At 47.5% G+C, this 144,179-nt stretch overlaps 2 protein-coding genes across 4 annotated transcripts; both read right to left on the reverse strand.

Moving 5' to 3' along the window:
- Window positions 1-9,003: 9,003 nt before the first annotated feature.
- On the reverse strand, window positions 9,004-47,452 carry LOC144000395 (uncharacterized). Its single transcript, XM_077494204.1, has 6 exons — window positions 47,297-47,452; window positions 40,066-40,353; window positions 17,664-17,885; window positions 15,181-15,227; window positions 11,855-11,932; window positions 9,004-9,279 (listed from the first exon to the last, which is right to left on the reverse strand). Exons 2-6 carry the CDS (start codon window positions 40,331-40,333, stop codon window positions 9,121-9,123), a joined length of 774 nt encoding a protein of 257 aa, XP_077350330.1. The 5' UTR covers window positions 40,334-40,353; window positions 47,297-47,452; the 3' UTR covers window positions 9,004-9,120.
- Window positions 47,453-52,156: 4,704 nt separating this feature from the next.
- LOC144000396 (uncharacterized) lies at window positions 52,157-114,064 on the reverse strand. Of its 3 annotated transcripts, none has more exons than XM_077494205.1 (5): window positions 113,912-114,064; window positions 81,136-81,445; window positions 65,326-65,574; window positions 63,335-63,351; window positions 52,157-53,985 (listed from the first exon to the last, which is right to left on the reverse strand). In XM_077494205.1, the coding sequence occupies exons 2-5, from the start codon at window positions 81,425-81,427 to the stop codon at window positions 53,905-53,907; spliced, it is 639 nt and encodes a 212-aa protein (XP_077350331.1). In that variant the 5' UTR covers window positions 81,428-81,445; window positions 113,912-114,064; the 3' UTR covers window positions 52,157-53,904. The 3 variants fall into 3 exon arrangements, with proteins under 3 accessions (XP_077350331.1, XP_077350332.1, XP_077350333.1); XM_077494206.1 differs by lacking the exon at window positions 113,912-114,064 and adding an exon at window positions 104,828-104,925; XM_077494207.1 differs by lacking the exon at window positions 113,912-114,064 and adding an exon at window positions 99,857-99,875.
- Window positions 114,065-144,179: the final 30,115 nt, after the last annotated feature.

Genomic DNA, 144,179 nt, shown 5'->3' on the forward strand with positions numbered 1-144,179 from the left:
GGGCAACCCCTAAAACAGGTGGGGGAGGCCTGGGGAAACATGCGGTGTAACCTTTGGGGTGTGTAATACCATCTGGTGAGCAACTTAATAGCAGTTTCTCTAAGGGAGAGAGATTTAGAGCATTGGCGCATGTTCCTCCAGGCTCGGTCCCAATCCAGGGTGTCCCGATCCAATTCAAGTTCATTTTCCCATTTGGCTCGGTATGGCAACCCTACAGTTGCAAACATTGAGGACATGGACACGTAGAGGTCAGAAATAAGGCCCTTCTGTCTAGGAGCCGTGAGGCAAATATTCTCAAAGGAAAACCCTTGGGGACGGGAGTAGGGGCCAGGGTAATGTTGTGAGAAAAAATGGCGTATCTGCAGATAGTGGAAGAATTCTGAATTCGGGATGGGATGAAGGGATTGTATTTCCTGAAATGAGGCAAAACGGGCACCCACCAGGAAATCCTTCAAAGTGACCAGGCCAGATTCAATCCAGATACGGAATGCGTCACTAGGATTATGAGTCGAAATGAATCTAGGGTCACCTAAAAAAGAGACCCCAACTGGAGATTGGGGTACTAAGCCGTATTTACTACCATACAAATGCCAGAGGCGCAGGGCATCCAAAACACACAAATTTTTATGGATGTAAGGGCAATGCGGTATATATGGGGACCACATGATATTCGATAGAACCAAGGGACGTATAGACTCCTGCTCAAACTGTACCCACGGTACCCTAGAGTTCCTAATTGACCATTGGGCCTGCTGGGAGAATCTGCTCGCCAAGTAATAAAGCCAAATTTGTGGGACACCCAGTCCACCTCTGGAGGCAGAACGGTAAAGGACCGCTCTCACAAATCTGGGGGGTTTATCCTGCCAAATAAATCTATTAAGACATGATTGAAGGCGGTCTATATAGGATTTTGAGATCCTAATTGGGAGGGAGCGAAAAGCATATAGTAAACGGGGGAGTATAACCATCTTAACAGCCGTTATGCGCCTTAGGAAGGAGATGTGTAGGCTAGACCAAGATTTCAAGGTAGACCTAATTTTAGTGAACAACTGAGGGTAATTAGAAGAGAAGAGGAGTTTATAATCACTAGAGAGGGCTATGCCTAAGTAAGAGAGGTGGGAGGGGGGCCAACGAAATGAAAATGTCTGTTTGAGGTGGGAGAGTTCCTGTGGGGGAATACCTATGGGAAGGGCTTCAGATTTGGATATATTGATGGACAATCCTGAGACAGTAGCAAATCTCGACAAGGACTCAAACAGATTGGGAAGGGAAACTAATGGGTTAGTCAGGAACATCAGGACGTCGTCTGCATACATACAGAATTTGCTAGTCAGGGTTCCTTTTGAATATCCTGAGATATCTGGGTTGTTCAAAATGGCTATAGCTAGGGGTTCGAGAGCCAGGGCGAACAGAAGGGGGGATAAAGGACACCCCTGCCTAGATCCCCTACCCACCTCAAAGAAGGCTGAGCAGCAGCCCAGGATTTTTATCCTAGTTTTGGGGTCTTTGTATAAGGAGTGGAAAGAGTGCAAAAACCCGCCGCGGAAGCCTAACCTCTGCAACACCCTAGTAAGATAAGACCAAGAGACACTATCGAAGGCCTTCTGGATATCCAAACTGAGAAGCAGAAGGCCACGAGAGTGTATATTAGCATCCTGAATTATGTTAGTGGCCAATCTAATATTATCTGTGATTAACCTGTGGGGGATAAAACCAGATTGGAATGGGGAGATAAGGCGGGGAATTTGAAGGGCCAATCTATCTGCAAGGATCCTACTAAATATTTTTAAATCATTATTCATGACCGAAATTGGTCTATAATTTTGGGGAAGTGTATGATTTTTGTGTGGTTTGGGGATCATGGACATTGTGGCAAGTAACATTTCCTCCGGGCAGCTACCACCCTTCATTACCCAGTTAAAGAAGTAGGCAAGCCTGGGGGCAAGAACCGTGGCAAATTTCTTATAGTAGATGGATGCAAAGCCGTCCGGGCCTGGAGCAGAACCTCTTTTTAGAGATTTGATTACATTTAAGACCTCCACCGTCGTGACAGGGGCGTTCAGACTCGACAATTGTGACTCAGACAGGGACGGCAGGGGCACCTCATCCAGCCATGTATCGATCTCCGAAGTCTCAACCGTCGGGCCCGGGGCCAACAGGGTGGCGTAAAATTTTTCAAATATCGCTAAAACCTCCTTTGGGTGTGACGTGAGATGACCGTCCCTGGATGTCAGTTTGTAAACGTGTGTAGGTCTTTGGGAATGTTGCAGCTTACGTGCGAATCTTGAGGAAGCCGCACTCTCAGATAGGATATGATTCGCTTTCGCAAATCTAAGAGCTTTTTCAGTATTGTTAGTCAAAAGAGAGTCCAATTCTAGACGCTTACGGTCAATCTCTTGTCTAGTGGAGTCTAAGTGTAAGATGGAGGAGTTCTTATATAGGTGATCCAGCTCCTTTGTCAAGGTTAGAATTCTACCGTTTAACAATTTATTGCTGGCAGCCGAAATCGCAATCAGCTTACCCCTCAAAACTGCCTTATGCGCTACCCAAACAGTGGAAGGGGACATGTCTGGTAAGTCATTAAGTGAAAAGTAATCCTCAATCGCCTCCGTCACAGTTGAAACTATGTCAGATTCCGTCAAAAGGGACTCATTAAGTCGCCAAGTGTGAGATGTGGGGGATAATCTAATGAAAGTCGTGGTGAAGGCAGTAGCGTGGTGATCCGACCAAGCACAGGGATAGATCCGGCTCTGAGTAGAGTTGGCTAGAATAACAGGGGAGGCAAAAATATAATCCAACCGGGCTGAGCTATTATGTGGGTGGGAGTAGAATGTATACTCCCGAACCCCCACATTATGCGCACGCCAGGTATCAACAAGTTGATATTCTAATAAACCATGGGTAAGTGACCTGGGGAAGGCCCTGGAGAGGGGAGTATGAGAGGAGCGGTCCAAATTTGGATTAGCGACCAGGTTAAGATCCCCTCCAACAATCAGGTGTGATGAGTGAAACGAGGCTAGTTTCAAAAAAAAGGATTTAAAAAAGGCAGCCGGGGCATCATTGGGGGCATAAACACTTGCGATAGTCAGTTCTCTGTTGTGTATCAAACCTTTGATAATGACATATCTACTATCAGCATCCTTGTAGATACGTTTCACCTCCATAGGAAAGGAGGAATGCAGGAAGATGGCTGCGCCCCTAGACTTAGAATGGTGCAAAGAGTAGAACGCCTGTGGGAAGTCCCTATGAAAGAATTTAGGGTGGGAGTTATGGGAGAAATGGGTTTCCTGAAGGAGGAGGACTTTAACATTTACTCCCTTGTAGAAATCAAACGCCTTGCGTCTCTTGATGGGGGAATTAAACCCCTTAACATTATGTGACATACATGTAATTGCCATGACCAAAAATGTGGGGGACAAGCACATGAAAAGCCCCAACCATCTTCAAATAGTCGGGAAAAGAAGAGTAGGGGGGACTAATCTGAGAGGGATCAGAAAAGGGCACAGCCATCAACCCGAAACCGAATACACATTCATATATTAAAGCCATATTATGCACAAAAAATACAGCGATACATATAACACAGTATGGATAGAGCATGTAGAAAAAGTGCTAAGCCAAACGGAGTAGAAGAGGAAGAGGAGGGAAAAAAAAAGACATAGAGATGGCATAAAGATCAGGGGGGAAAAGTTTCCCCAGGAGACCAGTACTCCGGAGCATAAACCAGGTCCAGAGCACATAGAGTCCAAGTACAGGAACATTTAACCAGGGGGTCAGGTTGGCAGGGGGACCGATGACCGTCAAAAAAATGAGCATCGGGGCCCAAGTCCCACTGGGAGACTCACAACCTGAGAAACAAAAAAAAAAAAAAAAACCCAAAGGTAACCACGAGACACCGAGGTCTCAGTCCCAGCGTGAGTCTGCAAAGTGAAATAGGTAAAACCAAAATGTATAAGAAAACTGCTGGGGGGGAGAAGCATGTCACTGCACCAAACGACAGTAGCAACCTGCCGCTGTTCCGGGAGAACAAGAGAAAAAAAAAAAAAAATAGGAAGGCATGTCCGCAGCCGTTGCCAGCTAAAAAGTGTAGACAAGAGGGTGTGTAGAAGATAAGCGGGTCTCAACGGGGGCTTCTTCCGCCCAGCTCTCCAGCTCCATAACGAATCCGCCGCCCACCCCTCCGTGATGGTGGTGTTTGCCAGATGGGGGCCGGTCTAGGTGTCAGCGGGGGTCTACGAACCTCCATGGCTTCCATAAGTCCCAGTTTAACTAGTAGGTCTTGTCCTTCCTGAGGTGTAGACACCGAATAAGTGCTGCCATTATGTGGAACGATCAGCCTGAACGGGAAGCCCCACCTATAACGAATCCGTGCGGATTGTAAGGCAGAAGTGATCTCTCTCAATGAACGCCGCCTTTCCAGGGTGGCGGGAGAGACATCTGGGAAGATTTGGATTTGGACATCATCCAAAAGAATGCGCGGTTGATTCCTTGCTGCACGAAGAATCTCCTCATTTACTAGGAAATCTTTGAGGCATAGAATGATATCCCTTGGTGGTTTGTCGGCCGGGGGCTTCGGACGAAGGGCTCGGTGAATACGATCGCATTTAAAAGCGACGGCTTCGTGTTCGGGTAGAAGCGATTTAAACAAGCGGATAACCGTCGGGATCAAGTCCACTTCTGTTTCCGGGATTCCCCTCAAACGAAGGTTGTTACGTCTGTTTCTATTGTCTAAGTCCTCGAGTTGCATTTGAATAGTAGTGAAGGCAGAGGACAGATTGTCATGCTCCCTGCTCAATTCGTTGTGGGCTAAAGCAAGTTCGTCGTGCTTACTTTCAAGTTTCTCGGTTCTGGAGCCCAAAGCGGCAATCTCCTGCGATAGCACGTGGGATGTCTTGTGCAGCTCCGACTGAAATTTAGCCGCCATTTTATCGTACATGGCCTCAAGGCTGGCATCCAGATAGGTTTTAGAGAGGGAATTAGACTCACCGGCTCCGGTCAGCGGAGGGAAAGGGTCCGGTGAAGCCCGAGGCGTGGAAGACGGAGATGCGGAGAGGCCGCCCTGGCCGGCGCCATCTTGAGACATCGCACCGCTGTCTCTTGTCCGGAGGAGATAGTGGGTTAGAGTATGTTGGCTCGATTTACGGGCTTTCTTCTTTCGGGCAGACATGCACCGTGTTGAGGGGACCTGGGGGGTAGCAAAATTGAAGCAAAAAGGGTGATGTATAGCCCCCAGGGCGCTGATAAAATCCCGGTCCGCGCGGAGCTCTCACACTAGGCTGCCATCTCGTTCAGCGCCGCGCATGCGCCTCCGATCTCATTTCTTGCTACCCGAACAAGTCAGGAAAGTACAAATACCCCCCAAATGACCCCTTTTTGGAAAGTTGACATTCCAAGGTATTTACTAAGATGCATGGTGAGGTTTTTGATGTTGTCATCTTTTTCCCACAATTCTTTGCAAAATGAAGATTTTTTTTTTTTTTTTTTTTCTCACAAAATTTTCAATGTAATAGGTTATTTCTCTCACATGGCATGTGTATACCACAAATGACACCCCAAAATACGTTCTGCTACTCCTTCTGAGTATTACGATACCAAATGTGTGAGACTTTTACACAGCCTGGCCACATACAGAGGCCCAATATTGAAATAGCACCATCAGGCGTTCTAGGAGCATAAATTACACATTTCATTTCTCAACCACCTATTACAGTTTTGAAGGCCCTGGAGCACCAGGACAATGGAAATGCCCACAAAGTGACCCCATTTTGGAACGCTAACACCCCAACGTATAATCTATGAGGCATAATGAGTCGTTTGAATGGTTCATTTTTTTTCCAGAAGTTTTGGGAAAATGTGGGAAAAAAATGAAAACGCATTTTTTTTACGCAAAGTTGTCCATTTATAAGATATTTCCAACACATAGCATGTACATAGCAAAAATGACACCCCAAAATACGTTCTGCTACTCCTCCTGAGTATAACAATACCAAATGTGTGAGACTTTTACACAGCATGACCACATACAGAGGCCCAATATTGAAATAGCACCATCAGGCGTTCTAGGAGCATAAATTACACATCTTATTTCTCAACCACCTATTACAGTTTTGAAGGCCCTGGAGCACCAGGACAATGGAAATGCCCACAAAGTGACCCCACGTGGCACTGACGACACGTGACACTGACAGATGGCACTGGAGGCAGATAGCACTGGAGGCAGATGGGGCTGACAGATGGGGTTGACAGATGGGGCTGGCAGATGGGGCTGGCAGATGGGGCTGACAGATGGGGCTGACAGATGGGGCTGGCAGATGGGGCTGGCAGATGTCGCTGGCAGATGGGGCTGGGGCTGGCACTGGGGCTGGCACTGGCAGATGAGTTTTTGCTCTGGCTAATTGCTCTGGCAAATGGGGCTGGCAGATGGCACTGCGGCTGGCAGATGGCACTGGCGCTGGCAGGTGGCGCTGGCAGGTGGCACTGGGGCTGGCGGCACTGGGGCTGACGGGTGGCACTGGGGCTGATGGATGGCACTGGCGCTGGCAGGTGGCACTGGCAGGTGGCACTGGCAGGTGGCACTGGCACTAGCACGTGGCACTGGCACGTGGCACTGGCACTGGGGCTGGTGGCACTGGGGCTGGCGGCACTGGGGCTGACGGATGGCACTGGCGCTGGCAGGTGGCACTGGCAGGTGGCAGGTGGCACTAGCAAGTGGCACTGGCGGCACTGGCACTGGCGGCACTGGTGGTGGCAGGTGGCACTGGCAGGTGGCACTGGCGGCACTGGCAGGTGGCACTGGCGGCACTGACAGCACTGGGGCTGACAGCACTGGGGCTGACGGCACTGGGGCTGAAGGATGGCACTGGCAGGTGGCACTGGCAGGTGGCACTGGTGCTGGCAGGGACTAGGTGAGGCATATGCACAGAGAATTTGTATATAGATAGACCCTCATTGTGTGTCATCTCATCCACATCCTAAGTTTGGCATTATACATCTATAGCACTACATATTGTGTCATTATACCTTATACCTTATATCTATATCCAGGGGCGGACTGACCGTTCGGGCACTCAGGCACTGGCCCAGGGCCCCATGCCACTAAGGGGCCCCATCAGGGTTGCCAGCCTCAATAAAACCAGGGACAGTATGTAAAAATCTGTGTTTTTTTTTTACATCCCAAGATTATAGCTGCCCCGCCTCTCCAGTACCTTTTAGGTGTGTGTATGTGTATTCTGGGTGTGTATACTGTGTGTGTGTATTGTGTGTCTGTGTGTGTGTATACTGTGTGGCCCTATAATCTATTGCCTGGAGGCCCCATAATCTCCTATTGCCTGGGGGCCCCATAATCTTCTCCTATTACCCGGGGGCCCCATAATTTTTCTATTGCCTGGGAGCCCCCATGAGTTGTCAGTCCGACCCTGTCTATATCATTACATATTGTGTCATTATACATCTATATCCAGGGGTGGACTGACCATTCGGGCACTCGGGCACTGCCCGAGGGCTCCATGCCACTAAGGGGCTCCATCAGGGTTGCCAGCCTCAATAAAACCAGGGACAGTATGTAAAAATCTGTGTTTTTTTTCAACTGGTTCCCGACCAGTGCACTCCGATGTACTTCGGCAGAATGGCATGGGCAGGCATATTGGCATACAGGTACGTCCAATCTCTAATGCCACCCTGCCATCGCGAGCGCGCCGGCGGCGGCGCACTCGTGTGCTGGTCGGGACCCCCGTGAGTCTGGTCGCGGGTCCTGCGGACTCTATTCCCGCGGGCATACCCGCAATCGTCTCACGTGGCGGCTGAACGGAGAGATGCCGCTGTAAACAGCATCTCCCCGTTCTGCCTAGCAACAACTGACGCTGATCTCTGCTCCATGTGATTGGAGCAGAGATCAGCGTTCACTAAATGAAAGCCCAGCCCCCCAACAGTTAGTAACACGCCCCTAGGAACACTTAACCCCTACACTGCCACCCACTGGTTAACCCCTTCACTGCCAGTGTCATTTACACAGGAATCACTGCATTTGTATAGCACCGATTGCGGTATAAATGACAACGGTCCCAAAAATGTGTCAAAAATGTCCTATGTGTCCGCCATAACGTCGCAGTCACAATAAAAATCGCTGATCGCCGCCATTACTAGTAAAAAAATAAAAATAAATTCTTAATAAAATTGCCATAAAACTATCCCCTATTTTGTAAACTGTATAACTTTTGCGCAAACCAATCAATAATCGCTTATTGCGATTTTTTTTTTACCAAAAATATGTAGAAGAATACGTATCGGCCTAAACTGAAGGTAAAAAACGTTTTTTTTTATATATATTTTTGGGGGATATTTATTATAACAAAAAGTAAAAAAAAAAATGTGTTTTTTTTTTTCAAAATTGACGCTATATTTTTGTTTATAGCGCAAAAAATAAAAACCGCAGAGGTGATCAAATGCCACCAAAAGAAAGCTCTATTTGTGGTAAAAAAAAACGACGTCAATTTTGTTTGGGAGCCATGCCGCACGACCGCGCAATTGTTAGTTAAAGCGACGCAGTGCCGAATCGCAAAAAGTGGTCTGGTCTTTGACCAGCAAAATGGTCCGGGGGCTGAAGTGGTTAAATCCCAAGATTATAGCTGCCCCCGCCTCTCCAGTACCTTTTCGGTGTGTGTATGTATATTCTGTGTGTGTATACTGTGTGTGCATATTGTGTGTCTGTGTGTGTGTATACTGTATGTGTGTGTGTATACTGTGTGTGCATATTGTGTATATGTGTGTATGTATACTGTATGTGTATACTGTGTGGCCCCACAATCTATTGCCTGGGGGCCCCATAATTTCCTCTGGACCAGGGGCCCCATCATCTTCTCCTATTACCCGGGAGGCCCCATAATCTCCTATTGCCTGGGGAACCCATGAATTGTCAGTCTGCCCCTGTCCTTATCACTACATATGGTGTCATTATAAATCTATATTGCTATATACCGTGTCATTATATATCTATATCACTACATATTGTGTGTGGGAATTTCCCGGTGCTCTTGTAGGCAGTCCTGTTCATTTATTGTTTTAGTGCTGGATGGATGAAGGCTTTTTCCACTCATTCATCTCATCCAATGCAACAAATTATTCTCACGAGAAAAATGACCCATTGGTGTTTGTATATGATCTGTTGTCCTTCAGAGGGTGGGACGAAGGGTCCTGGTCCTGTTTTCCATGGTGCAGTGTTATTGGTAGAATAATCACCAGGAGTACAAGAACAATAACGATACCGATAATAAAGATACATATCTGAAAGGAAAAGAAAATCACAATCAGGATCAAAGAGAAATGTAAGACGTAGCCCCGCCCCTTTTCCACTCACTATATAAAATGTATATTGATGTAGGTATGAACCTCTAGTACTGTATACATAACTTTATACATGTAGGATATCTCTATTTTAGATATACAAACCTATACTAATATACATTTTATACAGTAAGTACGCCCTTATATATTGTTATTTTAGATACTCATACCTACATCAATATACATTTTATACAGTGAGTACGCCCTGCAAGTCTATGGGAGAAGCATGAGTTCACATCTTCTTTTTCAAATCTTTGCCGTGTCTGCCCTTGGTCTAGCCTCGGTCCTCCATGCTGTGCTCTCCATCCATTCAGCTCCCGTGGGAGATGTCCCCCGCTGACCCTTCTTTGGGATCGGCCATCGAGGCCAATTGTCTGACAATGATCAGTTCAGGCCTCATGCTTGTGCCCAAATTATAAGTTATACTTCAATATATATTCTATTTGTTGTTACAGATTATAGATATGCACATCAGCCCCTGAAGATGCGAGGAAAGCTTGCGAAACGCGTCGGGTTAGAGATGTAATCTGTGATGTTATATTACTATGGTCATGCCTAGAGGACAATTATGTTATGTTGCTGATTTATCTACCACCTATACTCATGTTCTGTGTTGGATGCTTTTGGTACCATTTAAATAAACTTGGTTACTTTTTTTACTCATATTTGTTTACTCTTTGATAGACATGTGCAAAAGGAAAAAATTCGTTTAGTTTCGTTTTGTTTTAATTAGTTAATTCATTAATTTCGTTTAGTTATATTCGTTAACTTCCTTAAATTCGTTTTCGGATTTCGTTTAGTTTTCTACCGAATTCGAAAAATCGGCCACATTCGAAAATATTTCAACCAAATTCGAAAATATTTCTACCGGATTCGAAATGATTTCAACATGATTCGACATTATTTCAACCGCATTCGAAAATATTTTGTGACCCGAATTTAGGGCCATGTATCTCGGGGTCACTTGGTGCTAGAAACTCCAAATTTGGATATGTTGTAGTGCTAGTACTATTGTGTTTGCATACCAAATTTGGGGTTTCTAGCTATAAGTGACCCAGAGATATGTGGCCCCAAAATCGGGTCGCAAAATGTCATTCTCTGCTCTAATAACTAATAACATTTTGCGACCCGATTTTGGGGCCACATATCTCGGGGTCACTTATAGCTAGAAACCCCAAATTTGGTATGCAAACACAATAATACTAGCAATACAACATATCCAAATCAAATTTGAAGTGTCTAGCACTAAGTGACCCCGAGATACATGGCCCTAAAGTCGGGTCACAAAATATTTTCGAATGCAGTTGAAATAATGTCGAATCATGTTGAAATCATTTCGAATGCATTCGAAAATATTTTGTGACCCGACTTTAGGGCCATGTATCTCGGGGTCACTTGGTGCTAGAAACTCTAAATTTGGACATGTTGTAGTGCTAGTAATATTGTGTTTGCATACCAAATTTGGAGTTTCTAGCTATAAGTGACCCCAAGATATGTGGCCCCATAATCGGGTTGCAAAATGTTATTAGTTATTAGAGCAGAGAATGACATTTTGCGACCCGAATTTGGGGCCACATATCTCGGGGTCACTTATAGCTAGAAACCCCAAATTTGGTATGCAAACACAATAATACTAGCACTACAACATATCCAAATTTGAAGTGTCTAGCACCAAGTGACCCCGAGATACATGGCCCTAAAGTCGGGTCACAAAATATTTTCGAATGCAGTTGAAATAATGTTGAATCATGCCGAATTCATTCGAATTCATTCGTTATATTTCTTTTGTATTCGTTGTAATTTGTTATTTTTTTATTCGGACATTCGGATGCATCCGAATGTCCGAAAGATGCAAAATTCGGCCGAATTTCGATTCGTTACGAAACTAGTTGCACAAGCCTACTCTCTGATCAGCATGAACACTTGTGCGACCGTTTCTGTTTTTGATGGTAATGGACTGTGGGGGAATCCCATGCTGTTTTTATCAATGAACTTTTATGTGTATGTATTGCCACATTGTAGCTGCGAGTAGTTTTAAATGACTTTTTTCCTTTAGAAATGTCATTTTGCTCTCGGACTGTTCTAAACATGGGAAACATGCACCACTTTACAGGCATACTATAGACACCCCCCAGGTATGAAATTTAAAGGAATATTACACTTTTATTGTTTCATTTTAAGCATTAAAATCACCGCTCCCAGAAAAATTGCCATTATTAAATCTTTTTTTTGCATTGATCCATGTCCCCTGGGGCAGGAGCCGGGTCCCCAAACACTTTTTTATGACAATAACTTGCATATAAGCCTTTAAAATTAGCACTTTTGATTTCCCCCCATAGACTTTTAAAGGGTGTTCCACGGCTTTCGAATTTGCTGCGAACACCCCAAATTGTTCGCTATTTGCCGAACGGGCAAACAGCCAATGTTTCGACCCGAACATAAAGCTCATCCCTAGTCATGACCCAAATTTGCAGAGCGCGGGAAGAACATAAAGCAAACGAACTTGTATTCTTACTGGAGTACATTGTCGTCTCGGTCTATTACTTTGAGTACCGGGTTCTGGATCTGGCATTTGGATTGCTGTTGCTTCAGGCTGTATTGAACAAATGAAAGAGAGACTTTTTAGTCACGTGACTCCAGAACAGGTTGGACATCCTTGTTCAAAGGGAAAATTCATCTTTATAATCATTTCTATCTCATCTCTTGTGCGTTTTCTAATTCTCAGTCGCTCTGTCCATCTGGCCCACCTTCCCCATTTTCATCTATTGTCCCCTGGATGCCCTCTGGTTGTGGCAGTGAGCTGGACACTAAAGCTCCTCCATGTTTGGTCCATTTTGTCCACATACCTCCTGGACCTCAGACAAGTCACATATGATACTCAATATAAATGTACAATTAAAGTGGAAGTTAACTTCCATGCATGACTTTTACCTATAGGTAATGTAAATATCTCCTAAACGAGCTCTGTTCAGGAGATATCTACATTACATGCAGCCGGTGACATCACTGGCGCATGCGCTCTGAAGGAACAGCCACCCATGCCATCAGAGCCCTGTGCCATGACTGGCGGCTCCCACGTGAATGCACGTGAGTGACGTCATCATGGCTCAGGCCAGTCACAGAGCCGGAGTCCGCAAACCCAGAAGCAAGACGGGTGAATATGGAAGCAGCTTGAAGACTTGACCTCTTGGCATGGGATGGCTTAGTTTTAACCGATTCCCGACCAGTGCACGCCGATGTACGTTGGCAGAATGGCACGGGCAGGCATATTGACGTACAGGTACGTCCAATCTTTAATGCAGCCCTGCCATCGCGAGCTTGGTGGGACCCCCGTGAGTCCGGACGCGGGTCCCGCAGACTCGATCGCCACGGGCATACCCGCGATCGTCTCACAGGGCGGCTGAATGAGGAAATGCCGTTGTAAACAGCATCTCCCCGTTCTGCCTGGCAACTAGTGACGCTGATCTATGCTCCATGGGATTGGAGCAGAGATCAGTGTTCACTAAATTAAAGCCCAGCCCCCAACAGTTAGTAACACGCCCCTAGGAACACTTAACCCCTACACTGCCACCCACTGGTTAACCCCTTTACTGCCAGTGTCATTTACACAGGAATCACTGCATTTATATAGCAGCGATTGCTGTATAATTGACAATGGTCCCAAAAATGTGTCAAAAATGTCCGATGTGTTCGCCATAATGTTGCAGTCACAATAAAAATTGCTAATCGCCGCCATTACTAGTAAAAAAAAAAAAAATATATTAATAAAAATGCCATAAAACTATCCCCTATTTTGTAAACGCTATAACTTTTGCGCAAACCAATCAATAAACGCTTCTTGCGATTTTTTTTACCAAAAATATGTAGAAGAATACGTATCGGCCTAAACTGAGGTAAAAAAAAGTTTTTTTATATATTTTGTAGGGAAATTTATTATAACAAAAAGTAAAAAATAATGCGCTTTTTTCAAAATTGTCCCTCTGTTTTTGTTTATAGCGCAAAAAATAAAAACCGCAGAGGTGATCAAATACCACCAAAAGAAAGCTCTATTTGTGGGGAAAAAAGGACGTCAATTTTGTTTGGGAGCCATGTTGTATGACTGCGCAATTGTCAGTTAAAGCGACAGAGTACCGAATCGTAAAAAGTGGTCTGGTCTTTGACCAGCAAAATGGTCCGGGGCTGAAGTGGTTGAGGTAAGTTTAACATAATGTGATAGTATGTGGTGCATACTAGCACATTATGCCTTTACCTTGCAGGGTAAAAAAACAAAACAAAAAAACAAGCGGTTTGCAACCGCTTTAAATGTCAAAACTTTATTGGTCAAACATAATCCTCTTGTTAAAAGAGAAGTAGGGCCAAAGCTCTTTTGGCCCTACTTCACTTGTGGTTCAAAGGAATTTACTTAGTTCTCTGGAGGTCGTGACCAAGATTCAGCAGGCAGTGGCCTAAAGCTTCTGACATTACAGAGCCAGTCCATACTCTAGAGAGATCCCAACTTTACTGTCGGAATCCACCCAGATGTCTGATCGGCATAGGCGTGTGCACAGGGTGTTCCGGGGGTGCCTGGACACACCCTAATGTGTGTCCGGAGATCTGCTGTAAGATGCTGCAAGAGACTGTATAAGGAGGCGAGACAGTTTCCCATTGAGCAGTCAGGGAGGCATGTAAGAGCCGCTTAGTGCTTTAACCTGTAATGTAATGCCACTGCTTGCAGATAGGAGCTGTCAGACTCGGGGATGATGTCGAGGGTGGGCGGGGGCCGAACAGCTAGCCTATCAAACATCCTGATGTCAGGGGCTAGGCGGGCCGCTCCGTGTATGTGGCTCCGCCCCCTTTCTATCAGCTATTAAACACCAGGCAATGATTGGGCTGACTTAAGAAAGGGGGTGGAGCCATATACACGGAGCAGCAAGGTTAACGAAAAGAAAAAAAAAAACATGAAAAAAAAAAAAAAAAGAAATACATACATAAATACATAAATAAATAAAATAGGTACATTCGATGGACTACTCTTTCTGCCGTCACTTTTCTATGTTTCTGTCTCTTTTCTTTTTTCATTTTCACCATTTAAAACCTCTATTTTACATTCTAACATCAGGAACTGTTTACTTTCAGGCTGTCTTTCTCTTACTGACTCTACATACAGTTTGCCAAAGAAGCAGGCAGGCAGGGAAGGAGGGGTGGAGCCACTGCATTCTGTCAGGAAGGTGTGTGTAACTTTCAGTTTGAGATATTGAGCTCTGTAAACAACAGATTTATCTTTCAAAAGAGGAGCAAAGGAGTGGCTGGTAGATGTGTGAGAAGGTGCTGAGGGCTCCAACTTCTAGCTGGATATGAAAATACAAAACGTTTTCATGCAATAGTTAAAGCGGAGTTCCACCCAAAAATTGAACTTTTCAGATTCCTCCTCCCCCCCCTCCGGTGTCACATTTGGCACCTTTTCAGGGGGAGGGGGATCAGATACCTATCTAATCCAGGTATTTCCAGGCTCTGCGGCGATCTACACCATGTTTTCCCCTCCCCTGCCCCCCCGCTGTCTTCTGGGAGACACACAGGTCCCAGAAGGCAGCAGGGACCAGTGAGGACATGCAGTGTGACCTGCGCATGCACAGCAGGGTACCAGGCTGTGAGGCCGCAAGGCTTCACTTCCTGATTCCCTTACCAAAGATGGCACCTCCACCCGAGGGACAGATCGGCTTCAGGTGAGGACATCGCGGGCGCCCTGGGCAGGTAAGTGTCCTTATTTTAAAAGTCAGCAGCTGCTGAATTAAAAAAAAATAATAATTCAGCAGAACTCCGCTTTAACATCTACCAAGAGAAGTTTGACTGAATGGTACTTACCCAGCTGCCCGACCTGGGCTCTTCAGGGAATCTTTGAGCTTTCTTGCCTGTAGGAGATACAGAGGTAACAGTAAGATTGCATTCTGCTGATAAAATTCAGGCTGTCAAGAAAAAAAATAAATGAAAATGAAAGCCTGAGGCTCTTCCATGATGCGGGTGACAATGCTGTTGGCCTATGGTCTGTATGCAGTGTCCCCCTATTGGACACTCCCACTTGACATGTACACGCCGGTGGTTTTCATTTTAGATGCACTCATACATTGAAGAACTCTATTTAGTCACATTATTTATGTTGACCCATTTTGTTTTCGGCAGGGCATTTTTTTTAGGGGGAACACAGTTCCAGCACCTCCAGCACTGAATGTATGTAATGGCAAGGGGTGCTGGGGTGGGCTGGAGGGGTCTATTGTTGCTGTAGCAGATCTGTTTTTGAGTGGCGGTCTACTGTTGCTGGTGGATCAATTATTGCTGAAAGAGATCTACTATTGATTGGGGGGGGGGGTCTATTGATGCTGGCTGCTGGGAGATCTGTTGTTGCTGCTGGGTGGTATTTTGTTGTGGGGATCCATTGTTGCTAGGGGGGGGGATCTATTGTTTCTGAGTGAATCTATTGTTGCTGGGGGGGTGGTTGGGTCAATTGCTGCTGGTTGTGGGGAATCTATTTTACTACTTTTCTTGCTATCATTAACAAATTTCATACAAATTTTAGCACCACAAAGTTATACTTGGCTCTGTACTCTGTAAAAGGGGCAGTACTGAGAGGTGGGTGGGGGGTGAAACCAAGCAGCGGTGCTCAGAGATGGGTAGGGGGCAGAGATAAGAAGTTCCTGCACCTATTCTCTGAGAAAAAAAGCCCTGGTTTTCGGAATTCATTTTGTATCTCTTTGTTTCGTATATTCGTTAGTCCGGGTGAATTTGAAAATGTTTGCAGTTTTTCTGGGAGTTTTCTATACTGTATATTCGATATATCATCATTTGGAAAGATTCAATATTTTCGGACGCTAGTCCAAGCTGCCTAGTGGTATATATATATTTTTTCTGGGGGGGGGGGGCAGCGGCCAACAATGCCCCTGAAACCCCCCCTCCGGTTGGTCAGTCACCACACCACCCCCCAAACTTACCCCATCTAGGTCACGGGCATCGCTTCCTCCATGTGTAGGGCAGTGGTTTCCCCTGCTTCTCCTCGGCATCATGGTGGCCTCCTCCTAGGTGACCAATAGGATCACTTATCCGATCCACCAATCCGGTAACGGGGTCTCAGGACCCGCTTCCTGATTAACTGGGAGGAGAATCAGGAAAACAATAGCAAATATTAATTTGCTATTGTCACACAAGTGGGTGGGCAAGAACTTTATGTTGCATACCCCCCTCTGCAGAATAATGGTCATCATGGATGGATGCAAAGGTGTACTTTTATAAAAATGGCAAGCTATTCATCCTGTGAGTGGGAGCAAAATCAAATGTTAATAGGCTATTTTCCCTCCAAGTCGCATGTTCATTTATAAGGAAGGGTGAATAAGTGTACAAAAAAATGTGCATGTGAAACCCACACTAAAAAGTGCATTTAAGGGTGTTAAGGGTGCACTTAAGGGTCTTCTTTGTCCTCCACCTGAAGGGGGTTGGACCTCTGCGCCAATTCCCCCGTTGCGCAAGGCTCCTGGCAGGGACATAGTGTTCAACTGGTCTGCCTAGCCTGAAGGCCTGGCTTACCCCGTTCTTCTAGGTCAGCCAAAGCCGACCATCGACTACTAGGTCAAGGGGCTCTCCCAAAGAGAACCTGAGGGCCACACATTCTCCCCCTAGATGTCAGGGCAAGCCCAAGGACTCACACCCTCCATATTAGTGAGGAAAAATAAAACACATACAAAAGTTAGAGAGTGTATGTACACTGGCCAGGCCCTGAGGACTGGAAGACAAAAAAGTGCCCTAGACTTTGCCAAAAGGTCCAGCCCTAAAAGGCACAGTGCAGAAAAAGTTTTAGTGACTGTGACCATATGCCTTTTCACACAGTGGGGTCACACACCAAAGTGTTACCAAGAACACCCTTAGGGCGACCCCTCAAAGGGGGCACAGACAGGGCTCTCTGCCTTCCCAGCCCATGACCAGACAAGGTAGAACCACCCAATTCAGGAGGAACTGGGCCTTTGCAGTTTTCTTGTGGGAATTACTCCCATGCCCCGACAGCCTAACGCCCCCCCCCCCCCCCCGGTTTCTGTTCCAGCCGGTACTAACCTTCAGAGTCCCCATCACACCAGCAGGGATACTATATAGCTAGCCATTCCAGCCCCGGTTCAAACCAGAACAACAGCATAGCACCCCTACTGGTCACCGATAAGAATGGATACTTCACTTGATCTTAGCCAAAATGTTGTCCTGGGGAGAATATAGCCTTTTAACATTCGATTTAGCCTCTATTCACACAGAACAAATGTACGTGCAATTTCAAGGGACAAAAAGCTCATTATAGTGAGTTTCCCTCTTACCTTCAATAATCGATTTCATGCGATCCAACTTGTTCTTGAGGTCAGATTGGCACTGATATCCGCTGGCCATCGTATCTCCGAGGAGAGCCTTCTCTGTTGTGCTGATTAGGAAGAGTTCCTCGGCCAGATTTTTTATGCTTTGCTGGTTAATGAGGATTTCCATCTTCACATCATCACTGCTGTCCTCTAGATCATCAAGCACAACCAGGACTCTCTTCCTACCTGCTCCACAAATCCAGAAATACAAACAACATGTTGTATTATTAATGAACAATCCTCATAATATAATATCTTTAGATTCTGTGTTGGATCAAAGTATAGGCAACTTTATTTTAAGGTGAACATTATATTAAGAAGTTGTGGCCATAAAAGGCCGTTGAGGGCAAAGAAGGAGTCACCTGTATTGTCTTTAGTCTTCCTTCATTTTATTGACTAGCCACTCTTTGTTCTGCATGGTGGCTTTGTATGAGGGCAGCCATCTTAGCCACGTCCTCATTGCCCCCAATGATAGAGACGCCTTGTTGTAGACAGAGTGCCTACATAAATGTTAAATGTTAGTTCAGTTAGTGGCTGACCCAGGCTGATGGGGGGGGGGGGGAGAGGTACTGTGTGTGCTACAGCTCCTGGGCTTTTTGTATCCAGGCCAGTAGTAGAAATATGGGGGAAGGCTGGGTTTGAAGAATTTTTTGCTGGTTTGGACAGGCCACATCTGAAAGGACATGCCATAGCTGCAGGGGAGTGGGGCTGCCTCGCAGTATGTCGCAGGCATGGGGGTTTCCGGAAAACAATCAAGACCCAGAGAAAACCAAGATGGACCTTTCTGAGGTATGCCTGGGCAGCCAGCTAGAGGTAGTTAAGGACATTAGAATACCATTGTTCATGTTGAACTGTACTAAGAAGTATTTCAGTAAAATTGCATCAACTGTTCTGAGCCTGGTCTGAAGTTATTCAAATGGGTGTGTGTCGAGATGTATTAAAAAAAACGGCAGTAGAGCATATGTAGGGTACGAAGCTCTACTGATACAAATAGCAAAGCCAACAGAATATTGGCATTAAAAAGGGGATCAACTCCAGAGATAAAACGATAATTCTCCCGCTCTACAAGACTCTGGTCCGGCTGCACCTGGAGTATGCCATCCAGTTCTGAGCACCAGTCCTCAGGAAGGATGTACTGGAACTGGAGAGAGTCCAGAGAAGGGCAACAAAGCTAATAAAGGGACTGGAGGACATTAGTTATGAGGAACTGAACTTATTCTCTCTGGAGAAGAGACTCCTTGAGACATGATTTCAATGTAGAAATACCGTACCGGTGACCCCACAATAGGGAGAAAACGTTTCCACGAAAGGGCATTTAAAAAGACTCGCGGCCATTCAATAAAATTAGAGGAGAAGTGATTTAACAGAAAACTGCATAGAGGATTCTTTGTGGTAAGAGCGGTAAATATGTGTCATTCTCTTCCACAGATGGTGGTCTCAGTGGGGGAGCATAAATTATTTCCAAAAACTATTAGATAAGCACCTAAACGACCACAACATACAGGGATATACAATGTAATACTGACATATAATCACACAACATACATGATATACAATGTAATACTGACATATAATCACACAACATACATGATATACAATGTAATACTGACATATAATCATACAACATACTGTGACAGAGCGAGGCTCTGTCCCTATGAAATAGGAGGAAAACGAGACATAGACACAGAGTTTGCATATCTGCGGACTGCAAAACTACAGAGTGTAGCTTTTAAATGGAGAAAACTGCTCTGTCAGTTTTCTCCAGGTTTTGCTAGCTCCAGATGGGATTCTGTAGTTTGGAGATCCCTGAGAGTTATGGGTGGGACGGGATCTCCAACCCTGTGTCCGGGTCTTGAGGCTAGCGAGCAGGGTGTGTGCCCAGCTGCACACAGCCTATATAACGAGGGGATTTGTAGAGGATGGTGGAGTGTGAGCAGCTTGCTGCTGGTTAAAGAGTGGGTTGCCCTGTGGGAGACTGTAGTCCGTGTAAGGGACTGGGAAAGGCTGACAACCTTGAGAGTCAGGAAGACTAAGGAAGCCGGTGAGTCCAGGGGGCTGGAAAGAGTTGATAAATCTGTTGGGAGCAAGCAGAGGAACTATTGACAATTGAGAGCCAGGTGGCTTGGTATGTTCATTTGTGTGCTGAATGAATTTAAACCCCTGCGTGGGATTACTGGACTATTGTTTTGTTTTCTTCTAATAAATGTGGGCTACCAGGCCCTTAACCATACACGCCTGACTGATGTGGACTAAAAAATGCATCTACCACTTGAGCTAAACACCCCAATGTCACAAGTGGTGCTCGAATGCGGGCATGTAGACGGTGGAATCCGGGTCCTTGCTGCACGGTGAGTCGCATCAGGAACTACTGCTAGCTGTGTGTGGCAGCCAGGCGAACAGCATTGCGTATACATTTATTTGATGGACTGTGTTGCATGCGGGTTGTGTACCTGTGAAGGAAGAATCAAACATCAGATTTTTTTTTTTTTTTCTTTCTCTGCTGAGAACTGTTACAAGCTGCTGTGTGCATGTGATTGCAAGGATGGGACGGTCAAAGCAAAAAAAGGAAGCAATCCTTGCTAAAGCCAGGGAGCGGCTATTGTGGCTAGAGGGTATTTCACCACATGCCCCAGCCACACCAGAGAATTTGTCTGAGTCTGACATCGCTGTGATCTGGGGTAAATTGATCATGTCACCCCGAGTTAAAGGAGAAGTGAAAGAGGATGTTGTTCCTGGCAGCCTGAGCCCAAAGGTGCCACAGCATGACGCAAGGAGGCCTCTGCGCTGCATTAGTTGTAGTGAGTGGGGACATGCTGTTGCCCATTGCCCCTTGTCACAGGAATGTTTGTGGAATAACCAAGCTGGATGGGAGGTTGATGAATTCTGGAGCTCATCTACTAATGATTGTGATCAGCTGTGTCCTCAGAAGTGGTATCCAATGGCAACGAGTGAGAGCCAGTCATGGAGGAGATGCCAAGAAGTGAGCTCAGCATGGCCTGAGAAGATGTCTCCACCTTGTAGGACCAGTAAAAAGGGGCCGGTGACATGTGAGACAGCGAATGAATGGTTCAAGCGGAATCGCAGAGAGTGGGGTGCATTGCAAGGGGCTGAGATCTTGGCCTCTGACTATGTGCAACCCATGCTGCCTACAGAGGAGGTGGGAGACTTCCTTGTAAGATTTGAAAAAGTTGCTGTAAAGAGAAAATGGCCTAGGGACCGGTGGCCAAAACTGCTGCAAACCTTATTGCGCATAGAGTTCCGGTCGGTGTACCATTTGATGGATGGGGACCAGGATGACTACAGCAAGTTTAAAGAGGAAATCCTTCTTAGAGGAGAGTTCCATCGTATCATGGGCCGCCAGCAATGCTCCAGGATGGGAGAAGTGTCGCCGGAAGACCCAGGATTTGGAAATCCAGAGAAACGTAAAGTTTTCTGTCATGGCCACTTAGGCAAAGGGGTCAGTCCCGAAAGGAGAGTACATCAGCTTGAATCATGCATGAGGTATAGCCAACCAGCTTTGGAGCGCAAGTCTGCAGTTACCCCTAGCAACAAGGATCTTGTGTTACCTACAGGGGGCATCAGTGGGTCCAGAAAGGCTGCAGTTTTGCTCCATGGCCACATGGGAGAGTCAGCCTATGGAGACACCACACCAGTAAGACAACGCACTCAAGTGAAGGCTATGACATCAGCTGCAGGAACTGGTAAGACTGTTTCAGTTTATGATGCTGAACCCAGTGAAGTGGGAGTATGTCCAGTGGGGAGATCCGCAGTACAAATGGACATAGACTTTCTGCATTGTGCTACCCAGAGCAGTGGGGAGGCGCAGCGTAAAGCCCAACTAGACGCAGGGCTAAAGACTGAAAAGGACATGGGGACTCTGCATATGCCTGCTATGATCCAGCAGATGGCTGGGAAAAACAAGCTAGGGGTGACCAAAACAGTGCTGGTACCATGTTCCCTAGTGACAGCTGCTGCAGGGTTGCCCAGGGAAACTTCCAAGGAGCTTGCAGTGTTGGAGCAGAGAGTTTCCCAGGTCAGCTATGGAGCTGCCCAAATAGGCAAAAGTGCCCCTTTACAGAGAGCGGGTGCTGTGAAGAGTCGCTCAGAGGTTATGGTGGCTCATAAACAATCCACAAAAATGGCAGTTGTGGCTACATGCAATGAGAATGCTAATGATCGTACTAACAAAAGCGATCCTATTGGTAAACGTGATGAGTGTAATGACGTTGAAACATGTATTTCTTGTAATGTCATATCTGAGAGTGAGGATGGTAATGTGTTCACTACCAGTGATGAGAGTAGGAGATCTCCCATGACAGGCAGAGGCACAGGATTGTCCATGGAAGTCTCATGGGGTCTCCATGTGTTGGTGTCAGAGGCTGCCCAGGATGGCTCTGGTGCTATGCTGGTGGAACAAGGGGGGACTAATTCACACAGTGAGAGCGTGTGGGCACAGCCCCACAACCCTACGTGTAGCCCAGTGGGTAAGGGGTTAATTCAGCCTGCAAAAGCTGAGTGTACAAAGCTGAATGTGTCTGTAGTGCCACCAGAAAAAGGTGTTCAAAATGGTGTGCTGCACCAAGCTTTAGGTGATGAAGCATCACCCCAATGCAACGTTGATAAAAGTGTGGTGTTACAAAATGATGTATATAGAAGTGAGGAATGTGCAGTTAAAGCTAATGAATCCCAGGTTTCTGTGCGGCTTTCTACAGCAGGTGATGCAACGCTGTGGAACGCCCATGGTGGAACCACAATGGACTGGGACAGCTGGGCCAAACAATTGCTAGCCATGCTGGGTAAGGCTAGCTTAAGTAACAAGGGTGTGGACACAACTGCTATGCCAGACAGGGGGATCGCAGAGCTGCCGGTGGTTGAGGGCGTCTTGGTCCCTGCAAAGGTTGCTGCCCTCCACTCTGAAGAAACAGTTCAGGGCACTGGCATCACAGATGTGTTGTCCACAGCCCCACAGCTAAATGATATGGAGTATCAAAGTGATAGTGTGACTTGTAATGACCTGCAGAGGCTCACCAACACTGGTGCAGAAGGGATAAGTGTGAGACATGTGTCTGACAGCGCTCCAGGGGAGCAACAAGCTGTGATGATGGGTACCTCCAAGGAGGATGAGGTCTCTTCAAATGTCTCACCCACTCAACCTGCAGTCGCTGAGCCCCTCCATGTCTTGGACAGGGTAAAAGACCCTAGAAAGTTCTGGTGTTTAGACATGGAAGGTTTAGAGATGGCAGAAACCTTACTGGAAATGCTAGAGTTGGTAAAAATGAACTTGATGTATACTTGGGTATCTCCACCACAGTTGGACCAGGTGGTGCTGCGTAGCACCAATGGGTGGAGCCAAGTGGTACAGGCAGTGCTGGGAAACCTTGACCAACAGTGGAATTGGTGGGACCAATGGTTACCCATTTGGCACAGGATCTACAGATTCTCTGTGAGCGTACTTCTAGTTATTGATTGGTATGGAAGGCACGCGAGAGAACTGCTTGAGATATCAGAGGTCTCTCGGCCTGATGCGGTGACTAGAAACATCTCTGCTGGTGTGGTCCGAGGTGCGGCGGAGCAGTTGTCAGTAGAGGGCGCAGATACTGCCTTTCCCGCTAGGCCTCATGAGAAGGAAGGGCCCAGAATGGACTCAGCAGTAGCAGAGATGCTTTCTGTCACTGGCCCAGAAGTACAAGTTAAGGTGCCCGGAGACACTGTGGGAGAAATGGCAACCAATATTAACACTAACAATGTAATGTGTATACCTGAAAAAAATGGTTTATGCTTAGGTCAGGGTAGTTTGTTAGGCCGCGTACACACGGGCGGACTGTTCGCCCAACCTTGTCCGCTGAACAGTGTTTGGGCGGACAGTCCGCTCGTGTGTGGGCTTTCAGCGGACAGTTTCAGCGGACAGTTGGACGGACAAAGTCTTTCGGAAATTCCGAAAAACTGTCCGCTGAAACTGTGTTTGAGCGAACAGTCCGCCCGTGTGTGGGCCTGTCCGCTGTACTTTCGAAATGAGCGGACTGTTCCCGCTCGGAAAGTCCGCCCATTTCGAGCGCGTGTACAGGTAGGCGGGGCCCGCGAAGGAGACGTCGCGGGCTCCGCCGCCTGGAATGGGCTTAAAGGGGAACCCCAACGCCGAAAAAAATCGGCGTGGGGGTTCCCCCCAAGTCCACACCAGACCCTTGTCCGAGCACGCTACCCGGCCGGCCAGGAAAGGGGGGCGAGCGAGCGCGCCCCCCCTCCTGAGCCGTACCAGGCCGCGTGCCCTCAACATGGGGGGTGCCTTGGGGAAGGGGGGGGCCGCGCGGCCCCCCCACCCCAAAGCACCTTGTCCCCATGTTGATGAGGACAAGGGCCTCTTCCCGACAACCCTGGCCGTTGGTTGTCGGGGTCTGCGGGCGGGGGGCTTATCGGAATCCGGGAGCCCCCTTTAAGAAGGGGGCCCCCGGATACCGGCCCCCCACCCTATGTGAATGAGTATGGGGTACAATGTACCCCTACCCATTCACCTGTGAAATAAAGTACAAATAAAAACACAACACAGGGGGAAAAAATATTTTATTGCACAGCCGGGGGTCTTCCGTCTTCGGGGGTCTTCTCGCCGGACTCCTCCGCTATGTGTGTGTAGCTCTTTTGCCAGCGGAGGAGTCCGGCTTTCTTCCTCCCCGCCGCCGGCCTCTTCTCCCGACTTCGGGGGTCTTGTCCCCCTCTTCGGTTCTTCTGCCGGGCCACCGCGCCTGGTCCGGTGGCCCGGTCTTCTGTCGCCGTCTTCCGTTCTTCTGTCGCCGCCTTCGGTTCTTCTGCCGGGCCACCGCGCCTTCTTGTAGCTCTTTTACAGGCGGTGGCCCGGTCTTCTGTCGCCGTCGCCGCCTTCCGTTCGTGTTCTTCTTCTTGTTCTTCTTGTTCTTCTCCTGGAGATGTTGACTCGACGAGCTCTCCGGCCGGAATGCCGGGGACGCGCTGTGCGGTCACTTATATAGTGACAATGGGGCGGGGTCACATGGTATATGTCACATGGGTTGGTCACATGGGTTGATGTCACATGGGGACTATGACATCGTAAGGGGGCGGGGTCACCACGTGACATCAACCCATGTGACATATACCATGTGACCCCGCCCCATTGTCACTATATAAGTCACAGCGCAGGGCGGCTCTGGCATTCCGGCCGGAGGGAGCGACGTGTCAACATCGCCTGGAGAAGAACAAGAAGAACAAGAAGAAGAACACGAACGGAAGGCGGCGACGGCGACAGAAGACCGGGCCACCGCCTGTAAAAGAGCTACAAGAAGGCGCGGTGGCCCGGCAGAAGAACCGAAGGCGGCGACAGAAGAACGGAAGACGGCGACAGAAGACCGGGCCACCGGACCAGGCGCGGTGGCCCGGCAGAAGAACCGAAGAGGGGGACAAGACCCCCGAAGTCGGGAGAAGAGGCCGGCGGCGGGGAGGAAGAAAGCCGGACTCCTCCGCTGGCAAAAGAGCTACACACACATAGCGGAGGAGTCCGGCGAGAAGACCCCCGAAGACGGAAGACCCCCGGCTGTGCAATAAAATATTTTTTCCCCCTGTGTTGTGTTTTTATTTGTACTTTATTTCACAGGTGAATGGGTAGGGGTACATTGTACCCCATACTCATTCACATAGGGTGGGGGGCCGGTATCCGGGGGCCCCCTTCTTAAAGGGGGCTCCCGGATTCCGATAAGCCCCCCGCCCGCAGACCCCGACAACCAACGGCCAGGGTTGTCGGGAAGAGGCCCTTGTCCTCATCAACATGGGGACAAGGTGCTTTGGGGTGGGGGGGCCGCGCGGCCCCCCCTTCCCCAAGGCACCCCCCATGTTGAGGGCACGCGGCCTGGTACGGCTCAGGAGGGGGGGCGCGCTCGCTCGCCCCCCTTTCCTGGCCGGCCGGGTAGCGTGCTCGGACAAGGGTCTGGTGTGGACTTGGGGGGAACCCCCACGCCGATTTTTTTCGGCGTTGGGGTTCCCCTTTAAGCCCATTCCAGGCGGCGGAGCCCGCGACGTCTCCTTCGCGGGCCCCGCCTACCTGTACACGCGCTCGAAATGGGCGGATTTGCCTCCTCCTTACGTGGGCGAGTCCGCTCATTTCAAAAGTTGAGCGAACTGTTTGCCCAACCTTGTTCGTCAAACAGTCCGCTCGTGTGTGGGCAAGTCCGCTCATGCAAATTTTGAGCGGACTGTTTGACAAACTGTTTGCCGAACAAGGTTGGGCGAACAGTCCGCGCGTGTGTACGCGGCCTTAGAACAGGTACCCATGGAGTGTTTGACAACGGGTGAGGTGGAGCTGTGCTATGGTCCCATCGGATGTAGTCCCTCCTCAGGTCTTCTTCTAACAAACACTGAATTGGAAAGCACTGATGATATGGAAAGCTGTGATCTGTTAATTGTTCGTTCTGTAAACAATGATTTGGTTGCAGTGGGTACCAAGAAAAACTGTTTTGAACCTGAAATACCGATGGTGAAGGGTAAAATGGGTATTTGTAAGTTGAAAGGAGGGCTCAAGGAAGACAGAGTTCCCCCAAGAAAAGTGAATAAGCCCAGGGACCCCAAAAGAAGAGGAAGGCTGAGTATAGGACAATATAGGAACCTGTTAAGATCCAGGGGGGAATGTTCCTGGAAGCGCACCCGGAAAAAGGGTTGGGCCTACGTGGCTGACAGCCAGCACAGAGGTGTCCCAACCATCATGATGGGTGCTGGTGTTCCTCCCTCCGGATCGAAACAAAGGGGGGGGATATGTGACAGAGCGAGGCTCTGTCCCTATGAAATAGGAGGAAAACGAGACATAGACACAGAGTTTGCATATCTGCGGACTGCAAAACTACAGAGTGTAGCTTTTAAATGGAGAAAACTGCTCTGTCAGTTTTCTCCAGGTTTTGCTAGCTCCAGATGGGATTCTGTAGTTTGGAGATCCCTGAGAGTTATGGGTGGGACGGGATCTCCAACCCTGTGTCCGGGTCTTGAGGCTAGCGAGCAGGGTGTGTGCCCAGCGGCACACAGCCTATATAACGAGGGGATTTGTAGAGGATGGTGGAGTGTGAGCAGCTTGCTGCTGGTTAAAGAGTGGGTTGCCCTGTGGGAGACTGTAGTCCGTGTAAGGGACTGGGAAAGGCTGACAACCTTGAGAGTCAGGAAGACTAAGGAAGCCGGTGAGTCCAGGGGGCTGGAAAGAGTTGATAAATCTGTTGGGAGCAAGCAGAGGAACTATTGACAATTGAGAGCCAGGTGGCTTGGTATGTTCATTTGTGTGCTGAATGAATTTAAACCCCTGCGTGGGATTACTGGACTATTGTTTTGTTTTCTTCTAATAAATGTGGGCTACCAGGCCCTTAACCATACACGCCTGACTGATGTGGACTAAAAAATGCATCTACCACTTGAGCTAAACACCCCAATGTCACAATACGGAGATATACAATGTAATACTGACATATAATCATACAACATACAGAGATATACAATGTAATACTGACATATAATTAGTGATGGCCGAACGGTTCACCCGGCGGTCGTTTCGCGGCGAATTTTGGACGTTCGCGGTCCGCTCGTTCGGCGGACTATTGGCGCTGTTCGCCCCGGCGGACCTTCGTGTTTAATATGTAAAAGAACTTTGACCTATGATGACACGTCTATCATGGGGTACAGGACAGCCAATTGAGACATGACAGCACATGGACACTTGGACATTCCCCCTAACCTATAAATACACCCGATCCGGTGGCCATTTTACATTCTTTCTTCTGTCACTATAGGGAAAGGTTGCTGTGTGGAGTAGGGAGAGATAAATCGCTAGCTATTTGGTACACAAAAGTTCTTTTCAGGACTGGTATAGGTGTTAGGTGTTTATAGGTTTGCTGTGCTACTGATTCTTGCAGCAGCCTGAGTGTCTTTTGTCAGTTTAGAGAAAGGGAAAGGACGGTGTGTGCTGCAGGGAGAGTCAGTTTAGTCATTAGCTGTTACTATCAGGTCCACAAAAGAGCTATTCCAGTAACCAGTAGTGATGGACGAACGTTTCGCCCGGCGGTCGTTTCGCGGCGAATTTCCGACATTCGCGGTCCGCACGTTCGCACGCCTTTTTCCGTCGTTCGCCGCGGCGGACTTACGTGTTTAATGTATACAAGAACTTTAACCTTTGGTGACACGTTTATCATGTGATACAGGACAGCCAATTGAGACATGACAGCACATGGACACTTGGACATTCCCCCTAACCTATAAATACACCCGATCCGGTGGCCATTTTACATTCTTTCTTCTGTTACGATAGGGAAAGGTTCCTGTGTGGAGTAGGGAGAGATAAACCACTAGCTATTTGGTACACAAAAGTTCTTTTCAGGACTGGTATAGGTGTTAGGTGTTTATAGGTTTGCTGTGCTACTGATTCTTGCAGTAGCCTGAGTGTCTTTTGTTAGTTTAGAGAAAGGGAAAGGGCGGTGTATGCTACAGGGACAGCAAGATTAGTCTTTCATCATTAGCTGTTACTATCAGGTCCACAAAAGAGCTGTTTCATCATAACCACTAATTGTTCCAGTCTACTATTTTTTGCCACTTTGTATAGGGACAGGAAGTAAGCAGTGTTGTCAGGCAGTGAGGGTAATTTTAAAGACTTGCTGTTACTATTAGTTCCACAAAGGTTCTTTTCAGGACTGGTATCAGTGGTACGGTAATAGGCTTGTACACGTATAATATTCTTTCTTCCAAATATTGAAAGAATATTATACTTGACTGCTGCCCTTCTGCTGCAGTCTGCTAAACATTCACAACTCACTTGTTCCACAAAGCTCTTTATCAGGACTGGTAACTTGGTCTGTCTAGGGTGCTACGGTACATAGGCTTGAGTGCGGTACAGTCTGCTGTTCTGTAAGGACCGCTATCGGTCCACAATACATAGGGTTGAGGTGCACTACTGCTGACCGCTGCCCTATACTGCAGCAGTCCTTCAGCGGTATAGGGACTGACGTACAGTCTGCTAAACACTAATACACAACCTGCTTGGTCCACAAAAGTTCTTATAAGGACTGGTAACTTGGTATAGGGTGCTACGGTACATAGGCTTGAGTGCGGTACAGTCTGCTGTTCTGTAAGGACCGATATCGGTCCACAATAGATAGGGTTGACGTGCACCACTGCTGACCGCTGCCCTATACTGCAGCAGTCCTTCAGCGGTATAGGGACTGACGTACAGTCTGCTAAACACTAATACACAACCTGCTTGGTCCACAAAAGTTCTTATAAGGACTGGTAACTTGGTATAGGGTGCTACGGTACATAGGCTTGAGTGCGGTACAGTCTGCTGTTCTGTAAGGACCGCTATCGGTCCACAATAGATAGGGTTGACGTGCACCACTGCTGACCGCTGCCCTATACTGCAGCAGTCCTTCAGCGGTATAGGGACTGACGTACAGTCTGCTAAACACTAATACACAACCTGCTTGGTCCACAAAAGTTCTTATAAGGACTGGTAACTTGGTATAGGGTGCTACGGTACATAGGCTTGAGTGGGGTACAGTCTGCTGTTCTGTAAGGACCGCTATCGGTCCACAATAGATAGGGTTGACGTGCACCACTGCTGACCGCTGCCCTATACTGCAGCAGTCCTTCAGCGGTATAGGGACTAAGAGTTTTGTCACAGGGCGATTTAAAAAATGACAGGCAGAGGAAGAGGCAGGCCCTTCCGCAGGGGTGGTAGGGGTAGGGCAGGAGCAACAGCCTTGAGCCAAAGTGGGAAGTTGCAGAAGGTGCGTTCAATTACTTTAAAGGACGCACCAGACTTGGTTGAGTGGCTCACTCAGCCTTACTCTTCTGCACCCTCCTCATCCTCTCGATCTGCACCCTCTTCTTCACTCTCTGCTATGTGCACCCCCAAAGACACTACCACCAACAACACCACCACCACCACATACCTTCCGCTTGAGTCACAGGAATTATTTTCCGATCCATATCAAGAGGACATTTCTGATGCGCAGCCACTCTTGGTATTGGATCAGGAAGAGGAGCTAGCAACAAGCGCTACTCAGCAGTCTGACGACAGTACCCAGATCAGCCCAAGGAGGAGGTTGGTCCCCGGTGTTGCTGCCTACTCCGAGATCTCTACTTATAGCGGTGGGGAAGGTGACGTTGATGATGACGTGTCTAGTGATGTCACGTGGGTGCCCACAAGAGAGGAAGAGGAGGGGAGTTCAGAGGGAGATATGGACCAGCAGATAGGGAGGAGAAGCAGCAATGACTTACATTGCACAGCAGGGACAAAGCAGACTGCAAATGTATCAGGAGCCAGTCATCGACCATGTACGGTCACATCTGGCGCTCCCAGGACACCGGCACATGGCTCCGCAGTGTGGGCTTTTTTTAACGTGTCTGCTGCTGACAATAGCGTTGCCATCTGCAATCTTTGCAGTCAACGCGTTAGTCGCGGTAAGCCCAATACTCACCTAGGGACGACCGCCTTAAGAAGGCACATGAGCAGCCATCACCGAGCCCAGTGGGAGCAACGGAACACACAAAGCCACACTGCAGGCTCTCACCGTCCAGCCTCGTCTTCTACTTCTCCTTCTCCTCTCTCCTCACAATTGTCCTCCACTCCACCTTCCATCACGCCAAGCTCACGTTTTTCTGCAAAAAGGCAGGCTTCCATGGGCCTAATGTTTGAGCGTAAAAAAATGATGACGCCGGATAACCCTCTTGCCCAACGGTTGACGGCTGGCTTGTCAGAACTCGTAGCCCGCCAACTACTGCCATATAAACTGGTGGACTCGGAGGCCTTTCGCAAATTTGTGGCCATTGGAACACCACAATGGAAGGTCCCAGGAAGGAAGTATTTCTCAGAGAAGGGCATTCCAGAGCTATATGGCCATGTTCAGCGGCAAGTGAATGTATCTCTGGCACACAGTGTCGGTGCCAAGATACATCTGACCACAGACACGTGGTCTAGCAAACACGGGCAGGGAAGGTATATCAGTTTTACTGCCCACTGGGTGAACCTTCTGACGGCCGTCAAGCATGTAACCCGTGGCACCCGTGTAGATTTGGTTTTACCGCCACGGATTGCATGCAGGCCTGACTCTTCTTCTCCTCCTCCTCCTACTCCATCCTCCTCCCTCTCCTCCTCAGCTGCCTCCTCCTTTTCCGCTGCTAGCGTCTCTTCCGCTGCACCGCCCAAGCTCCCCAGAACCTATTCCACATGCCAGGTGAGACGTTGCCATGCCGTGCTGCGTCTGTTGTGCCTGGAAGCAAAGAGCCACACTGGCCCGGCACTCCTTTCAGCTTTGCGTTCACAGGCAGATGAGTGGCTAACACCGCTCAATTTGACAGTTGGCAAAGTGGTGTGTGACAACGGTGCCAATCTGCTTAGCGCATTGAAACAGGGCAAAATCACGCACGTGCCGTGCATGGCACACGTCTTAAACTTGGTCGTGCAGCGATTCCTTGTCAAATACCCTGGGGTCCAGGACATCTTGCGGCAGGCAAGGAAAATCTCGGCCCATTTCAGAAGATCTTACATGGCCATGGCTCGCCTTGCTGACATTCAGCGGCGACACCATCTGCCGGTCAGACGTCTTATTTGCGATTGCCCGACGCGATGGAACTCAACCTTCTATATGCTTGATAGGCTGCTCCAGCAGAAACGTGCAGTTAACGTCTACCTGTATGAACTCTGCGAAAGAAACGGTTCTGGGGAGCTGGGGTTTTTTTCACCGCGCCAGTGGCTGCTCATGCGCGACGCATGCAGACTTCTGCGGCCATTTGAGGAGATCACCAAACTGGTCAGTCGCAGCCATGGCGCCATCAGTGACATGGTACCTTATGCCTTCTTTATGGAGCGTGCATTGCGTCGTGTCATTGATCAGGCTGTGGAGGAGCAGGAGCGGGAAGATGAGGAAGTCGCAATGCTGGATGAATTCCCAGGGGGGGCTACTCTATCTGAGACAAGTCAACAACAGGAGTCTGATGAGGAGTCAGAGGAGGATGGTGCCGGGGCGGATGAGCAGGAGCAAGAAGAGCATGCTTTAAACCTTTCTGGGATCCCTGTTGTGCGAGGATGGGGAGAGGAGAATGAAGAGGACGACATTATCCTGGATGATGAGCAGGAGCCAGGCCACCACACCGCTTCCACTTTAGTGCAAATGGGGGCCTTCATGCTCCAGTGTTTTAATAGGGACCCCCGTATAAAAAGCATGAGGGTCAAGGACCAGTACTGGGTGGCAACGTACTTAGATCCCCGGTACAAACACAAAATGGCGGAAATGTTACCACCGTCGCAGAGGGCTGTCAGAATGCAGCACTTCCAGGCCTTGCTTCGTGAAATGCTGCATTCTGCTTTTGCGTGCGCTGGTAGAGGAGCAATTCCCACTCCCAGAGAAGGATTTGCGGGTACCAATCCAACAGCGCCTGCAAGAAGAGGCCGGTTTGAAGATGTGTTGGTGACTTCGGATATGAGGTCATTCTTTCAGCCGACCCATCGACAGGTGTCATCCGGATCCAGCATCAGGGAACGCCTAGACCGTCAGGTGTCCGACTACATTGGGTTAACGGCCGATGTGGACGCTCTGAGGAGTGATGAACCCCTAGACTACTGGGTGGGCAGGCTTGACCTCTGGCCAGAGCTTGCCCAATTTGCAATCGAACTGTTGGCTTGTCCCTCATCCAGTGTCCTGTCCGAAAGGACGTTCAGCGCAGCAGGGGGGATTGTGACCGATAAGCGTACTCGCCTAGCTCACGACAGTGTTAACTACCTCACATTTCTAAAAATGAATGAGGCATGGATCTCGGAGGAATTCAACACATGTGACCAGTAGACCATGTATATGTCTATAAACAATTTTTTTAATCAAGCACACAGACCTTCTTAATTCATTTGGCTCACTTCCCTGACCCAAAAAAGCACACCGTACTATATGCCCCTACCCTCCTCTTTGAAGAGGTTGAGCGGTGTCATATTTCTACTGGGGCTGCTTATGATATCCCTGTGCTGTGCTGACTTCCTCCTGGGGGTTCTTATTATGAGGGGATCACACCATCCCTGTGCTGTGCTGACTTCCTCCTGGGGCTGCTTACGGTGCTGTTGTCAGCGCTGTATGTCACTGTGCTGCTGTCAGTGCTGTATGTCACGGTGCTGCTGTCAGTGCTGTATGTCACGCTTCTTTGTGTCAGTGCTGTATGTCACGGTGCTGCTGTCAGTGCTGTATGTCACGGTGCTGCTGTCAGCGCTGTATGTCACGGTGCTGCTGTCAGCGCTGTATGTCACGGTGCTGCTGTCAGCGCTGTATGTCACGGTGCTGCTGTCAGTGCTGTATGTCACGGTGCTGATGTCAGTGCTCTGTATTACGGTGCTGCTGTCAGATGCCTCTATCACGGTGCATGTGTCATTCCGGTATGTCACGCTGCTGGTGATCATCTCCTGCACCCTCTTCTTTGCCTACCCTGGTCCCTGACCTTCCCTCTCCTCCATTGCCTTCATTAGCTCCATAGTCCTGAATTGTTAGAACAATTTCCTAAATAAAAAAAAAATGTTTGTAGTTATCGATCCCAAATTCACCTCATACATGTAGAATGTCATTGTCCAGGTGGTGGGACTACGTTTTACCTCCTAACAATTACCACGTGGCCGCAAATTCGACATGAAGGTTTGCAAAGTTCGCCTCCCATTGAAGTCAATGGGGCCCGCGGCGAACGTTCGGTTTCGCGAACGTTTGGGTCCGTTCGCGTTTCGCGTTAGCGAAACGTCCCGTCGGAAGTTCGTCCATCACTAGTAACCAGTAATCGTTCCAGTCTCCTCTTTTTTGCCAGTTTGTATAGGGACAGGAAGGAAGCAGTGTGTGAGGCAGTGAGGGTCAGTTTAATCAGTAGCTGTTACTATTAGTTCCACAAAGGTTCTTTTCAGGACTGGTATCAGTGGTACGGTAATAGGCTTGTACACGTATAATATTCTTTCTTCCAAATATAGAAAGAATATTATACTTGACTGCTGCCCTTCTGCTGCAGTCTGCTAATCATTCACAACTCACTTGTTCCACAAAGCTCTTTATCAGGACTGGTAACTTGGTCTGTGTAGGGTGCTACAGTACATAGGGTTGAGTGCGGTACAGTCTGCTGTTCTGTAAGGACCGCTATCGGTCCACAATAGATAGGGTTGAGGTGCACCACTGCTGACTGCTGCCCTATACTGCAGCAGTCCTTCATTGGTATAGGGACTGATGTACAGTCTGCTAATCACTAACACACAACCTGCTTGGTCCACAAAAGTGTATATATGCCCCTACCCTCCTCTTTGAAGAGGTTGAGCGGTGTCATATTTCTACTGGGGCTGCTTATGAGGGGATCACACCATCCCTGTGCTGTGCTGACTTCCTCCTGGGGGTTCTTATTATGAGGGGATCACACCATCCCTGTGCTGTGCCGATTTTCACCTGGGGGTTCTTATTATGAGGGGATCACACCATCCCTGTGCTGTGCTGAGTTTCTCCTGGGCCTGCTTATTATGAGGGGATCACACCATCCCTGTGCTGTGCTGACTTCCTCCTGGGGGTTCTTATTATGAGGGGATCACACCATCCCTGTGCTGTGCTGACTTCCTCCTGGGGCTGCTTATTATGAGGGGATCACACCATCCCTGTGCTGTGCTGACTTCCTCCTGGGGGTTCTTATTATGAGGGGATCACACCATCCCTGTGCTGTGCTGAGTTTCTCCTGGGCCTGCTTATTATGAGGGGATCACACCATCCCTGTGCTGTGCTGACTTACTCCTGGGGCTGCTTACGGTGCTGCTGTCAGTGCTGTATATCACGGTGCTGGTGTGAGTGCTTAATGTCACGCTGCTGCTGTCAGTGCTGTATATCACGGTGCTGATGTCAGTGCTTAATGTCACGCTTCTGATGTCAGTGCTCTCTATCACGGTGCTGCTGTCAGTGCTGTATATCACGGTGCTGATGTCAGTGCTGTATGTCACGCTTCTGATGTCAGTGCCCTCTATCACGGTGCTGCTGTCAGTGCTGTATATCACGGTGCTGATGTCAGTGCTTAATGTCACGCTTCTGATGTCAGTACTCTCTATCACGGTGTTGCTGTCAGTGCTGTATGTCACGCTTCTGATGTCAGTGCCCTCTATCATGGTGCTGCTGTCAGTGCTGTATATCACGGTGCTGATGTCAGTGCTTAATGTCACGCTTCTGATGTCAGTACTCTCTATCACGGTGTTGCTGTCAGTGCTGTATGTCACGCTTCTGATGTCAGTGCCCTCTATCACGGTGCTGCTGTCAGTGCTGTATATTATGGTGCTGATGTCAGTGCTTAATGTCACGCTTCTGATGTCAGTACTCTCTATCACGGTGTTGCTGTCAATGCTGTATATCACGGTGCTGGTGTTAATGCTTTATGTCACGCTGCTGATGTCAGTGCTCTCTATCACGGTGCTGTTGTCAGATGACTCTATCACGGTGCTGGTGTCATTGCTGTATGTCACGCTTCTGGTGATCATCTCCTGCACCCTCTTCTTTGCCTACCCTGGTCCCTGACCTTCCCTCTCCTCCATTGCCTTCATGCGCTCCACAGTCCTGAATTGTCACAACAATTTCCCATATAAAAAAAGAATGCTTGTAGTTATCGATCCCAAATTCACCTCATACATGTGTTATGTCATTGGCCATGTGGTGGGACTATGTTTGCCCAGCTAATAATTATCTTGTGGCTGCAAATTTGACCTATAGGTTTGCGAAGTTCGCCTCCCATTGAAGTCAATGGGGCCCGCCGCGAACGTTCGGTTTCGCGAACGGTCGGCCTCGTTCGCGGTCCGCGTTCGCGAAACGTCCCGTGGGAAGTTCGTCCATCACTACATATAATCACACAACATACATGATATACAATTTAATACTGACATATAATCACACACACACAGGTTGGACTTGATGGACTTGTGTCTTTCTTCAACCTCACCTACTATGTAACTATGTAAAAGGTCTACTCGGCATTGTCGGCAAGTAAAGCAACAGGAGAAGTGTAGTTGCTATGGGTAACCAAGCATTAGTTCAAGTCACAACACCTGGTACCTGGTAAAGGTGGCGGGTCCTCTGGTAGCGAGGGGGTTGATGTTCTGGCTCCCTCCCTTGCATTCAGTTTCCACTAGCAACCGGAACTGAACCCACATAACAGAGATCCCTGACTTGGTCACATACTGTCGGTATGGGAAGGAGGGAGCTGCCAAGTGCATGCATGAGGTCCACGCTAGGTGCACAGCAGGACCCCATTTTGTTGTTGGGAGTGAGGTAACAGAAGTACACTGGACTGGTGGAGAGGTCGTGGGCTCAGCAGCTTCCTACCTAATGAAACCTGCATCAGTGTGTAGTGAAAGGGGACAGCACTTTCAGAGGAACTCTGTACTTTTACTACTGCACACCGTGTCACGGCTCATCTCTAAGTCAGAACTGCCTTAAAGTGATTGTAAAGTCTCGTTTTTTAGTTTTTTTTTTTAAAGAACAAATATGTCATACTTACCTCCTCTGTGCAGTTGGTTTTGCACAGAGAAGCCCAGATCCTCCCCTTCTCGGTTCCCTCTTTGCTGCTCCTGGACCCTCCCTCCTATCAAGTGCCCCCACAGTCAGCAGCTTCCTATAGGGGCACCGGAGCCGAGTCACAGATCTGCGCATCTATACAGACACAGAGCCCCAACCCTGCCCCATCCCCTCTCTCCCCTGATTGGCTAGCTGACTGACTTTAATCGACAGTCGTAGGAGCCAATGGCACCGCTGCTGTGTGTCAGCCAATCAGGAGGAGTGTCCTGAGCCGCTTAGACATTCATGGACATCGCTGGAGAGAGCTGGGGCTCAGGTAAGTAATTAGGGGATGCTGGGGTGGGTGCTACGCACAAAAGTTTTTTTTTTTTATCTTAATGCATAGAATGTATTACGATAACAAAAACTTCTGCCTTTACAACTCCTTTAATGTTAGACTTTCATGTGACCACAGTCCCCGCCTGGTCTTGGGCATTGGTGAGAGGGTCCACAGTGAAAGGTACATCCATGTACAGGGCGAGTGGTCCTGCCCACATGGTGATCTGATAGCTGGAGGGTAATATTCAAAAAATACCGGAAGAGGTACAGAAGAAGCATAGAGATCCATGCCCTACAGGTCCTCGGGTACAGCTTCTTCTCCAGCAAGGAGAACAGTGAACAGCATGGTAGCGACATCACCAAATCTCATTCCAAATGTGGTAAAACTAGCAGCCACCAGCGGCCCTAAATGCTCTGACACTGCAGATATGAGGCTACAGAACTGGAGTGCCTAAGCACAGGACATGCTCTATATTTCAGGGAGGAATTCAAGGTACTGCTAAGGTACAGGCTATGAGTCCTACATGCATTTACTGGTTGAATTTACTGGTGAATACAGAGTAACTTTATGTCAACAAAAGGATTGCCAATTCGGCATTAGGATTAACTGACCACCATGTGATTATCAGAAGTAGCTCTTCTCCGACTACCAGGGGCGGACTGACAACTCATGGGGCCCCCGGGCAATAGGAGATTATAGGGCCCCCAGGCAATCAGAGATTATGGGGCCACATAGTATACACACACAGTATACAATCACACACACGGTACACACAGACATGTTTCTATTGGCTGAGAAGATACTGGAGAGGTGGGGCAGCTATAATCTCGGGATTTACATACTGTCCCTGGTTTTACTGAGGCTGGCAACCTTGATGGGGCCCCCTAGTGGCATGGGGCCCTCAGGCCCGAGTAGCCCAATGGTCAGTCCGCCCCTGCCGACTACTAATGTAAGGGGGTTCTTTTTCCGCTGATGTAAAAGGGTCCTTCTGCACTGACCATCAATGTAAGGGGGCCCTTCTTCCACTGACTACAAATGTAAAGGGGCACTTCTCCAATAACCACCTACCTTCTGAAATCTGCACTTTCTATACATTTCTCAAGTAAACGACACTAGAGACATACCAAAGAGTCGTGGGTCTGTTGTTACAGCCAGACTTGGATTAATGAATCACCTGCCCAACAGTTTCTGCATAGTTCTGTCACTGAAGTCATAGCCAGGAAATTGAAACGATGCTGTAGAGGCTTTGCCTTCCTCTGAGGTTCATAAACAACACAAATGATATTTTTAAGTGTTTGAATTCTTCCCACTGATCACCGAACTAAGATGATACTTTTCCACTGACCATCATTGTAAGGGGTCCCATCCCATCGAGCAACAATGTAAGGGGGGGTTATCACCAATGCGAGGAAGCCCTTCCTCCACTGAATATAAGTTTAGGAGGGCCCTTACTCCACTAACTATCAATGCAAGAAAACCATTTTTTACTGAACATCAATGTAAGGTGGCACTATACACTGGTATACTATACACTATACATTGTAAGAGGGCACTAAACTAATGTAAGGTGGTCCTACTCCACTGATCAAGAATGTATGGGGGCCACTCTCCACTGACCATGGAAGTAAGATGGTATTACACCACTGATCACCAATGTAAGAGAGCATTACTCTACAGACTACCAATGCAAGGGGGAATTATACCTCTATCCACCAAAGTAAGGAGGCCAGTCTCTCACTGATCACCAATGTATGGGGTCTTTACCCATTGACCAGCATGGTCTCTTACGAATATTGTAAGGAAGTCCTTCTCCGCCTCTATAAGAGAGCCATTCTCCACCAACCACAAATGTAAGAGGGTTCATCCCCACTAACCATCAATGTAAGGGGACCCTACTTCTGCTGACCACCAATGTAAGGCACACTTCTCCACTAACCACTAGGGATGAGCCCTGTGTCCGATTCAAACCCATGTTCGAATTGAACATCGGCCGTTCGTCCGTTTGTCGAAAACAGAACTTTGTGGGCCGTTCGCATCAAATTTGTGTGATACGAATGGCCCACAATGCACTGCGCCAGTTGCAGTGAATTGTTGGCTGATGATTGGCCAAGCATGCACTGTGACCCCGCATGCTTAGCCAATCACAGCACCGGCAGCGAGGAGAGCCATAATTGGCCACAGGTTGGATGCCTGTGGCCAATTATAGCTCAGGGGGTTTAGTACACGCCACACACTATATAAGGCCGCCAGCGCGGCGGCCTTGTGTAGTGTGTTGCGGCGTTCATAGAGAGCAGGATAGGCAGGGACAGTGTCAGCTGTGCTTTACTTCTTTAGATAGCTCTGTTACAGTGAGTGTAGTGTTCAGGGAGAGAGCAGGATAGGCAGGGACAGTGTCAGCTTTGCTTTGCTTCCTAACCTAGCGCTGTTACAGTGGGTGTAGTGTGCCTCCTGCACAGCATACACCTGAATCTACCCCCCCCCCCTAATTGCTGGTGTTGTGTAGTTCATTTGTGCAACACAGGCATCTGCCTAACATTAACATATTTTGGGTGCGGGGTTCCCCTTAATATCCATACAAGACAGAAAGGGGCTGGTAATGGGCTGGGGTAGGGGGGGTGATGGGGTAGCCATGCCATTTTTCTCAAAGATTTTCCTCCATATTGCCAGGACAAGACATTACTTAATAATTACTTAATTAATGCTTTAATAGCTGCAAGCAGTTTTAAATGGCTTTTTTTTCCTTTACAAATGTCATTTTGTGCAGGGACTGTTCTAAACACGGGAAACACGTGCCACTTCACAGGCATACTACAGACACCCCCCAGGTATGATATTTAAAGTAATATTTCACTTTTTTTTTTCACTTTATGCATCATTAAAATGACTGCTCCAGAAAAAACTTCAGTTTTTAAAACTTCTTTTTGCATTGATCTATGTCCCCTGGGGCAGGACCAGGGTCCCCAAACCCTTTTTAGGACAATAGCATGCATATTGGCCGTTATAATTAGCACTTTAGATTTCGAACGTTCGCGTCCATTGTAATTAATAGGGTTCTAACGTTTGTGCAAGCTTTCGGTCCGTTCGCAGGTTCTGGTGCGAACTGAACCGTGGGGGTGTTCGGCTCATCCCTACTAACCACAAATGTAAGGGGCACTTCTCCACTGACCTCCAATGGAAATGGGTTTGTTTCCCACCAAATATCATTATAAGGGAACCTTTCTCCAACAACTGGCCACAACTATTATTCATTTAATTCTATGATTCGTATTGCTAAAAATAACTATGTTGCATACAGGAAGTGCTAAAAAATTATACACCCCAGCTGTCAAATATACTAAGTATGCCATTAGAAAAGACCCCTACACCTACATGCACAGATCCACCTAATCCGGTGCTAATGCCAGCTGTAGTGAATAAATTTTCTATCCATAAGGATTTCATTCAATGTCAATATTGTTTTTATAGGTGGTATAATGTTGCTACATCAATGTGTCTATAATTTATTGGACTATATAGACTAGTAGCTCACCAAAGGTTTCATAGAGATGTTGGAGCTCCCTGTCGTACAGAGAGTCCGTGACGTCTGTGACGTTGAGTCTTCCTCTTTTCTTGGAGTGGTAGAGGATGGCAAAGCTACATTTGAACACCTCTTGCTGAAACTCAAAGAAATTGTTAGTGATAACGACCTGGCGGACATCTTTCACTACAGAAATGGCGAGAAGAAAACGGACCAGCCACTGGTACAGATCTTGATGCTCTCGGGTGAATATCCCTACAACAGGCTTTTTAGAAACCATTTTCACCAGCGGACGATTTTCTAAAATGAAACACAATCGCAAAGTTTCCATTAGAATAGGATCCTCATCACTGGAATATGTGTGATCGGTCACTTAGAGGACGTTATACAAATGAGAAACAAAATTAAAAACGAGTAAACGATGATAGCTTACTGGTTAGTTCTGGGACTTTGCAACTCCAGGGTTCTCCTTGAATTCCCAACAAGAATTACTGTTATGGCGCAAAGTTTCTGTGAACCTGACCTTCATTTCTACTATATGGCCAAAAGTATCTGGCACCCCCCCCAAATTATTCAGGTGTTTGCAATGGAGACGACTGCTATTGATGCAGTGTACAAAAGACATGGTAGTCTATTGTGCTCTTTTCAACCCTGCAGTATTAGTTTAGTGAAGGCTCTTTTCTGTTCCAGCATAAATGTGCCCCTGAGTACAAAGGCAAGCTCCATAAAGACATGAGCTGGCACAAATACCAACAGATACACTCCAAAATCATATAAACCGGGGAAAGCCCACCCAGAAAAGTGGAGGATTCAATAGAAATTAAGGTGGTGGTGGTTGTGCTGCAACTCCATATTAATGGCCATGGTTTTGGAATGGCATGTCCAACCAGCTCATATAGATGTGATAGCCAGGGATCCTCAAACTGTTCACAAAATAGTACGAGGGGGTGCTGATAAGTATTGAGCCTTACCCAAAAATCAACTACCTATGATTTTAACTTATCTTTCTTTTTCAGGTGCAAAGCAGGCATGTACTGGCCATCGGGACTACCGGGAGATTCCCGGTGGGCCGATAGCTCAGTGGGCCGGTCTGGTGCAATCCTGGAGCCGCTCCTCTCTGACAGTGAGTGATTATGATTTCACTCCTGTCAGGAGGAGAAGCTTCCGTCATATGCTGGAGAGAGCATTAGGCATTATGCTCTCTCCAGCCTGCAGGGGGAGATAGAAAGCCAGCCGACTTTCCTTCCTCTCTCCCCTATCACTTGTTATCACATGACTGGAGAGAGGAAGAAGAGAAGCTGCCTTCAGAACTGAGTACATGTGGGGGGAGGACACTCTGATGTAAGGGGGCTGCTGATGGGTCTCTGGTGTAAGAGGGCTGCTGATGGGACTCTGATGTAACGGGGCTGCTGATGGGACTCTGGTGTAAGGGGGTGCTGATGGGCCTCTGGTGTAAGGGGGCTGCTGATGGAACACTCTGATGTAAGGGGCTGCTATTGGGACACTCTAATGTAAGGGGGCTGCTGATGGGACTCTGGTGTAAGGGGGCTGCTGATGGGACTCTGGTGTAAGGGGGCTGCTGATGGGACTCTGGTGTAAGGGGGCTGCTGATGGGACTCTGGTGTAAGGGGGCTGCTGATGGGACTCTGGTGTAAGGGGGCTGCTGATAGGACTCTGGTGTAAGGGGGCTGCTGATGGGACTCTGGTGTAAGGGGGCTGCTATTGGGACACTCTGATGTAAGGGGGCTGCTGATGGGACACTCTGATGTAAGGGGGCTGCTGATGGGACACTCTGATGTAAGGGGGCTGCTGATGGGACACTCTGATGTAAGGGGGCTGCTGATGGGACACTCTGATGTAAGGGGGCTGCTGATGGGACACTCTGATGTAAGAGGGCTGCTATTGGGACACTCTGATGTAAGGGGGCTGCTATTGGGACACTCTGATGTAAGAGGGCTGCTATTGGGACACTCTGATGTAAGGGGGCTGCTATTGGGACACTCTGATGTAAGGGGGCTGCTGATGGGACACTCTTATGTAAGGGGGTTGCTGATGGGACACTCTGATGTAAGGGGGCTGCTATTGGGACACTCTGTTGAAAGGGGGCTGCTGATGGGACACTCCGATGTAAGAGGTCTGCTATTGGGACACTCCGATGTAAGAGGGCTGCTGATGGAACTGTGATGTAAGGGGGCTGCTGATGGGACACTCTGATGTAAGGGGGCTGCTGATGGGACACTCTGATGTAAGAGGGCTGCTGATGGGACACTCTGATGTAAGGGGGCTGCTGATGGGACACTCTGATGTAAGGGGGCTGCTGATGGGACACTCTGATGTAAGGGGGCTACTGATGGGACACTCTGATGTAAGGGGGCTGCTATTGGGACACTCTGATGTAAGAGGGCTGCTGATGGGACACTGATGTAAGGGGGCTGCTGATGGGACTCTGATGTAAGGGGACTGCTGGTGGGACACTCTGATGAAAGGGGGCTGCTGATGGGACACTCTGATGTAAGAGGGCTGCTATTGGGACACTCTGATGTAAGGGGGCTGCTATTGGGACACTCTGATGTAAGGGGGCTGCTGATGGGACACTCTTATGTAAGGGGGTTGCTGATGGGACACTCTGATGTAAGGGGGCTGCTATTGGGACACTCTGTTGAAAGGGGGCTGCTGATGGGACACTCCGATGTAAGAGGTCTGCTATTGGGACACTCCGATGTAAGAGGGCTGCTGATGGAACTGTGATGTAAGGGGGCTGCTGATGGGACACTCTGATGTAAGGGGGCTGCTGATGGGACACTCTGATGTAAGAGGGCTGCTGATGGGACACTCTGATGTAAGGGGGCTGCTGATGGGACACTCTGATGTAAGGGGGCTGCTGATGGGACACTCTGATGTAAGGGGGCTGCTATTGGGACATTCTGATGTAAGGGGGCTGCTGATGGGACTCTGATGTAAGGGGGCTGCTGATGGGACTCTGATGTAAGGGGGCTGCTGATGGGACTCTGATGTAAGGGGGCTGCTGATGGGACTCTGATGTAAGGGGGCCGGTCTGGATGAAGTCCAGGGCCAAATTTCTGTCCCAGTCCAGCCCTGGTCCAAAGTGAACATGGCAGAACCACCATAAAAATTCAACATGGAAGAACGTAGGGCCATAATCAAGTTCCTGTTTCTCCAAGGGAAAGGTGTGAAGCAGATCCATGATGAAATGTCACAAACTTTGGATGTCAGCGGCCCTTCATATGCAACAGTTGGATGTCAATTTTAAAACTGGCCATTTCGGTGTTGGAAGTCAGAAACCCAGTGGAAGGCCTGTTTCTGTTTCTGTGACTTAAAAAGTCAAACGTTTTGGGAACCCCTGTGCTGCAAGCTTCCTCATTTCCAAGTCATTGGGGATAATGGAACCAACTCTCTCACGTGATATTCCCAGATATGTAGCAATACCTTCGGCTGATATTCGGCGGTCCTCCATGATCATGTCATGTATGGCTTTCACATTTGCAGGCACAGAGACAGAAACAGGCCTTCCACTGGGTTTTTCACTTTTAACACCGAAATTGCCAGTTTTAAAATTGGCAACCCAACGTTTTAACTGTTGCATATGAAGGGCCGCTGTCACCCAATGTTTGTGACATTTCTTCATGGATCTGCTTCCCACCTTTCCCTTAGAGGAACAGGAACTTGATTTTGGTCCTATGCTCTTCCACATTGGATTTTTCTGGAGGTGCTGCCATGTTCACTTTGGACCTGAAAAAGAAAGATAAGTTAAGACCAATCATGCCATATATGTCATGATTTCTGACATTTATAGTCCACATTGAGAGGTTTAGCTGCTATTGCAATTAGTTTGCAGTATTTTAAATGTTTTCTATTGTTATGTATTAATTGTTAATAAAATATTATTGTTTATTTTTCTATGATTGGTGCCTGGAAAGTCAACTTTTGGTGTCTTTTGCAACTCTTTGATTCAACACAAGATGTAGGTGGTTCTATATACCTCAGTTACTACCTGGGGAAAATGATGTTACTCCCCAACTTCAACATTCAAAAACAGAGAGGATGGAGGTAATAAGACAGAGAAGGTGGGGGAGAGAGAGAAGAGATGGGGGGGGGGGGGCTGGATGGGAAGAGAGAGGGAAACACAGCGAGAGAGGAAGACAGAGAGGAAGGATGGGAGAAGACAGATGAGGGAAAGAAAGGAGGAAAAAAAGAGAAAGGGAGAGTAAAAATGGAGGAGGAGGGGGGGGGGGGGAGAGAGAAAAGAGGAGAGGAGAGAATGGGGGGGGGGGGGTTAGGGAGACAGAGTGGATGGGGGAAAAGAGAGGGGAATAGGAAAGGAGGAGGGAGGAAGAAGGAGAGCTGGGGAAGAGAAAGGAGAAGAGGGAGAGGGAAGGAGCAAGGGAGGGGAGAGATAGGGGGGAGAGGAGAGAGGAAACGAGGAAGGGATAAGGAAGGGGAGAGAGGGGGGAGAAATAGAAGGAAGAGAAGAGAGAGAAGGAGGGGGAGAGAGGAAAGGAGGAGGGGAGAAGGAGGGGGAGAAATAGAAGGGGAGGGGAGGAGGAGAGAGGATAAGAGGAGGGGAGAAGAAAGTGGGGAGAGGGAGGGGAGAAATAGAAGGGGGGAGGAGAGAGAGAAGGAGGGGGAGAGAGGAAAGGGGGAGGGGAGAATGAAGGGGAGAGAGGGGGGAGAAATAGAAGAGGGGAAGGGGGGCGAGAAGGAGGAGAGGGAGAGAGGGGGGATAGAAGGGGGAGGAGAGAGAGAATGAGGGGGAGAGAGAAAGGGGGAGGGGAGAAGGAAGGAGGGGAGAAATAGAAGAGGGGGAAAGAGGAAAATGAAGGGGAGAGAGGGGGAGAAATAGAAGAGGGGAAGGGGAGTGAGAAGGAGGGGGATAGAAGGGGGGAGGGGAGAGAGAAGGAGGGGGGAGAGGAAAGGAGGCGGGAAGATGGAAGGGGAAAGAGGGGGGAGAAATAGAAGAGGGGAAGGGGAGAGAGAAGGAGGAGGAGAGAGGAAACAGGAGGGGAAAAGGAGGGGGAGAGAGGGGGGATAAATAGAAGAGGGAAGGGGGAGAGAGAAGGAGGGGAGAGAGGAAAGGAGAAAGGAGGAGGAGAGAGGAAACAGGAGGGGAGAAGGAGGGGGAGAGAGGGGGGAAAATAGAAGAGGGAAGGGGGAGAGAGAAGGAGGGGAGAGAGGAAAGGAGGAGGGGAGAAGGAGGGGGAGCGAGTGGGAGAACTAGAAGGGGGGAGGAGAGAGAGGAGGGGGGAGAGGAAAGGAGAAAGGGAGAGGAGAGAGAGGGGGGATAAATAAAAGGGGGAGGAGAGAGAAAAGGAGGGGGAGATAGGAAAGGAGAAGGGGAGAAGGAGGGGGAGAGAGGAAAGGAGAAGGGGAGAAGGATGGGCGGAAAAGAAAGGAGGAGAGAGAGAAGAGGAGGATAGAGGGGGTATACAGTGAGAGAGGGAGACAGAGAAGAAGAATAGGTGAAGAGAGACAGATGGGGGAAAGAAACGAGAAAAAAGAGAGGGGAGAGTGACAAAGGAAGTGGAGGGGGAAAGAAAAAGGAGGGGGGGTTTGGTAGGGAGACAGAGTAGATGGGGGGAAAAGAGAGGCGAATAGGAAAGGAGGAGGGAGGAAGGAGCAGAGGTGGGGAAAAGGAAGGATAGAAGAGAGCGGGAAGGATCAGGGGAGGGGAGAAGGAAGGGAGAGAGGGGGAAAATAGAAGGTGGGAGGAGAGAGAGAGAGAAGGGGGGGGAGAGAGGAAAGGAGGAGGGGAGAGAGAGGGGGTAGATAGAAGGGGGGAGGAGAGAGAGAAGGAGGGGGAGAGAGAAAAGGAGAAGAGGAGAAGGAGGAGAGAGGGAGAGAAGGATGGGCGGAAAAGAAAGAAGGAGAGAGAGAAGAGGAGGATAGAGGGGGTACACAGTGAGAGAGGGTGACAGAGAAGAAGAATAGGTGAAGAGAGACAGATGGGGGAAAGAACAGAGAAAAAAAAAGAGAAAGAGAGAGGGGAGAGTGAAAAAGGAAGAGGAGGGGGAGAGAAAAAGAAGAGAAGGGGGGGGGGGGTTCGGTAGGGAGACAGAGTAGATGGGGGAAAAAGGAGGAGAATAGGAAACGAGGAGGGAGGAAGGAGGAGAGATGGGGAAGAGGAAGGATAAGAGAGCGGCAAGGATCAGGGGAAGAGAGAGATAGGGTGGAGAGGAGAGAGGAAATGAGGAGGGGAGAAGGGAGAGGAGAGAGGGGGGAGAAATAGAAGGGGGGAGGAGAGAGAGAAGGAGGGGGAGAGAGGAAAGGAAAAGAGGAGAAGGAGGAGGAGAGAGGGGGAGAAGGATGGGTGGAAAAGAAAGGAGGAGAGAGAGAAGAGGAGGATAGAGGGGGTACACAGTGAGAGAGGGTGACAGAGAAAGAAGGATAGGTGAAGAGAGACAGATGGGGGAAAGAACATGGGAGGGGAGAGTGACAAAGGAAGAGGAGGAGGAGAGAAAAAGGAGAGAGGGGGGGGGGGTTCGGTAGGGAGACACGCAGATGGGGAAAAGAGAAGAGAAGAGGGGGGAGTATAGGAGATAAAAAGAAAGAGGAAATGAGGGGGGAGGGGATGGAGAGGTGGGTAAGTGAAAGGAGAAGAGAGAGAGGAAAGGAGGAGAGGAGGGGGAGAGGAGAGAGGAAAGCAAGAGGGGGAGAAAAAAAGGGGGAGAGGGCAATAGAGGAGGAGAGGAGGGAGAGAGGCAAGGAGAGGGGAGAAGGGGGGGAGGGGAGAGAAGGAGGGGCAGAAAAGAAAGGAGAAGAGAGAGGGGAGGGGGGAAGAAAGGAGAAGGGGAGAAGGAAGGAGAGAGAGGAGTGGGGGAAGAGGACAAAGGAGGAGGGGAGAAGGAGGGGGGAAAGAGGGGAGAAGGAAGGGCAGAAAAAAAAAGGAGACGAGAGAGTGAGGAGGGGGGAGAGGACAGAAAAGAAAGGAGGGGGTGAGAAAAAAGGAGGAGGGGAGAAGGATGGGGGAAGAAGAAGAGGTAGAGGGGTGGGGAGAGGTAAAGGATTAGAGAGGAGTCAAAAGAGAATGGGGGGGGGGGGTAAAGAGGGGGAGGAGAGAGATGAGGGGGGGGGGGAGAAAGCAGAAAAAATAAATAAAATGTTATCATCATCTATTATAAAGTATATGTAGAATATAAAGTACAGAAAATACAATATACCAGAGGAATGAGGACTGTATAGTAGATGGAAATGGTTTCTCTATAGAAGTTTTATATCGCACACTTACTTGGATGTGTATTGCTCTTCCTCGGTATAAAATGTTTACCGATCGTCGGACGGAGGAGTTGCGGCTGACTGCCCCCAGTTCCGTCTTCTATGTGTAATATAATTTTACTGACACTGAACTTTGTCCAGAACGGAAACCAATAAACTGTTCATAATGAAAGTGAAAGTGTTCCACTCTATAGCAGATTGTTATATTATATGAATGTATTATAGTTTAATTACATACAATATGCCAGTGTTTCTCAATTACAGTCCTCAAGGCCCACTAACAGGTCATGTTTTCAGGCTTTCCATTATTTTGCACAGGTGATTTGATCAGTTTCACTGCCTTAGTAATTACCACAGCCGTTTCATCTAAAGGGAAATCCTGAAAACATGACCTGTTGGTGCACCTTGAGGACTGGAATTGAGAAACACTGCAATATGCTGGCAGATGAAGCTCTCTGTGATCATTCCATGTACACCAGTGGTCATCACTCCTGTCCTCGGAGCCCACTAACAGGCCAGGTTTGCAAGATAACTGACATCCATCACAGGTGATATCATTTGCTGCTCAGTGATTGCCGTATTCTAGTCGGCATCTCCCCCCAGGTAATACATAAAACCTGGCCTGTTAGTGGGTCCTGAGAACAGGGTTGATGACCACTGATGCACATTATATGTAATTAGGTGGTCGGTGTTGATGGGCCACTTTGCAGGCCCAGATTATTGTAACATCAACTGAGATACAACAAACAAGGTAAATCCGACTGACTGCAGTACTTATAAATTACTGTAGATGGCAGCAGACATATTAAAGTGGTTGTAAACCCTTACAAACCACTTTGACCTACAGGTAAGTCTAGATTAAGGCTTACCTGTAGGTCCAAGAAATATCTCCTAAACCTATACGGTTTAGGAGATATTTACCCGAAGACAGCGGCGCGCAAGCGCACTGGGCAGGCCACAGATTGCCGCGAGTGTCGGCTCCCGTGCGCATGCGCGGGAGTGACGTCATCATGGCTCTGGCGAATCACAGCGCCGGAGCAGCAAGACCCACGGAGACTCACCAAGAAGATGGATGCTCCAGACTACAGGGGACAGCGGTGACTTCACTGGCTCCTGTGTCAGGTAAGTGACACATAATGGACTACTATCGCGATGCGATGCATAGTAGTCCATTATGCTTCACCTTTGCAGGGAATCAAAGAGGAAGTAAACCCATCAGGGTTTACTTTCTCTTTAAACTCTATGATTATAATGGTGGAGGCTTTGTAATATGATGACAATGCAGGTGTTTCGTCAGATTAGGTGACCCTTCAAAACATGTAACGGAAGTCACGTTATGTGACGGCCATCTTGGTACACCCCGCTCTCAGCCACAGTAAGCTTACAGTCTGAAGCATTTCACGCTTATTTTTTACCAGTAAACTCAGTTTATATCATGAAATACGGGATTTAGAGGTCCGTGACACTGTTTTGATGTTGAATTTTAAAAGCAGCGGTGTTCTGTCAGATTAGTAAAACGTGTGAGATTAGCAGGCTTGCCGCTGCATTTCAAATTCTACATCAAAACGGTGTCACGGACCTCTGAATCCTGTATTTCACGATATAAACTGAGTTTACTGGTAAAAATAAGTGTGAAATGCAAGACTCCAGTGGGTGTAAAAAGATGTCCGCTTGCCGACTTCAGACTGTAGGCTTAGTGCGGCCGAGTGCAGGGTGTACCAAGATGGCCGCCATGAAATGTCACTTCCGTTACGAAATCTGAGGGGGTCACCTAATCTGACGGAACACCAGCTCAAAAAAAGTCTGGGTACAAATGTATATATGTATGTAAATAAAAAGTAACTAAATCCCAAAACAAGAATGTCATATTGAATGTCATAAGAATGCCCCCAGCCCATTGGATTCGACATCTTGCCCGCTGCCTGCCACCCATAGGAGCCCACAACCCGGCCGCTGCCTGTCGCCTGTAGGAGCCTGCAACCTGCCTATAGGGGCCTGCAAACTATCCTGCTGCCCATAAAAGCCCGCCTGCAACCGATGGGGTAAGTGCCGGGGGGGGGGGGGAGGTGATGCTAACTGACCAACTGCAGGGGGGTGGTTGTTTACCGCCTGAAACCCACTTTCACAGAGCCCGACCAGGCACGGGAAAGACCATATTGGGATTCGCCCACATGTCTGGACCGGCACCCGGCTCAGCCTCTCGACTTCTGAGCCACCCCCTCCACATCCCAGTGCTCCAGTAAACATGTGGGGGGGGGAGCAGACAGCGGCGACTGACGGTCACTAGCTTTTTGTTTAGGGAGCTGTGAGAACCGATCGATCGGTGGGGTTTAATTGCTCAGTCGTCAGTGTTAGCCCTTGTACACACGGTCGGAGATTTCAACAACCAAATCCGTTGGATTTTGTCCGTCGGATCTTGTCCGAAACTGTTGCATAGACACGGTCAGACTAAGTTGTCGAAAAATCCGATCTTTCAGAACGTGATGACGTCATTTCATTACGATGGGACTACGTTCAGGCTAGTAGCCAATAGCTTTGGTGTAGGAATTTGATCTGAGCATGCGTGGCACTTTGTCCGATCAAAATGCTCTACACATGATCGGAGTATGTCCGATCGGACCAGTTGGTCGGGAAATATTTCCAACAAGTTGGAAAATTGGGTCCGACGGATATTCCGACGGAATCAGTCCGATGCAGACCACACACAGACGGATTATCCGACGACGCGGTCCGATAGGGCACATTCCGACGGATTCTCCGACCGTGTGTACAAGGGCTTAGAGCTGGCGGGGGACAGCTAGGTAAGTATGATTCTGAAAAAAAGTATTCCCATACTTCTCTTTTAAAGAGGAAGTAAACCCTGATGTGTTTTACTTCCTCTTTTGCTCCCTGCAAATGACAAGCATAATGAGCTAGTATGCATCGCATACTAGCCCATTGTGTGACACTTACCTGCAAACAAATTCCATCGCTGTACCCTGGGCAGGCTGCGTCCATCTTTGCACCGTCCTCCTTCCAGGGGGCCGCGGACTCCGGCTCTGTGACTGGCCGGAGGCACGTGACGTCACTCCCGTGCCTGCGCATGGGAGGCGTCAGTAGTGGTTCACTGCTGGGGGAAGAAATGGCACGGAGGTCCGTTCCTTCTCAGCGCATGCGCCGATTACATCATCGGCGCACTACAAGTGAATTATCTCCTAAACAGCGCACGTTTAGGAGATATTTCCACTACCTATAGGTAAGCCTTATTCTAGGCTTACCTATAGTTAAAAGTAACTAGGGAGGGTTTACAACCACTTTAAGTCTGAAAAAAAAAAAAAAGGAAATGTAGCTGGCACATCTGAGGACTGGTAAGCCCCAATAGATGACATTTTTCTTCTTAAGTTTAGAAGACTAGAGTTATCCATATGGAGGACGTCATATCTGTACAGGAAATGCCCAGCACGCTGGTCTCAGTAGTTCATTCATATCAGCCACTTTTCTTATGACCCACTGTCTGTGAATACACACATTACATTGACCTCTGCTCCAACCGCCATAAGTAAAGCGGAAAAGGGCAGCAGCTGTCCCTTTTAAAGCCTGGGCAGGGTCAATCTTCTCAGCATTGTCACAGTCTTCATTCTATTGCCCCGCCCCTGAGGACTCTACTTACTGGAAGAGCAGAAGGAGAGGCTTGTAGCATGCTTCTCAGGGCAAACATAAGAACTAAATACAGTAAGTACATATACGCTACCATCCAAAATAAAATAATGTTTACACTGGAGCTGGGCTTTAACTAAGAGCGACTAAGCCATAAGGCATTGTGCTGTGCGCCCCCTATATACTATATCATGTAAAGGGGCGCACAGCACAGTGTCTTATAGCTTTGTCGCTCTTAGTTAAAGCCCAGCTCCAGCGTAAACATTATTTTATTTTGGATGGTAGCGCCCACATCAGCTTGTACAGACTTTTAAAAGATTTTTATTTATAACGTGTGTCGGGGGGGGGGGGGGGGCCCTAGAGAATAAAATGGTCCTTGCATCGTGACGCGGTATTTGTGAACTTTAATGAATTTTAATGCAAAAAAAAAACACAACCTATAACCCAATTTTTGTTAAAAAACAAAACAAAAAAACAAGAGATGATGTCAGAATGAGTAAATAGATACCCAACATGTCACTCTTTAAAATTGCAGACGCTCGTGGAATGGCGACAAACTACGGTACTTAAAAATCTCCATAGGCAACACTTTAAAAAAAATGTTTTACCTGTTTAGAGTTTCAAAGGAGGTCTAGCCCTAGAATTATTACTCTGCCTGCAAAGTTTGACACATTTTTGGGACCATTGTCATTTATACAGCGATCAGTGCTATACAAATGCACTGATTCCTGTGTAAATGACACTGGCAGTGAAGGGGTTAACCAGGGGGTGGCAGTGTATGGGGTTAAGTGTGTCCTAGGGACGTGTTACTAACTGTGGGGGGGGGGGGGGGTGTGGCTGTGTGTTGGTGAACACTGATCTCTGCTCCAATCACAGGGAGCAGAGATCAGTGTCACTTGTTGATAGGCAGAACGGGGAGATGCTGTTTACATCGGCATCTCCCCCGTTCTCCCTCCCCGTGAGACGATCGCGGGTATCCCAGCGGCGATCGATTCCGCGGGACCCGGTGTCTGACTCACGGGGGTTCCGACCGGGACGTGCGCAGGCCGCTAGGCTGCGCGCGCGTGCGATGGCACGCCGGCAATTTTAAATGGATGTACCTGTACGCCAGTTTGCCTGTCCGTGCCATTCTGCCGACGTACATCGTCGTGTGCCGGTCGGGGAAGTAGTTAAAATATGAATTAATTTATTTATTTCCCCGTCTCCTCCCTCCCCCTTCATTAACATGCTCATGACATTTTTAAATACTTTCCTTTTTAATTGTATGACATCATCATTGTTCATCTCTAGGTTATGCCCACATGTGATGCTGAGCCTCCATGATTGAAAGAACTGAAATCCAATAAATTAAATGTGCGGGGCCAGGGAGAGTCAGGCTGGGGAGGAAAGGGCTGGACAATGTTGGACATCTTCAGCCAGGAAATGAGGTGGGGCTCTATCTCACTCGCTGCAGCTTCTAAAGCACATTGTCAGATGCTCAATAGGGTGCAGGGATATCAGAATAAGCCGCTTTAGTCCAGGAGAGATTTCAGATGTTTATCCAGGAGTTCTGCTTGACGTTGACCCATGTCTTATGCCGCGTACACACGATCAAATTCTCCGGCGTACTTAGTCCGCCGAAACGCATTTCACCGGACAATCCGATCATGTGTGGGCTTCAGCGGACTTTCTCAGCGTAAAGTCCAGCGGACTTAGAAAGTATTTTTGCAGGCCAATCTTTCTGCCGGACTTGGGTTTCAGCGGACAATACGTTCGTCAGTATGCTAGTCCGGCGGACTGATGCCGCGTACACACGATCGAACAAGCGGGTGGAAAAGTCCGGCAAACTGAAGTCCGCCGGACAATCCCCCCGTGTGTAGCCTCCGGCATACTTTTTTGACCCGAAAGTACGGCGGACTTAGAAAGTAGTTTTACACTCCAATCTTCCCGCCGGACTCGCATTTTGGCGGACAATCCGCCGTACTTTTGAAATGAGCAGACTTTTCCCGCCCGGAGACAAAAATCGGCGTGGGGGTCCCCCCAGGTCCACATCAGACCCTTGTCCGAGCACGCTACCCGGCCGGCCAGCAAAGGGGGGACTAGCAAATGCCCCCCCCCTCCTGAGCCGTACCAGGCCACGTGCCCTCAACATGGGGGGTGCCTTGGGAAAGGGGGAGCCGCTCGCTCGTCCCCCCTTTCCTGGCCGGCCGGGTAGCGTGCTCGGACAAGGGTCTGATGTGGACCTGGGGGGACCCCCACGCCGATTTTTTTCGGCGTTGGGGTTCCCCTTTAAGTCCATACCAGGCGGCGGGGCCAGCGACGTATCCTTCGTGGGCCCCGCCTACCTGGAGACGCGCTCGAAATGAGCGGACTTTCCTCCGCGTGTGTGGGCGAGTCTGTTCATTTCAAAAGTACGGCGGATAGTACGGCGGACTTAGTACGCCGTATTAGTCCGCTGAAAGAGTGCCGTGTGTGGGCAAGTAGCCCGTTCGGAAAGTCCGACGGACAGTCTGGCGGAAGTCCGCCAGACTAAGTACGTCGGACAGACGGCTACATGTGTACGCGGCTTGAGAATGACGCATGCTCAGAAGCAAGTACGAAAAGGAAGCTATTGGCTATTGAACTTCCTTTTTCTAGTCCCGTCGTACGTGCTGTACGTCATCGCGCTAGCAAACGCCGGACTTTCCGTGTGTCCGTGTGTGGCCAAGTCTGTTCGGTAGAAAGTCCGCCGGATTGTTTGCCGGACTAAGTACGCCGGACAATTCGATCGTGTGTACGCGGCATAAGTTGGTCATTTTCAGAAGTTCTCACTGGGTCTCTTTCATCAAGGTGAGGACTTGAATGTTTTTTTATTTTTTCATTTTCTAAACTATAATAGTGGAGTAGGAAATATTCGGAAAGTTCCTGCAGGTCCTCTTGAGGAATCCAAGTTTGACTCTGAAGCCGGTCTGTGGTCTTCAAGAGGAGACGTCTCCGTGACAAGTCCGGGGGGAGGGTTCCAAAACTTCATTTATTTACCTCAACGACGACAATTATAATGATGATAACAACTGCTGTGACCACGAAACCAATCAAGAGTACCAGGGGCTGCAAACCATGAACAAGATAAAGTGAGGAAATGGATGAAAAATATGAAGCTCAAAGTATACCAACAGCTGAATAACTCCCCCTCCACCCCTCCTCCTACGCTAGTCATATGTCAGGTATGGGATTGTAACTATAAAAAAAAACACAACGATTTTGCATATTTGTTACACTTAAACAATTCAAATCAAACAAATGTTAATATTGCAAAAAGATAACCTGAGTAAATACAAAATGTAATTTTAAATGCGGATTTAATTTATTAAAGTGGAAGTAAACCCTTCTATCGTTTTCAGTCAAGGAAGCCGCCATCTTGGCCTCTAATTATTCTTCAACTGCTATAATGCTGCACATGTGATCAGTTATGACACCAGCCATTGGATGGTTTGAAAGTTTGGTTGAGAGCACAACCAATGTGAAAGTTAGCATTTCCGGCATGCAAGTGTTTTTTGAAACTGGGTTTACTCCCATTTTAAGGGAAAAAAATCACCCCCTAAACTTAAAGTGGAGGGCCGGTTATAAAAAAAAAAAATAAATAAAAAAAAAAAAAAGTCAGCAGCTGCAAACACTGCAGCTGCTGACTTAATAAACACACTCACCTGTCCAGGGCGCCCGCGATGTCGGCCGCCCGAGGCCGACCCGTCCCTCGGCTCTCGGGTCCCGGCGCCGCCATCCCTTGTAAGGGAAACAGGCAGCGGAGCCTTATGGCTTCACTGCCCGTTTCCTACTGCGCATGCGCGAGTCCCGCAGCGCTTTCTGAATGGGACGCGCTGTGTTCTGGAACACACAGTTCCCAGAACACAGCGCGACCCATTATCCAGAAGACGCCGCGACGAAGACAGAAGACAGAAGATCTCCGCGGAGGAGGAAGAGGAAGATTAGGAGAAAGTGCCTAGCAACAGGCATTTCTGGTAAGTAAAAAAAAAAAATTTTTTTTTTACATTTTTTGTAATTTTTTAATTTTTTTTGTTTTTCAGGGTGGCCCTCCCCTTTAAAGAGGAAGTAAACCCTGATGGGTTTACTTCCTCTTTCATTCCCTGTAAAGGCAAAGCATAATGGACTACTATTCATCACATCGCATCACATCACTTACCTGACACAGGAGCCAGCAAAGTCACCGCTGTCCCCTGTAGTTCCGATCGTCCATCTTCTTGGTGGGTCTCTGTGGGTCTCACTGCTCACAGCGCCGGAGCAGCGATGATGTCACTCCCGGGCATGCGCGTGGGAGCCGAGACTCGCGGCATTTCCGTCATCGACGATGCCCCGCTCAGTGCGCCTGCGTGCCGCTGTCTACGGCGCATGCGCCGTAGATAGCGGTGCCCGTCTTCGGGCAAATATCTCCTAAACCGTATAGGTTTGGGAGATATTTCTTGGACCTACAGGTAAGCCTTAATCTAGGCTTACCTGTAGGTCAAAGTGGTTTGTAAGGGTTTACAACCACTTTAAAGGGGTTGTAAAGGTTCATGTTTTTTCACCTTGATGCATCCTATGCATTAAGGTGAAAAAACACCTGTCAGTGCCCGGCCCCCCCCCCCCGTTTTACTTACCTGAACCCTCGAACTTGTCCCATGGGGACACGCTCTCTCTGGCCAGGGTTCTCGGCTCTTGATTGGATAGCAGTGCAGCCATATGCTCCCGCTGTTGTCAATCAAATCCAATGACGCGAGGTCTGGGGGCGGGGCCGTTATCTGCATTGGACTCGGGAGCGTGCCCGCAAGGTAACCCCCCCAGGAGAGCGCTTCTCCCAGGGGGTTATCTGGTGCGGGGAGGAGCCGCGAGAGCCGCCGAGGGACCCCAGAAGAGCAGGTTGGGGGCCACTCTGTGCAAAACGAGCTGCACAGTGGAGGTAAGTATGATATGTTTGCTATTTAAAAAAAAAAAAAACAGAACCTTTTAGTGTCACTTTAATAACTGGTTGTGCCTCCCTTGGCGGCAACAACTGCAATCAAGAGTTTGCGATAACGGGCAATGAGTCTTTCACATCGCTGTGGTGGAATTTTGGCCCGCTCTTCTTTGCAGAATTGTTTTTATTCAGCCACATTGGAGGTTTCCCAGCATGAACGACCCAGATTCAAGTCCGGACTTTGACTAGGACACTCCAAAACCTGAATTCCGTTTTTTGTTTTTGTTTTTGAGTCATTTTGTGTTTGGTGTGTTTGGGATCATTGTCCTGCTGCATAACACAAGTGCGCTTGAGCTTGGGGTCAAGAACCGATGGCCGGACCTTCTCCTTCGGGATTTTCTGGTAGAGAACTCATGGTTCCATCAATGATTGCGAATCGTCCAGTTCCAAACCCACCTCCTACCGCCACTAGACATGTGCGATTAGTTTCATACGAATCTCAAATTCGTACGAATTTCCCAAAATTCGTACGTTTGGGAGGATCCGAAATACGAACTGCCATGCGTCCGAATTTTGTACGCAATACGAACTTTTGTTTACGAATTTCAGATCAGTTGTCGTCGCATTGGCGACTCAGTCATTATGCTTATTATGAGGGGCTCCCACCATCCCTGTGCTATGCTGACTTCCTCCTGGGGCTGTACCTCTGCTGTGCTCATTATGAGGGGCTCCCACCATCCCTGTGCTATGCTGACTTCCTCCTGGGGCTGTACCTCTGCTGTGCTCATTATGAGGAGCTCCCACCATCCCTGTGCTGTGCTGGCATAATGAGCACAGCAGGGGTACAGCCCCAGGAGGAAGTCAGCACAGCACAGGGATGGTGGGAGCCCCTCATAATGAGCACAGCAGGGGTACAGCCCCAGGAGGAAGTCAGCACAGCACAGGGATGGTGGGAGCCCCTCATAATGAGCACAGCAGGGGTACAGCCCCAGGAGGAAGTCAGCACAGCACAGGGATGGTGGGAGCCCCTCATAATGAGCACAGCAGGGGTACAGCCCCAGGAGGAAGTCAGCACAGCACAGGGATGGTGGGAGCCCCTCATAATGAGCACAGCAGGGGTACAGCCCCAGGAGGAAGTCAGCACAGCACAGGGATGGTGGGAGCCCCTCATAATGAGTACATGGCTGCCATGCACAGCTGCTCCAGTTTTGATCCCCCACACTGTACGGGGTCACCGGGAATGTGTGGGGTCACTGGAAATTGTTTGGTGTTACCAAGCATGTGCACTCTCAGCACACCCTCAGTGACCCCAAACAGTGTGGGGGGGATCTATCGAAACTACAGCAGGCGAAAACTGGACCAGCGGTGCATGGCAGACAATCCGCTTCTCTCTTTCTCCTCTAACGAAAATTCGTATTTCGGATAGGAAATTCTTCAACGGAATTTCGTATTTCGGATAAAAACCAAACTTCCATCAGCATCGACTGCCATATTGAGGTATATATTTTTGCCTTTAAATTCATCGTAAAGAACGTTCGTACAAGTTAACGAATCTAACGACAATTCGTATTTCGTACGAATTTAAATTGAATTTCGGACACGAAATACGAAGTACGAATTAATTCTAATACGAACCGGAACGGAACGAAACAAATTTATTGACGGCGGCCATGTCTAACCGCCACCATGTCTCACTGTTGGTATGATGTTCTTTTTATGAAATGCTGTGTTCGTTATACGCCAGACGCACACCTTCCAAAAAGTTCAACTTTTGTCTCATCAGTCCACAGAATATTTGCCCAAAAGTCTTGGGGATAATCAAGTTGTTTTTTGGTAAATGTGAGATGAGCCTTTGCGTTCTTTTTGGTCAGCAGTGGCTTTGGCCTTGGAACTCTTCCATGGATACCATTTTTGCCCAGTCTCTTTATTGTTGAATCATGAAGATGGATCTTACCTGAGACAACAGAGGCCTGCAGTTCTTTCGATGTTGTTCTGGGTTCTTTTATGACCCCCCTGGATGAGTTGAGTAAAGAACGTTGAAAAAAAAAAATTTCCAGGCACCAACGAGGAACAGTGGTGAACCTTCCCAGGAGCAACCAGCCTACCAAAATGACTCAAAGAGCACAACGACAACTCATCCAGGAGGAGTCAAGGAGTTACAGAAGGCACCAACACAGGATGGCACTGTGGGAGCTTAAAGTAGCGCAGTGCCACATCCTAAACATTGGTTAATTGAGTAAAAGAAGTTGAAAAAATTGTATCATTGGGAAATGACACACACTATTGCCGCGTACACACGAGCGGATTTTCCGTCGGAAAAATCTTGGATGGCTTTTCCGACAGAATTCCTCTCAAGCTTGGCTTGCCTACACACGGGTCACACAAAAGTTCTCTGAACTTTCGACCTTCGAGAACGCCGGTGACGTACAACACTACGACGAGCCGTCAAAATGAAGTTCAATGCTTCCAAGCATGCGTCGAAATTGTTTCCGAGCATGCGTAGGAATTTTGGGCATCGGAATCGGTACAGACGATTGGAATGAATGCTCACCAAACACGAAAATTAGCAGAAGGGGCCCAAAGGGTGGTGCTCAAAAGCTGAAATTCCTCGTAGTACGTCACTATGTTCGTGTTTGTTGAATGACAATTGTGTTATGTTAGCAAGACAAGATCCTGGTACACGCCCCTTTTGACAAAAAAATCAAACGCTCGGTTGGCCTACAATCATACCGTGTGTACGAGGCTTTAAAAATGGCTTTGTAACCCTTTCCAGACTGATACAGTGGTGTGAAAAAGTGTTTGCCCCCTTCCTCATTTCCTGTTCCTTTGCATGTTTGTCACACTTAAGTGTTTCGGAACATCAAACCAATTTAAACAATAGTCAAGGACAACACAAGTAAACACAAAATGCAATTTGTAAATGAAGGTGTTTATTATTAAAGGTGAAAAAAAATCCAAACCATCATGGCCCTGTGTGAAAAAGTGATTGCCCCCCTTGTTAAAACATACTATAACTGTGGTTGTCCACACCTGAGTTCAATTTCTCTAGCCACACCCAGGCCTGATTATTGCCACACCTGTTCACAATCAAGGCATCACTTAAATAGGAGCTGCTTGACACAGTAAGGTCCACCAGAAGATCCTTAAAAGCTACACATCATGCCGAGACCCAAAGAAATTCAGGAACAATTGAGAAAGAAAGTAATTGAGATCTATCAGTCTGGAAAGGGTTATAAAGCCATTTCCAAAGCTTTGGGAATCCAGCGAACCACAGTGAGAGCCATTATCCACAAATGGCGAAGACATGGAACAGTGGTGAACCTTCCCAGGAGTGGCCGGCCGCCCAAAATGACCCCAAGAGCGCAGCGACGACTCATCCAAGAGGTCACAAAAGACCCCACAACAACGTCCAAGGAACTGCAGGCCTCACTTGCCTCAGTTAAGGTCAGCGTTCATGCCTCCACCATCAGGAAAAGACTGGGCAAAAATGGCCTGCATGGCAGAGTTCCAAGGAGAAAACCACTGCTGAGCAAAAAGAACATCAAAGCTCGTCTCAATTTCTCCACAACACATCTTGATGATCCCCAAGACTTTTGGGACAACATTCTGTGGACCGATGAGACAAAAGTGGAACTCTTTGGAAGGTGTGTGTCCAAGTATATCTGGCGTAGAAGGAACACTGCATTTCATAAAAAGAACATTATACCAACAGTAAAATATGGTGGTGGTAGTGTGATGGTCTGGGGCTGTTTTGCTGCTTCAGGACCTGGAAGACTTGCCATGATAAAAGGAACTATGAATTCTGCTGTCTACCAAGAGATCCTGAAGGAGAATGTCCGACCATCTGTTCGTGTACTCAAGCTGAAAGGAACTTGGGTTCTGCAGCAGGACAATGATCCTAAACACACCAGCAAGTCCACCACCGAATGGCTGAAGAAAAACAAAATGAAGACTTTGGAGTGGCCTAGCCAAAGTCCTGACCTGAATCCTATTGAGATGTTGTGGTATGACCTTAAAAAGGCCGTTCATGCTCGAAAACCTTCTAATGTAACTGAATTAGGACAATTCTGCAAAGATGAGTGGGCCAAAATTCCTCCAGGACGCTGTAAAAGCCTCATTGCACGTTATCGCAAACGCTTGGTTGCAGTTGTTGCTGCTAAGGGTGGCCCAACCAGTTATTAGGTTTAGGGGGCAATCACTTTTTCACACAGGGCCATGATGGTTTGGATTTTTTTTTCACCTTTAATAATAAACACCTTCATTTACAAATTGCATTTTGTGTTTACTTGTGTTGTCCTTGACTATTGTTTAAATTGGTTTGATGTTCCGAAACACTTAAGTGTGACAAACATGCAAAGGAACAGGAAATGAGGAAGGGGGCAAACACTTTTTCACACCACTGTACATGTCGTCAATTACTTTATTTTTTTTTCTCTTCTATACATCAATTTCTTTAGATGGCGACACGATGTGTTGCTTTTTGGGGACCTTTTAGCATGCTTCACTTTTTCAGACAGCTTTTTCTTTTTTTTTCAGGCTCCTTCAGAAAAAGTAAAAAAATCAGCAGCTCCAAATACTGCAGCTGCTGACTTTTAATATTAGGACACTTTACCTGTCCAGGAATCCAGCGATGTCTTCACTAGAGCTGAATTTTCAATCGATTATCGGGTGCTACCTACCACCGCCATCTCCACTAAGGGAAACTGGCAGTGACGTGTTGTGGCTTTACAGCTGGTTCCCTACAGCGCGCTGCCCGGCTGCGGGGGAAAAGAGATGAACTCAGTCAGAAGTGGGGGCGGGTACAGTACCTGTCAAAATCAGGTACCTGCTCCCCCCCCAAAAGGTGCCAAATGTGGGGGGGGGGGGGGGGGCAGACAAGCAGAGCTTCCTCTTTTAGGTGGAGCTCTGCTTTAAATGATTTCAACAGGTCTGGCACAAAGGGTAAGGGGGGGGGGGGGGTTACTTTTTCACAAAGAGCCAGGCTTTGACAGCCTTTTTTTTTTCCCCCTTAACCACTTCCCGACCGGCGCACGACAATATACGTCAGCAGAATGGCACAGACAGGCAAACTGGCGTACAGGTACGTCCATTTAAAATTGCCGGTGTGCCGTGCAGCTTAAAAAATGCATTTTGTATTTACTCGGGTTATCTTTGTGTTGTATATTACAATATGTTTGATGATCTGAATCATTTAAAGTGTGACAAATATGCAAAAAAAAAAAAAAAGGGGGGGGGCAAATTATTTTTCACATCATGCACACACACACACACACACTCTCTATCTCACAAAAGTAAGTACACCCCTCAGTCACATTTTTGTAAATCTTTTCTTTTATCTTTTCATGTGACAACACTGAAGAAATGACACTTGTCTACAATGTAAAGTAGTGAGTGTACAGCTTGTATAACAGTGTAAATTTCCTGTCCCCTCAAAATAACTCAACACACAGCCATTAATGTCTAAACCGCTGGCAACAAAAGTCAGTACACCCCTAAGTGAAAATGTCCAAATTGGGCCCAAAGTGTGAATATTTTGTGTGGGCCGCCATTATTTTCCAGCACTGCCTTAACCCTCTTGGGCATGGAGGTCACCAGAGCTTCACAGGTTGCCACTGGAGTCCTCTTCCCCTCCTCCATGATGACATCACGGAGCTGGTGGATGTTGGAGACCTTGCGCTCCTCCACTTTCTGTTTGAGGATGTCCCACAGATGATCAATAGGGTTTAGGTCTGGAGACATGCTTGGCCAGTCCATCACCTTTACCCTCAGCTTCTTTAGCAAGGCAGTGGTCATCTTGGAGGTGTGTTTGGGGTGGTTATCATGTTGGAATACTTCCCTGCGGCCCAGTCTCTGAAGGGAGGGGGTCATGCTCTGCTTCAGTATGTCACAGTACATGTTGATATTCATGGTTCCCTCAATGATCTGTAGTCCCCCAGTGCTGGCAGCACTCATGCTACTACAGACCATGACACTCCCACCACCATGCTTGACTGTAGACAAGACACACTTGTCTTTGTCCTCCTCACCTGGTTGCCCCCACACGCTTGTCACCATCTGACACCAAATACATTTATCTTGGTCTCATCAGACCACAGGACATGGTTCCAGTAATCCATGTCCTTAGTCTGCTTGTCTTCAGCAAACTGTTTGCAGCCTTTCTTGTGCATCATCTTTAGAAGAGGCTTCCTTCTGGGATGACAGCCATGCAGACCAATTTGATGCAGTGTGTGGCGTATGGTCTGAGCACTGACAGGCTGACCCCCCACCCCTACAACCTCTGCAGCAATGCTGGTAGCACTCATAAGTCTATTTCCCAAAGACAACCTCTGGATATAACGCTGAGCACGCGACCTCAACTTCTTTGGTGGACCATGGAGAGGCCTGTTCTGAGTGGAACCTGTCCTGTTATACCGCTGTATGGTCTTGGCCACCATTCTGCAGCTCAGTTTCAGGGTCTTGGCACTCTTCTTATAGCCTCGGCCATCTTTATGTACAGAAACAATTATTTTTTTCAGATCCTCAGTTCTTTGCCATGAGGTGCCATGTTGAACTTCCAGTGACCAGCATGAGAGAGTGAGAGCGATAACACCAAATTTAACACACCTGCTCCCCATTCACACCTGAGACATTGTAACATTAATGAGTCAGTCACATGACACCGGGGAGGAAAAATGGCTAATTGGGCCCAATTTAGACATTTTCACTTAGGGGTGAACCAGCCGTTTAGACATTAATGGCTGTGTGTTGAATTATTTTGAGGGGACGGCAAATTTACACTGTTATACAAGCTGTACACTCACTACTTTACATTGTAGACAAGTGTCATTTCTTCAGTGTTGTCACATGAAAAGATAGAAGAAAATATTTACAAAAATGTGAGGGGTGTACTTACTTTTGTGAAAAACTGTCTATACATACAATATGCCAAACAGCAAAGAGACAGGCCTCAAACCTTCTGGCACAAAGTCATTAGGAGTGATGAGACCAAAATTGAGCTTTTTGGCCACAAACCATAAATTCTACATTTGGAGAGGAGTCAACAAGGCCTACGATGAAAGGTACGGAGGTGGATCGCGGATGTTTTGGGGGATGGGTGAGCTACAAAAAGGCACAGAAAAATTTGGTCGAAGATGAATGCAATATGTTATCAAAAAATACTGGAGGAACATTTTCATTCATCAGCCAGGAAGCAGCGCATGGGACGTACTTGGACATTCCAACATGACAATGATCCAAAACCCAAGGCCAAGTTGACCTGTCGTTGGCTACAGCAGAATAAAGTGAAGGTTCTGGAGTGGTCATCTCAGTCTCCTGACCTCAATATCATTGAGCCCCTCCAGGAAGATCTCAAACGTGCCGTTCATGGAAGACAGACCAAGAATTTACAGGAACTGGAGGCTTTTTGCAAAGAGAAATGGGCAGCTTTACCATATATATGTATATAAAAAAAAAAAAAACAACACACACGTGCCCATGTACACAGGAGACATGCATATGTACTCTACTTACCACGTTTATCTCTTGTGCTGGAAAAAAAAAAAAGGGAAGAGGTCAGTCCTGGATCCAGAAATAATTTACAAACATTTCACAATGAGCTATATTAATCTACCAATGAATTTCACTTCCCGTATTCGCATAGTTCTCACCAAAATACAAAGACCTTCCCCTGAGGAGCTCACACTCTAATACATGTCCATACAGTACATGGAGGAAATGTATCTGATGACGTGGCTTCTTACCCATTGATGGGAAGGTGGTGGTGAGGAAATCTGTGAGTCTCAGTTGAGTATCCAGCTCCACCCACATACGCTCCATAGAGAATCAGAATGTAGACCCCAAAAGTCTTACTTTACACTCACAGTTATAAAAAAAAAAAAAACACAAGGCTAAAAATACGTTTTTTACTGCCCCCCCCCCCTCCAACTGTACCCCATTAACTACCTCCCGCCTGCCATATAGTAAAATGACAGTGGGTGGGAACCAGGGGTCAAGTCCTGGGAAAAAAAAAAAAGTGTGGGAAGATTCCCCACCCAACCTCAAAAATAAAAAAAGTGTGTGTAATAGACTTTTTTTAACAAATAAAGTGCAAAATTTATTGTAAAGTGACAGTTTACGAGGACACCTCCAAAATTCACATGCAATCAAAAAAATAAATAATATAACAGATCTAACCACAAAATAATTTAACCTGCATGCTATACCAACAAAAAAAAAAACACAATGTGTGATAATGGTTCAATGCAGCCTCAAAAGAACGAAAATCCGAAATTCGAAAATCCAAAATAATAACAACTAATTAATAACTATTACTAACTATTAAATTATAGGTATTGGAATTTCTTTAAAAAATTGTCTGTGAATGTAACGAATACGAATTTATCCGAAGTTACGAATCCTCCGAAATAACGAATGTCACATCTAAAACTAAAGGAACGTAACTAAATAATAATGATAATAATAATAATGTTTTATCATTTATTATTAATTTGTTGCGTTCCATTCGTTTAGAGGTGACATTCGTTATATCAGATGATTCTCAACTTCGGATAAATTAATTATATTTATTAAGTTCACTAACAGCCAAATTTGAAAGGAAATGGCAATACCTAGAATTTTATGCCCCGTACACACGACCGGATTTTCCATCAGAAAAATCTTGGATGTTTTTTTCTGACAGAATTCCGCTCAAGTTCGTCTTGCATACACACTGGTCACACAAAAGTTCGCTGAACTTTCGACCGCCAAGAACGCCGGTGACGTACAACGCTACGACGAGCTGAGAAAATTAAGTTCAATGCTTCCGAGCATGCGTCAAATTGTTTCCGAGCATGCGTAGGAATTTTTGCGCGTCGGAATTGCTACAGACGATCGGAATTTCCGATCTGAACTTTTCCAGTCGGAAAAATAGAGAACCTGCTCTCAATCTTTTGCTGGCGGGAATTCGGCCAGCAAAAGTCTGATGGAGCGTACACACACGGTCACATTTTCCGACCAAAAGCTCACATCGGTCTTTTGCTGGCCGAATTTCCGATCGTGTGCACGGGGCATAATAGTTATTATTTCTGATTTTTGGATTTTGGTTCTTTCAAATTTTCGAATTCTGGATTTTCACGAATTATCGAAACAATGAATACCCCATCTAAGCGAATGGAACGTAAAAAGATTAAAACGTTTTCCAAAAGTTACGAATTTATTCGAAATAATGAATTTCGATCAGAACAAACGACCTGAAAAAAAAAACCCCCAAAAAAACCTATGAAACGAAAACCAATTTTTTTGTCAGTGCACATGTCTAGCTCCTATGAGTAGGGCCCTCCTAGCCCTCCTGTCCTAAATTGTATTGTTCCCTCCGTCAGGTGTAAATGTGCTAATGTGACAGTTATGGGCTGAGAAAATGTAAAAGGTAGACCTAAAATTAAACATAAAATCAAATGTATATTAGCAATCTTGCCGGAGACAATGAAAAAAAAATAGGAAGCTCCAAATTAATATGTGGTTACCTTTTTTTATTTTTGCCATAATCTTCTCTATCTTCTCCTTGGAATGGCTCCTTATGCCCTGTTGATAGGTGCGGTTGTCCGAGGTCCCGCCATCTCCGCTGCGGTCATACTGGCGCTTATCATCTTTGTTCATGATGATTAACAACCCAGAAAGCTCATCAATTAGTGGCTGTTCAAGGAGTATCTGGTTGTAGACCTCCAAGTCATCAGTTTCCACGTCATCCAACAGCACAATGACCCGCTCTCTTCCTGGAGGGAATGAGATTGTCTATGAAACACAGTGTAGAAATAAAGAAAGAAAGAAAGAATCAAAGAAAGAAAGAAAGAAAGAAAGAAAGAAAGAATCAAAGAAAGAAAGAAATAAAGAAAGATCGAACCAACCAACCAAAGAAAGAAAGAAATAAAGAAGGAAAGAAGGAAAGAAAGAAAGAGAAAGAAAGAAAGAACCAAAAGAAAGAAATAAAGAAAGAAAGACAGAACAAAAGAACCAAAGAAAGAGTCAAAGAAAGAACCAAAGAAAGAAAGAAAGAAAGAAAGAAAGAATGGAACGAAAGAAAGAAAGAACGAACCAAAGAAAGAAAGAACCAAAGAAAGAAAGAAAGAAAGAAAGAAAGAACCAAAGAAAGAAAGAACCAAAGAAAGAAAGAAAGAAATAAAGAACCAAAGAAAGAGCCAAAGAAAAAGAAAGAAAGAACCAAAGAAAGAAATAAAGAAAGAAATAAAGAAACAACCAAAGAATCCAATAGCACAATGACCCTCTCTCTTCCTGGAGGGAATGAGATTGTCTATGAAACACAGTGTAGAAATAAAGAAAGAAAGAAAGAATCAAAGAAAGAAAGAAAGAAAGAAAGAAAGAATCAAAGAAAGAAAGAAATAAAGAAAGAACGAACCAACCAACCAAAGAAAGAAAGAAATAAAGAAGGAAAGAAGGAAAGAAAGAAAGAGAAAGAAAGAAAGAACCAAAAGAAAGAAATAAAGAAAGAAAGACAGAACAAAAGAACCAAAGAAAGAGTCAAAGAAAGAACCAAAGAAAGAAAGAAAGAAAGAATGGAACGAAAGAAAGAAAGAACGAACGAACGAACGAACCAAAGAAAGAAAGAACCAAAGAAAGAAAGAAAGAAAGAACCAAAGAAAGAAAGAACCAAAGAAAGAAAGAAAGAAATAAAGAACCAAAGAAAGAGCCAAAGAAAGAAAGAAAGAAAGAACCAAAGAAAGAAATAAAGAAAGAAATAAAGAAACAACCAAAGAATCCAATAGCACAATGACCCTCTCTCTTCCTGGAGGGAATGAGATTGTCTATGAAACACAGTGTAGAAAGAAAGAAAGAACGAACCAAAGAAAGAAAGAAAGAATGAACCAAAGAAAGAAAGAAAGAGAGAAAGAACCAAAGAAAGAAAGAACCAAAGAAAGAACCAAAGAAAGAGCCAAAGAAAGAAAGAAAGAAAGAAAGAAAGAAAGAAAGAACCAAAGAACCAAAGAACCAAAGAAAGAACAAAAGAACCAAAGAAAGAAAGAACCAAAGAACGAACCAAAGAAAGAAAGAACCAAAGAACGAACCAAAGAAAGAAAGAACCAAAGAACGAACCAAAGAAAGAAAGAAAGAAAGAAAGAGCCAAAGAAAGAAAGAACCAAAGAAACAAACAAACAAAGAAAGAACCAAATAAATAAATAAAGAAAGAACCAAAGAAAGAAAGAAAGAAAGGAAAGAAAGAAAGAGAACCAAAGAAAAAAAGAACCAAAGGAAGAAAGAGAGAACCAAAGAAAGAACGAAAGAAAGAAAGAACCAAAGAACGAACCAAAAAAAGAAAGAACCAAAGAATGAACCAAAGAAAGAAAGAAAGAACCAAAGAAAGAAAGAAAGACAGAACCAAAGAACCAAAGAAAGAGCCAAAGAAAGAAAGAAAGAAAGAAAGAACCTAAGAAAGAATAAATCAAAGAAAGAAAGAACTAAAGAAAGAAAGAAAGAACCAAAGAAAGACAAAAAGAACCAAAAGAAAGAAATACCTGTGAAAAAAAGTCAAGGAGCCCGGCTTTCTTCTTCGTCGCCACCCAGGGGTCTTCTTCCGACTTCGGGGGTCTTGTCCCCCTCTTCGGTTCTTCTTGCCAGGCCACCGCGCCTTCGTCGAGAGAAGACCGGGCCACCACTTGTAAAAGAGCTAGAAGAAGGCACAGTGGCCCGGCAAGAAGAACCGAAGAGGGGGACAAGACCCCCGAAGTCGGAAGAAGACCCCTGGGTGGCGACGAAGAAGAAAGCCGGGCTCCTCCGCTAGTAAAAGAGCTAGTAAAAGAGCAGAAGATAGCGGAGGAGTCCGGCGAGAAGACCCCCCAAGACGGAAGACCCCCGGAGCAGTGCAATAAATTATTTTTAAACCCTTGTATGTTGTGTTTTTTTGAAAAAAAATTCACAGGTGAATGGGTAGGGGTACATTGTACCCCTTACTCATTCACATAGGGTGGGGGGCCGGGATCCGGGGGCCTCCTTATTAAAGGGGGCTCTCGGATTCTGATAAGCCCCCCGCCCGCAGACCCAGAAAACCAATGGCCAGGGTTGTCGGGAAGAGGCCCTTGTCCTCATCAACATGGGGACAAGGTGCTTTGGGGCGGGGGGGCCGCACAGCCCCCCTTTCCCCAAAGCACCCCCCCATTTTGAGGGCACGCGGCCTGGTACGGCTCAGGAGGGGGGGCGCTCGCTCATCCCCACCCCCTTTCCTGGCCGGCCAGGTAGCGTGCGCGGATAAGGGTCTGATATGGACCTAGGGGGGGCCCGCACACCGTTTTTTCCGGCGTAGGGCTTCCCCTTTAACTCCATACCAGGTGACGGGGCTCAGCGACGCTTCCTTCACTGGTCCCGGCTACCTGGAGCCGCGCTCAAAATGAGCGGACTTTCCTCCGTGTGTGGGAGAGTCCGTTCATTTGAAAAGTACGGCGGATAGTCCGGCGTTTTTTTTTTCCGCCAGACTAAGTCCGCCGGATAGTCTGATACGTGTGTACGCGGCATAAGAATGAATGAACCTAAGGATGTATGAACCTAAGAATGAATGAACCTAAGTATGAATGAACCTAAGAATGAATGAACCTAGGTGGATGCAGCATTGATACAATTCTGCATTTGTCCCTCACCCGCTCTGCAGTGAGAACTGGGAGATCAAACACCACTGATCCCTCAGTTCTCCCCCTCCACTCTGACGGTCAGTCAGTGGCTCTCTACTCTCCCCTCCAGCACTCACTGGTGGGTTGGGCTGGGGAAGGGGCGGGATGCACAGATTTTGGCACTATGCGGCTTCGCTAAAAGGCTGAGCCAGCTGCCGGTCCAGGCTTCTAGGCAGATCCCGGCCATATGGTTGAGATCTTTTCACAGCCTGGACTGGCTTTGTGAAGTCGGCTGGGAGTGGGCTTCAACCCACTTTTGGCTGAAAATGGGTCACATGAATGTAGAAGGCACTGCACTCCTGTGATCCATAGGAGATGTACAGCCAAAAAAGCTTTGGCCATTCTTCTCATTGAAGCCCAATTGAATCTTCAGTTCAAATCCGCCAAATTTATTCCAGGTGCATAAAAATAAAATATGAGTAGAGTGTTATGCCGCATACACACGATCGGACATTCCAACAACAAAATCCTCGATTTATTTCCAACGGATGTTGGCTCAAACTTGTCTTGCATACACACGGTCACACAAATGTTGTTGGAAATTCCGAACGTCAAGAACGCGGTGATGTACAGACACGTGAGACAAGCCGAGAAAAATTAAGCTCGATAGCCAGTGCGCCTCTTCTGCTTGATTCTGAGGCATGCGTGCAATTTTGTGCGTTGGAATTGTGTACACGCGATCGGAATTTCCGACAACGGATTTTGTGGTCGGAAAATTTGAGAACCAGCTCTCAAAATTTTTGTTGACGGAAATTCCGACAAAAAATGTCCGATGGAGCCTACACAGGGTCGGAATTTCCGACAACAAGTTCACATCCAACATTTGTTGTCGGAAATTCCGATCGTGTGTATGCGGCATTACAATAATTTTTCTTCCAGAAAGGGAAAAAAAGCCTGCCCCCTGCCAGCAAGCTGCAGAGAAGGACTCTTGTTCCGTGGGAAAGCAATGGTATCCATGCAGAGCTCCAACAAGCCCACTACTAATGCCGCGTACACACGATCGAATTGTCCGGCGTACTTAGTCCGCCGAAACGCATTTCACCGGACAATCCGATCGTGTGTGGGCTTCAGCGGACTTTCTCAGCGTAAAGTCCGGCGGACTTAGAAAGTATTTTTGCAGTCCAATCTTGGGTTTCAGCGGACAATACGTTCGTGAGTATGCTAGTCCGGCGGACTAAGAATGACGCATGCTTAGAAGCAAGTACAAGAAGGAAGCTATTGGCTACTGGCTATTGAACTTCCTTTTTCTAGTCCCGTCGTACGTGTTGTACGTCATCGCGCTAGCAAACGCTGGACTTTGTGTGTCTGTGTGTGGCCAAGTCCGTTCGGTAGAAAGTCCGCCGGACTATCCGCCGGATTGTTTGCCGGACTAAGTTTGCCGGACAATTCGATCATGTGTACGCGGCCTTAGTCAACCTTAAATCACTGCAATCAGAAGATCTCCTGCTCTGTCACGTACCTGACAGTTGAGCCTGACATGCAGAGGGAAGACCTCTCATACAACCCTTGCTCAAGGACCACCAATGTTTTAACAGTGGCTGCGAGAGCGTGGTGGTGGTGCATGGTTGCCTGGATCGTCTTCCATGTGGTGATGTATCACCAGGGTGGACCAGCAGGTTAAACGGAAGGCTTTGGCAAGCCAGATTCCGGGCTGGTGGAAGCAGAAAGCAGGGATCAGGCAGGTGCATGCAGAGTAGAAGAGATACAGGATGCGTGGTCAGACGAGCCAGGGTTGGTAACAGACGATCAGATGCAGGCATAGACGGCAGGCAAAGAACGATCAGAATGCAGACAAGGTTCGGTAACAGGATATCAAGCAGAGGATAGACATGTGCAAAAGGAAAAATTTTGTTTAGTTTCGTTTCGTTTTAATTCGTTAATTAATTTTGTTTAGTTATATTCGTTAAATTCGTTTTCGGATTTCGTTTCGTTTTCTACTGAATTCGAAAAATCGGTCGCATTCGAAAATATTTCAACCAAATTCGAAAATATTTCTACTGGATTCGAAATTATTTCAACCGCATTGGAAACTATTTCAACCGGATTCGAAAATATTTTGCGACCCGAATTTAGGGCCATGTATCTCGGGGTCACTTGGTGCTAGAAGCCCCAAATTTAGAGATGTAGTGCTAGTTCTACTGTGTTTGTATACCAAATTTGGGGTTTCTAGCTACAAGTGGCCCCGAGATACGTGGCCCCAAAGTCGGGTCGCAAAATGTCATTCTCTGCTGCAGAAAAGTGCTTGACATTTTGTGACCCGACTTTGGGGCCCGGTAACTCGGGGTTACTTGGTGCTAGAAACCCCAAATTTGGAGATGTTCTAGTGCTAGTTCTATTGTGTTTGTATACCAAATTTGGGGTTTCTAGCTACAAGTGGCCCCGAGATACATGGCCCCAAAGTCGGGTCGCAAAATGTCATTTTTCGAATTTGATTCGAATTTCGTTTGAATTCGTTAGCATTGTAATTCGGATGCATCCGAATAATGAAAATTCGTCCGAATTTCTATTTGGAACATGTCTAGCAGAGAAGAGATTAACCAAAGTCAACAAGGCAAATCGGGGACAGGATAATGGATGGCAAACGTAGTCAGAGGAAGCCGGGTCAAACAATTGGATAAGGATCACAGGAACAGGTATATACAGGGTACAAGCTGCAGCAAAGCACTAGTGAACCTGCAGCACTTATATATGGCATTTGGGCGCCAATGTTCGGGCCCATTGGCGTACGTGCGCATCATGGGGCGCTTGTGGGATCGTGCATGTGCAGTGCATTAGAGTTCGCCCTTCAGTACCGGCAACGCTTTGGCCAGCACGTAGGTTGCCACCTTTTCTTCAAGCTAAACCCGAACACTTTAGCGGCACAGGGCACATTTGTTTTTGTAGTATGCACAATAGGATTATAAAAGACCTGGGACACCTTTGGGTGCCCCAAGGAGAGTGGTAATGCAGCTCGCTGTGGCAAACAGTGGGTGTGGCCAAACTGCTCTTTCTGACATCACGCCCACCCCCCCCCAGTGATGCCAAACCTGCCTCCAGACAGAGGCCCGAAGCTCCCGAATTTCAACAGATTTTTGTGTGACTACAGTGGAACCTTGGTTAATGAGTAACGTGTTTAACGAGTGTTTTTAAAGGCAAGGGGCACCAGGGAGCCATTTGGAAATGCTTTGAATAACTCAGAAATAGTCGGAAACACTCAGTTCCTGAGTGTTTCCGAGCCTTTCCAAGGCTTTCCGAGTTCAGTCGACTTGTCCCCGAGTATATCCGGTGCCCCCCCCGCCTCTGGCCACGTGCGGTATTGCATGCAGTAGAAGTCAATGCGGAACGAATTATCTTCATTTCCATTGACTTCTATGGGGAAACTCTCTTTGATATGCGAGTGCTTTGAAATACAAGCATTCTCCTGGAGCGGTTTATGCTCGTAATCCAAGGTTTCTCAATTACTTGGGGAGCCACAGCCCAGTCTAAATAATGTGTCCGGGTTTCAGGCAGACTGAAACCCGGACACAAGATTCCAAACCCGAAATGTCCGGGTGAATCCTGGACAGGTGGTAACCCTACCAGCACGTCCCCGCCATGCTCTCTGCTGATTGGAAAGCTCTGACTCAACAGGAGACATGTTGGACCTCTGCAGAGAGAACATGACTTCTGCACAGAAAGGCTTTTCCACACAAGGCTGTGGCTACTTTCTAAAAAAAAACGAAAAAAAAAACTGCATGCCTATGAATGAAATGAGAATAAAACATCCCCCTTAAAATTACGTAGGAAAAGTGGCTGCCTCCAGCTTCAGTCACATGACTAAAGCCTAGACATTGGTCATGTGGTCTTCACCAGTTAATATTCTTAAAGTAGCCACAGGCTGAGCAAAAAAAAAAAAAAGTCCCCTGCCAGCAAGCTGCAGGAAAATAGCCACACTCGAGCAGAAGTCATGTGACCAGTGCCTTGACATTGGTCATGGTCACACATGGTCTCCATCTCCACAACAGCAAAACCTTGAAAGCAATGCCGGGGGCCACCGAGAAACTTCTCCTCTCTGTTCTTCCAGCAGGCCGGACATTATCTAAGTCTGAGCCTGGTGCTGGATACCAGAATCTGGAAGGAAAGTGCTGAATTCACAGGAAATGGTGAACACCAGATAACACGTTGCAGATCACGTATGCAGTGTTAGTGCCGGTTCACACAGAGGTGACTTGTAGGGCGACTTATCCACCCGCCAAGTCACGCTCCGTTCTGTACAATGGAACCGTTCTAATAGGAGCGGCCTTAAGTCGCTCCGACTTAGAAAAAGGTTCCTGTACTACTTTGGGGGCGACTTGCATTGACTTCTGTACAGAAGTCACTTTGAAAAAGCCGCTGAAGTCGCATGCAGATCGCCTTTGCATAGACGTGCTGTAAGTCGGCTTGCTCCTGTGTGAACCGCAACCTAACCACTCCAGCCCCAGGAGGATTTTACCCCCTTCCTGACCAAAGCACTTTTTTTTGCGATTCGGCACTGCGTTGCGACGTTGTACCCAAACAAAATTGACGTCTTTTTTTATTTATTTTTTTTGGTGGTATTTGATCACCTCTGCGGTTTTTATTTTTTTCGCTATAAACAAAAAAAGAGCGTCAATTAAAAAAAATAAAATAAAAAACGCAATTTTTGTTACTTTTTTCTATAATAAATATCCCCCCCAAATATATATATAGTCATAATTTTAGGCCGGTATGTATTTTTCGACATATTTTTGGTATAAAAAAATAAATAATTGCAATAAGCGTATATTGATTGGTTTGCGCAAAATAGGGGATAGTTTTATAGCATTTTTTTTTATAGTAATGGTGGCGACAGGGGTGGACTGACAACTCATGGGGCCCCCGGGCAATAGAAGATCATGGGGCCCCCTTGATCCCAACACTCTAGCTACACCTGCACAGGGGTACACTGGAGGGAGAACGCACACACAGGGGGACACTGGAGGGAGAACGCACACACACAGGAACACTGGAGGGAGAATTCACACACAGGGGGACCCTGGAGGGAGAACGCACACACAGGGGGACACTGGGGGGGAGACAACGCACACACAGGGGGAGACTGGAGGGAGAACGCACACACAGGGGGACACTGGAGGGAGAAAACACACACAGGGGGACACTGGAGAATGCACACACACACACACACACACACACACACACACACACACACACACACACACACACACACACAGGGGGACACTGGAGAATGCACACACACACACACACACACACACGGGGACACTGGAGGGAGAACACACACGGGGGGACATTGGAGGGTGAACACACACACACAGGGGGTCACTGGAGGGAAAATGCACACACTGGGGGAAACTGGAGGGAGAACGCACACACGGGGGGACACTGGAGGGAGAACGCACACACACAGGGGGACACTGGAGGGAGAACGCACACACACACAGGGGGACACTGGAGGGAGAACGCACACACAGGGGGACACTGGAGGGAGAATGCACACACACAGGGGGACACTGGAGGGAGAATGCACACACAGGGGGACACTGGAGGGAGAACGCACACACACACACACAGGGGGACACTGGAGGGAGAACGCACACACAGGGGGACACTGGAGGGAGAATGCACACACACAGGGGGACACTGGAGGGAGAATGCACACACAGGGGGACACTGGAGGGAGAACGCACACACACACACACAGGGGGACACTGGAGGGAGAATGCACACACACAGGGGGACACTGGAGGGAGAATGCACACACAGGGGGACACTGGAGGGAGAACGCACACACACACACACACACACACACACACACAGGGGGACACTGGAGGGAGAACGCACACACATAGGAACACTGGCGGAAGAACGCACACACACACACAGGGGGACACTGGAGGGAGAACGCACACACAGGGGGACACTGGAGGGAGAATGCACACACACAGGGGGACACTGGAGGGAGAATGCACACACACAGGGGGACACTGGAGGGAGAATGCACACACACAGGGGGACACTGGAGGGAGAACGCACACACAGGGGGACACTGGAGGCAGAACGCACACACACACACACAGGGGGACACTGGAGGGAGAACGCACACACAGGGGGACACTGGAGGGAGAACGCACACACACACACACAGGGGGACACTGGAGGGAGAACGCACACACAGGGGGACACTGGAGGGAGAACGCACACACGCAGGGGGACACTAGAGGGAGAACGCACACACACAGGGGACACTGGAGGGAGAACGCACACACACACACACACAGGGGGACACTGGAGGGAGAACGCACACACAGGGGGACACTGGAGGGAGAACGCACACACACAGGGGGACACTAGAGGGAGAACGCACACACACAGGGGACACTGGAGGGAGAACGCACACACACAGGGGACACTGGAGGGAGAACGCACACACAGGGGGACATGCATACAGGAGGACATGCACACTGGAGGATACGCACACAGGGGGACATGCACACTGCAGGACACTCACACAAGAGGACATGCACACAGGGGGACACGCACACAGGGGGACACGCACACAGGGGGACACGCACACAGGGGGACACGCACACAGGGGGACACGCACACAGCACAGGAGGACATGCAAATAGGGGGACACACACAAACAGCCAGGAGGACACTGTGGGGTGGGGGGACCTGGGGCCCTTACATCTGTACACTCTCCCCCCATCACGTTAAGCGGCCCTGGTGTCTCGGCTTCACTCACCGAGTCACCGGATGCCGATAATAGTACTTCTAACAGCGTGCTGCTCCCCGCCAGCCCCTCCACTCTTCTCGTCTGTCCCAGGTGATGTCACGACGCATACAGTACAAGCACCTGGGAAGGACGGGAGGGAAGGAGGGGCCGGCGGGGAGCAGCGCATAGTTAGCTGTGTTATTTTCGGCATCGCGGCATGTAATTCAGCCCCTGCAAGTGGCCTCTCATGTGGCCGAGTCCGGGCCCCTAATGTCCTCGGGCCCCCGGACCGAGTGACCAACTGGTCAGTCCACCCCTGGGTGGCGATCAGCGATTTTTATCATGACTGCGACATTATGGTGGACACATCGGGCATTTTTTGATACTAGTTTGGGACCATTGTCATTTATACAGCGATCAGTGCTATAAAAAGGCACCAATTACTGTGTAAATGACACTGGCAGTGAAGGGGTTAACCACTAGGGGGCAGTGAAGGGGTTAAGTGTGTCCTAGGGAGTTATTCTAACTGTGAAGGGGGGGGGGGGAAGTGGGCTTGAACACACAGGACAGTGATTACAGCTCTCGATGACAGGGATCGTTGATCTCTGTCATGTCACTAGGCAAAACGGGGAAAATGCTCTGTTTACGTCATCTCCCCCCGTTCTTCCTCACCGTGACACGATCGCGGGCACCCGGCGGGCATAGAGTCCGCGGTCACTGTGGTGGGGGCGCGCGCCCACGACACCGCTTCTTAAAGGGGACGTACCTGTGTGCCCTTTTGCCCACCAGCAGGGGCAGAACTGACCATTGGGCCACTCGGGCACTACCCGAGGGCCCCCGTGCCACTAGGGGGCCCCATCAGGGTTGCGAGCCTCAGTATAAACCAGGGACAGTATGTAAAAATCTGTGTTGTTTTTTTTTTTTACATCTGTCTCTGAAATGTCCCTTACCGACATCCTTTTGGTCTAAAACTCCCGAGATTATAGCTGCCCCACCTCTCCAGTACCTTCTCAGCCAATAGAAACATGTCTGTGTATACTGTGTGATTGTATGTGTGTGTGTGTGTGTGTGTGTGTGTGTGTATATTGTGTGGCCCCATAATGTCTGATTGCCTGGGGGCCCCATAATCTCCTATTGCCCGGGGGGCCCCATGAGTTGTCAGTCCGCCCCTGCCCACCAGCACCATTCTGCCGACGTAAATCGACACGCATTGGTCGGCAAGCAGTTAAAGCGTCGCTCCGGCCAGATGGCCAACCTACAGCTGAAACACAGAAGCCGGTAATCATCACTCCAGCTTTGGGACCCCCTACGACTGTCCTATAAAAGTAGGGGGGGGGGCAATAATACTCAGAATCTGCAGCTCGTGTGACGGCCAATTCTACCTCTCCATTCTCCCTACCTCCCACCCTCTCCCTCAACTCACAGAGCAGGCACTCCCACTGCAAGCAAAAGCTGCATGATCAACTTTAGATCATTAGAATGGATACATAAACGAAAAGAGTCGGTCTCTATCTCTATCCACACACACAGCATATATTTATTTTATTTATGTTACCTATATTGTCTGAACAATGTTTATAAACCATGGCTTTATAGCTCTCTCGCCTCAACAATGTTCACAATAACGTTTGGCCCCACTGAGCAGGTGGATGGCTAGTCTGTGTCCGCTTATGCGGAGCAGACACAGACACAGACCACTCTCCTCTATGGGCAATCAGAAGTAAACAGACTGCTTGTCCATTTACACCCGACTGCAATCCGATCTGATGGATGGATGGACGGGGAATGGATCCCCATCCGTCTGCTTTTAGCAGATCTGATAGCATTGGATGTCGGTGAGGTGCAAACGAAAACACACACACACACACACACACACACACGTTTACATTCGCCGCTCCATAGAGGATAACAGAGGGTCCGATCGGGTCAGCCAGCAAAAATTGACAGGCAGACCCAATCAGTCCGCCCCTTATGCCGCGTACACACACACACACGACCGGACTTTCCGGGCAGACTAGGTCCTGACAGGATCAGTCCATTGGACAATCCGATCGTGTGTGGGGGCTAATCCGATCGGTTTTTCGTTATAAAAAATCAGAGGGACCTAGAAATAGAACATGTTTCAAATCAGTCCGACGGATTCAACTCCTATAGGGAAAACCGTTCGTCTGTGTGCTGGTCCGACAGACCAAATACGACGCAAGGGAAGCGGTTGGCTACTGGCTATTGAACTTCCTTTTTTTAGTCCCGTCTTACGTCACGTTGGGGGCATGTGTGTATATGTATTTATTTATTATTTACAAGTATTTTTATTTTTTTCCCCTCTCCCTCTTGTCTTACTACAGAATTGCTCTCTACCCCTGATGAAGGTTCTGCAGTAGCAGAGACTGGAAACGCGTCGGGTTTTGGGACATCAATGAGAGTATTTGGGGTTTTTTGTATAGATGTTTTTTTCTATATATACCAGTTTGATTGTATTTTGTTAGAGATACGTTGTGTCTGGGTGTCTTTTTTATATTTTCTGTAAAATGAATTAAAATACAAGTTTTATCTTCAATCTTGGTGGTCCATTTAAAGTCCCATTAAGGTTTTTTTTTTTGTGTGTGTCTTACGTCATTGCGCTCAAAACGAACACACACACGTGTGTGTCCAAGTCCGTTCTTTTGGAAGTCCGGTGGAACCCCGCTGAAAAGTCAGTCGGGAAGACCGTCGGACCTAGTCCAATCGTGTGTACGCGGCATTACAAAGGAGACTTGTGTCTTCCGTGTTCTATCTTAGCCACTCTAACTGCACCCTTACATTTCTTATTGCATTCTTTGTAAAGTTTGAATGCTGACGATGCTCCCTCAGCCTTGTATTTTTTGACGGCCTTCTCCTTTGCTTTTTATATTGGAGTTAAGTCACCCAGGACTTCTGTTTACTCTTTTAACTTTATTTCCCAATGGGATGTACTAGCTAATGCCCTTATTTAATATGCTCTTAAAGAAAACCCATCTCTCCTCCACGTTCTTTGTTACTAAAATTATATCCCAATTTGTAACCAGATGTCCTTCCTCATTCTTTATGGGGGCCAATATGATCTGTCCTCCCTTTTTTACTGTTTACATACTTAAAGTATTTCTTGGGATTTTTTTTCTTTTTTTTGCTCTCCTCCACTATGTGTCTTTCATGTTCTATCTTAGCTGCCCGTGTTAGCTGGCCTTCCCCGGATAGACCCTACAGGAGGGGGGAGGATCTATGCATACAGGATCAAAGAGCCTTTTTACACAATGCAGAGGATTAACCCCTTAAGTTCCACAGTGAGTATAACAAGCATGCTATGTTGCATCTACAGATTACTAGTTTTACTGTTGTGGTTTTAGTAACACTTTAATGTTACTTTGTATCTCTCCAACTTCTGCCTGAACAATGTTTCTCTGTAAATAAGAGAGGGAGATAGAAAGAGAATTATTATACCGTATATAGTTTTTGTCATTTATTCATAGAATTCTGAGTGTGTGCATCAGAGAGATAAAGACAGAGGTGGTGACGGTTTAAGAGAATTGCAGTTAAATTGAAAAAACTGTCCCATGGAACACACCACATAACTTTTCTGAGTTTATATTTCTGCTTTTCAATCTAATAATACTCTTGTCCTGTATGTCGGGTGTAATTCTCTGTATCTGTTCTTATTCTGTATGTATGGATGGGCTCTATGTTCGGGTCGAACATGAGTTTGACTGACTCGAACATTGGCTGTTCGCCGAATAGCGAACAATTTGGGGTGTTTGCGCCAAATTCGAAAAGCCGCGGAACACCCTTTAAAAGTCTATGGGAGAAATCGAAAGTGCTAATTTGAAAGGCTTATATGCAAGTTATTGCCATAAAAAGTGTTTGGGGACCCGGGTCCTGCCCCAGGTGACATGTATCAATGCAAAAAAAAATGGAAAATTGTATCATACTTACCGTAATTTTCCTTTCCTGACGCCAATCCACGGCAGCATACTAGTGATAGGCTCCGCCTTTCTCCCCTCCCTCAGGACCAATGAAATAGCAAAAATTAAAGGCCAGTTAGGCCCCACCCCATTCTTCATAATTAGCTAGATACCGAAACGCAAAAAGGGTGGGTCCGTATGCCGCCATGGATTGGCGTCAGGAAAGGAAAATTACGGTAAGTATGATACAATTTTCAGTTTTCCTGATGCCACCATGGCAGCATACATGTGATACATATCCTAGCTGACTGGGTGGGTTCTACTTAACAAACCAAAATATATTTTTTTATATATTTTATATATATATATATATATATATATATATATATATATATATATATATATATATATATATATATATATATATATATATATATATATATATTAAATGGGACAGAAGACTGAACAGTCATTCCTCCAAAGCCCACTGATGACAAGGCACCCAGATCTATTCTGTAAAGGTTGAAAAGGTCTGCTGGGAAAAGCATACCACTTTCCTGTAAAATGAATCCATAGATTGCTTTCAACTGGGCCGCCTATGAGGCCTCAACCCCTCTGGAAGAGTATGCGCCCTGCCACTGAAGGAGGCTCACGACCCATCTCCCATCTGCACAACCAATCTTGCTAAAGTCCAGGAGGCAACCTCTCTTGCCTGATCAATTCCAGCTGGAACAGTGAAAGACTTACGAAGAATGGGGCGGGGCCTAACTGGGCTTTAATTTATGCTATTTCATTGGTCCTGAGGGAGGGGAGAAAGGCAGAGCCTATCACTAGTATGCTGCCATGGTGGCGTCAGGGAAAAGTTTTAAAAAAACAGGCGATTTTTCGGGAGCAGTGATTTTAATAATGCTTAAAGTGGAAGTAAACCCATGGATTTAAACAGTTAAAAAAAAAGGCATGCCGGGAATGCTAACTGCAGATTGGCTGTGCTCTCAGCCAAACTATCAAACCATCCAATGGCTGGTGTCATAACGAATCACATGTGCAGCACCATAGCAGTTGAAGATTAAACAGAGGCAAAGATGGCAGCTTCCTTTGCTGAAAACGATAGGGGAGTTTACTTCCACTTTAAAGTGAAACAATAAAAGTGTAATATTCCTTTAAATTTCATACCTGGGGGGGTGTGCATAGTCTGCCTGTGAAGTGGCGCATGTTTCCCGTGTTTAGAACAGTCCCTGCACAAAATGAAATTTCTAAAAGGAAAAAAAAAAAGTAATTTAAAACAACTCGCGGCTATAATGAACTGTCGATCCGACAATAAACATAAAAGTTCATTGATAAAAAGGGCATGGGATTCCCCCACAGGGCAACCCCGAACCAAAATTAAAAAAAAAAATGTAAAAAAAGCGTGGGAGTCCCCCCAAATTCCATACCAGGCCCTATTCATTATAGGCACGAGTTTTAAATTACTTTTTTTCCTTTAGAAATGTCATCTTGCTGTCAGACTGTTCTAAACACGAGAAACACGCGCCCCTTTACAGGCATACTATAGACACCCCCCAGGTAGGAAATTTAAAGCAATATTTCACTTTTATTATTTCACTTTAAGCATTAGCAAGTTTTAAAATCAGCGCTCCCGAAAAATCGGCTGTTTTTAAAACTTTTTTTTGCATTGATACATGTCCCCTGGGGCAGGACCCGGGTCCCCAAACACTTTTTATGACAATAACTTGCATGTAAGCCTTTAATAATGAGCACTTTTGATTTTTCATGTTCGTATTCCATACCAGGCCCTATTCATTATAGCCACGAGTTTTAAATTACTTTTTTTCCTTTAGAAATGTCATTTTGCTGTCAGACAGTTCTAAACACAAGAAACACGCGCCCCTTTACAGGCATACTATAGACACCCCCCAGGTAGGAAATTTAAAGCAATATTTCACTTTTATTATTTCACTTTAACTATTAGCAAGTATTAAAATATCTGTATGTATGGACTCCTCGCTGTAATTCTCAGTATCAGCACTCATGCCTCACCCAGTTTCTCGGACAGATGTCTCAGCTCCTGGTCGTACAGGGAGTCGTCGACGTTGGTGACGTTCAGCCGTCCTCTCTTCTTGGTGTGATACAGAATGGCGAAGTAGCACTTGCCGATCTCCTGGGCCAGCTGAGTGGAGTGACCGCACACGGTGTTGGACACAAGGACTGGACGGACGTCTTGGACCACTGACCGGAACCTCGGTGATATCAGCAGGTCGACGAGCCAGCTGTACGTCTCATCGGACTCTCTGGAGAAGATCCCAACCATCACTTTCTTGTACAGACCCATCGCTGGTCTTTACTGAGCCTGGGGGGGGGGGGGGGGAGATCAGACAGTCACATATTACAACACTCAGGAAATGCTGCAACTGCACTTTGTGTGCCAATCATTGGCTGGCAGGGAGAGGCATTAACCCCTTCATGGCTGGGAGGTCATAAAATCTGCGACCAGAGAATTTTAGTTTTTTTTCTCAGATGGTTGCAGTGTTCTGCTGTCTGTCTCCCTCTGCTGCAGGGACAGAAAAGGGAGACAGAGTCTCTCTGCACAGCAAAATGTAAAGGGAGGTCCAGACAAGGCAATTTTTAATTAATACAGTGATCTGTTTTAACCTCATTGGCGCTCATACCTGTTCACCCTTTATGGACCACAGCCAATCCTACAGCTCCACAATGGATCAATAACTGTATCTTAAAACAAAGTAATATACTGTATACAATTTTTTATTTTATTTTTTATGAGGAGAGTGACTGTTTTTTTTTTTTTTTTGTTTTTTTGGCAATATTGTTTTGCAAAAGATGTTTTATTTTCTATAGAGCATTTCCATTTCTATGTTAATGTCTATGCTAATTCGAAAAAGTTCATAAATTATTTTTCGAAAAAAAAAAAATTGTAAATTGGTAAATCCAAAAACCTGAAATAATAACTAATAATAACCTAACTATTATTAAACTATTCATTTTTATTTATTTTTTTCCAAGAAAAGAAATTTTATTGTAAATGATGCAATCAACTTACAGTATAACTATTAAATTATAGGCATTGAGATTTCCTTTCAAATTTGGCTGTTAGTTAACATAACGAATTTATCCAAAGTTACGAATTATCCAAAATAACGAATGCCGTAAAACAAATGGAACGGAACAAATTAATAATAAAAAAATAATAAAATGTTTTTATTATTATTATTTTTGTTTATTATTATTATTATTATTATTACGTTATTATTCATTATGTACCATTTGTTTAGATGCTGCATTTGTTGTTTCGGATAATTCATAACTTCGGATACATTTTTTTTTATCCGTTACGTTCACTAACAGCCAAATTTGAAAGGAAATTCCAATACCTATAATTTAATAGTCAGTCATTATTTCAGATTTTTGGAATTTACGAAATTTTGAATATTCGGAAACATTAGTTAAATGGTTTTCGGTAATTCGGATGTTTCCAAATTAACAAATTTGTCTAAATTCATTAAAAAAAACAAGTAACGAAACAAATTGCTCATGTCTAGTTATTACGATGAGAGCGATCCTCCAAGTCTGCGATTTTTAACTGTAGCTTGCGGTTCGTGTCTGGGATTGTATTGAACAATAATACATTGAAAAGTTATTATTATTCATTTGTTTAGTTCCAATTTGTTATTTCGGATTAATTCAGAACTTCGGATAAATTTGTACTCGTTATGTTCATTGACAACCAAATTTGAAAGGAAATTCCAATACCTATAATTTAATAGTCAGTCATTATTTCAGATTTTTGGAATTTACGAAATTTTGAATATTCGGAAACATTAGTTAAATGGTTTTCGGTAATTCGGATGTTTCCAAATTAACAAATTTGTCTAAATTCATTAAAAAAAACAAGTAACGAAACAAATTGCTCATGTCTAGTTATTACGATGAGAGCGATCCTCCAAGTCTGCGATTTTTAACTGTAGCTTGCGGTTCGTGTCTGGGATTGTATTGAACAATAATACATTGAAAAGTTATTATTATTCATTTGTTTAGTTCCAATTTGTTATTTCGGATTAATTCAGAACTTCGGATAAATTTGTACTCGTTATGTTCATTGACAACCAAATTTGAAAAGGAAATTCCAATACCTAGAATTTAATAGTCAGTCATTATTTCAGATTTTTGGAATTTACGAAATTTTGAATATTCGGAAACATTAGTTAAATGGTTTTCGGTAATTCGGATGTTTCCAAATTAACAAATTTGTCTAAATTCATTAAAAAAAACAAGTAACGAAACGAATTGCTCATGTCTAGTTATTACGATGAGAGCAATCCTCCAAGTCTGCGATTTTTAACTGTAGCTTGCGGTTCGTGTCTGGGATTGTATTGAACAATTATACATTGAAAAGTTATTATTATTCATTTGTTTAGTTCCAATTTGTTATTTCGGATTAATTCAGAACTTCGGATAAATTTGTACTCGTTACGTTCATTGACAACCAAATTTGAAAAGGAAATTCCAATACGTAGAATTTAATTGTTAGTAATAGTTAAGTTATTATTAGTTAATTATTTCAGATTTACAGATTTACAAATTTTTTTTTTCGAATTTACGGATTGCGATCTTAATGAATGAAATGAAAACAAACAAATTTTTCAGCAGTGCACATGTCTATTCAAAAGGACACAAAATGACGTGGTACAAAGCATGACAAAGTTATTTGAAAACAAAAAAGGTGTTTTTTTTGGGGGTTGGGGGGGGGTGAAAAGTCTGAAGGTAATGTCACAGGTTTCCTGTAGAAAAAGGAACTTGAGATTAAATCTCTATTTAGGTATGTAGCTTACATGGTTTTCAATGACAGACCAGTTCGACCAGTCAGTTTCAGTGCGTTCCAGAATTTAAAAATAAATAAAATAGTAGAACAAGCTGCATTTTTCCTGTACTGGAACACTGTAAAACACATCAAAAACGCAATGCACCAAAAACCACACTGAAAACAGGCATGTCGTTATTTAAAGTTAAGGAAAAAAAAAAGCACCAAAAACCATACTGGAATGCATCTGGAACACAACCAGGTGGTGCATTTTTGATGCATTTTACAGTGTTCCAATGCAGGAAAAATGCAACGTGTTCTAACTTTTTTTTTCTGAAACCGAAACTGCAAGCACTGGTGTGAACTATGCCATTGTAAACCAAATAACCTACTTTCCATGCGTTTTTGATGCAGAAAAAGAAAAAAAAAGCAATGGACTGCATGTGGTGTGAAGTGGCCCCTAGGCTCGGTGGTTAGGTAAAGCTGAGACATTTTCCTTAAAAAAAAATGTAAAAGTCAGCAGCTACAAATACTGCAGCTGCTGACTTTTAATAATCAGACACTTTACCTGTCCCAGGGTTCAGCGATGCGGGGGAACGAAGCCCCCCCCCCCTCGTTCCCCCGCTCCGCTCGTGGCGCCGTCATTCGTACTGTGGTCACCCTGGCTGTGGCTTCACAGCCGGGCACCCACTGCGCATGCGCGAGCGGCGCAGGGCACCGTGATACGCCGAACAGTCATCTGGGACACGTGAAAGATCCCAGATGACTGTGCGGCGCGAGGGGAAGTGATGTCACCAGTCCGGGCAAGGAAGAAGGCAGACTACAAGGGACCCCTTAGCAACAGGTATTTAGAGGTGAGTAAAAAAAAAAAAAAATTTTTTTCCAATTTTTATTTTATTTTTTTAAAGAATTTTAAGCACTTTTTTATTTTTTGGTGGCAACACCATTTTAAGCAGCAAAAAAAAAGCTCAAAAAAGCTGCTGTAAAAATGTCCATGTGTATGAGGTCTAAGCCCTTGTACACACGGTCGGACATTCCGACAACAAAATCCGTCGGATTTTGTCCGACGGATTTCGTCCGACGGATTTTGTCCGAAACTGGTGTTGCATACACACGGTCGGACAAAGTTGCCGGAAAATCCGATCCTTTCGGAGCGTGATGACGTTGTTTAGTTACGACGGGACTACGTTCAGGCTAGTAGCCAATAGCTTTGGTCTAGGAATTTGATCTGAGCATACGTGGCACTTTGTCCAATCGGAATTCTCTACAAACAGTCGGACAAAGTCCGATTGGATCATGTTGTCGGGCTTTGGTGTAGGAATTTGATCTGAGCATGTGTGGCACTTTGTCCAATCGGAATTCTCTACAAACAGTCGGACAAAGTCCGATCGGATCATGTTGTCGGAAAATTTTATATCCAGCTCTAAAACTTTGTCGGTCGGATATTCTGACGGAAACAGTCCGATAGAGCCCACACAAGGACGGATTATCCGACAACATGGTCCAATCAGACATTTTCCGTCGGAATGTCCGACCGTGTGTACAAGGGCTTAGAACTGTTGTTTAATTTGTATATGAAAAAACAGAAGTCGTCTCCCAGCTCAAAACATTCCTAGTTGACACCTGGAAGGTTTTTCAGTCTAGATAAGCACCGGCCCCAAGAAACTGCAAGGAAGTTTTTGTTTTTTTTTCCTCCCTCTTCTCCAGGATGATTTTGCACAACGAGGATTGAACCCCCTATTGCATTGTTTGTCTTTTGCTTTGCCACAGGAGGAACGGACAGGGGACACAACTAAGTGTGAAAATAAGTGCAACTTCATGTTAAGACTTTTTTTTTCTTATTTTTCGCATTAAAACGCACTAGCAGGATGGCCCACATACCCATAATATCTATTATGCCGCGTACACACGAGTGGATTGTATGGCGTACTTAGTCCGTCGAAACACATTTCAGCGGACAGTCCGCTCGTGTGTGGGCTTCAGCGGACTTTTTCAGCGTGCAGTCTGGAGTACTAAGAATTTCGGTTTTTCCGAAATTCTGTCCGTCGTACTTTGGTTTCAGCGGACAATACGGTCGTCAGTATGCTAGTTCGACGGACTAAGAATGGCGCATGCCCAGAAAGGATTTACACGGCGGAAGGTTGCATTGCTGTGTATTGGACTTCCTATTTCTAGTCCCGTCGTACGTGCTGTACACGTCATCGCGCAAGCTTTCGACGGACTGTTTGCGCATCCGTGTGTGGTCAAGTCCGTTCAGTGGAAAGTACGACGGACTGTCCGTCGGATTGTATGACGGACTAAGTACGCCATACAATCCGCTCGTGTGTACGCGGCATTAGTCAGTTGCTATATTGGAGGCTTATATTCTCTCTTTTTTTTTTGATTCCTCTTCATGAGACCCATGTGCAGCGGATCGCTGAATTAGGCGACAGACACCTACTCATCAGCATTCAGCACGGGGAGGAGACTTCCCTTAATACTTATATTGCTGGGTTAAACAAAAGGGTAAAGAAAGGTCACTGCGTGCAGCGAGCCCACAAGCAACATTTCTCTTTTGTCACGTGAAGAGGCTTATATCCATATATCTCATTAACCACTTCAGCCCCGGACCATTGTGCTGGCCAAAGACCACACCACTTTTTGCGATTCGGCACTGCGTCGCTTTAACTGACAATTGCGCGGTCGTGACGACGTGGCTTCCAAACAAAATTGACGTCCTTTTTTTTCCCACAAATAAAGCTTTCATTTGGTGATATTTGATCACCTCTGCGATTTTTATTTTTTGTGCTATAAACAAAAATAGAGCGACAATTTTGAAAAAAAAAAACGCATTATTTTTTACTTTTTGTTATAATAAATATCCCCCAAAATTATATATAAAAAAAAAATGTTCCCTCAGTTTAGGCCGATACGTATTCTTCTACATATTTTTGGTAAAAAAAATAAAAAATAAAAAATAAATCGCAATAAGCGATTATTGATTGGTTTGCGCAAAAATTATAGCGTTTACAAAATAGGGATAGTTTTATGGCATTTTTATTAATAATTTTTTATTATTTTTTTTTTACTAGTAATGGCAGCGATCAGCGATTTTTATTGTGACTGCGACATTGTGGCAGACATATCGGACATTTTTGACACATTTTTGGGACCATTGTCATTTCTACAGTAATCAGTGCTATATAAATGCACTGATTCCTGTGTAAATGACACTGGCAGTGAAGGGGTTAACCAGTGGGTGGCAGTGTAGGGGTTAAGTGTTCCTAGGGGTGTGTTACTAACTGTGGGGGGGTTGGGCTTTCATTTAGTGAACACTGATCTCTGCTCCAATCACATAGAGCAGAGATCAGCATCACTAGTTGCTAGGCAGAATGGAGAATTGCTGTTTACACGGCATTTCCTCCATTCAGCCGTCCCGTGAGACGATCGCGGGTATGCCCGCGGCGATCGAGTCCGCAGGACCCGCAACCGGACTCACAGGAGTCCCGACCGGCACGCGAAGGCAGAAATTTAGAAAAAAAAAAACAATATTTTCTTTTTTGTATTTTAAAAGAAATCCAACAAAATCAAATTTTGTCATAAAATTTAAGCCAACATGTATTCTTTTACATGTTTTTGGTGAAAAAAAAAATTCCGTTAAGTGTATAATAATTGGTTTGTGTGATCATGGACATATGTACGCAAATGATCATGTACAGATGTGTGCAGGTGATCACAGACATATGTGTGCAGATAATCATTGGGACATGTGATTTTAGTGGGACATATGTGGAGGACAGGTGTTTTTTTTTATTTGGGGACATGTATTTTTATTATTTGGGGACATGTGTGGGGACATGTGTGGGGACATGTGTGGGGACATGTGTGGGGACATGTGTGGGGACATGTGTGGGGACATTGTGTTTACACTAGACTAGAGTTGCCACCTCATCCCTTTAAACCCGAACACATATGAGTTACACAGGTTCTGAGGCTAATTTCATGCAGATAAGGCACCAAGTGAGTTTAATTATCACCTTAATCAGCCACAGAAACTGTGCAAATAATATGTGTTCGGTTTTAAAGGGATGAGGTGGCAACCCTACACTGGACGAGTGATCAGTGAGTAAAAAGCTGTAAAAACAGCTCATACTCACTGATCACCAGCCAGCTGCAGCGATCTGCTCTCCTCTCCTCAGCGACGAATTCCGTGTGAGGAGAGGAGAGCCAAATGCCTAGCAACCAGCTGTTTGTTTTGATCACATGACGGCTGTGATTGGACACGGCCATCATGTGATCAGGAGGGCCAATCACAGAGCCCTCCTGCCGTTCCGAGATGCGCCGTGTCTGGGTGACACGAGCGCATCAGGATCGTGCCGCTGAGCGGGCACGCGCGATCCCCCTCCTTCTGAAGGACGTTCCTGAACGTCCAGTCAGAAAGAGGCAGCTCCCACCCAGCCGTATATGTACATTGGCCAGGTGGGAAGTAGTTAAAGGCACTGCTACACCTACACCTGCAATTCTACTATAAATTTGAAAGGCAATGACGAAGTGGCCATGCAGAGAACATACAACTGAGTATTAGGAGCGTGCAGAGGAGATCTCCCCTAAAGTCAGTGTCGCTGCGTTGAGCGAGAGGCTACTGTGTACTGTTGATCCAGCACTTTTGGCTAAACCCCGGATCGAGGGGTGAGGTGGACCTTACCAACTAAAGCTTGAGAGTCATCGCAATAACTGCATATGTAACAGTAACCTGAACTGCGATAAGGAAAATATTACACAACTGACTATTACAACTCTGGCCCAATATTCTATACCCGCCAGCTCATTTAAATACAAAGCAGACTTGCCTTTGACATCCATATACAGTGGAGGCGCAGAACGCCCACGTTCAAGTGGAGTGTTAGCTCTGTTAGCGTTTGTTAGTACTGTACCAAATGGTAAACTCACATTGTGAGTGGTAAGCTGTGCGATTTGAATAATCGCATTGGTGTCATTACCTGGAAATAAGTTGAAACCCTGTGTACAAACAGTATTAACAGTACATACAGTATAAACAGAGCAACATTAGCACTATCACGATCCCCGTAATATCCATGGACTTGTGAGCACCGTGAAGTGAATGAGAGTTGGGTGGGAAGGCTATTAAATCTTATATAGCCCAGTTACATTATATAAGTGAAGCAAGGGATGGATAGATAGATAGATAGATAGATAGATAGATAGATAGATAGATAGATAGATAGATAGATAGATAGATAGATAGATAGATAGATAGATGAAGGGGAAAAGGGGTGAAGAGAAAGCATAAAACTGGGCAAACGAAAAAACACAAATAAATATAAAAAAAAAAATATAGCATGACAGGAAGAACAACAAGGGGGAGTGAACATAAAACATCAAAAGGGCAACTAAACACCTCTTCGATCAAACAATACATATCCAAGGCCGCAAGCCCTAAAACGTCAAAAACAGGAAAACAATTAATTGCAGATCAAGAGAAATTAGAAGTAACCGGGAAAAGACAAGGATGAGAACTCCAGGATCATCCCTGTGATGGAACCGATCCCGCACTCTGATTGAGTGCTTCCGTTAGTATACCGCTTCCTAAAGCCCCATACACACTATCAGATTATCTGCTGAGTTTTTCCTTCAGATTTACCAAAACCATGTAGTAGAAGGGCCTGCCTGATTGCATACACATTGAAACTCCTAAGGTTTGTCCTCATATTATATGGTTTTGGTAAATCTGAAGGAAAAACTCAGCAGATAATCTGATAGTGTGTATGGGGCTTAAGTCTGACTATAGATATCAGATATTCCAACCGCTCACAAGCACAAAACAAGACGACACTTGCTTAGCTGCTCAACATGGACTGATTTATTAAAACCAAAACAACAAGTATTTATAATACAGTAGAAGACTAAAACCTAACCTAATTAGCATGAGCTAATTATCTAATCATTGACCCAGACTAGTTGTCTGAGAGATAAGACTTTTCAGGGTAAGACTTTGTCTCCTAGCTCACTGATTGACTATTCAATAAACATTACCATAAACATAAACACAGGGTTAATTAGCACAAACAACAATGTGTGGACTCTTACAAGCCAGACTAGACTCATTTACACAACAGACAGGTGGCTGGAGTTGATGACATTAGCATCTAACAGTTTGTGTCCCAACAGTGTGATTCAGTCTATTGCTAATATGGCAAATACATATCCAGAGTCTGTGTGTCTTGGGGGTGGACATGGATCTGAATCCAAGTAACACCACCTCAGGCATCCCCAGGCATACAGCTCACAAAGTGCACCGTTCCCCCAAATGCCAGGGCCCATAATCGCAAAGGAAAGAGGCTCGCATTCTGTCCCCTCCAACAGCCTCTGTCCCGGCTAGGTCTGTCACAATCCCAAAGGTGAAATAAGCATTGGAGGGGAAATGGAGAAAGGTGCAGTGGGAGGAAAAGTTGCAATAGATCATACTCCAACAAAAGTGGAGATGACTGAAATGTCCTTAAGGTTGGAGAATGTTATAAGATCTGAAATATCTTCGCTACGTGCGGATATGGGACATCTACTGAAATGAGTAGAGGAGATTGAAGGAAGATCTGACAATCAAGCTCAGAAAATACGAAAATTAAATGGAACCGTGAAAGCAATGCAACTTGAACAGAGGAAAATTTTATAAAAACTGGAGGACCAAGAAAATCAAAATTGCAGACAAAAACGTATGTATGCGTGCAGTACCGGAAGAGAGAGGCGAGAACTTGAGAAAAATCATGAGCACAATTTTCAATCCCCTCTTAAATAAAGGTCCTGAAGAAGCTCTTAGGATTGAAAGAGTGCATCTCCTAAGAAAATCTAAAAATATTCCAAAAGAAAAGCCAAGAGACATTATTATTAGATTTCAATGCTATGAAGACAAAGCTACAATATGGGCAAAAATGCGGGGAGGACCCCCATGGACATATGGAGGGGCACCAGAAACACTCGCTAGAAGACATCTACTAAAACCCCTCCTGGAACAAATGCGTGCACAGAACATTAAATATAATTGGGGATATTAGGCATGCCTATTGCCTAATAGGCACTTAAGATGGAAGATCAAGGCGATTAAGGTTCCCGGAAGAACTCCATGAATTCTGCACTCAGATGGATCTATGGACCCCCTCCATTCCTGGATGGGGGGATAAAGAACCAACAACTGAGATTGAAGGAATATCTACGACATGAGTGCAGAACTGACTTTTGGGATAAAATAGAGGAAGAAAGGGGGATGGAGAGGAGGGAAAAGAGAAGAAAACACAGTATAAATAGAAGGTGGGGCAGTGGGGGGGGGGGGGGGGGAGATGGGGGAAGAGGAGGGGAGCAGGGAACTGGGGGTCTATGGTATTTGTTGTAAAGTAATAGGAGTTTACCCCTGGCACCCGGGATCCACCGCAAGCCCCTGCTAAAAGGGAGGCGGTGGTGGGTGGCGGGGGCACGGTCAGAGTCCCACCCCAAGGTGGGAGAGTCTTAGGTGGGAGGGGGTGGAAATCCATCAGAAGTTGGCCGGGGGGAGGGAGGGGCAGGAGGGACAGGGAGGATACCTGGTTGGGACTGGCTGTATCCATCTTTAGTAAAGTAATATATATATAATAAAGGATCATTACCCTCTGACCTATAAAAAGTCTAGGATTTTGAGGGTTACAAAGAGAAACCTGGAGAGAGGAAAAAGTTAGATGAGTGAAATAAATATAGTAACCTACAACGTCAAAGGGTTGAATTCTCCCATGAAGAGATACAAAATCCTGGAAGAACGCAAACAAAATAAAGCAACGGTGGCGTTCCTACAGGAGACCTACATTGCTCAGGAAACAAATGTAAAAAACTCTTCTCAAAGGACTTTCCAACGTGGTATTATGGGGAATCACCCATTGAGAGGGCGAAAGGGGTGGTAATTGGATTTGCGAAAATGGTTAGATTTATGCTAGAAGATAGGATGACAGATCCCGAAGGTAGATATCTCTTTCTGAAAGGCAAACTAGGCGAAAGGGCGTTTACATTCGCTAATATATATAGCCCAAATAAAAAAAAAAGTCAAGTACTTTAAACAGTTATTGGGAAAACTGATGGAGTTCAAGACCGGGGATTTGACTTTGTCAGGTGATCTTAATTTCTGTATGGACCCCGCTCTAGATATCACGTCCCGGGTACAGGGGACAAGTAAAGCAAACACGCTAAAACAGAAAATGCGTCAATGTCAACTAATAGATGTTTGGAGGACGCAGCATTTAAAGATACAAGATTATACTTTCGTCTCCTCTGTACACGGGACGTACACGAGATTGGACTATATAATAGTGGACCATAGGCTACTGGAGCAGGTGGTTTTAACAAATATCGAAATAGCGACAGTATCCGATCATGCCCCGGAAACAATGAAGACGGGGATGCCGAGTAACTCAAGACAGCCGCATATGTGGCAGTTAAATAAGAGGATAAGAAGGTAGAAGAAACTATAGCTAAAGAACTAAAACAATATTTTTCAGCTAATGATATCGGGGAAGTCTCAGGGGCTACCCTTTGGGAGGCACACAAAGCCTATATTAGAGGCATCCTCATTTCCATTGGGGTCGGAAAAAAAAAAAAAGAAGATAGAGATAAGAAAAGGAACATTTTAACAGAGGAGATTCATAAATTAGAACAAGACCATAAAAAACATAAAAGGGACAATATCAGGGGGTTTTCCATCAATTAGTAGGGAAAAGGGATGAACTTAGGGACATTATGGATCAAGAGGTAAATAAAACATGTCATAGAATGGCAAAAGAAAGATATTTGGGGGGGGGGGGGGGGGGGGGGGGATAACGTGGGCAAGTCTCTGCCAAAAATATTGAAAAACAAAAAAGAAAAACAACTACATTGAAAAAATCCAGAACAGTAATGGGGAAATGGTATTTAAAACTAAAGAGATAGAAAATGAGTTCAGGAATTACTACGGGGCCCTATATTCTGTTAACCCAAAGGGAAATCAAGAAATAGGAAGAGCCGAGAAGATCAAGGAATTCCTAAAAAAAAAAGCTAATATATATCACAGATATCAGTAAGCGATAGGACTATACTAGACAGACCCATAACTGAAGAGGAAATCTTCAAAGCTTTGGGGGATTCTGCCATTGGGAAAAGCCCTGGACCAGACGGGTTCACAACTTACTACCTTAAAAAATTTAAAGAGATACTGGTCTTAAAACTTTGTCTGTATATGAATGGGTTGGGAGCCACCTATGGAATGGGAAAAGAGCCATTGGCCGCATCAATTACGCTTATCTTGAAAGAAGGGAAAGAGGCAAAGCTCAAACTATAGGCCAATAGCCCTCCTGAACGCGGATGCCAAGCTTTATGCCAAGGTTTTGGTGACAAAGATTAAGGAGTTGATGACCGAACTGGTCCATCCGGACCAGGTAGGGCTCGTCCCCAGGAGGGAAGGGAGGGACAAATTGGGACAGATCGCTGCTCCTCCTGCAAGCAATTAAAATGAATGGGTCCCCAGGTCTACTCCTGTCGATTGATGCGGAGAAAGCATTTGACAGGGTAGACTGGGTACTTATGATTGGAACGCTGGAACCTATGGGCATAGGACCAAGAATGATCCAATGGATCAAAGTCTTATACAATAGCCCATCAGCCAGTGCCAGAGTAAATGACGTGTTGTCCCTACCTTTCGAGATGGAACAAGGCAGGGATGTCCGTTATCACCCATCTTGTTTGTGTTGGCCTTAGAGCCATTATTGGTGAAAATCCGTAACAACTTGGACATAAAGGGCATCAAAATAGGAGAGGAAGAGCATAAGTTGGCAGCTTTTGCCGACGATGTCCTGTTTTTCATCTCGGAACCTAGGATCACAATGCCAAATCTACTGAAGACCATGAGAGAGTATGGCGACATCTCAAACTTTAAAATCAATATGAGTAAATTAGTAATTATGAACATCAACATAAATAGCCAGGCAGAAGAGAACTTGAAAATAGTATTTCAGTTCCCTTGGAAGAAGAGTTTACAATACCTAGGAATCAGATTATCGACGTCTCTAAGAAAAATCTATGTAATAAATTATATTCCTTTGTTGGATGAAATCAAGATAGAGACCAAAAAAATTATCAAGTCGACCCCTCTCTTGGATAGGGCGCATTAATGCGATAAAGATGGTTATAGTCCCAAAGATCCTCTACAAGTTTCAGATGTTACCTACTCCATTACCACAAACATTTTTTAAAACGTTAAAAGCTATCATAATGAAATGTATATGGCAAAACAAAAAAAACGAGAATCGCATCGGCGGTATTAGAAAAAGGGAAAAAAACAGGGAGGACTTGCCGCCCCGGATTTTGGTAAATATTATAAAGCAGTTGTACTTACATGAGTGGTGGATTGGGTAAAGGAAGGCAATGAAAAAAAAGATGGGTTAAAATAGAAAATGAAATGAGTAGTACACAATTAAGTCGAGTAATATGGAATCCACCTAGATATAGGGCATTGGGGGGGGGGGGGGGGGGATACACAGGAACTAACACACAATGTATTTAAAATATGGGATACAATACATAAACTAAATAAATGGACACATAATTCACCTTTGATTTTTTTGAAAAATAATGATTATTTTGCACCAGGGAAAAATACTATCGGGGGGAATTGGATTAAAAACGAGCAGGCACAGTTGAAAGACATATTGGCATGAGGGGAATTAAGCACATATCAAGATTTAAGATTAAAAACAGAGTTGATGCTTGTCGATGGATGGCGGTACCTCCAATTAAAACACTTTGTCGAGAAACTACCGCACCCAATAAGGGATGTGGAGAACCTTAGACTCCTAGAGCTTTATGTACGAAGCATAAATCAAAAGGCAAAATAGCTCCGATTTACAAAATGTTATACGATGGAAGTGGTTGGGAGGGCAGGCCATACATGAAAAAGTACCCACAAAGAGACATACATACGATAGATAAAATGATTAAATTAACACATAACTCTGCAGTAGACACCAGGAAGGCTGAGATGAACTATAAGTGCCTGGCAAGGTGGTATGCGACTCCGGAAAAACTATGTAAGTACCAACCTAATAAATCTCCAGATTGCTGGAGAGGTTGTAAGGTGGTGGGAACAATGGCACACTTTTTGGATTGGTGAATATACTGTACTGTGTTTGTATTTTGAAAATTAAATAAATAAAAAAAGAAAATATGGTGACAAGCGTGTGTGGCGGCAACCAGGTGAGGAGTACAAAGACAAGTGTGTCTTGTCTACAGTCAGCATGGTGGTGGGAGTATCATGGTCTGGGGCTGCATGAGTGCTGCCGGCACTGGGGAGCTACAGATCATGGGAACCATGAATGCCAACATGTACTGTGACATACTGAAGCAGAGCATGATCCCCTCCCTTCAGAGACTGGGCTGCAGGGCAGTATTCCAACATGATAACATCCCCAAACACACCTCCAAGACAACCACTACCTTGCTAAATAATATGAGAGTAAAGGTGATGAACTGGCCAAGCATGTCTCCAGACCTAAACCCTATTGAGCATCTGTGGGATATCCTCAAATGGAAGGTGGAGGAGCGCAAGGTCTCTAATAGGGATAAGCCGAACACCCCCCGGTTTGGTAGGCACCAGAACCTTTGAACGGACTGAAAATTCATACGAACTTTAGAACCCCATCAAAGTCTATGAGACTGGAACGTTTGAAATCCAAAGTGCTCATTTTAAAGGCTAATATGCAAGTTATTGTGATAAAAAATGTTTGGGGACCTGGCTCCTGCCCCAGGGGACATGTATCAATGCAAAATAAAAGTTTTAAAAACTTCAGTTTTTTCGGGAGCACTGATTTTAATGACGCTTAAAGTAAAAAAAAGGGAAATATTCCTTTAAATATCATGCCTGGGGGGTGTCTATGGTATTCCTGTGAAGTGCCACATGTTTCCAGTGTTTAGAACAGTCCCTGCACAAAATGACATTTCTAAAGGAATAAAGGTCATTTAAAACTGCTTGCGGTTTTAATGTAATGTCTGGTTCCGGGAGTATGGATGAAAATCATTCAGAAAAATGGCATGGGTAGCCCCCTTGCCCATTACCAGCCCCTTTGGATCTTGTATGGATATTAAAGGGAATCCCATACCCAAATTTAAAAAAGGAAAGGCGTGGGGCTCCCAGGCCCTATATACGCAGAACAGCAGTATACAGGTGATGCAAACAAGACAGGGACTGTATAGGTTTGTTGTGTTAGCCCTTGTGCACACGGTCGGAGATTCCGACGGAATGTGTCCTATCGGACCGTTTTGTCGGATAATCCGACTGCGTGTAGTATGCATCGGACTGTTTCCGTCGGAATATCCGTCTGACCCATTTTTCCAACTTGTTGGAAATATTTTCCGACAAACTGGTCCGATCGGACATACTCCGATCATGTGTAGAGAATTCCGATCGGACAAAGTGCCACGCATGCTCAGATCAAATTCCTACACCAAAGCTATTGGCTACTAGCGTGAATGTAGTCCCGTTGTAACGAAATAACGTCATCACGTTCTGAACGATCGGATTTTCCGACAACTTGGTCCGACCGTGTGTATGCAGTTTCGGACACAATCCGTTGGACAAAATCCGTCAAACAAAATCCAACGGATTTGGTTGGCAGAATGTCCGACCGTGTGTACAAGGGCTTAAACAGAATCTGTTTGTAATTTTGAACTGGTACATTTTTAAAGTGTAGCTCCAGCCAAAAAATATATTTTTAAGCTTTTTAGAAAACATGGGAAGGGTTATCACCCCTGTATAATTTGTTTTGTCGTCCATCTTTTTTCATCTCCCTTCCTGTTGTCTCCTTCTATTTGCAAGTAGGAGACGTTTGTAAGTTGGATGTTTGAAAGTAGGGGCCTGCCCTATATGCTCGGGAGAAATGGGGGCCTAAGGTGTTGGTGTTGCCACAACACTGTAAGCCCTCAAAGTGATTCTTGGTGGGCGCTGGAGCGCCCTACTGTGAATTATTATATCAAGAATTGTAGTTACATGCCATTGTTGAACATTGGTAGAAAAATTGGGCCTTTGGTGGTTGTGGTGGTGGTGCTGATGCCACAACACTGTAAATCCTCACAGTTACTCTCGGTGGGCGATGGAATGGGCCCTGCTGTGAAATATATGAGGAATTGTAATTACATGTACTTGTTAAACAGGGGCTGAAAAATTGGACCTTAGGCACTGGTGCCACAACACTGCAACCTCTCACAGAAACTCTAGTTGGAGAGCAGGAATGAGCCCTTCTGCAAAGTATTGCATCAAAAATTGTAATTACACACCCCTGTTAAACAGGGGCTGAAAAATTGGGCCTTAGCCACTGGTGGCGGCACTCAGAACCAAACATGTTCTTCCAAGCTATAAGCAGGATTATTGAGGAGGAAGAGGATAGTCAGTGAACATAACAGGACAGTCACTCAGCATCAGCATAGGCAGTCTTGAAGGGATGTGACATTTCAAAAAAAATTATTTGGTTACATCAGCTTCAGGTGCTTGGTAGCTGGTGGTGATCCAAGACTGAGTCATCTTTATGAAGGTCAGTCGATCAACTGAGTCGGTGGACAGGCGCACCCTGTGATCGGTTACAAAGCCTCCAGCAGCACTGAATGTGCGTTACGAAAGAACGCTGGATGCAGGACAGGCCAGTAGCTCAATTGCATACTGTGCAAGCTCTGGCCAGTGATCCATCCTCAAGACCCAGTAACCCAGAGGATTTTCGGTGGGAAAGGTGTCCAAGTCTGACCTTGCCCCTAGGTATTCCTGCACCATGTAAATCAGATGCTGGCGATGGTTGCTGGAACCGATCATACCTTGGGGCTGCGTACTTAAAAATTGTCTGAACGCATCGGTCAGACGGCCACTGTCAAGTACCTGGTGATGGAGCCTGATATGCAGAGGTAGGCCTCTCTTACAACTCTGACTTGGAGCCCCCGATAGAGCTGACAGGAAGCACCGAGATGCAGAGTCGCACGAGTGCCTGGCGGGATCGCTGAACCTGGAGCTGGATCGGAGCACTTGGCCAAGCTGTAGAGGTGTCTGTAGGAATCCCAGAGCAGTGGTAGGCAGGTAGCTGGAACAAGTAGACAACCGGTCCCCACAGCCAGGAGTGCAGATGCAGCAGAAGGGATGGTGGCACCCTCAAGGCTGAAGAGAAGGCAGGTACAGGCAGTCCGGGTCATACACAACGGGCACGTCAGGAACAGGGGCTGAAGCAGAAGCGGAATCAGATTACAGGTCGGGTCGTCAACAGGCTGGCAGCAGAGTGGCAGAAGGAGCAGGCAGGTGTGGAGTGGCCGGCAAGCCGGGGTCGGATGCAGGCAGGAAACAGGAACATCAGGAAGCAAGCCAGGTCACAACAGGAACAGAAGGTAGGTAAGTAATTGCAGGTTACACAGGGAACACTGTAGAGTAGACAGCACTGAGTCTGGAAACTGTCTGAGTTTAAATAGCCTGCTTGGGTGGCAAAAGCTGTCACAAGGTGCGTGTGCACCAATGGCATCCTGACAGGGGCAGAGATAACAGGTCATCTTCTTCTGCAGCCATCTTGGGTGCTGGCATGCCCTTCCTGACAGCCACCTTCTCCACCGTTCCTTCTGTGACTGACCGAAGCCTCAGCAACATGTTGTCCAGGACCAGGAGTTTGTAACCTCCCAGTCTCTGGGAATGTGTTGAACAGACCTTTCTGCAAGGCCTCCCGGAGACGTCTCATCCTCTGCTCCCTCTGCGACAGCAAGATAAGGTCCGCAACCTTACCCTTGTACTGTGGATGAAGGAGAGTGGCCAGCCAGTAATGATCCCTTTCCTTGATCCAAAGAATACGAGGATCCTTCCGCAGGCTTTGCAGGATCAGGGAGGCCATGCAGCGTAGGTTAGCTGAGGCATTCGGTCCGGAGTCCTCTGGGTCACGAAGGATGACATGATCCGCAAACTCTTTTCCTTTTCACTAATTATCAAGGATGGAAGCATGTATGCAGGGACAGCAATTTTTGGACAATCCTACTCTTTTCCCTTGCAGACTCATGGGTCAAGATAAATAGGATAGGCAGTCATTAACATGTCGTATACAGATATGCAGCATGCACTCATGCATTTATGGCACAGTGTTTCTTGGCGTGTGGTCTGAGTGGATTGCTTGGTGCGGCTGTGGTTGGTCATGCCCTGGGAGCTGCAACGTGCATCAGGAGTCCCTCCTTCCTACTCCATTAGTGGAGGGGTCGGATGCACGTTGACGCCACGCCCCCAGGCCCAGAGTGCATGACCTCGATCTGACGTAGGTACGCTGGCTTCCTGGGCTTTACATCCGGCGTTTTGGATGAGTGAGTGTGTTTGGCGCCATTCGCTGGGTGGTTATCGCTCGGGTTGACCCCTTCCCTCTCTCCCATATCTGCCGGCATGACGTTGGTGCCAAACAATGGTTGCCATGGAGTATTCATACTTACACTGTTTGAACAGGCACTCTCTGTTTGGGCTGGTGCTCTCTGGGTTATCATGCACGGCTATCTCACATATATGCACATCCACTTAAGAGGTGATTTTCATCTTTCATCCCTGCTTTTTTAGTTTTTCTTTTTTAGTTTTTTTGCCTTTGGAGTTTTTTTTATCTCTATTCATCTTTTCACCCATCTTATTTAGTTTAGGCACATCAACAATATTGGTCTTTCCTTTATAGTGTGTGTGTTTTTTTTTTTCCATGGTTTCTTTCACATTCTATTCCGCATTTACGTTTACTTCCCACATCTTTTACCACTTTCTTACAATAGATTAGGATTACTGCTTCACCAGTAATATAATAATATGTCACATACTGCTCATATATTCATACACGCTTTTATATTCATTTACAGATGTTTTCATTCACAAACCATGCACATACATGGATTTTGGTGGGGTCCACTCCCCCAGTCACACCTCACCCTTCAAGATTCCCCATTGCTTTTCCATTGTTTTTGCCACCTCTGCTCCCGTGGGAGACAATTGTCCGCAGCTTCGCCTTGGCATCCACCGCCGCACTCCACGTTCATTGTTGACCTGTAAGTATGGGTGAATGTTCCATCATTCCCCCTTCCCCATCTTATGTGTGTTCAGTTTACTCACTGTTCACCTTTCAATTATTTAGACATCCCTATAGCGTCAGGGAAAGCAACGCACGAAACGCACCGAGTTATAGATGCTACAATCATGGTTATACATCCAGTTGTTTGAGCCAACAATGCTGCTACCTTATGTTTACAGTTAGTGACTATTTTATCACTATTGTATGGGATGCAATATACAATTGTATCTTATGTTTACGTATTTATATTGCATATTATAAATTATGCAACTCAACTTTAGATGGCTTGCGGGTCTCAATGTATCTCTGTTCCAGTAATGTATTGGATTGTATGTTGTATTTATGGAATAAAATGAATTTTGATAACCTTTAGTGCCTCCTTGCTCTCCAGCTGCATGCTTCACTCAAAGTCCTAAACCCTTTCTCTCTTTTTGCTACGCAAAAGCCGGGATGGAGGTACCTCTGATTTCTACTTCAGAGGCCTCATTTAAAGTCCCAAACTCTTTTCCTTTTCAGGCATGATCCGCAGCCACCTCCTCCCAGCCACGTACAAGTCCACGGGTTTCTTGGGACTGTAAATCATCCCTAAAAGACTGCTGCTGCTGATGCTAAGAGCCAGGCTCCACCTCCATGCTGACACAATCCTCCTCCTCCTCCTCCTGTGTGATCAGTGGGACAGCAGGAACACTGTCTGGATAAAGGGGGCCTTGAGAGGCAAGAAAGTCCTCCTCTTCCTGCCTCAAGTGCCCTGTCCATTATTCCACGCGGCGTGTGCTCCAACAGGTGAACAAGAGGTACAGTGTCACTGTTGCATGAACTGTCACTGCCCACCATCCTCATGGCCTCCTCAAATGGTGACAGGACAGTGCATGCATCCCTGATCATGGCCCACTGGTGTGGGAAAAAAAAAAAAACAAGCTCCCCTGACCCTGTCCTGGTGCCGTAGTCACACAGGTACTCATTGATGGCCCTCTGCTGCATGTGAAGCCACTGCAGCATGGCCAACGTTGAGTTCCACCTGGTGTGCATGTCGCAGAAAAGGCAGTTCTTGGGCAGGTTCAACTCCTTTTGGAGCTCAGCCAGCCGAGCACTGGCATTATATGACCGGTGGAAATGAACACAGACTTTCCTGGCCTGCCTCAGGACATTCTGCAACCCCGGGTACCTGGCCAAGAACCGCTGCACCACCAAGTTAAGCACCTGAGCCAGACAGGGCACACGGGTCAGTTGTCCCTGTCGGAGGATGGAGAGAAGGTTGGGGCCATTGTCACAAACCACGATTCATGGCGTGGTGTCAACTAGCTCTCAGCCTGTCCCTGCAGAGCTGACAGAATATCTGCCCCAGTGTGTCTCTTGTCCCCCACCCTGAGCCTGGGTGAGAGAGGATGAGGAGGATGAGGAGGGCTTGGTCATCCACTCTACCAAGTCTTCGGCATGGTGCAGCTCAACACATCCAGCTGCTGAAAATAAGGACAAGTGTGTCCCATGGCCACGTGCTGATGACAATGCACCGCGTCCACGACCAGCACTGTTGCCTCTAGACACAGAGCCTGCTTGCCCTCTTTCATTGGCTCGTGACTGTCTGGCTCTCTTTGTTGGCCTTCCAGACATACAAATGGCCTGCAGGGAGATGAGAACATCAGCAATTGGTGTAGCTTTAGGTGCACTGTGACAGGAAGTTTAGCCTGGAGGCTGGTAAGCTCTATGGGCACTAGAATAATATAAAGATGTTGGGTAATATATATGTCGTCACATAAGACAAAATATGTATAAAACAATGTGCGTTTTTTATGAGGGGATAGTGAGGAACCCTCAACACTATAACGTTACAGAATTTTGCACGGATTTATTAGTTTATCTTTTGGCACTGGCACTTTATGCGATTTTGACAGCTATAACAAATCGCATTGGGAATCACTTGTTTTAAATATTTTGATTGTGTGTTTTTTTTTTCGGATATTCTTGCATCTACACCTGATTTTACCTTGGATGCTGTAACGTTATAGTGTTGAGGGTTCCTCACTATCCCCTCATAAAAAACGCACATTGTTTTATACGTATTTTGCCTTATGTGACGACATATATATTACCCAACATCTTTATATTATTCTAGTGCCCATAGAGCTTACCAGCCTCCAGGCTAAACTTCCTGTCACAGTACAGCGCACCACTACTCCTGTTTTTCTATTTTTGTCACTGGGGTTCAGGTACCCCACCACAGTGTGTGCAGCAGTACAACGCTCCTTGTTTCCCTGATTAGGCGCAGGAATAACTCTTTATACTTAGCTTTAGGTGCACACTGTGCAGATGACACAGCACACCGACTGTAATTACTGCAGCTGCCTGCCTGTGGTATAGGATCTGAAGAACACCAGCAATTGGGGTAGCTTCAGGTGTATACTGTGCAGGTGGCACAATACACAGACTAACTGCTGCAGATGCCTGTGGTATAGGATCTGAAGAACACGAGCAATTGGGAGTAGCTTCAGGTATATACTGTGCAGGTGGCACAATACACCGACTGCAACTGCTGCAGATGCCTGTGGTATAGGAACAGAACAACACCAGCAATTGGGGGTAGCTTCAGGTGTATACTGTGCAGGTGGCACAATACACCCACTGTAACTGATGCAGATGCCTGTGGTATAGGAACAGAACAACACCAGAAATTGGGGGTAGCTTCAGGTGTATACTGTGCAGGAGGCACAATACACCGACTGCAACTGCTGCAGATGCCTGTGGTATAGGAACAGAACAACACCAGCAATTGGGGGTAGCTTCAGGTGTATACTGTGCAGGTGGCACAATACACCCACTGTAACTGATGCAGATGCCTGTGGTATAGGAACAGAACAACACCAGCAATTGGGGGTAGCTTCAGGTGTATACTGTGCAGGAGGCACAATACACCGACTGCAACTGCTGCAGATGCCTGTGGTATAGGAACAGAACAACACCAGCAATTGGGGGTAGCTTCAGGTGTATACTGTGCAGGTGGCACAATACACCCACTGTAACTGATGCAGATGCCTGTGGTATAGGAACAGAACAACACCAGAAATTGGGGGTAGCTTCAGGTGTATACTGTGCAGGAGGCACAATACACCGACTGTAACTGCTGCAGATGCCTGTGGTATAGAAACAGAACAACACCAGCAATTGGGGGTAACTTCAGGTGTATACTGTGCAGGTGGCACAATACACCCACTGTAACTGATGCAGATGCTTGTGGTATAGGAACAGAACAATGCCAGCAATTGGGAGTAGCTTCAGGTAAACACCGTGCAGGGGGCACAATACACCGACTGTAACTGCGCTAGGTTCAATCACAAGAAATATAGACACTGTCCCTGCCTATCCTTCTCTCTATAAACGCTGCAACACACTACACAAGGCCGCCGCGCAGGCGGCCATATATAGTGTGGGGCGTGTGCTAAACCCCCAGAGCTATAATTGGCCACAGGCATCCTGCCTGTGGTCAATTATGGCTCTCCTCGCTGCTGGCGCTGTGATTGGCCAAGCATGCGGGTCACAGTGCATGCTTGGCCAATCATCAGCCAGCAATGCACACACGAATATGGTGCGAATGGTCCACAAAGTTCTGGCTTTGCCGAACGGGCAAAACACCCGGTGTTCGAGTTGAACATGCATTCGACTCGAGCACCTAGCTCATCCCTAGTCTCTAACATTCACCAGCTCCGTGATGTCATCATGGAGGAGTGGAAGAGGACTCCAGTGGTAACCTGTGAAGCTCTGGTGACCTCCATGCCCAAGATGTGTGTGTGTGTATGTATTTATGTATGTGTGTGTGTGTGTGTGTGTGTGTATATATTTATGTGTGTGTGTGTGTATGTGTATGTATTTATGTATGTGTGTGTGTGTATGTGCGTGTGTATGTGTATGTATTTATGTGCGTGTGTATGTGTATGTGCGTGTGTGTGTGTATGTGTATGTATTTATGTGTGTGTGTGTGTGTATATGTATTTATGTATGTGTGTGTGTGTATGTATTTATGTATGTGTGTGTGTGTATGTGCGTGTGTATGTGTATGTATTTATGTGCGTGTATGTATTTATGTATGTGTGTGTGTGTGTATGTGTATGTATTTATGTATGTGTGTGTGTGTATGTATTTATGTATGTGTGTGTGTATGTATTTATGTATGTGTGTATGTGTATGTATTTATGTATGTGTGTGTGTGTATGTGCGTGTGTATGTGTATGTATTTATGTGCGTGTGTGTGTGTGTGTATGTATTTATGTGTGTGTGTGTGTATGTATTTATGTATGTGTGTATGTGTATGTATTTATGTATGTGTGTGTGTGTATGTGCGTGTGTATGTGTATGTATTTATGTGCGTGTGTGTGTGTATGTATTTATGTGTGTGTGTGTGTGTGTATGTGTATGTATTTATGTGTGTGTGTGTGTATGTATTTATGTATGTGTGTGTGTGTATGTATTTATGTATGTGTGTGTGTATGTATTTATGTATGTGTGTGTGTGTATGTATTTATGTATGTGTGTGTGTGTGTGTGTGTGTATGTATTTATGTATGTGTGTGTGTATGTGTGTGTGTGTGTGTGTGTGTGTATGTATTTATGTATGTGTGTGTGTATGTGTGTGTGTGTGTGTGTGTGTATGTATTTATGTATGTGTGTGTGTGTGTGTGTGTATGTATTTATGTATGTGTGTGTGTATGTGTGTGCGTGTGTGTGTGTATGTATTTATGTATGTGTGTGTAGCAAATCAAAAATAAGGCTTCCAGCAGCACACAAGCAAAAATACAAAATGAAGTCCGCTTATCTTCAGTGCAAAGTAAAAAGGTACATACAATTTGTGGACGGGTCTTCTCCCCGAGGTTTTACCATTCCTCCTTAAATCTTTAAGAAAACTTACAGCTCTCCAAGTCAGTTGTCACCACAACTCCTCCTCCTCACCACCACCCCTAGCACTACTTCCTTTAAGAGCTGCTTGCTGGAGGCTCTTAACCCCATGTGTGCTGGAACCCCTGTAGTCACGGGTAGAGGCTCTTTCCCACCTGAATATATCACTTCAGAGCCTCCGGAAAATCCGGGTCCCAAATATCTCTCAATGAACACAGAGAGAACTGCGAGTCCTCTCCTGATTAGCCACTTAAGGAGTGAGCCTCTTTCTGTCATTTGGTGTTTACAAGTTAAGAACAGGTTTTTTTTCGCTAGAAAATTACTTAGAAACCCCAAACATTCGACTTTTTCTTCTAACACCCTAGAGAATAAAATGGCGGTCATTTCAATACTTTCTGTCACACCGTCTTTGCGCAGCGGTCTTACAAGCGCACTTTTTTTGTGGAAAAAATACACTTTTTTGAATTTAAAAAATAAGATAACAGTATAACAGTAAAGTTAGCCCAATTATTATTATTTTATTTTTTTTATATTGTGAAAGATAATGTTACGCCAAGTAAATTGATACCCAACATGTTACGCTTCAAAATTGCGCCCGCTTGTCGAATGGCGACAAACTTTTACCCTTAAAAATCTCCATAGGCGATGTTTAAAAAATTCTACAGGTTGCATGTTTTGAGGTAAAGAGGAGCTCTAGGGCGAGAATTATTGCTTTCGCTCCACCGATCGCGGCGATACCTCACATGTGTTGTTTGAACACCGTTTTCATATGCGGGCGCTGCTCACGTATGCGTTTGATTCTGCACACGAGCTCGGCGGGAGGGGGCACGTTTAAAAACATTTTTTATTTTTTTTTGTTATTTATTTTACCTTTTATTTTTTATTTTTACACTGTTCTTTAAAAAAAAAAAAATTGTGTCATTTTTGATTCCTATTACAAGAAATGTAAACATCCCTCGTAATAGAAAACAAAAGCATGACAGGTCCTCTTAAATATGAGATCTGGGGGGGTCAAAAAGACCTCACATCTCATATTTACACTAAAATGCAATAAAAAATAAATAAATAAATAAATGTCATTGAAAAAAAAAAAAAAAGTCCCTTTAAGAGCTATTGGCGGAAGTGGCGTTTTGATGTCACTTCCGCCCTCTCCCGTCGCTGATAAAAGTGATCTTGCGACGAGTCCTCCGCAGAGACCACTATTATCAGAAACCAGACCGCTCGCCAAAGTAGAGGATACAGGGGTTATGGCAGCTAGCTGCTACCATAACAACATAGCTCTCAACTGTCCCTGATTTGAAACAATGTCCCTCTGTCCCTCTTTCCTCCTCATTTGTCCCTCATTTTGGTCTGAACTATATAATTGTATATAAAATGCACTTTTTATCTTTCACAAAGTGTTCCCCAGAGCTAAACCTTTCATCCAAATTCTAAATTGCTGCATTTGCCAATTTTAAAAGCCAATATGAAGGAATATTAGTGGTAAAAAAAAAAAAGCACTTGTGGATTTGATTAACCTTTTTTTTGTTATGTCCCCTTTAAGGGGCGTGGCAGGGGGGCGTGTCCTATGCCTACATATATTTGCTAGTAGGTGTCCCTCATTCCCATCTCAAAATGTTGAGAGGTATGTAACAATGATATTCCTCTTCAAAGTTAAGACGTATATCGGCGTGCAGCGTTCCGGAAGTGGTTCAGATCCCATACACACTATACAACTTTTGTTGTCTGATTTCCTTAAGGCCCCTTTCACACTACCGCGACTTCAAAAACGTGTGACTTTGACGCGATGTTGCCGTGATTTCAGGGAGAATTGAGGTCTATAAACCTGAACCGTGCATCTGAGTCGGACTAACATCGGCAGGGACTACTTAGAGGTTGGCACGACTTGAAGTCGTACTAATGTGAATGGTTGTCATTGGAAATCATGGGGGACGACTTGTCATGCAACTTTTGCAGTCCCGAGTCGCAGGACAAGTCGTACAAGTGTGGGGGGGGGGGGCCTTAGATTTACCAAAACCATATAGTGCAAGGGCCTGCCCAATTGCATACTAATTGCAACTCTTAAGCCCCGTACACACAATCTGACTTTTCAACATCAAAACCATGGATTTTTGCTCGAAGAATGTTGGCTCCAACTTGTCTTGCATACACACGGCCACACAAATGTTGGCCAACAATTACGAACGTGGGAAAGTAAAAGACGGACGTGATATCTCCATTACGAACGCTAGTTTTACAAGACCGAGCACTTCCGGCTCGTCCTGGATTCTGAGCATGTGTGTTTGTACCACCACCACCACCACCAAGCTGGGGTTGGTGGTGGTGCAAACACCGCCACCACCACCATCAAGCTGGGGTTGGTGGTGGTGGTGACGTTTGTACCATCACCAACCCCAGCTTGGTCTGCTGACCACACTTCTGCCTAGTGACTCTGTACCTTGCTGCCTGATTGTTACTAACTTGAACTTCTACCCCTTCCAGACTCTGATTCTGGTTACATCCTGGTGTGCTTCCAATTGGCTTCTATCCCTTCTAGACTCTTATCCTGGTTACATCCTGGTGTCCTTCCACTTAGCTTCTACCCCTTCCAGACTCTTATCCTGGTTACATGCTGGTGTCCTTCCATTTGGCTTCTACCCCTTCCAGACTCTGATCCTGGTTACATGCTGGTGTCCTTCCATTTGGCTTCTACCCCTTCCAGACTCTGATCCTGGTTACATCCTGGTGTCCTTCCACTTGGCTTCTACCCCTTCCAGACTTTGATCCTGGTTACATCCTGGTGTCCTTCCACTTGGCTTCTACCCCTTCCAGACTCTGATCCTGGTTACATCCTGGTGTCCTTCCACTTGGCTTCTACCCCTTCCAGACTCTTATCCTGGTTACATCCTGGTGGCCTTCCACTTGGCTTCTACCCCTTCCAGACTGTGATCCTGGTTACATCCTGGTGTCCTTCTACTTGGCTTCTACCCCTTCCAGACTCTGATCCTGGTTACATCCTGGTGTCCTTCCACTTAGCTTCTACCCCTTCCAGACTCTGATCCTGGTTACATCCTGGTGTCCTTCCACTTGGCTTCTACCCCTTCCAGACTCTGATCCTGGTTACATCCTGGTGTCCTTCCACTTGGCTTCTACCCCTTCCAGACTCTGATCCTGGTTACATCCTGGTGTCCTTCCACTTTGCTTCTACCCCTTCCAGACTCTGATCCTGGTTACATCCTGGTGTCCTTCCACTTTGCTTCTACCCCTTCCAGACTCTTATCCTGGTTACATCCTGGTGTCCTTCCACTTGGCTTCTATCCCTTCCAGACTCTTATCCTGGTTACATCCTGGTGTCCTTCCACTTAGCTTCTACCCCTTCCAGACTCTGATCCTGGTTACATGCTGGTGTCCTTCCATTTGGCTTCTACCCCTTCCAGACTCTGATCCTGGTTACATCCTGGTGTCCTTCCACTTGGCTTCTACCCCTTCCAGACTCTTATCCTGGTTACATCCTGGTGGCCTTCCACTTGGCTTCTACCCCTTCCAGACTGTGATCCTGGTTACATCCTGGTGTCCTTCCACTTGGCTTCTACCCCTTCCAGACTCTGATCCTGGTTACATCCTGGTGTCCTTCCACTTTGCTTCTACCCCTTCCAGACTCTGATCCTGGTTACATCCTGGTGTCCTTCCACTTTGCTTCTACCCCTTCCAGACTCTGATCCTGGTTACATCCTGGTGTCCTTCCACTTGGCTTCTACCCCTTCCAGACTCTTATCCTGGTTACATCCTGGTGGCCTTCCACTTGGCTTCTCCCCCTTCCAGACTTTGATCCTGGTTACATCCTGGTGTCCTTCCACTTGGCTTCTACCCCTTCCAGACTCTGATCCTGGTTACATCCTGGTGTCCTTCCACTTGGCTTCTACCCCTTCCAGACTCTTATCCTGGTTACATCCTGGTGGCCTTCCACTTGGCTTCTACCCCTTCCAGACTGTGATCCTGGTTACATCCTGGTGTCCTTCCACTTGGCTTCTACCCCTTCCAGACTCTGATCCTGGTTACATCCTGGTGTCCTTCCACTTAGCTTCTACCCCTTCCAGACTCTGATCCTGGTTACATCCTGGTGTCCTTCCACTTGGCTTCTACCCCTTCCAGACTGTGATCCTGGTTACATCCTGGTGTCCTTCCACTTGGCTTCTACCCCTTCCAGACTCTGATCCTGGTTACATCCTGGTGTCCTTCCACTTTGCTTCTACCCCTTCCAGACTCTGATCCTGGTTACATCCTGGTGTCCTTCCACTTGGCTTCTATCCCTTCCAGACTCTTATCCTGGTTACATCCTGGTGTCCTTCCACTTAGCTTCTACCCCTTCCAGACTCTGATCCTGGTTACATGCTGGTGTCCTTCCATTTGGCTTCTACCCCTTCCAGACTCTGATCCTGGTTACATCCTGGTGTCCTTCCACTTGGCTTCTACCCCTTCCAGACTCTTATCCTGGTTACATCCTGGTGGCCTTCCACTTGGCTTCTACCCCTTCCAGACTCTGATCCTGGTTACATCCTGGTGTCCTTCCACTTGGCTTCTACCCCTTCCAGACTCTGATCCTGGTTACATGCTGGTGTCCTTCCACTTGGCTTCTACCCCTTCCAGACTCTGATCCTGGTTACATCCTGGTGTCCTTCCACTTTGCTTCTACCCCTTCCAGACTCTGATCCTGGTTACATCCTGGTGTCCTTCCACTTTGCTTCTACCCCTTCCAGACTCTGATCCTGGTTACATCCTGGTGTCCTTCCACTTGGCTTCTATCCCTTCCAGACTCTTATCCTGGTTACATCCTGGTGTCCTTCCACTTAGCTTCTACCCCTTCCAGACTCTGATCCTGGTTACATGCTGGTGTCCTTCCATTTGGCTTCTACCCCTTCCAGACTCTGATCCTGGTTACATGCTGGTGTCCTTCCATTTGGCTTCTACCCCTTCCAGACTCTGATCCTGGTTACATCCTGGTGTCCTTCCACTTGGCTTCTACCCCTTCCAGACTCTGATCCTGGTTACATCCTGGTGGCCTTCCACTTGGCTTCTACCCCTTCCAGACTGTGATCCTGGTTACATCCTGGTGTCCTTCCACTTGGCTTCTACCCCTTCCAGACTCTGATCCTGGTTACATCCTGGTGTCCTTCCACTTTGCTTCTACCCCTTCCAGACTCTGATCCTGGTTACATCCTGGTATCCTTCCACTTTGCTTCTACCCCTTCCAGACTCTGATCCTGGTTACATCCTGGTGTCCTTCCACTTGGCTTCTATCCCTTCCAGACTCTTATCCTGGTTACATCCTGGTGTCCTTCCACTTAGCTTCTACCCCTTCCAGACTCTGATCCTGGTTACATGCTGGTGTCCTTCCATTTGGCTTCTACCCCTTCCAGACTCTGATCCTGGTTACATGCTGGTGTCCTTCCATTTGGCTTCTACCCCTTCCAGACTCTGATCCTGGTTACATCCTGGTGTCCTTCCACTTGGCTTCTACCCCTTCCAGACTCTGATCCTGGTTACATCCTGGTGTCCTTCCACTTAGCTTCTACCCCTTCCAGACTCTGATCCTGGTTACATCCTGGTGTCCTTCCACTTGGCTTCTACCCCTTCCAGACTCTGATCCTGGTTACATCCTGGTGTCCTTCCACTTGGCTTCTACCCCTTCCAGACTCTGATCCTGGTTACATCCTGGTGTCCTTCCACTTGGCTTCTACCCCTTCCAGACTCTGATCCTGGTTACATCCTGGTGTCCTTCCACTTGGCTTCTACCCCTTCCAGACTCTGATCCTGGTTACATCCTGGTGTCCTTCCACTTTGCTTCTACCCCTTCCAGACTCTGATCCTGGTTACATCCTGGTGTCTTTCCACTTGGCTTCTACCCCTTTCAGACTTTGATCTTGGTCCTTCCACTTGGCTGTTATTTAACCAGGTATCAGTGGGATCTGACTAGGGTTGCCACCTTTTCTCCAAGCCAAACCCAAACACCTTAGCGGCACAGGGCCATTTTTTATTTCCTGTAGTATACACTATAGGATTATAAAAGACCTGGGACAACTTTGGGTGCCCCAAGGAGAGTAGTAACTATTAGACATGTGCAATTCGTTCTCGGTCTGAATAATGTGTCCGGGTCTCAGGCAGACTGAAACCTAGACACATGATTTAAAACCCGGACTGTCTGGGTGAATCCTGGACAGGTAGAAACCCTAGATCTGACTCCACCATCAACAGGACTTGGTGTTTCCACAGTGCCTCACCAGCTGTGCCAGTGCTCATCAGATATTAATGCTCCCAAGTTTCTGGTCACAGACAGTGTCTACAGGGTTTCTCAACCAGGGTCCCATGGAACCCTACGGAGGTTGCTGGGGGTTCCTTGACCAAAGAGCAATTTCTGCCTCTCAGATAAGTTCCCACTGATACAATTGATCTGTTTAGTTATCTGTAAGGGGGTAATTCTTCCCAATGACCACAAGTGTAAGGACCATTCTTCCCACTGACATCACACTAATGTATCATGAGTTGTAGATAAAGTACCATATTTATAAGCGTATAACACACACCCCGATTTAAGAAGAAAGTATATATTTTTTTTAAATAAATAAATAAACCACTTTGAAGCAAAATAATGGTCAGTGAGCATCAATGCAGCCTGATCTGTGCCCATCTGCAGCCTGATCTACGCCCATCTGCAGCCTGATCTGTGCCCATCTGCAGCTTTAGTGCAGCCTGATCTATGCCCAGCTGCAGCCTGATCTGTGCCCATCTGCAGCTTTAGTGCAGCCTGATCTATGCCCAGCTGCAGCCTGATATATGCCCATCTGCAACTTCAGTGCAGCCTGATCTGTGCCCATCTGCAGCTTCAGTGCTGCCTGATCTGTGCCCATCTGCAGCCTAATCTATACCCATCTGCTGCCTGATCTGTGCCCTTCTGCAGCTTCAGTGCAGCCTGATCTGTGCCCATCTGCAGCTTGATCTGTGCCCATCTGCAGCTTCAGTGCAGGCTGGTCTGTGCTCATCTGCAGCTTTAGTGCAGCCTGATCTGTGCCCATCTTCAGCCTGATCTGCACCCATCTGCAGCCTCAGTGCAGCCTGATCTGTGCCCATCTGCAGCCTGATCTGTGCCCATCTGCAGCTTCAGTGCAGCCTGATCTGTGCCCATCTGCAGCTTCAGTGCATCCTGATCTGTGCCCATCTGCAGCCTGATCTGTGCCCATCTGCAGCCTAAACTATGCCCATCTGCAGCCTGATCCTTGCCCATCTGCAGCCTGATCTGTGCCCATCTAAAGCTTCAGTTGGGCAGCCTGATCTGTACCCATCTGCAGCCTAATCTATACCCATCTGCAGCCTTAGCTGTGCCCATCTTCAGCCTTATCTGCGCTCATCTGTAGCTTCAGTGCAGCCTGATCTGTGCCCATCTGCAGCCTGATCTGTACCCATCTGCAGCTTGATCTGTGCCCATCTCCAGCTTCAGTGCAGCCTGATCTGTGCCCATCTGCAGCCTGATCTATGCCCATCTTCAGCCTGATCTGCGCCCATCTGAAGATTCAGTGCAGCCTGATCTGTGCCCATCTGCAGCCTGATCTGTACCCATCTGCAGCTTCAGTGCAGCCTGATCTGTGCCCATCTGCAGCCTGATCTATGCCCATCTTCAGCCTGATCTGCGCCCATCTGAAGATTCAGTGCAGCCTGATCTGTGCCCATCTTCAGCCTGATCTGCGCCCATCTGCAGATTTAGTGCAGCCCGATCTGTGCCCATCTGCAGCCTGATCTGTGCCCATCTGCAGCCTGATCTGCGCCCATCTGCACCCTGATCTGCACCCATCTGCAACCTGATCTGCGCCCATCTCCCCCATCAATGCAGCTTCCTGATTAAGCCTCACCATCTTTCAATGCAGGAAATCACCAAGCCGTCATCTCCTGTATACTTGGCAGTCACAGACACAGTCCCGCCTCTGCCATCGGCATTGGACCAGCTCCTTTGATAGACATCACACTGGTCCAATGCCGGTGGAAGAGGTGGGACTGTGTGTGTGGCGTGAGAGCCGAGTGGAGAGGAGATGGCGGCTCATGAATTCCGGCGGAGCTCGTCCCCCTAATTCCCCTCCTAGGCACGCTATCGGCGTATAACACGCTCCCAGTGATTTGCCCCCTATTTTCAGGGTTTGCGTGTTATACGCCGATAAACACGGTAATTCTTAGCAGGGTTTCCCTGAGACTGGAAAGTTATTTCAAGGGTTCCTCTGCATTGCAAAGGCTGAGGAAGGCTGCTCTACACCTTGGTACTTGTGCCTTACCTTCACACCTGCAATCCCTGTCTCAACATCCAGACAGGAATTGTGCAGGAGGCCACCTTCGCCACCTCGGGCTCTGCATACAGGTACACGACAAGGGGTCAATGGGAAATAAAGTAACATTATGAGTGGAGGATGGGCCCCTCGTTGGGTGTTTGACAGCTCTTAGCCCTTGAACACGCGGTCGGAGATTCCGACGGATTGTGTCCGATCGGACCATTTTGTCGGATAATCCGACTGTGTGTGTGGTCTTCATCGGACTGTTTCCGTCGGAGTATCCAACGGACCAAGTTTTCCAACTTGTCGGTAAAATTTTCTGGCAAACATGATCCGATCGGACCTTGTCCAATCATGTGTAGAGAATTCCGAGCGGACAAAGTGCCATGCATGCTCAGATCAAATTCCTACATCAAAGCTATTGGCTACTAGCCTGAACGCAGTCCCGTCGTAACGAAATAACGCCATCACGTTCTGATTTTATGACAACTTTGTCCGACCGTGTGTATCTGACGGATTTGGTTGTCGGAATGTCCGACCGTGTCTACAAGGGCTTAGAGCCGTTGGCGAGTAAAAAAATCTCCCGGACCTCCCTATGTTGCTTCATATGTAGCACAAAATCTTTCTTCTCCTTGCAGAGAACAAATTCCAGACATGGTATAATAAGGACTATCCTGTGTTAGGACCATATGTTCCACCCTCCCCTCTGTACTCGTTGAGTAGTGAGATTCTGGTCAATATTACCTTGTAACGGTGGGAGGAGGCTGAGGGTCTCCGTTGGTAGAATTTCACCCGTGATCCGGAAGTTTGGTGATTTTTCAGATGAGAAGTCACCTCCTATTGACACGGTCTGTTCCATTCTGTATGAGAACAATCAGCAATGGGTGGGGACAGGTATGTGTTTGCTCACATCAGTTTAATGCCGAAGTACAGCTTAACCCCTTCGACTCTCACACCTTAACACCCCCTATGGACCAGAGCAATTTTTTTTTAAATTTTTGCTACAGGTCTGTTTATTTGGCAATACCTCTGTCAATACTTAAAAGGACCGAGACTCTTTTTTTTTTATGATAGTTACGTAGTTAGTAAGGTTGATTAAAGACACCAGTCCATCCAGTTCATCTAGTTCAACCTGAGTGAGTGTCTACAATTGTCCCTATCCCTGTACATTGCACACTCACATCAGTCCCTACCCTCAGGGAGCCCACAATCCAAGGTCCCCATTCATATACTAGGGCCAATTTTGTACAGAAACCAATTAACCTACCTACATGTCTTTGCAGTGTGGGAGGAAACTGGAGTACCCGGAGGAAACCCACGCAGACACAGGGAGAACATGCAAATGCCAGGCAGGTAGTGTCGAACCAGCAACCCTGTTTTTACTGCTAGGCAAGAGTGCTAAACACTACACAGCTGTGCCGCCCTAAAATGATGTGTTACAAGTTAAAAACTGTTTTTCTTGCTAGAAAATTACTTGGAACCCCCAAACATTCTAAAAAAATTTTTTTAACACCCTAGAGAATAAAATGGCGGTCGTTGCAATACTTTCCACCCAACGGCCTTAAAGGGAATTTTATTTATTTTTTATTAAAAAAAAAAAAAAAAAACTTTTTTTTTTGTATTGCATTTAAAGCGGAGGTCCACCCTAAAGTGGAGCTTCCGCTCATTGGAACCCCCCCCCCCTTCCGGTGCCACAATTGGCACCTTTCAGGGGGGAGGGGGGGTGCAGGTACCTGTACAGTACTGGTTTCTGCACCCACTTCCGGCATAGATATCTGCAGAATATACGCCCCTTTCCGCAGAATCTACGCCCCTTTCCGAAAGTCCCCCGCTGTCTGCTGGGAAACACACGGATCCCAGAGACAGCGGGAACCATCCTTATTGCGCAGAGCGACTCTCGCATGCGCAGTAGGGAACCTGGGAAATGAAGCCGCAAGGCTCCACTTCCTGATTCCCATAGCCAAGATGGCGGCGGCAGCACCCGAGAGACGATCGAGAGATCGGCTTCGGGTGCCGACATCGCGGGTTCGCTGGGCGGGTAAGTGTCATTATTTTAAAAGTCAGCAGCTGCAGTATTTGGCTTTAAAAAAAAACAAAAAAATGGCGGACTCCCACTTTAAGTGTAAATGTGAGATCTGAGGTCTTTTTGACCCCCCCAGATCTCACATTAACCACCTGAGATCCGCGCTATGGCCGAATGACGGGCACAGCGCGGATGTGAATTCCCAGGAGGCTGTCATATGGCGGCCTCCCCTGTGCACGCTCGCTGCGCGCGCCATGATCAGCGAGTCACTGAGACTCGGGTGATCACCGATCCGAGTAAGGGGGCCGGTCCTGGCCCCTTACCATGTGATCAGCTGTCAGCCAATGACAGCTGATCACATGATCAAAACAAAAGCTCGGTGATCGTTTTTTGTTTTTTGTTTTCTCCTCACGCTGACAGCGGAGGAGAAAAAAAAAAGCTGATCACCGGCTTATCTTAAAGGGACATCGGTCCCGAAAAGGAAGAGGCAATTATGCCTCATTTATAGAGTCTAACAGTGCCCACAAGTGCCACCTATCGATGCCCACAAGTGCCACCTATCAATGCCCATCAGTGCCACCTATCAATGCCCACCAGTAGTGCCAATCAGTGCCACCTGGAAGTGCTGCCTATCAGTGTAACCGATCAGTGCCCATCACTACCACCCATCAGTGTCCATCGGTGCCCATCAGTGCCGCCTCATCAGCGTACATCATTAACAGACAAAAATTACCCGTTATAAAATAAAAATAAAATAATTTTTTTTTATTTTTTTTATTCGGTCTTTTTACTTTTTTTTTTAAAAACCGCAGAGGTCATCAAATACCACCAAAAGAAAGCTCTATTTGGGGGGGAAAAATTATAAAAATGTGATTTTGGTACAGTGTTGTATGACCGCGCAATTGTCATTCAAAGTGCATCAGCGCTGAAAGCTGAAAATGGGTCTGGATAGGAGGGGGGTTTAAGTGCCCAGTAAGCAAGTGGTTAAAGAGGTCCCGTCATGCTTTTCTATTACAAGAGATGTTTACATTTCTTGTAATAGGAATAAAAGTGATCCAAAACATTTTTTTTTTGGAAGGGACAGTGTAAAAATAAAAAGTAAAATAAATAAGGAAAAAAATTTTTTTTTAAAGCGCACAGAAGTGAACGCATACCTAAGTCGCTCCCACGTATGTAAACGGTGTTCAAACCACACATGTGAGGTATTTCCGTGATCAGTAGAGCGAGAGCAATAATTCTAGCCCTAGACCTCCTCTGGTCTCCAAACTCCAAACTGGTAACCTATCGAAATTTTTAAATGTCACCTATGGAGATTTTTAAGGGTCAAGCTTCGTCACCATTCCGGGCGCAATTTTCATGTTGGGTATCAATTTACTCAGCATAACATTATCTTTCACAATATAAAAAAAAATGGTTTACGTTTACTGTTTGTTTATTTTTTTTTCTCAACCACTACGCAAATACGGTGTGACAGAAAGTATTGCAACGACCGCCATTTTATTCTCTAGGGTGTCTGGAAAAAAAAAAATATATATATATATATATATATATATATATATATATATAATGTTTGTGGATTCTAGTAATATATATAACTTGTAAACAACAAGTTTGAAAAATAGGTCTGGTCCTTAAGTGGTTAATATATTTACATAGTAGGAGAGGTTAAAAAAAAGACACAAGTCCATCAAGTCCAACCTATGTGTGTGATTATATGTCAGTATTACATTGTATATCCCTGTATGTTGCCGTTGTTCAGGTGCTTATCTAATAGCTTCTTGAAACTATCAATGCCCCCCCCCCCCCCGCTGAGACCACCGCCTGTGGAAGGGAATTCCACATCCTTGCTGCTCTTACAGTAAAGAACCCTCTACGTAGTTTAAGGTTAAACATTTTCTTCTAATTTTAATGGCCACGAGTCTTGATAAACTCCCTTCTGCAAAAAAGTTTTCTCCCTATTGTGGGGTCACCAGTCCGGTATTTATATATTGTGGGGTCACCGGTCCAGTATTTATATATTGTGGGGTCACCAGTCTGGTATTTATATATTGTGGGGTCACCAGTCCAGTATTTATATATTGTGGGGTCACCAGTCCAGTATTTATATATTGTGGGGGTCACCAGTCCAGTATTTATATATTGTGGGGTCACCAGTCCGGTATTTATATATTGTGGGGTCACCAGTCTGGTATTTATATATTGTGGGGTCACCAGTCCAGTATTTATATATTGTGGGGTCACCAGTCCGGTATTTATATAATGAAATCATATCCCCTCTCAAGCGTCTCTTCTCCAGAGAGAATAAGTTTAGAGCTCACAACCTTTCCTCATAACTAATATCCTCCAGACCCTTTATCAGCTTTGTTGCCCTTCTTTGTAGTCGCTCCATTTCCAGTACATCCTTCCTGAGGACTGGTGCCCAGAACTGGACAGTATACTCCAGGTGCGGCCGGACCAGAGTCTTGTAGAGGGGAGAATTACTGTTCTATCTCTGGAGTTGATCCCCTTTTTAATGCCAATATTCAGTTTGCTTTGTTAGCAGCAGCTTGGCATTGCTGAGCCCATCATCTACTAGGACCCCCAGGTCCTTCTCCATCCTAGATCCCCCCAGAGGTTCTCCCCCCAGTCTATAGATTGCATTCAGATTTTTGCCACCCAAATGCATTATTTTACATTTTTCTACAATGAACCTCATTTGCCATGTAGTTGCCCCTCCCCCCATTCATTTGTTCAGATCTTCTTGCAAGGTTTCCACATCCTGCGGAGAAGTTATTGCCCTGCTTAGCTTAGTATCGTCCGCAAATACAGAGATTGAACTGTTTCCCCCATCCCCATCCTCCAGGTCATTTATGAACAAATTAAACAGGATTGGTCCCAGCACAGAACCCTGGGGGACCCCAATACCCACCCCCAACCATTCCGAGTACTCCCCATTTATCACCACCCTCTGAACTCGCCCTTGTAGCCAGTTATCAATCCATGTACTCACCCTATGGTCCATGCCAACAGGCCTTATTTTGTACAGTAAACATTTATGGGGCACTGTGTCAAATGTTTTTGCAAAATCCAGATAAACCACGTCTACGGGCCTTACTTTATCTAGATACACCACGTCTACGGGCCTTCCTTTATCTAGATACACCACGTCTACGGGCCTTCCTTTATCTAGATACATCACATCTACGGGCCTTACTTTATCCAGATACACCACGTCTACGCGCCCTTCCTTTATCTAGATACACCACGTCTACGGGCCTTCCTTTATCTAGATACACCACGTCTACGAGCCTTCCTTTATCTAGATACACCACGTCTACGGGCCTTCCTTTATCTAGATACACCACGTCTACGGGCCTTCCTTTATCTAGATACACCACATCTACGGGCCTTCCTTTATCTAGATACACCACATCTACGGGCCTTCCATTATCTAGATACACCACATCTACGGGCCTTCCTTTATCCAGATACACCACGTCTACGGGCCTTCCTTTATCTAGATACACCACATCTACGTGCCTTCCTTTATCTAGATACACCACATCTACGGACCTTCCTTTATCCAGATACACCACGTCTACGGGCCTTCCTTTATCCAGATACACCATGTCTAGGGGCCTTCCTTTATCTAGATACATCACGTCTACGGGCCTTCCTTTATCCAGATACACCACGTCTACGGGCCTTCCTTTATCTAGATACACCATGTCTACGGGCCTTCCTTTATCTAGATACACATCTACGGGCCTTCCTTTATCTAGATACACCACATCTACGGGCCTTCCTTTATCCAGAAACATCACATTTAAGGGCCTTCCTTTATCCAGATACGCCACGTCTACGGGCCTTCCTTTATCTAGATACACCACATCTACGAGCCTTCCTTTATCTAGATACACCACGTCTACGGGCCTTCCTTTATCTAGATGGCAACTCAACTCCTCATAGAAGGTTAGTAGATTGGTTTGACAAGAACGATTCTTCATGAATCCATGCTGATTACTGCTAATGATACTGTTCTCATTACTAAAATCTTGTATATAGTCCCTTATCATTCCCTCCAAGAGTTTACATACTATTGATGTTAGGCTAACTGGTCTGTAATTCCCAGGGGTGTATTTTGGGCCCTTTTTAAATATTGGTGCTACATTGGCTTTTCTCCAATCAGCTGGTACCATTCCAGTCAGTAGACTGTCAGTAAAAATTAGGAACAATGGTCTGGCAATTACCTGACTGAGTTCCCTAAGTACCCTCGGGGTGCAAGCCATCTGGCCCCGGTGATTTATTAATGTTAAGTTTCCAGAGTATAATTCTAATTCTGTTCCCTGTTAACCATGGAGGTGCTTCCTGTGATGTGCCATGAGGATAAACACTGCAGTTTTGGTTACTGAAGCCCCTCCCCCCCCGATTCCCTCGTGAAGACCAAGGAGAAGAATAAATTCAATACCTTCGGCATCTCCCCATCCTTTGTAACCAGATGTCCTTCCTCATTCTTTATGGGGCCAATATGGTCTGCCCTCCCTCTTTTACTGTTTATATACTTGAAGAATTTCTTGTGATTTTATTTTTTTGCTCTCTTCTGCTATGAAACAACTAATGGTAACTCCGGTCCCCAGCCGGAGAAATACCAAAACAAAGAGAGCAAGCGGACTATTACGGTGCAAGAACAGTAATGTAATTGTAATGAAACATCAGTATTAAAATTATTTTATACATTTATTAGAAAATTAGTTAAAACACAAATCATATACAAAATCAATGGCTAGTAGAGACGGTGAGGTATTTCGACTAGTTTCGCTTTTCCAGCTTCCTCAGGAAATACACACATCTATGAAAGAGTGAGAAATGGAAAAGAATATATGTACATATATGAAAATCATCAGGAAAAAGGGGGAAGGGGAGGGGAGAGGAAAATAAGCAGAATAGTACATGGATCATAACACGAGAGTCTTACCAACCGAGCCGGGGCCCGTAAGAGTGCTCCGGCACCACAACTGTCTGCTCTGCTATATCTCTTTCGTGTTCTATCTTAGCCTCTTTAATTGCATCCTTACATTTCTTATTGCATTCTTTGTAAAGTCTGAATGCTGATGATGATCCTTTGCTTTTATATGCCTTTTTTACATTGGAGTTAAGCCACCCAGGCTCTTTTAAATGTATTACCCATTGGGATGCACTGGCTAATGCCCTTATTTAATAGCAAAGGGAAGACACACTAAGGAGAGATACATGTGCTGCTCACCCCAATATGAGCATAAAAAATGGGAAAGGTGGCAGCTAATTATAGATAATGAGAGAATAGACATTGGATAAAGCATTAGAATTAATAATTCTAATGCTTTATCCAAGTTTATATTCTCATTATCTATAATTAGCTGCCAAACCCCCCACCCCCACCCCCCTTTCCCATTTTTTTATGCCCTTATTTAATATGCTCTTAAAGCAAACCAATCTGTCCTCCATGTGCTTTGTTCCTAAGATTTTATCCTAATTTATATCTTCTAGCAAGGTTTGTAGTTTATGGAAGTTGGCTCTTTTGAAATTCAGTGTCTTTGTATTCCACTTATGTTTCCTATTTGGGCGATTTATTTTGTATTTTATATTAATATGTACACTCACCGGCCACTGTATTAGGTACACCTTGCTATAGTACCGGGTTGGACCCCCTTTTTCCTTCAGAACTGCCTTAAAAGTAGAACTATAATGTAACATAATGATGGCGGCTGGTCAGCTAGTGGTTAACATATGTTTTTAAGCACATCAAGTACATTAAGGCAGCCTAGTCATTTGAATGGGCTGATAAAATACCGCAGTGGACCAAGAATTAGCTGTGAATCAAGTTCGGTGAGTGTGTTAATCTGCATCGTGGTATGTAGCCATGCAGGGGCATTGAGAAGAAGTGTTGGGACGCCGTTCATGATGATTGTCACCGCTACACACCAATAGACATGGCATTACAGATACACAGTGTGTGAATTTCTTATCAGCCACAAGATGGCAGTGTGCTACACCCGATCACAGAGACGGCAGCCAATATCTCCAAAGTAATTTTTACATCCTATCAGATACTGTATATCATTATATCCTGATCTCCTCCACTCAGCTATGGTCTGATAGCTCTACATTGAGGAGGCGATTTCTAATACTGATCACTTTTACAGTCAATTCAAGAACTTCTAACACACCCCATTAATCACATGTTTTCAAATACATCTACGCCATGCTATATATATACCATCTGTGCTTGACCTTATTTTTTATTCTCAATTCATGTGACCCACCCGTCTGTGTGCACCAAATGCTTTTGCAAGCCTAGCTATTATCCTGTAAAAGTAGCAGTGACATCATCACAGTGATGTACACACCCTGTGCAGGGAGGGGAGCTGTGGAGGGGACTCGGCAGGCCCCTCCCACCAGCAGGAAACTGCAGGAGGAGGGGGCGGAGACAAGACCAGCCACCCTGCACAAGGAGAGAGGGCAGCAGTGGGCGGTCTTTATTACAGGAAGTCTCGCACTGGATTACTGCACAGATCTGGTTGAAATACACAAAAACCCACCAGGATTCATGGAGGAATACGCATAACACTTGTATTTAGACAAATATTTACTCATCCCGGAGTTCAGATATAACCACTTCCCACTATGCCCAATATACGGTCTTGCGGTATCTAGTTCTGCGAAGTCATCCCTGGACATCCTCTCATGTGCAGGGCCGTCTTTAAGGCAGGGCAAAAGGGGCAGCTGCCCTGGGCCCTTTCATTATTGTGGGGCCCAAAACAGCTGCCTCATACTTGCCAACTCTCCCTGGTTTAAATTGCCTTGTCCCTTGAGGTTTTAGTCCCGTGCTGTGTCCCGATAGCTCAGTGTGAAGTGCTGCTACTAATGCTGCCCAGCTCAGCCCTAGTGTTGTGTACAGATAACTCACCTGCAGACCCTGTGTTTACATGTAAATAACGGGCATTACTAAGTAAATAGCAGCGGCAATACTAAGCAAATAGCTGCGGCCGGCAGCATTGATATGTAAATAAAGGCGGCATTCATATGTATATCATGCTCCGCTGCAGTGAGGAGATGACGTGCTGTAACCTCTAGCAACTAATCAGTGAGCCGTAATGTGTGCTGTAACCTCTAGCAACCAGTCAGTAAGCAGTAATGAAATGCTGTAGTAGGCAGAGAGTGAACTTGCACAGGGGGGGCAAGACAATTTTTGCCCAGGGTCCAATCAATATTAAAGATGGCCCTGCCCATGTGCGTGCCTCCCTTACACCCTCTGGTGCTCATCGGGAATATTCTCTGACCGCATCACAGATCAGAGTAAATGGCCAATCACAGCCAATCACAAGCGATTGCAGATGCAAACACAATAGGTCTTTGCCGGTTAACAGCTTTCCTTCCCTCACACAGAAACCACATATGATGGAAAGAGGGTCAGTTTATAATGCACAGTGCTACAGAGTGCCCTGATAATCAGCGCAGCCTCATCAGTGCAGTTTATCAGTGCTGCCTCATCAGTGCAGTTTATCAGTGCTGCCTCATCAGTACCCATCAAAGCAGCCTCATCAGCACACATCAGTGCTGCCTCATCAGTGCCCATCAAAGCAGCCTCATCAGTGCCCATCAATGCAGCCTCATCAGCACACATCAGTGCTGCCTCATCAGTGCCCATCAAAGCAGCCTCATCAGTGCCCATCAAAGCAGCCTCATCAGTGCCCATCAATGCAGCCTCATCAGCACACATCGGTGCAGCCTCATCAGTGCCCATCAAAGCAGCCTCATCAGGGCTGCCTCATCAGTGCCCATCAATGCCCATCAAAGCAGCCTCATTAGCACACATCAATACAGCCTCATCAGTGCATATCAGTGCAGCCTCATCTGCACACTTCCTGTCACAGACAGCTCTCTGCCCAGACTAAAGATCAGTAGCTGGCAAGACCTGCTTCTGATCAAGTACCCATTGGCAGCGGGATGGATCTGCATTCGCTGGATTACTGTCATAGAGGTCATGTAATTGCCGATCCTTCCCCTTTACTGGACATTCAAAACTGTTTAGAGGAATTCCGGGGTGGGGGGGGCTAAATTTCAATGTATGAGAATTACACAGCTGGCATGCCAGTGTACAATACGGCACCATAGACGTCAAATCATACCAAATCCCTGCACCTTCACACCCCAGATCACCACATTATCTGAAACGTCAGACCTCAGGTGCCCACACCTCAGATCCCCCCAATTCCTCCACCCTCATATAGATGGGGTTCAGCATGGTGTGGTGGCAGTAACACTGTGTAAACAAACCTCTCCCTGTGCTTCCTACTGTGGCTGTCACCGATCGTCTCTTCCCTTTTATAGGGAAAGACGATCAGTGACGTCACATGTCAGGCCACGCCCCCTACAATTTAAAAAAAAAACACATAACGTCATACATAACCCCTACACTGCCCCCTAGTGGTTAACTCCTTCACTGCCAGTGTCATTTACACAGGAATCAGTGCATTTAAAGTGGGGTACCCCCTAAAAAAAAAAAATTAAAAGTCAGCAGCTACAAATACTGCAGCTGCTGGCTTTTAATAATCGGACACTTACCTGCCCCAGGGTCCAGCGATGCGGGGGAACGAAGCCCCCCCCTCGCTCCCCGCTCCGCCCACTGCGCATGCGCGAGCGACGCAGGGCGCCGTGATACGCCGTACAGTCACCTGGGACACATGACAGGTCCCAGGTGAATGTGCGGCGCGAGGGGAAGTGATGTCACCAGCCCGGGCAATGAAGAAGGCAGACTACGAGGGACCCCCTAGCAACTGGTATTTAGAGGTGAGTAAAAAAATTTTTTTTTGCCAATTATTTTTTCTTGATTTTTTTTTTACGAATTTTAAGTAGTTTTATTTTTTTGGTGGCAACACCACTTTAAATAGCACTGATTGCTGTATAAATGACAATGGTCCCAAAAATGTGTCAAAAATGTCCGATGTGTACGCCATAATGTCGCAGTCACAATAAAAATCGCTCGATTGCTGCCATTACTAGTAAAAAAATATATATATTAATAAAAATGCTATAAAACTATCCCCTATTTTGTAAATGCTATAACTTTTGCGCAAACTAAATCAATAATCGCTAATTGCGATTTTTTATTTTACCAAAAATATGTAGAAGAATACGTATCGCCCTAAACTGAGGAAAAGGTTGGGGATATTTATTATAGCAAAAAGTAAAAAATATTGCATTTTTTTCAAAATTGTCGCTCTATTTTTGTTTATAGCGCAAAAAATAAAAACCGCAGGGGTGATCAAATACCACCAAAAGAAAGCTCTATTTGTGGGGGAAAAAGGACGCCAATTTTGTTTGGGAGCCACATAGCACGACCGCGCAATTGTCAGTTAAAGAGACGCAGTGCCCGAATCGCAAAAAGGGGCTTGGTCCTTTGGCTGCAAATCGGTCCGGGGCTTAAGTGGTTAAATAGGCTCTGCCTGACCCAAGATAACTACAAGAGCCACATGGGGTGGCAGTATCCAATGGGATAGCTCCCCTAGTGACCCAGGAATCCATAGAGGAACCATGCCCCCCTTTACTTCCTCTCCAACTGTGATGCCAATGCAGAAGAGCACCACCTACAGTGGAGAAAGTAGACTGCACCTGCCTACATTCTGTCCTCAGTTCACCCTCCATTCCGGCACAATCAGACCTCAGATCAGTCTCAGTTCTTGGGTCGTCACCTCTCGGACCATCCCAATTCTTGCAGGACATCCCACCCCAACAGCGTTGTTAAATTTTGCAAAAATTCAAAACAAAGTGGGGAGCTGCTGTAACCATTCAACTAAGTTCCAATTGTTGCCAGCACTTGGGGAAGGGAGGACAGTAAGGGCAGGCCACGGCTCCGTGTTTAACCACTTGGGATCCGCGCTATTGCCAAATGACGGCATTAGCGCGGACCTACTTTTCCGGGACTACGTCTATTGACGTCGTCCCGTGCACGAGCGGCCTGCGCTCTGTGATCGGCGAGTCCATGAGACTCGCCTGATCACCGATCCGTGCAAGGGGTCGATCCCGACCCCTTATCACGTGATCAGCTGTCAGCCAATGACAGCTGATCATGTGATAGAACGGAGCCGGTAATCGGCTATTATTCCTCCTCGCGCTGACAGTGCGAGGAGAAAAAAAAAAAGCCGATCACCGGCGGCCGTGATCGGGACATCAGTCCCGATCACGGCCAGCAATACAAGCGACCACCTGCCCCCTGCCAGTGCCCACCTGCCCCCTGCAGTGCCATCCTGAATAAAAGTAAGTGCCCCCCGTCAGTGCCACCCAGCAGTGCCCATAGTGCCACCCATAGTGCCACCCACAGTGCCACCCACAGTGCCACCCAGCAGTGCCAACCAGCAGTGCCACCCACAGTGCCCACAATCTGCCTCAAAGGTGCTGCACCCCAGTGCTGCCCATCAGTGCCCAGCAGTGCCGCCCATCAGTGCCCAGCAGTGCCGCCCATCAGTGCCCAGGAGTGCCACCTATCAGAGCCACCTATCAGTGCCACCTATCAGTGCCCATCAGTCCCATCTATCAGTGGTACCTATCAGTGCCCATCTGTGCCACCCATCCGTGCCACTTATCCGTGCCACCCATCCGTGCCATCTTATCTGTGCCCATCTTTGCCCATCAGTGCCGCCTTATCTGTGCCCATTGGTGCCGCCTTATCTGTGCCTATTAGTGCCGCCTTAACTATGCCTATCAGTGCCCACCAGTGCAGCCTATCAGTGCCCACCAGTGCAGCCTATCAGTGCCCACCAATGCAGCCCATCAGTGCCCACCAATGCAGCCCATCAGTGCCCACCAATGCAGCCTATCAGTGCCGCCTAATCAGCGCACTTCAATGAAGGAGAAAAATGACCTGTTTGCAAAATTTTATAACAAACTATTAAAACATGATTTTTTTTTTTGCATCTTTTTTTGTTTGTTTAGCAAAAAATAAAACTCCGAGCTGTAACTAAATACCACCAAAAGAAAGCTCTATTTGTGGGAAAAAAATTATAAAAATTTCATTTGGGTACAGTGTTGTATGACCGCGCAATTGTCATTCAAAGTGCATCAGCGCTGAAAGCTGAAAATTGGTCTGGGACTGAGGGGGGTTTAAGTGCCCAGTAAGCAAGTGGTTAATGCCCACGTGTGTTAACTTATGTTATTAAGCACATCAAGTACATTAAGGCAGCCTAGTCATTTGATTGGGCTGTCAGAGTACCGCAGTGGACCAAGAATTAGCTACGCGCCAAGTTCGGTGAGTGTGTTAATGTACATCGTGGTATGTAGTCATGAAGGTGCATGGAGAAGGAGTGTTGGGGCGCCGGTCACAACGATCGTCACCGCTACACACCAATGCGCATGGCATTACAGATACACAGTGTGTGAATTTCTTATCAGCCACAAGATGGCAGTGTGCTACACCCAATCACAGAGACAGCAGCCAATATCTCCAAAGTCATTGTTATAGCCTATCAGATACTGTATATCATTATATCCTAATCTCCTCCACTCAGCTATGGCCTGTTAGAGCTACATGGAGGAGGGGATTTCTAAGAAGAATTTTTATACCGGGCAAGTTTACCAAATCTATCAAGACCTCTCTCAACAGACACCTTTGAAGAGAAAAGAAATAAAACCTCATTTACAGATCCTCCAATATTATCATATCACATATCGCTGGGCTTTTCCCTTTGCAATAGACATGTGTGATTCGTGTCGTACGAATTTCCATAAATTCGTACATTCGGGAGGATCCGCAATACGAAGTGCTATGCTTCCGAATTTTGTACGAACAAACGAAATTTCGTTTACAAATTTCGGATCCAAATTCTGTTACAATGGAAACGTGACTGGTGTTTTGTTGACCAATCAGAGGTTTTCTTCTGCTGCTGAGTGGGGGTTGGGAAAATTACCTTTTTTTAATATTGGAGTGGGAGAGACGGGTATTGGTAGTCGCTGGGAGATTCAGAATCGGACAAAACAAGAATGTCCGTTAATTACAATTATTCGTTATGATGAAACCCAGGAAGTCATCACAGCACAGGGATGGTGGGAGTCCCTCATAATGAGCACCGCACAGGGATGGTGGGAGCCCCTCCTAATGAGCACAGCATAGGGATGGGGGGAGCCCCTCATAATGATCACAGCACAGGGATGGTGGGAGCCCCTCATAATGATCACAGCACAGGGATGGGGGGAGCTCCTCCCAATGGGCACAGCACAGGGATGGTGGGAGCCCCTCGTAATGAGCACAGCACAGGGATGGGGGGAGCCCCTCATAATGATCACAGCACAGGGATGGTGGGAGCCCCTCATAATGAGCAAAGCAAAGGGATGGGGGGAGCCCCTCATAATGATCACAGCACAGGGATGGGGGGAGCCCCTCATAATGATCACAGCACAGGGATGGAGGGAGCCCCTCATAATGATCACAGCACAGGGATGGTGGGAGCCCATCATAATGAGCACAGCACAGGGATGGGGGGCCCTCATAATGATCACAGCACAGGGATGGGGGGAGCCCCTCATAATGATCACAGCACAGGGATGGGGGAGCCCCTCATAATAAACACACCACAGGGATGGTGGGAGCCCCTCATAATGAGCACAGCACAGGGATGGGGGAGCCCCTCATAATGATCACAGCACAGGGATGGAGGGAGCCCCTCATAATGATCACAGGAATGGTGGAAGCCCCTCATAATGAGCACAGCACAGAGATGGGGGAGCCCCTCATACAGATCACAGCACAGGGGTGGGGGGAGCCCCTCATAATGATCACAGCACAGGGATGGGGGGAGCCCCTCATAATGATCACAGCACAGGGATGGGGGGAGCCCCTCATAATGAGCACAGCACAGGGGATGATGGGAGTCCCTCATAATGAGTACAGCACAGGGGATGGTGGGAGCCCCTCATAATGATCACAGCACAGGGATGGGGGGAGCCCCTCATAATGAGCACAGCACAGGGGATAGTGGGAGTCCCTCATAATGAGTACAGCACAGGGGATGGTGGGAGCCACTCAAAATGAGCACAGCACAGGGATGGGGGGAGCCCGTCGTAATGAGCACAGCACAGGGATGGTGGGAGCCCCTCATAATGATCACAGCACAGGGATGGGGGGAGCCCCTCATAATGATCACAGCACAGGGATGGTGGGAGCCCCTCATAATGAGCACAGCACAGGGATGGGGGGAGCCCCTCATAATGAGCACAGCACAGGGATGGGGGGAGCCCCTCATAATGAGCACAGCACGGGGATGGGGGGTGCCCCTCATAATGATCACAGCACAGGGATGGGGGAGCCCCTCATAATGATCCCAGCACAGGGATGGGGGGGAGCCCCTCATAATGATCACAGCACAGGGATGGGAGGACCCCCTCATAATGAGCACAGGGATGGTGGAAGCCCCTCATAATGAGCACAGCACAGGGATGGAGGGAGTCCCTCATAATGAGCACAGCACAGGGATGGAGGGAGCCCCTCATAATGAGCACAGGGATGGTGGAAGCCCCTCATAATGAGCACAGCACAGGGATGGAGGGAGTCCCTCATAATGAGCACAGCACAGGGATGGAGGGAGCCCCTCATAATGAGCACAGGGATGGTGGAAGCCCCTCATAATGAGCACAGCACAGGGATGGAGGGAGTCCCTCATAATGAGCACAGCACAGGGATGGGGGAGCCCCTCATAATGAGCACAGCACAGGGATGGGGGAGCACCTCATAAAGATCATAGCACAGGGATGGGGAGAGCCCCTCATAATGAGCACAGCACAGGGATGGAGGGAGTCCCTCATAATGAGCACAGCACAGGGATGGAGGGAGCCCCTCATAATGAGCACAGGGATGGTGGAAGCCCCTCATAATGAGCACAGCACAGGGATGGAGGGAGTCCCTCATAATGAGCACAGCACAGGGATGGGGGAGCCCCTCATAATGAGCACAGCACAGGGATGGGGGAGCACCTCATAAAGATCACAGCACAGGGATGGGGGGAGCCCCTCATAATGATCACAGCACAGGGATGGGGGAGCCCCTCATAATGACCACAACACAGGGATGGGGGGAGCCCCTCATAATGATCACAGCACAGGGATGGGGGGAGCCCCTCATAATGAGCACAGCACAGGGGATGATGGGAGTCCCTCATAATGAGTACAGCACAGGGGATGGTGGGAGCCCCTCATAATGAGCACAGCACAGGGGATGGTGGGAGTCCCTCATAATGAGTACAGCACAGGGGATGCTGGGAGCCACTCAAAATGAGCACAGCACAGGGATGGGGGGAGCCCGTCGTAATGAGCACAGCACAGGGATGGTGGGAGCCCCTCATAATGATCACAGCACAGGGATGGGGGGAGCCCCTCATAATGATCACAGCACAGGGATGGTGGGAGCCCCTCATAATGAGCACAGCACAGGGATGGGGGGAGCCCCTCATAATGAGCACAGCACAGGGATGGGGGGAGCCCCTCATAATGAGCACAGCACGGGGATGGGGGGTGCCCCTCATAATGATCACAGCACAGGGATGGGGGAGCCCCTCATAATGATCCCAGCACAGGGATGGGGGGGAGCCCCTCATAATGATCACAGCACAGGGATGGGAGGACCCCCTCATAATGAGCACAGGGATGGTGGAAGCCCCTCATAATGAGCACAGCACAGGGATGGAGGGAGTCCCTCATAATGAGCACAGCACAGGGATGGAGGGAGCCCCTCATAATGAGCACAGGGATGGTGGAAGCCCCTCATAATGAGCACAGCACAGGGATAGAGGGAGTCCCTCATAATGAGCACAGCACAGGGATGGGGGAGCCCCTCATAATGAGCACAGCACAGGGATGGGGGAGCACCTCATAAAGATCACAGCACAGGGATGGGGGGAGCCCCTCATAATGATCACAGCACAGGGATGGGAGGAGCCCCTCATAATGAGCACAGGGATGGTGGAAGCCCCTCATAATGAGCACAGCACAGGGATGGAGGGAGTCCCTCATAATGAGCACAGCACAGGGATGGAGGGAGCCCCTCATAATGAGCACAGGGATGGTGGAAGCCCCTCATAATGAGCACAGCACAGGGATGGAGGGAGTCCCTCATAATGAGCACAGCACAGGGATGGGGGAGCCCCTCATAATGAGCACAGCACAGGGATGGGGGAGCACCTCATAAAGATCACAGCACAGGGATGGGGGGAGCCCCTCATAATGATCACAGCACAGGGATGGGGGAGCCCCTCATAATGACCACAACACAGGGATGGGGGGAGCCCCTCATAATGATCACAGCACAGGGATGGGGGGAGCCCCTCATAATGAGCACAGCACAGGGGATGATGGGAGTCCCTCATAATGAGTACAGCACAGGGGATGGTGGGAGCCCCTCATAATGATCACAGCACAGGGATGGGGGGAGCCCCTCATAATGAGCACAGCACAGGGGATGGTGGGAGTCCCTCATAATGAGTACAGCACAGGGGATGGTGGGAGCCCCTCAAAATGAGCACAGCACAGGAATGGGGGGAGCCCGTCGTAATGAGCACAGCACAGGGATGGTGGGAGCCCCTCATAATGATCACAGCACAGGGATGGGGGGAGCCCCTCATAATGATCACAGCACAGGGATGGTGGGAGCCCCTCATAATGAGCACAGCACAGGGATGAGGGGAGCCCCTCATAATGAGCACAGCACAGGGATGGGGGGAGCCCCTCATAATGAGCACAGCACAGGGATGGGGGGTGCCCCTCATAATGATCACAGTACAGGGATGGGGGAGCCCCTCATAATGATCCCAGCACAGGGATGGGGGAGCCCCTCATAATGATCACAGCACAGGGATGGGGGGAGCCCCTCATAATGAGCACAGGGATGGTGGAAGCCCCCTTATAATGAGCACAGCACAGGGATGGGGGGAGCCCCTCATAATGAGCACAGCACAGGGATGGGGGGAGCCCCTCATAATGAGCACAGCACAGGAATGGGGGGAGCCCCTCATAATGAGCACAGCACAGGGATGGAGGGAGTCCCTCATAATGAGCACAGCACAGGGATGGAGGGAGCCCCTCATAATGAGCACAGGGATGGTGGAAGCCCCTCATAATGAGCACAGCACAGGGATGGAGGGAGTCCCTCATAATGAGCACAGCACAGGGATGGGGGAGCCCCTCATAATGAGCACAGCACAGGGATGGGGGAGCACCTCATAAAGATCACAGCACAGGGATGGGGGGAGCCCCTCATAATGATCACAGCACAGGGATGGGGGAGCCCCTCATAATGACCACAACACAGGGATGGGGGGAGCCCCTCATAATGATCACAGCACAGGGATGGGGGGAGCCCCTCATAATGAGCACAGCACAGGGGATGATGGGAGTCCCTCATAATGAGTACAGCACAGGGGATGGTGGGAGCCCCTCATAATGATCACAGCACAGGGATGGGGGGAGCCCCTCATAATGAGCACAGCACAGGGGATGGTGGGAGTCCCTCATAATGAGTACAGCACAGGGGATGGGGGGAGCCCCTCAAAATGAGCACAGCACAGGAATGGGGGGAGCCCGTCGTAATGAGCACAGCACAGGGATGGTGGGAGCCCCTCATAATGATCACAGCACAGGGATGGGGGGAGCCCCTCATAATGAGCACAGCACAGGGATGGAGGGAGTCCCTCATAATGAGCACAGCACAGGGATGGGGGAGCCCCTCATAATGAGCACAGCACAGGGATGGGGGAGCACCTCATAAAGATCACAGCACAGGGATGGGGGGAGCCCCTCATAATGATCACAGCACAGGGATGGGGGAGCCCCTCATAATGACCACAACACAGGGATGGGGGGAGCCCCTCATAATGATCACAGCACAGGGATGGGGGGAGCCCCTCATAATGAGCACAGCACAGGGGATGATGGGAGTCCCTCATAATGAGTACAGCACAGGGGATGGTGGGAGCCCCTCATAATGATCACAGCACAGGGATGGGGGGAGCCCCTCATAATGAGCACAGCACAGGGGATGGTGGGAGTCCCTCATAATGAGTACAGCACAGGGGATGGTGGGAGCCCCTCAAAATGAGCACAGCACAGGAATGGGGGGAGCCCGTCGTAATGAGCACAGCACAGGGATGGTGGGAGCCCCTCATAATGATCACAGCACAGGGATGGGGGGAGCCCCTCATAATGATCACAGCACAGGGATGGGGGGAGCCCCTCATAATGAGCACAGCACAGGGGATGGTGGGAGTCCCTCATAATGAGTACAGCACAGGGGATGGGGGGAGCCCCTCAAAATGAGCACAGCACAGGAATGGGGGGAGCCCGTCGTAATGAGCACAGCACAGGGATGGTGGGAGCCCCTCATAATGATCACAGCACAGGGATGGGGGGAGCCCCTCATAATGATCACAGCACAGGGATGGTGGGAGCCCCTCATAATGAGCACAGCACAGGGATGAGGGGAGCCCCTCATAATGAGCACAGCACAGGGATGGGGGGAGCCCCTCATAATGAGCACAGCACAGGGATGGGGGGTGCCCCTCATAATGATCACAGTACAGGGATGGGGGAGCCCCTCATAATGATCCCAGCACAGGGATGGGGGAGCCCCTCATAATGATCACAGCACAGGGATGGGGGGAGCCCCTCATAATGAGCACAGGGATGGTGGAAGCCCCCTTATAATGAGCACAGCACAGGGATGGGGGGAGCCCCTCATAATGAGCACAGCACAGGGATGGGGGGAGCCCCTCATAATGAGCACAGCACAGGGATGGAGGGAGCCCCTCATAATGAGCACAGCACAGGGATGGTGGGAGCCTCTCATAATGAGCGCAGCACAGGGATGGGGGGAGCCCCTCATAATGAGCACAGCACAGGAATGGTGGGAGCCTCTCATAATGAGCACAGCACAGGGATGGGGGGAGCCCCTCATAATGAGCACAGCACAGGGATGGTGGGAGCCTCTCATAATGAGCACAGCACAGGGATGGGGGGAGCCCATCATAATGATAAATTCATCATAACGAACGTTCGTAATTTTTTCCTGAAAAGTTAACGAACCTAACGAAAATTCGTATTTCGTACAAATCCAAATTTTGGACATGAATTACGAAATACGAATTAACGGCTAATACAGAACCGAAACGTAACAATTTTATTGACAGCGCACACGTCTAATTCCCATTCTATTTCCGATGATATGAATGGAATGGAATCCATTATTGATTCTACTCCACAAAGTTTGGATAAGTCCAAACCTGCTTATCATTTTACTATTTGAGATCAAATATCTCCTGAAGCTGTTTGTCTATTTTTGTATTATTCTATTTATGTGTTAAGAGATATAAATCTCTGCCTAATTATATGGAATGCAGCCAATATGGTAATCTAATTGTTTATACACTCTGATTAACTTATATAAGGTAACATATTATTTGCATAGTCAGTAGAGCGACTCATTCTATGTACTATGAATATCTAGATTCCATATCCTGAATGCTGATTTTGTCCCATATTTTGTCTAAATGCAACACTGTTATATCTTTATAAACAAAGTTACTGTTCTAATATAGATTAATATTGGTACTTCAAACTTTTAGTTATCTAAGACTTGGTTATTAGATGTTTATTTTTAAATCATTTTATATAATGGTCATCGTAGTCCCGGAGATAGTCACTGCACCTCCAATACTTCCTCCAGTGCCCAACAGACTGTTTGGTCACTCTTAGGACTAAGTGTGCCCACAGGTATTTACTACCAACCTTTGGATACTTGTTTCTCTAAAGCCGCGTACACACGTAGCGGTATGTCCGACGTACTTAATCTGGCGGACTTCCCGCCAGACTGTCCGTCGGACTTTCCGAACGGGCTACTTGCCCACACACGGCACTTTTTGAGCGGACTAATACGGCGTACTAAGTCCGCCGTACTATCTGCCCTACTTTTGAAATGAACGGACTCGCCCACACATGCGGAGGAAAGTCCGCTCATTTCGAGCGCATCTCCAGGTAGGCGGGGCCCGCGAAGGAGACGTCGCTGGCCCCGCCGCCTGGTATGGACTTAAAGGGGAACCCCAACGCCGAAAAAAAATCGACGTGGGGGTCCCCCCCAAGTCCACAACAGACCCTTGTCCGAGCATGCTACCCGGCCGGCCAGGAAAGGGGGGGCGAGCGAGCGCCCCCCCCCTCCTGAGCCGTACCAGGCCGCGTGCCCTCAACATGGGGGGTGCCTTGGGGAAGGGGGGGCCGCGCGGCCCTCCCACCCCAAAGCACCTTGTCCCCATGTTGATGAGGACAAGGGCCTCTTCCCGACAACCCTGGCCGTTGGTTGTCGGGGTCTGCGGGCGGGGGGCTTATCGGAATCCGGGAGCCCCCTTTAATAAGGGGGCCCCGGATACCGGCCCCCCACCCTATGTGAATGAGTATGGGGTACAATGTACCCCTACCCATTCACCTGTAAAATAAAAGTACAAAAAAAACACAACACACAAGATAAAATACTTTATTGCACAGCTCCGGGGGTCTTCCGTCTTCAGGGGTCTTCTCGCCGGACTCCTCCGCTATCTTCTTGTAGCTCTTTTACTAGCGGAGGAGCCCGGCATTCTTCTTTGTCACCGCGGCCTCTTCTTCCGACTTGGGGGGTCTTGTCCCCCTTTTCGGTTCTTCTGCCGGGCCACCGCGCCTTCTTATAGCTCTTTTACAGGCGGTGGTCCGGTCTTCTGTCACCGCCGCCGCCTTCCGCTCTTCTTCTTCTTCTCCAGGAGATGTTGACTCGACAATCTCTCCAGCCGCAATGCCAGGGACGCGCTGCGCTGCCACTTATATAGGGACAAGGGGCGGTGTCACATGGGTTTATGTCACATGGGTTGGTCACATGGGTTGATGTCACATGGCGACAGTCCCAGCATCCTCCGGGACTGTGACATCGTAAGGGGGCGGGGTCACCATGTGACACCAACTCATGTGACATAAACCCATGTGACACCGCCCCTTGTCCCTATATAAGTGGCAGCGCAGCGCGTCCCTGGCATTGCGGCCGGAGAGATCGTCGAGTCAACATCTCCTGGAGAAGAAGAAGAAGAAGAACGGAAGGTGGCGGCGGCGACAGAAGACCGGGCCACCGCCTGTAAAAGAGCTATAAGAAGGCGCGGTGGCCCGGCAGAAGAACCGAAGAGGGGGACAAGACCCCCGAAGTCGGAAGAAGAGGCCGGCGGCGAGGAAGAAAGCCGGACTCCTCCGCTAGCAAAAGAGCTACAAGAAGATAGCGGAGGAGTCCGGCGAGAAGACCCCCCGAAGACGGAAGACCCCCGAGCTATGCAATAAAGTATTTTATCTCGTGTGTTGTGTTTTTTTTGTACTTTTATTTTACAGGTGAATGGGTAGGGGTACATTTTACCCCATACTCATTCACATAGGGTGGGGGGCCGGTATCCGGGGGCCCCCTTATTAAAGGGGGCTCCCGGATTCCGATAAGCCCCCCGCCCGCAGACCCCGACAACCAACGGCCAGGGTTGTCGGGAAGAGGCCCTTGTCCTCATCAACATGGGGACAAGGCGCCCCCCATGTTGAGGGCACGCGGCCTGGTACGAGCCGCCCCCCCTTTCCTGGCCGGCAGAGTAGCGTGCTCGGACAAGGGTCTGTTGTGGACTTGGGGGGGACCCCCACGCCCTCTAAGTCCATACCAGGCGGCGGGGCCAACGACGTCTCCTTTGCGGGCCCCGCTTTCCTGCAGACCCGCTCGAAATGAGCAGACTTTTCTCCGGGCGGGAAAAGTCTCTTCATTTCCAAAGTACAGCGGACTGGCATACACACGGCCGGATTGTCCGCCGAAATGCGAGTCTGCCGGGAAGATTGGAGTGCAACACGGCATTCTAAGTCCGCCGTACTTTCGGGTCCAAAAAGTATGCCGGAGGCTACACACAGGGGGATTGTTTGACAGACTTGAGTTTGCCGGACTTTTCCACCAGATTGTTTGATCGTGTGTACGCGGCATTAGGAGCTTTTTTTCTTCTTGGTTAAAAAACACCCCCCTGCTCTCTGTCAGCCCCGCTCCTCTCTGTCAGCCACCCTCTCCACTGTCAGCCCCATCCTCTCTGTTAGCCCCCCTCCTCTCTGTTAGCCCCCTCCTCTGTGAGTCCCCCCTCTCTGTCAGCCCCCCTCCTCTCTGTCAGCTACCCCCTCCTCTCTGTCAGCTACCTCCCTCCTCTCAGTTAGCCACCCTCTCCTCTGTCAGCCCCCTCCTCTCTGTCAGCTACCCCCCTCCTCTATGTCAGCTACCCCCTCCTCTCTGTCAGCTACCCCCCTCCTCTCAGTTAGCCACCCTCTCCTCTGTCAGCTATCCCCTCCTCTCTGTCAGCTATCCCCTCCTCTCTGTCAGCTACCCCTCCTCTTTGTCAGCTACCCCTCCTCTCTGTCAGCTCCCCCCTTCTCTCGGTCAGCCACGCTCTCGCTGTCAGCCACCTCCTCTCTGTCAGCCACCTCCTCTCTGTCAGCCCCCTCCTCTGTCAGCCCCCCTCCTCTGTTAGCCCCCCTCCTGGGTCAGCTCCCTTTCTCTGTGAGTCCCCCCTCTTTGTCAGCCCCCCTCCTCTCTGTTAGCCCCCTCCTCTCTGTCAGCTACCCCTCCTCTCTGTCAGATACCCCCTCCTCTCTGTCAGATACCCCCTCCTCTCTGTCTGCTACCCCCTCCTCTCAGTCTTACCCCCCTCCTCTCAGTCAGCTACCCTTTCCTCTGTCAGCCCCTCCTCTCTGTCAGCCCCCTCATCTTTGTTAGCCACCCCCTCCGCTCTGTCAGCTACCCACTCCTCTCAGTCAGCTACCCCCCTCCTCTCAGTCAGCTACCCTCTCCTCTGTTAGCCCCCTCCTCTCTGTCAGCTCCCTCCTCTCAGTCAGCCACCCTCTCCTCAGTCAGCCACCCTCTCCTCTGTCAGCCACCCTCTCCTCTGTCAGCCACCCTCTCCTCAGTCAGCCACCCTCTCCTCTGTAGGCCCCCTCCTCTCTGTCAGCCCCCTCATCTCTGTTAGCCACCCCCTCCTCTCTGTCAGCTACCCCCTACTCTCAGTCAGCCACCCTCTCCTCTGTCGGCCCCCTCCTCTCTGTCAGCCTCCTCCTCTCTGTCAGCTCCCTCCTCTCTGTCAGGTCCCTCCTCTCTGTCAGCCCCCCTCCCTCTTCTGTCAGCCCCCTCCTCTCTGTGCGTCCCCTCTCTATCTCAGCCCCCCTCCTCTCTGTCAGCTACCCCCCTCCTCTCCGTCAGCTACCTCCTCCTCTAAGTCAGCTATCCCCACCTCTCTGTCAGCCACCCTCTCTGTTGGCCCCTGCTCTCTGTCAGCCCCCCTCCTCTGTTAGCCCCCCTCTTCTGTCAGCCTTCTCCTCTGTGGGCCCCCCCTCCTCTCTGTCAGCTACCCCAATCCTGTCTACCAGCTACCCCCCTCTACTCAGTCAGCCACCCTCCCCTTTTGTTGGCACCCTCCTCTCTGTCAGCCCCCTCCTCTCTGTCAGCTCCCTCCTCTCTGTCAGCCCCCCTTTGTCAGCCCCCCTCCTCTCTGTGATTCCCCTCTCTATGTCAGCCCTCCTCCTCTCTGTCAGTTACCCCCTCCTCTCTGTCAGTTACCCCCTCCTCTCTGTCAGCTACACCCCTCCTCTCTGTCAGTTACCCCTCCTCTCTTTCAGCTACACCCCTCCTCTCTGTCAGCTACCCCCTCTTCTGTCAGCTACCCACTCCTCTCTGTTAGCTACCCCCTCCTCTCTGTCAGCTACCCCCTCCTCTGTAACCCCCCTCCTCTTTGTCAGCTATCCCCTCCTCTCTGTCAGCCCCCCTCCTCTCTGTCAGCCACCCTCTCCTCTGTCGGCCCCATCTTCTCTGTCAGCCCCCTCCTCTCTGTCAGAAACCACCTTCTCTCTGTCAGCTACCCCCCTCCTCTCAGTCAGCCACCCTCCTCTGTTATCCCTCCTCCTCTGTCAACCTACCTCCTCTGCGAGTCTCCCATTTCTGTCAGCCCCCTTCTCTCTGTTAGCCCCCTCCTCTCTGTCAGAAACCACCTTCTCTCTGTCAGCTACCCCCCTCCTCTCACTCAGCCACCCTCTCCTCTGTTGGCCCCCTCCTCTCTGTCAGCCCCCTCCTCTCTGTCAGCTCCCTCCTCTCTGTCAGCCCCCCTCTGCCAGCCCCCCTCCTCTCTGTGAGTCCCCTCTCTATGTCAGCCCTCCTCCTCTCTGTCAGTTACCCCCTCCTTTCTCTCAGCTACACCCCTCCTCTCTGTCAGCTACCCCCTTCTCTCTGTCAGCTACCCCCTCCTCTGTCAGCCCCCTCCTCTCTGTCAGCCACCCCCCTCCTGTCTGTCAGCTACCCCCTCCTTTTGTCAGTCCCCTCCTCTCTGTCAGCTACCCCCGTCCTGTCTGTCAGCTACCCCCCTCCATTCAGTCAGCCACCTTCTCCTTTGTTGGCACCCTCCTCTCTGTCAGCCCCCTCCTCTCTGTCAGCTCCCTCCTCTCTGTCAGCCCCCCTCTGTCAGCCCCCCTCCTCTCTGTGATTCCCCTCTCTATGTCAGCCCTCCTCCTCTCTGTCAGTTACCCCCTCCTCTCTGTCAGCTACACCCCTCCTCTCTGTCAGCTACCCCCTCCTCTCTGTCAGCTACCCCCTCCTCTCTGTCAGCTACCACCTCCTCTGTCAGCCCCCTCCTCTCTGTCAGCTACCCCCCTCCTGTCTGTCAGCTACCCCCTCCTTTTTTCAGTCCCCTCCTCTCTGTCAGCTACCCCCTCTCTGTCAGCTACCCCCACCTCAGTCACCCCCTCCTCTCTTTCAGCTACCCTCCTCTCTTTCAGCTATCCCCCTCCTCTCTGTCAGCTACCCCCCTCCTCTCTGTCAACCCTCTCCTCTCTTTCAGCCACCCTCTCCTCTGTTGGCCCCCTCCTCTCTGTCAGTCCCCCTCCTCTCTGTCAGCCTCCCTCCTCTGTTAGCCCCCATCCTCTGTTAGCCCCCCTCCTCTGTCAGCCTTCCCCCTCTGTGGGCCCCCCTCTCTATCAGCTACCCCCATCCTGTCTGTCAGCTACCCCCTCCTCTCAGTCAGCCACCCTCTCCTCTGTTGGCACCCTCATCTCTGTCAGCCCCCTCCTCTCTGTCAGCTCCCTCCTCTCTGTCAGCCCCCCTCTGTCAGCCCCCCTCCTCTCTATGATTCCTCTCTCGGTGTCAGCCCTCCTCCTCTCTGTCAGTTACCCCCTCCTCTCTGTCAGCTACCCCCTCCTCTGTCAGCCCCCTCCTCTCTGACAGCTACCCCCTCTTCTCTTTCAGCTACCCCCTCCTCTCTTTCAGCTACCTCCCTCCTCTCTTTCAGCTACCCCCCTCCTCTCTGTCAGATACCCCCTCCTCTCTGTCAGCCCCCTCCTCTCTGGTAGCCACCCTCTTCTCTGTCGGCCCCCTCCTCTCTGTCAGCGCCCCTCCTCTGTTAGCCCCCTCTTCTGTGGGGACCCCCTCCTCTCTGTCAGCTACCCCCGTCCTGTCTGTCAGCTACCCCCTCCTCTGTCAGCCCCCTCCTCTCTGTCAGCTACCACCTTCTCTCTGTCAGCTACCCCCCTCCTCTCAGTTAGCCACCCTCTCCTCTGTGGACCCCCTCCTCTCAGTCAGCCACCCTCTCCTCTGTTGGCCCCCTCCTCTCTGTCAGCCCCCTCCTCTCTGTCAGCCACCCTCTCCACTGTCGGCCCCCTCCTCTCTGTCAGCCCCCCTCCTCTGTTTGCCCCCTCCTCTGTCAGCCTCCCTCCTCTGTGGGGCCCCCTCCTCTCTGTCAGCTACCCCCGTCCTGTCTGTCAGCTACCCCCGTCCTCTCAGTCACCCACCCTCTCCTCTGTTGGCCCCCTCCTCTCTGTCAGACCCTCCTCTCTGTCAGCTCCCTCCTCTGTCAGCCCCCCTCTGTCAGACCCCCTCCTCTCTGTGAGTTCCCTCTCTATGTCAGCCCTCCTCCTCTCTGTCAGTTACCCCCTCCTCTCTGTCAGCTACACCCCTCCTCTCTGTCAGCTACCCCCTCCTCTGTCAGCCCCCTCCTCTCTGTCAGCTACCCCACTCCTCTCTGTCAGCTACCACCCTCCTCTCTGTCAGATACTCCCCTCCTCTGTCAGCTACACCCCTCCTCTCTGTCAGCTACCCCCCACCTCTGTCACCCCTCCTCTCTTTCAGCTACCCCCTCCTCTTTTTCAGCTACCCCCTCCTCTCTTTCAGCTACCCCCCTCCTCTCTGTCAGTTACCCCTTCCTCTCTGTCAGCCACCCTCCTCTCTGTCAGCCACCCTCCTCTCTGTCAGCCCCCCTCCTCTGTCAGCTACCACCTTCTCTCTTTCAGCTACCCCCCTCCTCTTAGTCAGCCACCCTCTCCTCTGCCAGCCCCCTCCTCTCAGTCAGCCACCCTCTCCTCTGTCGGCCCCCTCCTCTCTGTCGGCCCCCTCCTCTCTGTCAGCCCTCTCCTCTCTGTTAGCTACCCCCTCCTCTCTGTCAGCTACCCCCTCCTCTCTGTCAGCTACCTCCTCCTCTCTGTCACTGCCACCCTCCTCTCTGTCAGCCCCCCTCCTTTCTGTCAGCCCCCTTCCTCTCTGTAAGCCCACCTCCTCTCTGTCTGCCCACCTCCTCTCTGTGCACCCCCTATTATGTTCATCACCCCTCCACTGTCAGCCACACTGCTCTCTGTTGGCCCCCCTCCTAGAAGGCAGGTGCAGAGAGGTCAGGTGAGTTTACACATATCTTTGCAGTGGCTCCTGGAAGGTAAGGGTTTTTTTTGTCTCGCTGTGATGGAGGTCTCTATTGGGGGGCACAGGCACTGTCTGATAATTAATCTGCTACTTTCCACTGCTCTACTGACACCATCCCGTCCACTGCCTTACTGACACCGTCCACTGCCTTACTGACACCGTCTACTGCTCTACTGACACTGTCCACTGCTCTACTGACACCATACACTGCCCTACTGACACCGCTCACTGCCCTACTGACACCGCCCACTGCCCTATTGACACCGTCCCTTCCACCACCCTACTGACACTGTCTACTGCCCTACTGACACCATCTACTGCCCTACTGACGCTGTCTACTGCCCTACTGACACCGTCTACTGCCCTACTGACACCGTCCGCTGCCCTACTGACACCATCCACTGCTCTACTGACACCATCCACTCCCCTACTGACATCGCTCACTGCCCTACTGACACCGTCTACTGCCCTACTGACACCGTCTACTGCCCTACTGACACCATCTACTGCCATACTGACACCACTCACTGCCCTTCTGACACCGTCCACTGCCCTACTGACACCATCTACTGCCCTACTGACACCATCTACTGCCCTACTGACACCGTCTACTGCCCTACTGACACCATCCCCTGTTCTACTGACACCATCCACTGCCCCACTGACACCATCCTCTGTTCTCCTGACACAACCCACTGCTCTTCTGACACCATCCACTGCTCTACTGACACCGTTTACTGCTCTCACATCATCCTCTGTTCTACTGACACCATCCACTGCCCTACTGACACCATCCTCTGCTCTTCTGACACCACCCACTGCTCTTCTGACACCATTCACTGCTCTACTGACACCGTCCACTGCCCTACTGACACCATCCACTGCCCTACTGACACCATCCACTGCCCTACTGACACCATCCACTGCTCTTCTGACACCATCCACTGCCCTACTGACACCATCCACTGCCCTACTGACACCGTCCACTGCCCTACTGACACCGTCCACTGCCCTACTGACACCGTCCACTGCTCTACTGACACCGTCCACTGCTCTACTGACACCGTCCACTGCTCTACTGACACCGTCCACTGCTCTACTGACACCGTCTACTGCTCTCACGCTATCCTCTGTTCTACTGACACCATCCACTTCCCTACTGACACCATCCTCTGCTCTTCTGACACCACCCACTGCTCTTCTGACACCATCCACTGCTCTACTGACACCATCCACTGCTCTTCTGACACCATTCACTGCTCTACTGACACCGTCCACGATTTATATAGAGCCAACAGTTTATGCAGCACTTTACAATGTATGGGGGGACAACACAATTACAGTACAATACAAAAGGTACAGGAGGGCCCGGCTCGTATGAGCTTACATTCTAAAGGGAGGGGGTGGTGGTACAAAAGGTAATAGCTGCAAAGTCGGGGACAGTTGGGGGACAGTTGTTGTTAGGTGGGTGTGGGATAGATCTCCCTGAATAAATGAGTTTTCAGGGATCTCCTAAAGGTGGACAGGGTAGGGGCTGAGCGGACAGACTGTTGCAGGGAGTTCCAGAGGATGGGAGAGGCTCTGGAGAAGTCCTGAAGGTGAGCATGGGAGGAGGTAACAAGGGAGCCTAGAAAGCAGGAGGTCGTCGGAGGAGGTGAGAGGACGATTTGGGCGATATCTGCAGATGAGGTTGGTGATGTAGATGGGGGGCGAGATTGTGGATGGCTTTGTATGTTATGGTTAGCATTTAGAATTTTACACGGTGGGGGAGGGGAAGCCAGTGAAGGGATTGGCAGAGAGGGGCAGCAGTCACGGAATGATTAGTGAGGGGTATTAGTCTAGCAGCAGCATTTGTAATACACTGAAGGTGGGGGGGGAGCCTGTGTAAGGGTCGGCCATTAAGGAGGGAGTTGCAGTAGTCAAGGCGGGAAATAATCAAGGAGTGAATGAGTTGCTTTGTGGTGTCATTGGTCTCTTCTCTCACTCTTCTTATTACTATTATTATTGTTATATTATTATTATTATTATATTATTATTATTATTATTACTCTACTGACACCGCTCACTGCTCTTCTGACACCGCTCACTGCCCTACTGGCTGACAGTGTCCACTTTTAAGGTAGGCTAGTTTCATATTTTAACTGGCATTTCTTTTATTAATCAAATCATATTTTATGGGTACACAAATGCTTTTGTTTTATTTGACCATGCCCCTTTAAGTTCCCACCCCCCTCCCCCCACTCTTAATGCAATTTGGCCACAGCCACTGTTCGCCGTACCACACCTCATTACTACTCTCTTTGGGTAACCCAAAGGTGTCCCGGGGATTTTACAATCCTTTACAATGTACTACAAAAAAAAAATTTGCTGTGCGCCGTGAAAGTCTTCAAGTTTGGCTTTAAGAAAAGGCGGCAACCCTAGTCGGATGTGATGACGTCCTCGCCAGGCACAGGTTTGGCTGTTGTATGGCACAGACAGGCAGCATTGTATGGCACAGACAGGCTGCATTGTATGGCACAGACAGGCAGCATTGTATGGCACAGACAGGCTGCATTGTATGGCACAGGTCAGACTGCATTGTATGGCACAGGTCAGGCTGCATTGTATGGCACAGACAGGCTGCATTGTATGGCACAGACAGGCTGCATTGTATGGCACAGGTCAGACTGCATTGTATGGCACAGGTCAGGCTGCATTGTATGGCACAGACAGGCAGCATTGTATGGCACAGACAGGCTGCATTGTATGGCACAGACAGGCAGCATTGTATGGCACAGACAGGCTGCATTGTATGGCACAGACAGGCAGCATTGTATGGCACAGACAGGCTGCATTGTATGGCACAGACAGGCAGCATTGTATGGCACAGACAGGCTGCATTGTATGGCACAGACAGGCAGCATTGTATGGCACAGGTCAGACTGCATTGTATGGCACAGGTCAGGCTGCATTTCATGGGCACTGGTAAATATTTTAGTACACCATTTGGTTCAGAATATTTTCTCCTTGTTTTCCTCCTAGGTGCGTCTTCTGGAGAGAAACATACGGCGTATTTGTATGCGGTAAAATTATGGAGTTTGTGGTAGTATTTTATTAGGTAATATATATATATATATATATATATATATATAGTGTATATTTATGTGCCGGCACTTTTGTTACCATTATATTGCCCCATAAATACACATTTTGCTTCTGGTTTGTGGCGGCAGAAGCGCGCTCGTCATTGTGGCATTACTTTGTATCTT

Source organism: Lithobates pipiens, unplaced genomic scaffold (assembly GCF_037356315.1).
Source record: "Lithobates pipiens isolate NorthernLeopardFrog02 unplaced genomic scaffold, aLitPip1_a1.2 Scaffold_22, whole genome shotgun sequence".
Classification (NCBI taxonomy): domain Eukaryota; kingdom Metazoa; phylum Chordata; class Amphibia; order Anura; family Ranidae; genus Lithobates; species Lithobates pipiens.

Coding starts and splice junctions, on each gene's coding strand:
- LOC144000395 (XM_077494204.1), bottom strand. CDS start 40,333: ATGGTTTCTAAAAAGCCTGTTGTAGGGATATTCACCCGAGAGCATCAA. Junction 17,886..40,065: donor ACATCTCTATGAAACCTTTG/GTGAGCTACTAG, acceptor TTTGTGGAGCAG/GTAGGAAGAGAGTCCTGGTT. Junction 15,228..17,663: donor CATGAAATCGATTATTGAAG/GTAAGAGGGAAA, acceptor TATCTCCTACAG/GCAAGAAAGCTCAAAGATTC.
- LOC144000396 (XM_077494205.1), bottom strand. CDS start 81,427: ATGGGTCTGTACAAGAAAGTGATGGTTGGGATCTTCTCCAGAGAGTCC. Junction 65,575..81,135: donor ACATCTGTCCGAGAAACTGG/GTGAGGCATGAG, acceptor CATTCCCTCCAG/GAAGAGAGCGGGTCATTGTG.